Source organism: Lissotriton vulgaris, chromosome 1_1, assembly GCF_964263255.1.
Source record: "Lissotriton vulgaris chromosome 1_1, aLisVul1.2, whole genome shotgun sequence".
Classification (NCBI taxonomy): domain Eukaryota; kingdom Metazoa; phylum Chordata; class Amphibia; order Caudata; family Salamandridae; genus Lissotriton; species Lissotriton vulgaris.
In genome coordinates, this window is record NC_141685.1 from 366,276,327 (window position 1) to 366,420,505 (window position 144,179).

The window sequence follows — 144,179 nt, forward strand, 5'->3', positions numbered from 1 at the left end:
AGTATCCCACCATAATCGCCAAATCGTTTCGTATTTTAATGTCAGCCATAATCCATCCCCCCTTATTATCTATTTTAGAGGAGCCCAAGATTGCTTTGGCTGATTTCTTTTTTGATCAAATTTGTTTTTATTGGGTTCAATCAAGCAATGCAATACAATATGCAATTTAATAAGACTTCACATTACATCCCCTTCTTGTAGCAGCTCGGAAAACCCAGAGTCCCGGGCTCCGGGGACGGCCGTGGTGCGTCCATGTAAGCGTGTATATGGAGAACCCGAATAATCACTGTGAGCTAGAACCTCTTTATCCTTGTCCTTCCCCTGGCCCACCCTAACCCCAACTGACCCTCCCCTCCCAGTCCCAGCCATCCCCCTCCCCCCTCCCCTCGGTGTGTTCAAATTAGCCAGAGTCTGAGGGGGCCTCGGCTAGGCCTAAGTGTCTCCTCGCTCGTCCTGTTGTGGAATTTGTCCGAGAGTCTGAGAACCCTTAGGTATTTAGGGCATGTGAGCTCGTGAATTCTTGAGTAAGCAGGGTGAGTAGTGGATGCCATATTTCCTTGAATGTGTCAGATGTTTGAGTGAGTGATGCTTGAATCCTTTCCATCCCCATTATGTACCATAGTCGGTGTAGCCACCCCGTATGTGTGGGTTTCCTCGACGTGCCCCATAAAGAAAGGATGTGTTGTGTCGCAGCTCCCAGTGCCAGTCCCATCTGTTTTCCCCTGACGGATTTGAGTGGGACATGAGTTTGTTGGGCAGGCCGAGGATTGTCTATGCCGGGAAGCGAGGGAGTTCCATCTCAAAATGTGTATCTACGTCCTTGAGTACTCCCTCCCAGTATTCCTGTACTTCAGCGCATTCCCATAGTATGTGTATCATGATCCCCTTTTGTCCGCACCCCCTCCAACATGTTGGGTCTCACCGTGGATTACCTTGGTGTAGGCGTTCTGGTGTCAGATGCCAGTAATAGGCCACTTTCACCGCCGATTCCTTGCTGGCTGTGTTTCTAGCAGTGTGGTGTGCCCGGTAATATATGTCATGCCACTCTTTGTCGGAAAGTGTCCGTCCTAATTCTTTCTCCCACCTCTTCTGACCCGCTGATCTCGTTGTAGGCGGGGTGGGGGCTAGTAGTTTGTATAGTTCTGAGATGGCCTTTGTGTCATTGGATTTAGTGAGAAGCCATTTCTCAAATGGGGTGAGGGCCCGGCCTACTAGAGGTTCTACGTCCTTATGTGTGAGCCAGTGCCTCAGCTGAAAGTACTGGAAGCGATGTGGCTTGTCAAGTCCATACTGCTCCTTCATTGTATCTAACGTCATGAAGCCTTTCAAATCAAATAAGTGTCCTGTGGAACAGTGTTCTATTTGCCGCCACTGGGAAAAGGAGCCGGGGACCGTCCCAGGGGGAAATGCCGGGTTATCTAGCAGAGGTGTCATTGGTGACGGAAAGGATGTTAGACCCTTAGGGGCCGCTACTGCGTCCCATACCTGGAGAAGTGTTTTAGTGATGGGCGACTTCTTAAGATAGGCTGGTCTGTCCGCCTGTGACAGGAAGGGGACCCTCCACAGCGACATACCCGCCATTGCTCTGTCCTGAAAAAGCCAACGCTTTTCTAAGAGTGGCCGGGACCATTCCAGGAGATATCTCATCTGTACCGCTTGAAAATAGCGCTTCAGGTGGTACCCCTAGCCCCCCTCTTCTGTCGTTCTAGTGACCAGATCGCGTCAAAGTCTAGGGCTTTTGTTTGTCCAGATGAACCGTAGTATAGTATCCTGCAATTTTTTAAGCATGCCCAAAGGGGGGGGGGGTGACCGGAATGGTCTGAAACAGGTAGAGCACCTTTGGCAGCAGAGTCATCTTGACAGCGGCAACGCGGCCCAGCCATGGGAGCGGTTATTGCCACCATCTCGATATGTCTCCCTGTATGCGTGTCAGGAGTTTGTAGTAATTGAGTTCAACCGTCTGGGCTGTGGAGGGAGTTAGCTCAATTCCCAGGTAAGGCATTGTAGTGTGCCAATCCCCCTATGTGGAGTGTTCCTCTGTGGGCCTGGCGGGTGTTATTGCCCAAGGGGAGAATGACGGATTTACCCACATTGATCTTAAAGCCAGAGACCGCTCTGAACCGTTCTATCTCCGTCAGGAATGCCGGGATAGACACCTTGGGGTTGTCCACCTCCACCAAGATGTCATCTGCGTAGAGACTAATGGTCTGCTCCTCCCCTCTGAACTTGACGCCCGAGATATTTCTATTATTCCGAACGTGCAGGGCAAACGGCTCAATATAGAGGGCGAACAGTAGAGGGGATAGCGGGCAACCCTGCCGTGTGCCCCGCTGAATTTCGAATGATTTGGAGCTAGTCCTGTTGACTTTGATCGTTGCCCGGGGAGACTCATAACAGCTGGCCACCCAGGCTCGGAACCTATCTCCTAGGCCAAATCTCGCCAGAGTGTTATTCATGTATTGCCAATCTACCCTGTCGAACGCTTTTTCAGCGTCAACTGACAATAAAGCTGCGTCGGAGGCATTGAAGTGTGCCTTATCTATGATGTGCATCAGGCGTTTAGTGTTGTCCGCGCGCTACCTGGTGGGTACAAAGCCCGCTTGATCCGGTTCTATTATTCCCGGTAAGCAGGGGCCGAGTCGTGCCGCCAAGATCCTGGTGATCAACTTCAGGTCCACGTCAAGGAGTGATATCGGCCTGTATGCCGCACACTTAGTTGGATCTTTACCTGGTTTCAGCAAAACAATAATGTCGGCCTCCAGCATCTCCCTCGGGATCGAACCCGGACCTTGAAAGGAGTTAAAAAGTTTCGTCAAAACTGGTGCCAGTAGAGGGCAGAACGTTTCGTAGAGACTGGCGGAGAAGCCGTCTGGCCCGGGTGCTTTTAGCGGTTTAAGTCTTGCTATCGCCGATATTACCTCGTCTAGGCGTACCGGGGCTTTCAATGCTTGAGCGCTAGCCTCATTTATAGCCGTAACGTCTGCGGTCTCCAGGTACTCAGACCCGTTTCCGTGATCCACGTCCGGGTCTGCCGTGTAGAGTTTGGCACAGAAGGCCCTAAAGGCCTCTGCTATAAAATCGTCCTCCTTAACCTCCTCCCCACCCTTCTCATGAATGGGGGGAATCTTTGAGCGGACTGTTTTAGCTTTCAGTTTGCTGGCCAATAGGCGGCCAGTTTTGTCCCCCCCCACATAATATGTGTGGCGGAGGCGGAGTGCCGCGTACTCCGCCCGGTCCAAATCCAGGCTTGCAAGCTGTGCTCTGGCCGCCTTCAGTTTCTGCCAGATTCTCGGGGCCCCCGTCCGGCAGTGAACCCTTTCCAAATCCACCATCTGTTCAGCTAGTTCCCTGCGTCTTTCTTGTCGTTCTTTGTTTTCCGCCGCTGTAATCGCCATTATCTCCCTCGCAGAACCGCTTTTAGCGCTCCCCAGACTGTCGCCTGGGTCACCTCCCCTGTGTCGTTCCTGCTCAAGTACTCAGTAATACACTGGGACAATCGCTTCGTGACCTCTTCGCGGGTGAGTATGTTTTCTCTAAGGCGCCACCTGCCCCTGTGGGATACGTGTGCGGGACCTTCAGTCGGAGGACTACTGCGCCATGGTCTGACAGTTCCGCCGGAGTGACTTCCACATCCTCCACCATGGGAGTCAGGTCTGTGGATCCAATAAAGTGGTCTATTCTGGCATATGTGCGGTGCACGTGGGAGTAAAAAGTGTACCCTGAAGCTATGCGATGTTTCACGCGCCATATATCAACAGCAAGCCACTGTGCCCCGGCTGTGAAGTGGGCCCCTGTGTCACCAAATCGCCGGCCCGATCTATCCACCTCATTGTCCATGACCAAGTTCAGGTCTCCCCCTATTAGTATGTGTCTGGTGTCCCCGGTTAGTGCCTCGGAGAGCGCCCTCTTAAGAAAGGCCTCTTGTTTGGAGTTCGGTGCGTAGAGTGACTCCACTATGAGCGCCAATCTGCACTGTGTGAACCAGTAGTCTGCCCTTGATTTCTGTCACTTTGTCGCCTAACCGCCCCTTAAAATGCTTCACCACTAGGATGGCCACCCCTGCCTTTTTCTCATTTGTGGAGGAGTAGCATTGGTGCGGAAAGGCCCTAGATTTCATACGATACCAGTCTTTGGCCAGCAAATGAGTCTCTTGGAGAAGACATATGTCCGCCCCTGAATTTTCCAAGAAAGAGATGAGTGCCCTCCTTTTAACTGGGTTATTGAGCCCCTTTACGTTAAGGGTGAGAATTTGGATGAGCCCCTCAACCATAGGGTAATGGGTGCACTACCTGCTGATGTCTTGGCCTAGCCCCGCCCCATATCTTCTTGTGGAACGCCTGAACAAGTCGAACACACCGAGACCCCGGTCTCCCTTCCACCTACCACACCCCCGCGCCCCAACCCCAACTGTGAAACCCGAACTGGTGCACATTGTCCCAGGCCTCTCCGGCAGCAGTCCAGGCCTGTGGTTCATTGTCTGGTAGTGGGAAAGTGTGTCCATGGCGAGCCTGAGGCCCCCCGTCCCGCCCCCCCCCGGCAGTGCTACCGAGAGGCTATAGTGCACTTCCTCTCTTTTGTGCTCACAGTCCGGCGTTGGTGTCCTTGGAAACCTCCAATATAGCTGCTTCGTGTTCGTGCGCCACGGTCTCGGGATCCGGCCTGAACCCCTTCTTGGGTGAGCATCTGTGTCTCACTTGTTGCCATTCGTCGTTCATCTGTTACGAGGAGCTCGGTTGGGAGGACCGTCAGCCCGATTTGTCCTCCGGAGCGTCCTCCTCATACAGGATGCCCAGAGCTTTGCACGTGTCCTTAAGTGATCAGAGCTGGTGGAGGGACCCTTTCCACTTGAAAATCAGTCTAAAGGGGTGGCCCCAGGAGTATGGGACCCCATTGTCTCTTAGGAAGGTAGTCGCCCCCTTGAACGGCCGCCTCTTTTGCACGGTTATCTCAGACAGGTCCTGGAAAAGCTCCGGTGTGTGATCTCTGAAGGCGATGGGCTTCTGCTGCCGAGCCGCCTTCAAAATACGTTCCTTGAAGGGGTAGTCTGGCAGAAAAGCCAGAATGTCCAGCTGAGGGGCAGGTGATCGGCGCGCTAGGCTCACCCTATGGGCTCTATCTATACGAATTTCAAAATACTCGCCTTCTAGTATCTCGCGGAACAGAGCTTGCAAGCCCGCCGAAATGTCTCCCCCTTCCGCTTTGGGTGGCACATTGCGGACTCGTATGTTGTTGCGTCTGGAGCGGTTCTCCAGGTCCTCTGTGTGTGCCTGAAGGTCCATTTGCTGTTCATGGAGCCTGATGATTTCCTGTTGCAGGAGTTCCACCTCCCCGCTCCTGGACTGCTCCGAGCTCTCGACTGCCGCAACCCTTTCCCCTATGTCATCTATGTCTCGCCGTAGTTCTTTATAGCCTCCCGTCATATCCTGCCTCCGGGTTTGAATGTCCTCCCTCAGAGATGCGAACAGGCTTTCCATGAACTATTTCGTTGCGGGAGCTTCCCCTTCGTCCTTGTCTTTGTATTGTGGTTGAGCCTGTGGTGCTGGCTTGTCGGGGCTTTTCTCCCCTTTCTGTGATCCTTTGGAGAGCATCTCATGGATGGTGCGCCCTCCCCTGCGGTTCGTGGAGGCCATGTTTGGTGTACCTCTATTGTAGAGCAGCTCTGCCTTCTGCGTAGACCTTCAGTTAGTCTGCGATTGGGCAGTGGTATCTTCACAGGCGTTGGCCGCTCGTTGAAAACGTGGCTCCGGACCCTCCTTTTCCTATCATGTGCTCTGCAGCCGGGTCCCGAGTCCGAGCGCTGTGTCTCAGCTGGTTAGGTCCACTGGGGTCCGGCTACCGCCTCTCTGTCCTGTTCCCACCTTGACTCTGCGATGGCCTCGGCCCCGGTGATACATTCCGTGTTGTCTTGGGAATCTGAGTGGGGGCCCTCTTGTCCGTCTGTGCCGCTTCACTCGCACGTGGCGTCACTGGCCTGCTGGCTTCTAGCACGCCCCACTATGTCCCTGCACGTGTCTTGTTCGGCCTTTCTCGGGTCCCTGCAACTTCAGCGGTTGCCGCCGGGGGCCCGAAGTGTGCCCCCCGAGGTTGGCTTCGCTTCGCTCAGTTTACTCGGCCTTGTCGCCTTGTTTTTCCCTGTCGGTCCGCTGTCCGGCAGCGCTGGGAGTGCCGCCGCGGCCTACAATCTTGTCCCCTGCTCGTTATGCGGCCTAGGCCTTTTACGCGCCTCGCCGTCAGCTTCTCCCCTCGGGAGGGCCGCGCCGCCACTGCGCCCCCTGCCTGGGGCTAGGTGTGTGCCTCCTGCGAATAGTCGCTGAGTGTGTGGGCCTGCCGCTAATATAGCCGCTGTGTTTCCCTCGTTCCCGCCCTGCATTTGCAGTCTCCTGCCGCCGAGGCCTCCGCCGCCTCTTGCCGCCCGCCCTTGGCTCGCCGTCCGGCCCTTCACCTCTAGGCCCCGCCGAGCACCGCGGTTGGCGGTCGAGTCTTGTCTGCTCTGGGGGCTCGATGGCCGCCCCCCCGAGTTGCCTCCCACACTAGTTCCGGCTGCCCACGCCTCACCTCTGTTTTCCGGATTGGCGCTGGGCTGCACCGGTCGTCTCGGTCCTGGCCTCTGGCGCTGCTGGCCGCAGGTTGGCGCCGCCGTCCGCTCCGCTGACCGCTGTGTTGGCTATCGCCGGCCCTGGTCTCCGCTGAGCCCCTGAAGTCTGCTTGGGTCCCCTCTCAGGCACGGGCTCCGGCTTGTTGCAGTGCGGGGTTTCCGCCTCACCGCCACACATGGCGGCCCTGCGGTTCCGTTTCCTCCGGCTGCTGGTGGTGACGTTCGGCGTCTGCTGGACCGTCTCTCTGCCCGCAACCAGCGCAATTCAGGTCAGGCTCGATGCCGGATCACCTCCTACGGCACAAATTCGCCAGTAGAGGTGGGGAAAAGCTGCGAAAATATCGCCTTTGGGGTTTAGGACGAGGAGCCTCCGCCGGTTGTGACTGCTCAGGTCGCCATCTTTGCCACGCCCCCCTTTGGCTGATTTCTTAACAATATTTGCTACAACTTTAGTACAATAGGGTTGAGTGGTGTGAAGAGAACTATCAATCCATCTCTGCTTAGAGACAGCGCCTCCCATTGATCAATTGTTAGGTGAGTTTCTTGTAGAATAATAATATCAAAATTGGATTGACTTAAGTATTGGAAAATCCTCCTTCGTCTACTCACTACTCTGAGGCCAATAATATTCCATGTACAAATTCTAGTTGGAGTAACTTCAGGCATTTGAGACAATTCAAAACACCCTTATCCAGGAGAGTACACCCTGATCACAGGCTACTCCTTTCTTATTAACAACTTCCTTAACACTAATTAATTTAAGAGGACTTTTTATTTTTTTCTCCCTAATTTGCTCCCCACCCAGTGAAAAACCATCATAACTATTTTCTTGTGTGTGAAGGGAACCCTCCTTATCCACATTGGGTATGATGTAGATTAACCCCTGTGAGCTCACTACCCGCTCACCCGCCAACCGATATTTATAAACAGACTTCCTTCCAAGATTATCTCTGAGCTTTAATTTGATCAGTGACTATCCCTACCTCCTTAGGGTCTCTAAAATTAGACATTTTGTTTTTCCACAATACCCTAAGTAGGGCAGGAAACCTCAACTGTACTGATGCTCCGATTGGTCTTAAAATTGGCATGAATTTCCCCAATTCCCACTGTCTGTCCTGCGTAATTCTTGAAAGATCTGACCTTATCCAGTCCCCTTTGGTAAAACTGCCAGCTTTTAAAACTTCCGATAGTACACGCTCTTTTAGAGCGAACGTTTGAAAATTAACCAAAATACGCCTGGGTTTGTTATTTTGGATTTTTGGTGAAAGGTTCTCTGTGAATTCTCTGGATATCAGATTTCAGCTCCTTAACCTCCATGGTGGGGATAAACTCTTTTAACAATTTTATAATATAGGTTTTAATGTCATCACCCTCTGAGCCTTCTGGAATATTCAGAATTTTGATGTTATTTCGTCTGGCATTAATTTCTAGGGTCTCAAGTTTATCTAATGCCTGAATCTCTGTACGATTGAGCTCAACTTTTTTATTCAAGGCTTCTATTGAGGCTGTCATTAAGCATATTCTTTCAGTGATAGCTGACATTTTAGCTTCTAAGGATTCACACAACTCTTGTATTTTGGCCTGATTTGTGTCTGAGATAGCAAACTTACTACGGATTTCAACAGATAAGGCATCTAACATTTGTTCCAGATTTAGCTGATCAGAGGTGGTTGTAACTGATGGTATTTCTAGTGAGACTGAAGTGGAAATAGAGGTGTCAGAGCCAGGGACCGAATCGAAGCCATTTTTGCCTAATACCACAAACCTATTCGACATTTTAATGTTTACAAATGCCACCTCAACAGATACCGGATTATTCTTCGTAGTGTCCATTTCCGCCTCTGATAGCTGGGAAGGGTCCAATGACAAGGCAGCGATTTGTTGTGTTTTTTTCCTATTCTTTAAAATAGGATCTTAAGGACGGCGTTATCTTGAGCAATGGAGTTTCTTTCAACTGTAGTGTATCAGTGACAGAAGGAAATTGAGAGATGAGAGGTTGGTTCCCCTTTGACTTCTTGTTTGGTTTCTTATTGGGAGATTTTCCCGAAGTAGGGACAGAGGAAGTGATAATAGAGGAAGCTTCCAAATGACCCAGCGGGTTGAATGCTTTACTACGCAAGGTGTATCTAGTAGAGTGTTCTCAAATGAATGCCTTCTCTTTGGCTACAGCTTGTGTGTGTGTGGGGTCTTAGTTGGCTCAGAAGACTCAAGAGGGGCAGAGTGATCAGAAACACCCCTTTTATCTATTTGGGTAGGTTCCAGGGCTGGTGTCTTTGAATTTACTTTCCTTTTTCTCCTCGAGGGCTGGTTCGAGAGGGAGATAGCATTACAGTCCCCTTTACTTACATTTTTAGCTCCTCTGGGGGTTATAAGCTGAGCCAAGCCAGGAAGCCTGATAATTACAGTATGAAAAAACAGGGGGTAACCGGTAGGGTGGAACAGTTCATGAGCTATTCTATGCACTTGTAGTACAGAAGGGAGGTTTTTCTTTTTTTTAAATTATTTTTTAATTTTTTATTTATAGCTCCACAGCAGCAACATAACACATACAAAGAGGAGAAAAAACAAGAGTAAACACAAAACAGCACTTGAATATAACTGATTCAAGATTCAAAGTAATCACGAAAAGATCCCCAAATGCTGAGACCAGTCTGGCGTTTCTTTAAACCCTTTAACAGCAAATGGACTCCATTGTAGCTCATATAAATTATACATTTTGGCCCTACATAGCTCAAATGCTGTGGGATCTTTATGAAGCCACTCACTAGCAATGCAAAGACGAAATACAGTCATAGAAATAAATATCAGTTGACGGGGCTTATGTAATACAATCGAGTGATTATAAGCAGGCAGCATACCTAATAACATAATTACGGGAGTTATTGTCAGCCGGACATTCATAACTGTAGACATAAATTTCTCTACATCAGAAATAAATCTAAATAATTTACAACAACTAAAAAAAATATGCAGATTATCTGCATTATCTTCCCTGCATCGGAAGACTTTCGGTCAAACCCAACTCCCCATTTGTACATTTGTGCGGGGGTGTAGTATAAATCAAATATTGTTTTGAAAAATTGTACCTTCAAGTTGGGTGACATTAATATCTCCCTAGAACTCGCTATGGTCTTCTCAACAGAAATATTTTGTTCTCCCAATGCCATAGACCATTTAACATTATATTTATCAATATCATCTGGTCTATATGACAATAATGACTGGTATAGCGCACCAATTTTCTCCTGTCGTCTGACCATCGCTATAAGAGAGTGGGGTGCTGAATTAACTTTTGCCTGAGCTAAAAAATCCCTAATCTATAGAAATTTTTAAAAAACTGCAATTTGGATAGATCATATTGTTTTACTAATTCATCAAAAGATTTACACACCCCCAGAAGAAAAAAAATCCCCTAATGTAATAATACCTTTCTTTCTCTAGCCGTGAACCATATTATCCCCAAATACAGAGGGTAAGATCTTTACAGCATTCAGGGGCGTATAGTGTAATATTTTCCCCAGTGAGTCACATTTTTTTATTCTTTTCCATACTTTATACGCACTGTGCAGAACTTTAAACCGTGTACGCTTAAAGTAACTCCCATCAACTTCTCTAAAAAGACATTGTCTAGCAATTGGGCCCATAAGTACATAAGTATTTCAAAAATCGTTGGAGCCACAGCTCTAGTCATGGCTCCCTCCCCCGTTAATAGAACCCGCATTTTTAGCAAAACACATGTATAGAAATATAAAGCAAAATCAGGTATAGCTAACCCCCCTTTCTCCACAGGAACCGTCATAAAATGCATTGCGCGCCTGGGCCTGCCAGGAGTCCAAATAAACTATCATCCTAATGGACAAGCAGGAAGAACTAATTAAGGTCTGGAACAATATAAAGGGAGGTTTTCCAGTGAAAAAACTCTTGCTAGTTTTGTTGAAGCAACTCTCTACCCTACCTTTGCTAGTGTAGAAAATGGAGGATATTGCTATGCTTGAACTGACAAGGTGGATCCCGATTGCCGCCTGAAGCAGCCGCCCACCACCGTGGTAAGTTGCGTAGCCCCCGCTCAGTCAAGCCAGACCCAGTCCTGCACTCAGGGCCAGCCCACACACTGACCAGTCCAGCAACAGCAGAAAGCCGCACAAATGCCGCCCCGCCTCCAAGCTAACAGTCAACAGCCGAGAAACGCCTGAGGCCGTGAGAAACGCGGCTAAGTACAAGTCGCCAAAAAGAGAACGAAGGAAAAAAAAGTCACCAAAAAGGACGAAAAAGGCAGCTCTTATCGGTCCGCCACCACCCGTAAGTTAGATACCATGCCAATTGTTGAATAAGCGCAAGGAAGCTTAGGACCGAAGTCCAGGAAACATCCAATTGGTGCCGGAAGGTAGAGTGGAGCTTGCAGCAAAGACTAGTCCGCCGCCATGTTTCCCTGCAGCAATGGCGTGGCTAATGAGTCGCTAGAATAGACAACAGTAATTGGGAGAATGCTTGTAGATGATCAAATTCACTTTGAGTGAATGAAGGCAGCTCTGATAAAACAGTTTAGGATGAGGCCAGCTTAGTACCTACAGATGTTCTGAGAGAACATGAGAGCAGATGGTACTTCATTTGAAACCTGGATCCATGTTATGTTTGCATGATTGGAAGGAGAGAGGTCATCTTTACATGTCTCGCTGAAAAACAGGGTCTTGCGCATGCAGTTGCTTAGCCGTTGCTACACTTTAGAGCCTTGGGTCACGGGCGGTTCCCCCTTTCCCTTAGTTAAGTTCTTTTATTCTCATTATGTTGTACCCAATCCCCTCTATTCATTACAGCGCAATTTCGGCATATTACAACACCACAATTAGTAGCGTTTGGTTTGTCCACTCGCTCATACTCCCTCACAAGCGCTTTGCAGCTGTAGATACCATTACTATACCATAACCAATATGGTGCACTCTTGTCATCGTTATCAGGGCAATGTCATATGTTTCCTACAATATTTTCGCTTGGCGGTTGTGGTCTTTGAAACATTGTTGTACTGAAATGTTTAAATTTAAATGTCAATAAATCGATTTAAATGAAGAAAAAAAAGAAATGATGGAATGAGTGTGTAGGAGCAGAGGCTGCTAAGGATTTTAAGTTCTTTAACCAATTTATGGCCACTGAGCATCTCAAGAAGGAGTGTTCATCTCCTTAGGCAATGCCAGTCAGATATGAGAAAAAGGTATCCACAAAAATTGCACAGCTAATAAGTGGTTAGCTAACAAGATAGCCAGTGGCTAGAAGAGCACAGTCCTAAACCAAGGAGGGAGAGGAGCTCTTCACAGCGTGGTTCCAAACAGGAGGGTAAGGGCCAGGTAATTCCCAAGGGTCCAAGATGGGACAGAAGAAAAAAGAATGGTTTGCTAGTCTGAAGGAAAGGGACAAGATAGGGATTGACGTTTTTATCCTTGCTCAAAGTGGTGACATGTTATACGCGCCAGAATAAGGGGCAGTACAATAAAACCTGCATTTTGAATGATCCTGTACGATTTGCCTCTCCCTTAGGAAGTGCTATGGCTTTGAATGAGGGGAGCTAAGAGGGTCCTGCAGCGCTCCCTATTGACTTTTGGGAAATATATCCAGATGAGCTGAAGCAGGTCAATCCAAAGTAGGATAGTGGCAAGGGCACTCTTGGGATCTTATTTAGGGTTGAAGTCCCCAAGGCAGTGATTTCAGTCATTGGGACAAATTTCATCTGTTGCTAGATGAAAGGGGTATGCAAGCTAGTGTAGAGTGTATCATCCAGAAACCAATGGATTGGTGAAATGCTTTAACAGAGCCCTTGAGAGCATGATCGGAACTTGGCCAGAGAACCAAAAGTAGAAGTGGAAGCTTCCCCTGTTTCTTATTCACTCATGGAGAAATTCCACAAAAGTGTCTTGGGTTAGTCCCTTAAAACGTCTGATAGTCAGAGAAGACTGGGAAGGAGCTTCTGAGTCATGTGAGAAGGATTTGGTTTACTATGTGCTCGGCCTCAGAAAGTTGACTGTATAATACATGCGTCAGTGATGAAAAACCTTCAAGCTAGCCAAGAGCTAAAGAGTGCTCCGTGCACATGCAAACAATTAGCGACATTTTTCAGGAGGCTGGCTTACGGTCTGCCTCATCCCTTCATGAGGGAGAAACTTCCAAACAGCTGGACCGATTCGTTCTCTACAGGCTGCATGGCACACTTCGATCATCAATCCCTACTGCCCGCCCTTGAACTCCCGGGGCCTCATTTATGAGGCTGTGCGTCACTTTTACATTGCCGGTGCGTCAGTTTTTGTGACCATTGGCGTAAAAAATGCGCCTTGTTGTGCCATATTTACAAAGTGACGCACCTAGGTAGATGTGTCACTTTGTAAACCCCTGCGCCACATTATACCTACGCCAGGTATAATGTATGCAAGGGGGGCATTTTGATGCAAGAAAGGGTCATGGAAGTGACGCAGTGAAATCTATAAGATTTCACTGCGCCATTTCTTGGCCACTAATGCGTCAAAATCTAACGCCCGCTTCATGGCAGGCGTAAGAATGATGCAGGCACTAACAACATTGGACTTGCCCATGTGAAAGTACACTTTGCTGGAGTTGCGTCACTTTTGTGACACACTCCAGCAATGCGTCACTTTTGCACCTACAGATACGTCAGAAATACTGACGTATCTGTAACTCCTTGCGCCATGATGCATCATATTATAAATATGACGCATCTATCATGACACAAGGAGCGTGCACTGAGAAGGGACGCATCGCTGCTTTCACGCAGCGGTGCGTCATTTCTCATAAATGAGGCCTCCTGACTTCCCTTTATTGACTCAGTTTATTACAACCCCTGACTAAGCATTTAATATCTAGACAGTACCGGGCAGCAATTATTATAAAATCCATCACTGACGGGAAATCGAGGGTGGATTGGGAATGGGACTTGGGTTTCCCCCTATCAGACAAAATGTGTTTTTACTGTTGTGAGCAAACTAAACTCGTATCAAACAATCACCGACACAAGTTACTACATTTTAAATATTTCCATAGATCATATGACACTCCACAACTACTAGCTAAGCTAGACCCCGCCAAACCTCATATCTGTCCTAGATGCACCACAGACCATGCAGATTTCGTAGATTTAGCCTAGAACTGTGCACCCATACTGCGATATTGGGAGGAGGTGTTCAGAATTTTAGCATTAATGACAGAAGCTAGCCCTCCTGGGCTATGCTCTTCCCCTGACGATATACAGCTATTGCATTACTATTGGCAAAACGACAGGTATCCCACCACTGGACTGCTCCCTCCTGTACCACAGTAAAGCACTGGAGGAAAGACCTCATCAATTGCGACACCAACAGTGATTATATGCCTCGCTTCAACCCCCTACTTCCTGACCCAAAAACATATGGCAACCCTTACCTACAGTAGATGCCAACTGAAACCGGTATTTCACCCTCATGCTGAAGGAACTTCAACCTATGCAAGGGGCATATCCAATCTCCATTATGATCATATATGCCCCCTATGTATTATGAGAAGGCATACATGCAAATTAATATGTTCTGAATATGCTTTTTACCTGTGTTTGGCCCCTAGCAGCGCCCAATACTATATAACATAGGTGTGAATATATACTGGCATACATGCCTGGAAGTGCGATGGACACTGAGGATCAGCTATGCAAATATACCATCGTGTTACATGTAAGTCATAGCTATATGAGAAAACTTCCAATGTATCTTTTGCTTTTATGAGACCTGCCCCCTTTCATCCTGTTTATTGCCTGTTTGATTTTGGTGATTATCAATGTATGTAACATGACATGTTATATAAAACCAATAAAAACAGTTAAAAAAAGTTAGCCAAGAGCTGGTGAAAGAATGGTATGTCCAGAAAGTGTAGTTCAGAGGATACCAGGTCTATAGGAGATGTTGGTACTTGTGCCTATTTGCCCTTGAGCTTTGGAGGACAAATGGTCAGGGTCATAAAAGGCAGTGCAGAAAGTTTGAGATGTGAACTATCTGCTGGACTCAAGTACCACATGGGACCCCAAGTGGCTTTTCCTTGAAAACTTGCTGAAGCAATACACCTTTAAAACTATTACAGCAAGCATCCGGGCAATGGAAGAAGAGGAAGAGGAGGACATTGATCCAATACCCTACCGGTGGCATAATGAGTATAAAGATGGCTTTATAAAAGGGGGTACAGATTGCCCCTCAACTGAGCTATGACCAGCAAGAGTATTGTAGAAGGGATCTGGAACGGTTTTCCTATCTCTTCTCGCTGACCCAAGGGTTGATACCTGCCCGTGGTCATAATATAGACACACAGGTGAGCGTGCCAGTGAAAGATGAGATGTACAAAATGTAAGACGGGGTCCATTACCGCATGAAAGAGGTTGCTAAGATATTGAACCTAGTAGTAATGTAGCCATCTCATAGTCTTTATCCTTGTCCTTCCCCTGGCCCACCCTAACCCCAACTGACCCTCCCCTCCCAGTCCCAGCCATCCCCCTCCCCCCTCCCCTCGGTGTGTTCAAATTAGCCAGAGTCTGAGGGGGCCTCGGCTAGGCCTAAGTGTCTCCTCGCTCGCCCTGTTGTGGAATTTGTCCGAGAGTCTGAGAACCCTTAGGTATTTAGGGCATGTGAGCTCTGTGAATTCTTGAGTAAGCAGGGTGAGTAGTGGATGCCATATTTCCTTGAATGTGTCAGATGTTTGAGTGAGTGATGCTTGAATCCTTTCCATCCCCATTATGTACCATAGTCGGTGTAGCCACCCCGTATGTGTGGGTTTCCTCGACGTGCCCCATAAAGAAAGGATGTGTTGTGTCGCAGCTCCCAGTGCCAGTCCCATCTGTTTTCCCCTGACGGATTTGAGTGGGAACATGAGTTTGTTGGGCAGGCTGAGGATTGTCTATGCCGGGAAGCGGGGGAGTTCCATCTCAAAATGTGTATCTACGTCCTTGAGTACTCCCTCCCAGTATTCCTGTACTTCAGCGCATTCCCATAGTATGTGTATCATGATCCCCTTTTGTCCGCACCCCCTCCAACATGTTGGGTCTCACCGTGGATTACCTTGGTGTAGGCGTTCTGGTGTCAGATGCCAGTAATAGGCCACTTTCACCGCCGATTCCTTGCTGGCTGTGTTTCTAGCAGTGTGGAAGTGCCCGGTAATATATGTCATGCCACTCTTTGTCGGAAAGTGTCCGTCCTAATTCAAATCAAATAAGTGTCCTGTGGAACAGTGTTCTATTTGCCGCCACTGGGAAAAGGAGCCGGGGACCGTCCCAGGGGGAAATGCCGGGTTATCTAGCAGAGGTGTCATTGGTGACGGAAAGGATGTTAGACCCTTAGGGGCCGCTACTGCGTCCCATACCTGGAGAAGTGTTTTAGTGATGGGCACTTCTTAAGATAGGCTGGTTTGTCCGCCTGTGACAGGAAGGGGACCCTCCACAGCGACATACCCGCCATTGCTCTGTCCTGAAAAAGCCAACGCTTTTCTAAGAGTGGCCGGGACCATTCCAGGAGATATCTCATCTGTACCGCTTGAAAATAGCGCTTCAGGTGGTACCCCTAGCCCCCCTCTTCTGTCGTTCTAGTGACCAGATCGCGTCAAAGTCTAGGGCTTTTGTTTGTCCAGATGAACCGTAGTATAGTATCCTGCAATTTTTTAAGCATGCCCAAAGGGGGGGGGGGGGGTGACCGGAATGGTCTGAAACAGGTAGAGCACCTTTGGCAGCAGAGTCATCTTGACAGCGGCAACGCGGCCCAGCCATGGGAGCGGTTATTGCCACCATCTCGATATGTCTCCCTGTATGCGTGTCAGGAGTTTGTAGTAATTGAGTTCAACCGTCTGGGCTGTGGAGGGAGTTAGCTCAATTCCCAGGTAAGGCATTGTAGTGTGCCAATCCCCCTATGTGGAGTGTTCCTCTGTGGGCCTGGCGGGTGTTATTGCCCAAGGGGAGAATGACGGATTTACCCACATTGATCTTAAAGCCAGAGACCGCTCTGAACCGTTCTATCTCCGTCAGGAATGCCGGGATAGACACCTTGGGGTTGTCCACCTCCACCAAGATGTCATCTGCGTAGAGACTAATGGTCTGCTACTCCCCTCTGAACTTGACGCCCGAGATATTTCTATTATTCCGAACGTGCAGGGCAAACGGCTCAATATAGAGGGCGAACAGTAGAGGGGATAGCGGGCAACCCTGCCGTGTGCCCCGCTGAATTTCGAATGATTTGGAGCTAGTCCTGTTGACTTTGATCGTTGCCCGGGGAGACTCATAACAGCTGGCCACCCAGGCTCGGAACCTATCTCCTAGGCCAAATCTCGCCAGAGTGTTATTCATGTATTGCCAATCTACCCTGTCGAACGCTTTTTCAGCGTCAACTGACAATAAAGCTGCGTCGGAGGCATTGAAGTGTGCCTTATCTATGATGTGCATCAGGCGTTTAGTGTTGTCCGCGCCCTACCTGGTGGGTACAAAGCCCGCTTGATCCGGTTCTATTATTCCCGGTAAGCAGGGGCCGAGTCGTGCCGCCAAGATCCTGGTGATCAACTTCAGGTCCACGTCAAGGAGTGATATCGGCCTGTATGCGGCACACTTAGTTGGATCTTTACCTGGTTTCAGCAAAACAATAATGTCGGCCTCCAGCATCTCCCTCGGGATCGAACCCGGACCTTGAAAGGAGTTAAAAAGTTTTGTCAAAACTGGTGCCAGTAGAGGGCAGAACGTTTCGTAGAGACTGGCGGAGAAGCCGTCTGGCCCGGGTGCTTTTAGCGGTTTAAGTCTTGCTATCGCCGATATTACCTCGTCTAGGCGTACCGGGGCTTTCAATGCTTGAGCGCTAGCCTCATTTATAGCCGTAACGTCTGCGGTCTCCAGGTACTCAGACCCGTTTCCGTGATCCACGTCCGTGTCTGCCGTGTAGAGTTTGGCACAGAAGGCCCTAAAGGCCTCTGCTATATAATCGTCCTCCTTAACCTCCTCCCCACCCTTCTCATGAATGGGGGGAATCTTTGAGCGGACTGTTTTAGCTTTCAGTTTGCTGGCCAATAGGCGGCCAGTTTTGTCCCCCCCCACATAATATGTGTGGCGGAGGCGGAGTGCCGCGTACTCCGCCCGGTCCAAATCCAGGCTTGCAAGCTGTGCTCTGGCCGCCTTCAGTTTCTGCCAGATTCTCGGGGCCCCCGTCCGGCAGTGAACCCTTTCCAAATCCAGCAACTGTTCAGCTAGTTCCCTGCGTCTTTCTTGTCGTTCTTTGTTTTCCGCCGCTGTAATCGCCATTATCTCCCCCGCAGAACCGCTTTTAGCGCTCCCCAGACTGTCGCCTGGGTCACCTCCCCTGTGTCGTTCCTGCTCAAGTACTCAGTAATACACTGGGACAATCGCTTCGTGACCTCTTCGCGGGTGAGTATGTTTTCTCTAAGGCGCCACCTGCCCCTGTGGGGATACGTGTGCGGGACCTTTAGTCGGAGGACCACTGCGCCATGGTCTGACAGTTCCGCCGGAGTGACTTCCACATCCTCCACCATGGGAGTCAGGTCTGTGGATCCAATAAAGTGGTCTATTCTGGCATATGTGCGGTGCACGTGGGAGTAAAAAGTGTACCCTGAAGCTATGCGATGTTTCACGCGCCATATATCAACAGCAAGCCACTGTGCCCCGGCTGTGAAGTGGGCCCCTGTGTCACCAAATCGCCGGCCCGATCTATCCACCTCATTGTCCATGACCAAGTTCAGGTCTCCCCCTATTAGTATGTGTCTGGTGTCCCCGGTTAGTACCTCGGAGAGCGCCCTCTTAAGAAAGGCCTCTTGTTTGGAGTTCGGTGCGTAGAGTGACTCCACTGTGAACGCCATAGCGCCAATCTGCACTGTGAACCAGTAGTCTGCCCTTGATTTCTGTCACTTTGTCGCCTAACCGCCCCTTAAAATGCTTCACCACTAGGATGGCCACCCCTGCCTTTTTCTCATTTGTGGAGGAGTAGCATTGGTGCGGAAAGGCCCTAGATTTCATACGATACCAGTCTTTGGCCAGCAAATGAGTCTCTTGGAGAAGACATATGTCCGCCCCTGAATTTTCCAAGAAAGAGATGAGTGCCCTCCTTTTAACTGGGTTATTGAGCCCCTTTACGTTAAGGGTGAGAATTTGGATGAGCCCCTCAACCATAGGGTAATGGGTGCACTACCTGCTGATGTCTTGGCCTAGCCCCGCCCCATATCTTCTTGTGGAACGCCTGAACAAGTCGAACACACCGAGACCCCGGTCTCCCTTCCACCTACCCCACCCCCCGCGCCTCAACCCCAACTGTGAAACCCGAACTGGTGCACATTGTCCCAGGCCTCTCCGGCAGCAGTCCAGGCCTGTGGTTCATTGTCTGGTAGTGGGAAAGTGTGTCCATGGCGAGCCTGAGGCCCCCCGTCCCGCCCCCCCCCCCCGGCAGTGCTACCGAGAGGCTATAGTGCACTTCCTCTCTTTTGTGCTCACAGTCCGGCGTTGGTGTCCTTGGAAACCTCCAATATAGCTGCTTCGTGTTCGTGCGCCACGGTCTCGGGATCCGGCCTGAACCCCTTCTTGGGTGATCATCTGTGTCTCACTTGTTGCCATTCGTCGTTCATCTGTTACGAGGAGCTCGGTTGGGAGGACCGTCAGCCCGATTTGTCCTCCGGAGCGTCCTCCTCATACAGGATGCCCAGAGCTTTGCACGTGTCCTTAAGTGATCAGAGCTGGTGGAGGGACCCTTTCCACTTGAAAATCAGTCTAAAGGGGTGGCCCCAGGAGTATGGGACCCCATTGTCTCTTAGGAAGGTAGTCGCCCCCTTGAACGGCCGCCTCTTTTGCACGGTTATCACAGACAGGTCCCAGAAAAGCTCCGGTGTGTGATCTCTGAAGGCGATGGGCTTCTGCTGACGAGCCGCCTTCAAAATACGTTCCTTGAAGGGGTAGTCTGGCAGGAAAGCCAGAATGTCCAGCTGAGGGGCAGGTGATCGGCGCGCTAGGCTCACCTTATGGGCTCTATCTATACGAATTTCAAAATACTCGCCTTCTAGTATCTCGCGGAACAGAGCTTGCAAGCCGGCCGAAATGTCTCCCCCTTCCGCTTTGGGTGGCACATTGCGGACTCGTATGTTGTTGCGTCTGGAGCGGTTCTCCAGGTCCTCTGTGTGTGCCTGAAGGTCCATTTGCTGTTCATGGAGCCTGATGATTTCCTGTTGCAGGAGTTCCACCTCCCCGCTCCTGGACTGCTCCGAGCTCTCGACTGCCGCAACCCTTTCCCCTATGTCATCTATGTCTCGCCGTAGTTCTTTATAGCCTCCCGCCATATCCTGCCTCCGGAATTGAATGTCCTCCCTCAGAGATGCGAACAGGCTTTCCATGAACTATTTCGTTGCGGGAGCTTCCCCTTCGTCCTTGTCTTTGTCTTGTGGTTGAGCCTGTGGTGATGGCTTGTCGGGGCTTTTCTCCCCTTTCTGTGATCCTTTGGAGAGCATCTCATGGATGGTGCGCCCTCCCCTGCGGTTCGTGGAGGCCATGTTTGGTGTACCTCTATTGTAGAGCAGCTCTGCCTTCTGCGTAGACCTTCAGTTGGTCTGCGATTGGGCAGTGGTATCTTCACAGGCGTTGGCCGCTCGTTGAAAACGTGGCTCCGGACCCTCCTTTTCCTATCATGTGCTCTGCAGCCGGGTCCCGAGTCCGAGCGCTGTGTCTCAGCTGGTTAGGTCCACTGGGGTCCGGCTACCGCCTCTCTGTCCTGTTCCCACCTTGACTCTGCGATGGCCTCGGCCCCGGTGATACATTCCGTGTTGTCTCGGGAATCTGAGTGGGGGCCCTCTTGTCCGTCTGTGCCGCTTCACTCGCACATGGCGTCACTGGCCTGCTGGCTTCTAGCACGCCCCACTATGTCCCTGCACGTGTCTTGTTCGGCCTTTCTCGGGTCCCTGCAACTTCAGCGGTTGCCGCCGGGGGCCCGAAGTGTGCCCCCCGAGGTTGGCTTCGCTTCGCTCAGTTTACTCGGCCTTGTCGCCTTGTTTTTCCCTGTCGGTCCGCTGTCCGGCAGCGCTGGGAGTGCCGCCGCGGCCTACAATCTTGTCCCCTGCTCGTTATGCGGCCTAGGCCTTTTACGCGCCTCGCCGTCAGCTTCTCCCCTCGGGAGGGCCGCGCCGCCACTGCGCCCCCCGCCTGGGGCTAGGTGTGTGCCTCCTGCGAATAGTCGCTGAGTGTGTGGGCCTGCCGCTAATATAGCCGCTGTGTTTCCCTCGTTCCCGCCCTGCATTTGCAGTCTCCTGCCGCCGAGGCCTCCGCCGCCTCTTGCCGCCCGCCCTTGGCTCGCCGTCCGGCCCTTCACCTCTAGGCCCCGCCGAGCACCGCGGTTGGCGGTCGAGTCTTGTCTGCTCTGGGGGCTCGATGGCCGCCCCCCGAGTTGCCTCCCACACTAGTTCCGGCTGCCCACGCCTCACCTCTGTTTTCCGGATTGGCGCTGGGCTGCACCGGTCGTCTCGGTCCTGGCCTCTGGCGCTGCTGGCCGCAGGTTGGCGCCGCCGTCCGCTCCGCTGACCGCTGTGTTGGCTATCGCCGGCCCTGGTCTCCGCTGAGCCCCTGAAGTCTGCTTGGGTCCCCTCTCCGGCACGGGCTCCGGCTTGTTGCAGTGCGGGGTTTCCGCCTCACCGCCACACATGGCGGCCCTGCGGTTCCGTTTCCTCCGGCTGCTGGTGGTGACGTTCGGCGTCTGCTGGACCGTCTCTCTGCCCGCAACCAGCGCAATTCAGGTCAGGCTCGATGCCGGATCACCTCCTACGGCACAAAAATATCGCCTTTGGGGTTTAGGACGAGGAGCCTCCGCCGGTTGTGACTGCACAGGTCGCCATCTTTGCCACGCCCCCCTTTGGCTGATTTCTTAACAATATTTGCTACAACTTTAGTACAATAGGGTTGAGTGGTGTGAAGAGAACTATCAATCCATCTCTGCTTAGAGACAGCGCCTCCCATTGATCAATTGTTAGGTGAGTTTCTTGTAGAATAATAATATCAAAATTGGATTGACTTAAGTATTGGAAAATCCTCCTTCGTCTACTCACTACTCTGAGGCCAATAATATTCCATGTACAAATTCTAGTTGGAGTAACTTCAGGCATTTGAGACAATTCAAAACACCCTTATCCAGGAGAGTACACCCTGATCACAGGCTACTCCTTTCTTATTAACAACTTCCTTAACACTAATTAATTTAGGAGGACTTTTTATTTTTTTCTCCCTAATTTGCTCCCCACCCAGTGAAAAACCATCATAACTATTTTCTTGTGTGTGAAGGGAACCCTCCTTATCCACATTGGGTATGATGTAGATTAACCCCTGTGAGCTCACTACCCGCTCACCCGGCAACCGATATTTATAAACAGACTTCCTTCCAAGAGTATCTCTGAGCTTTAATTTGATCAGTGACTATCCCTACCTCCTTAGGGTCTCTAAAATTAGACATTTTGTTTTTCCACAATACCCTAAGTAGGGCAGGAAACCTCAACTGTACTGATGCTCCGATTGATCTTAAAATTGGCATGAATTTCCCCAATTCCCACTGTCTGTCCTGCGTAATTCTTGAAAGATCTGACCTTATCCAGTCCCCTTTGGTAAAACTGCCAGCTTTTAAAACTTCCGATAGTACACGCTCTTTTAGAGCGAACGTTTGAAAATTAACCAAAATACGCCTGGGTTTGTTATTTTGGATTTTTGGTGAAAGGTTCTCTGTGAATTCTCTGGATATCAGATTTCAGCTCCTTAACCTCCATGGTGGGGATAAACTCTTTTAACAATTTTATAATATAGGTTTTAATGTCATCACCCTCTGAGCCTTCTGGAATATTCAGAATTTTGATGTTATTTCGTCTGGCATTATTTTCTAGGGTCTCAAGTTTATCTAATGCCTGAATCTCTGTACGATTGAGCTCAACTTTTTTATTCAAGGCTTCTATTGAGGCTGTCATTAAGCATATTCTTTCAGTGATAGCTGACATTTTAGCTTCTAAGGATTCACACAACTCTTGTATTTTGGCCTGATTTGTGTCTGAGATAGCAAACTTACTACGGATTTCAACAGATAAGGCATCTAACATTTGTTCCAGATTTAGCTGATCAGAGGTGGTTGTAACTGATGGTATTTCTAGTGAGACTGAAGTGGAAATAGAGGTGTCAGAGCCAGGGACCGAATCGAAGCCATTTTTGCCTAATACCACAAACCTATTCGACATTTTAATGTTTACAAATGCCACCTCAACAGATACCGGATTATTCTTCGTAGTGTCCATTTCCGCCTCTGATAGCTGGGAAGGGTCCAATGACAAGGCAGCGATTTGTTGTGTTTTTTTCCTATTCTTTAAAATAGGATCTTAAGGACGGCGTTATCTTGAGCAATGGAGTTTCTTTCAACTGTAGTGTATCAGTGACAGAAGGAAATTGAGAGGTGAAAGGTTGGTTCCCCTTTGACTTCTTGTTTGGTTTCTTATTGGGAGATTTTCCCGAAGTAGGGACAGAGGAAGTGATAATAGAGGAAGCTTCCAAATGACCCAGCGGGTTGAATGCTTTACTACGCAAGGTGTATCTAGTAGAGTGTTCTCAAATGAATGCCTTCTCTTTGGCTACAGCTTGTGTGTGTGTGGGGTCTTAGTTGGCTCAGAAGACTCAAGAGGGGCAGAGTGATCAGAAACACCCCTTTTATCTATTTGGGTAGGTTCCAGGGCTGGTGTCTTTGAATTTACTTTCCTTTTTCTCCTCGAGGGCTGGTTCGAGAGGGAGATAGCATTACAGTCCCCTTTACTTACATTTTTAGCTCCTCTGGGGGTTATAAGCTGAGCCAAGCCAGGAAGCCTGATAATTACAGTATGAAAAAGCAGGGGGTAACCGGTAGGGTGGAACAGTTCATGAGCTATTCTATGCACTTGTAGTACAGAAGGGAGGTTTTTCTTTTTTTTTAATTATTTTTTAATTTTTTATTTATAGCTCCACAGCAGCAACATAACACATACAAAGAGGAGAAAAAACAAGAGTAAACACAAAACAGCACTTGAATATAACTGATTCAAGATTCAAAGTAATCACGAAAAGATCCCCAAATGCTGAGACCAGTCTGGCGTTTCTTTAAACCCTTTAACAGCAAATGGACTCCATTGTAGCTCATATAAATTATACATTTTGGCCCTACATAGCTCAAATGCTGTGGGATCTTTATGAAGCCACTCACTAGCAATGCAAAGACGAAATACAGTCATAGAAATAAATATCAGTTGACGGGGCTTATGTAATACAATCGAGTGATTATAAGCAGGCAGCATACCTAATAACATAATTACGGGAGTTATTGTCAGCCGGACATTCATAACTGTAGACATAAATTTCTCTACATCAGAAATAAATCTAAATAATTTACAACAACTAAAAAAAATATGCAGATTATCTGCATTATCTTCCCTGCATCGGAAGACTTTCCGTCAAACCCAACTCCCCATTTGTACATTTGTGCGGGGGTGTAGTATAAATCAAATATTGTTTTGAAAAATTGTACCTTCAAGTTGGGTGACATTAATATCTCCCTAGAACTCGCTATGGTCTTCTCAACGGAAATATTTTGTTCTCCCAATGTCATAGACCATTTAACATTATATTTATCAATATCATCTGGTCTATATGACAATAATGACTGGTATAGCGCACCAATTTTCTCCTGTCGTCTGACCATCGCTATAAGAGAGTGGGGTGCTGAATTAACTTTTGCCTGAGCTAAAAAATCCCTAATCTGTAGAAATGTTTAAAAAACTGCAATTTGGATAGATCATATTGTTTTACTAATTCATCAAAAGATTTACACACCCCCAGAAGAAAAAAAATCCCCTAATGTAATAATACCTTTCTTTCTCTAGCCGTGAACCATATTATCCCCAAATACAGAGGGTAAGATCTTTACAGCATTCAGGGGCATATAGTGTGATATTTTCCCCAGTGAATCAAATTTTTTTATTCTTTTCCATACTTTATACGCACTGTGCAGAACTTTAAACCGTGTACGCTTAAAGTAACTCCCATCAACTTCTCTAAAAAGACATTGTCTAGCAATTGGGCCCATAAGTACATAAGTATTTCAAAAATCGTTGGAGCCACAGCTCTAGTCATGGCTCCCTCCCCCGTTAATAGAACCCGCATTTTTAGCAAAACACATGTATAGAAATATAAAGCAAAATCAGGTATAGCTAACCCCCCTTTCTCCACAGGAACCGTCATAAAATGCATTGCGCGCCTGGGCCTGCCAGGAGTCCAAATAAACTATCATCCTAATGGACAAGCAGGAAGAACTAATTAAGGTCTGGAACAATATAAAGGGAGGTTTTCCAGTGAAAAAACTCTTGCTAGTTTTGTTGAAGCAACTCTCTACCCTACCTTTGCTAGTGTAGAAAATGGAGGATATTGCTATGCTTGAACTGACAAGGTGGATCCCGATTGCCGCCTGAAGCAGCCGCCCACCACCGTGGTAAGTTGCGTAGCCCCCGCTCAGTCAAGCCAGACCCAGTCCTGCACTCAGGGCCAGCCCACACACTGACCAGTCCAGCAACAGCAGAAAGCCGCACAAATGCCGCCCCGCCTCCAAGCTAACAGTCAACAGCCGAGAAACGCCTGAGGCCGTGAGAAACGCGGCTAAGTACAAGTCGCCAAAAAGAGAACGAAGGAAAAAAAAGTCACCAAAAAGGACGAAAAAGGCAGCTCTTATCGGTCCGCCACCACCCGTAAGTTAGATACCATGCCAATTGTTGAATAAGCGCAAGGAAGCTTAGGACCGAAGTCCAGGAAACATCCAATTGGTGCCGGAAGGTAGAGTGGAGCTTGCAGCAAAGACTAGTCCGCCGCCATGTTTCCCTGCAGCAATGGCGTGGCTAATGAGTCGCTAGAATAGACAACAGTAATTGGGAGAATGCTTGTAGATGATCAAATTCACTTTGAGTGAATGAAGGCAGCTCTGATAAAACAGTTTAGGATGAGGCCAGCTTAGTACCTACAGATGTTCTGAGAGAACATGAGAGCAGATGGTACTTCATTTGAAACCTGGATCCATGTTATGTTTGCATGATTGGAAGGAGAGAGGTCATCTTTACATGTCTCGCTGAAAAACAGGGTCTTGCGCATGCAGTTGCTTAGCCGTTGCTACACTTTAGAGCCTTGGGTCACGGGCGGTTCCCCCTTTCCCTTAGTTAAGTTCTTTTGTTCTCATTATGTTGTACCCAATCCCCTCTATTCATTACAGCGCAATTTCGGCATATTACAACACCACAATTAGTAGCGTTTGGTTTGTCCACTCGCTCATACTCCCTCACAAGCGCTTTGCAGCTGTAGATACCATTACTATACCATAACCAATATGGTGCACTCTTGTCATCGTTATCAGGGCAATGTCATATGTTTCCTACAATATTTTCGCTTGGCGGTTGTGGTCTTTGAAACATTGTTGTACTGAAATGTTTAAATTTAAATGTCAATAAATCGATTTAAATGAAGAAAAAAAAGAAATGATGGAATGAGTGTGTAGGAGCAGAGGCTGCTAAGGATTTTAAGTTCTTTAACCAATTTATGGCCACTGAGCATCTCAAGAAGGAGTGTTCATCTCCTTAGGCAATGCCAGTCAGATATGAGAAAAAGGTATCCACAAAAATTGCACAGCTAATAAGTGGTTAGCTAACAAGATAGCCAGTGGCTAGAAGAGCACAGTCCTAAACCAAGGAGGGAGAGGAGCTCTTCACAGCGTGGTTCCAAACAGGAGGGTAAGGGCCAGGTAATTCCCAAGGGTCCAAGATGGGACAGAAGAAAAAAGAATGGTTTGCTAGTCTGAAGGAAAGGGACAAGATAGGGATTGACGTTTTTATCCTTGCTCAAAGTGGTGACATGTTATACGCGCCAGAAGAAGGGGCAGTACAATAAAACCTGCATTTTGAATGATCCTGTACGATTTGCCTCTCCCTTAGGAAGTGCTATGGCTTTGAATGAGGGGAGCTAAGAGGGTCCTGCAGCGCTCCCTATTGACTTTTGGGAAATATATCCAGATGAGCTGAAGCAGGTCAATCCAAAGTAGGATAGTGGCAAGGGCACTCTTGGGATCTTATTTAGGGTTGAAGTCCCCAAGGCAGTGATTTCAGTCATTGGGACAAATTGCATCTGTTGCTAGATGAAAGGGGTATGCAAGCTAGTGTAGAGTGTATCATCCAGAAACCAATGGATTGGTGAAATGCTTTAATGGAGCCCTTGAGAGCATGATCGGAACTTGGCCAGAGAACCAAAAGTAGAAGTGGAAGCTTCCCCTGTTTCTTATTCACTCATGGAGAAATTCCACAAAAGTGTCTTGGGTTAGTCCCTTAAAACGTCTGATAGTCAGAGAAGACTGGGAAGGAGCTTCTGAGTCATGTGAGAAGGATTTGGTTTACTATGTGCTCGGCCTCAGAAAGTTGACTGTATAATACATGCGTCAGTGATGAAAAACCTTCAAGCTAGCCAGAAGCTAAAGAGTGCTCCGTGCACATGCAAACAATTAGCGACATTTTTCAGGAGGCTGGCTTACGGTCTGCCTCATCCCTTCATGAGGGAGAAACTTCCAAACAGCTGGACCGATTCGTTCTCTACAGGCTGCATGGCACACTTCGATCATCAATCCCTACTGCCCGCCCTTGAACTCCCGGGGCCTCATTTATGAGGCTGTGCGTCACTTTTACATTGCCGGTGCGTCAGTTTTTGTGACCATTGGCGTAAAAAATGCGCCTTGTTGTGCCATATTTACAAAGTGACGCATCTAGGTAGATGTGTCACTTTGTAAACCCCTGCGCCACATTATACCTACGCCAGGTATAATGTATGCAAGGGGGGCATTTTGATGCAAGAAAGGGTCATGGAAGTGACGCAGTGAAATCTATAAGATTTCACTGCGCCATTTCTTGGCCACTAATGCGTCAAAATCTAACGCCCGCTTCATGGCAGGCGTAAGAATGATGCAGGCACTAACAACATTGGACTTGCCCATGTGAAAGTACACTTTGCTGGAGTTGCGTCACTTTTGTGACACACTCCAGCAATGCGTCACTTTTGCACCTACAGATACGTCAGAAATACTGACGTATCTGTAACTCCTTGCGCCATGATGCATCATATTATAAATATGACGCATCTATCATGACACAAGGAGCGTGCACTGAGAAGGGACGCATCGCTGCTTTCACGCAGCGGTGCGTCATTTCTCATAAATGAGGCCTCCTGACTTCCCTTTATTGACGCAGTTTATTACAACCCCTGACTAAGCATTTAATATCTAGACAGTACCGGGCAGCAATTATTATAAAATTCATCACTGACGGGAAATCGAGGGTGGATTGGGAATGGGACTTGGGTTTCCCCCTATCAGACAAAATGTGTTTTTACTGTTGTGAGCAAACTAAACTCGTATCAAACAATCACCGACACAAGTTACTACATTTTAAATATTTCCATAGATCATATGACACTCCACAACTACTAGCTAAGCTAGACCCCGCCAAACCTCATATCTGTCCTAGATGCACCACAGACCATGCAGATTTCGTAGATTTAGCCTAGAACTGTGCACCCATACTGCGATATTGGGAGGAGGTGTTCAGAATTTTAGCATTAATGACAGAAGTTAGCCCTCCTGGGCTATGCTCTTCCCCTGACGATATACAGCTATTGCATTACTATTGGCAAAACGACAGGTATCCCACCACTGGGCTGCTCCCTCCTGTACCACAGTAAAGCACTGGAGGAAAGACCTCATCAATTGCGACACCAACAGTGATTATATGCCTCGCTTCAACCCCCTACTTCCTGACCCAAAAACATATGGCAACCCTTACCTACAGTAGATGCCAACTGAAACCGGTATTTCACCCTCATGCTGAAGGAACTTCAACCTATGCAAGGGGCATATCCAATCTCCATTATGATCATATATGCCCCATATGTATTATGAGAAGGCATACATGCAAATTAATATGTTCTGAATATGCTTTTTACCTGTGTTTGGCCCCTAGCAGCGCCCAATACTATATAACATAGGTGTGAATATATACTGGCATACATGCCTGGAAGTGCGATGGACACTGAGGATCAGCTATGCAAATATACCATCGTGTTACATGTAAGTCATAGCTATATGAGAAAACTTCCAATGTATCTTTTGCTTTTATGAGACATGCCCCCTTTCATCCTGTTTATTGCCTGTTTGATTTTGGTGATTATCAATGTATGTAACATGACATGTTATATAAAACCAATAAAAACAGTTAAAAAAAGTTGGCCAAGAGCTGGTGAAAGAATGGTATGTCCAGAAAGTGTAGTTCAGAGGATACCAGGTCTATAGGAGATGTTGGTACTTGTGCCTATTTGCCCTTGAGCTTTGGAGGACAAATGGTCAGGGTCATAAAAGGCAGTGCAGAAAGTTTGAGATGTGAACTATCTGCTGGACTCAAGTACCACATGGGACCCCAAGTGGCTTTTCCTTGAAAACTTGCTGAAGCAATACACCTGTAAAACTATTACAGCAAGCATCCGGGCAATGGAAGAAGAGGAAGAGGAGGACATTGATCCAATACCCTACCGGTGGCATAATGAGTATAAAGATGGCTTTATAAAAGGGGGTACAGATTGCCCCTCAACTGAGCTATGACCAGCAAGAGTATTGTAGAAGGGATCTGGAACGGTTTTCCTATCTCTTCTCGCTGACCCAAGGGTTGATACCTGCCCGTGGTCATAATATAGACACACAGGTGAGCGTGCCAGTGAAAGATGAGATGTACAAAATGTAAGACGGGGTCCATTACCGCATGAAAGAGGTTGCTAAGATATTGAACCTAGTAGTAATGTAGCAATCTCATAGTCTTTATCCTTGTCCTTCCCCTGGCCCACCCTAACCCCAACTGACCCTCCCCTCCCAGTCCCAGCCATCCCCCTCCCCCCTCCCCTCGGTGTGTTCAAATTAGCCAGAGTCTGAGGGGGCCTCGGCTAGGCCTAAGTGTCTCCTCGCTCGCCCTGTTGTGGAATTTGTCCGAGAGTCTGAGAACCCTTAGGTATTTAGGGCATGTGAGCTCTGTGAATTCTTGAGTAAGCAGGGTGAGTAGTGGATGCCATATTTCCTTGAATGTGTCAGATTTTTGAGTGAGTGATGCTTGAATCCTTTCCATCCCCATTATGTACCATAGTCGGTGTAGCCACCCCGTATGTGTGGGTTTCCTCGACGTGCCCCATAAAGAAAGGATGTGTTGTGTCGCAGCTCCCAGTGCCAGTCCCATCTGTTTTCCCCTGACGGATTTGAGTGGGAACATGAGTTTGTTGGGCAGGCTGAGGATTGTCTATGCCGGGAAGCGGGGGAGTTCCATCTCAAAATGTGTATCTACGTCCTTGAGTACTCCCTCCCAGTATTCCTGTACTTCAGCGCATTCCCATAGTATGTGTATCATGATCCCCTTTTGTCCGCACCCCCTCCAACATGTTGGGTCTCACCGTGGATTACCTTGGTGTAGGCGTTCTGGTGTCAGATGCCAGTAATAGGCCACTTTCACCGCCGATTCCTTGCTGGCTGTGTTTCTAGCAGTGTGGTGTGCCCGGTAATATATGTCATGCCACTCTTTGTCGGAAAGTGTCCGTCCTAATTCAAATCAAATAAGTGTCCTGTGGAACAGTGTTCTATTTGCCGCCACTGGGAAAAGGAGCCGGGGACCGTCCCAGGGGGAAATGCCGGGTTATCTAGCAGAGGTGTCATTGGTGACGGAAAGGATGTTAGACCCTTAGGGGCCGCTACTGCGTCCCATACCTGGAGAAGTGTTTTAGTGATGAGCGACTTCTTAAGATAGGCTGGTCTGTCCGCCTGTGACAGGAAGGGGACCCTCCACAGCGACATACCCGCCATTGCTCTGTCCTGAAAAAGCCAACGCTTTTCTAAGAGTGGCCGGGACCATTCCTGGAGATATCTCATCTGTGCCGCTTGAAAATAGCGCTTCAGGTGGTACCCCTAGCCCCCCTCTTCTGTCGTTCTAGTGATCAGATCGCATCAAAGTCTAGGGATATTGTTTGTCCAGATGAACCGTAGTATAGTATCCTGCAATTTTTTAAGCATGCCCAAAGGGGGGGGGGGGGGGGGGGGGTTTGACCGGAATGGTCTGAAACAGGTAGAGCACCTTTGGCAGCAGAGTCATCTTGACAGCGGCAACGCGGCCCAGCCATGGGAGCGGTTATTGCCACCATCTCGATATGTCTCCCTGTATGCGTGTCAGGAGTTTGTAGTAATTGAGTTCAACCGTCTGGGCTGTGGAGGGAGTTAGCTCAATTCCCAGGTAAGGCATTGTAGTGTGCCAATCCCCCTATGTGGAGTGTTCCTCTGTGGGCCTGGCGGGTGTTATTGCCCAAGGGGAGAATGACGGATTTACCCACATTGATCTTAAAGCCAGAGACCGCTCTGAACCGTTCTATCTCCGTCAGGAATGCCGGGATAGACACCTTGGGGTTGTCCACCTCCACCTCCACCAAGATGTCATCTGCGTAGAGACTAATGGTCTGCTCCTCCCCTCCGAACTTGACGATATTTCTATTATTCCGAACGTGCAGGGCAAACGGCTCAATATAGAGGGCGAACAGTAGAGGGGATAGCGGGCAACCCTGCAGTGTGCCCCGCTGAATTTCGAATGATTTGGAGCTAGTCCTGTTGACTTTAATCGTTGCCCGGGGAGACTCATAACAGCTGGCCACCAAGGCTCGGAACCTATCTCCTAGGCCAAATCTCGCCAGAGTGTTATTCATGTATTGCCAATCTACCCTGTCGAACGCTTTTTCAGCGTCAACTGACAATAAAGCTGCGTCGGAGGCATTGAAGTGTGCCTTATCTATGATGTGCATCAGGCGTTTAGTGTTGTCCGCGCCCTACCTGGTGGGTACAAAGCCCGCTTGATCCGGTTCTATTACTCCCGGTAAGCAGGGGCCGAGTCGTGCCGCCAAGATCCTGGTGATCAACTTCAGGTCCACGTCAAGGAGTGATATCGGCCTGTATGCCGCACACTTAGTTGGATCTTTACCTGGTTTCGGCAAAACAATAATGTCGGCCTCCAGCATCTCCCTCGGGATCGAACCCGGACCTTGAAAGGAGTTAAAAAGTTTAGTCAAAACTGGTGCCAGTAGAGGGCAGAACGTTTCGTAGAGACTGGCGGAGAAGCCGTCTGGCCCGGGTGCTTTTAGCGGTTTAAGTCTTGCTATTGCCGATATTACCTCGTCTAGGCGTACCGGGGCTTCCAATGCTTGAGTGCTAGCCTCATTTATAGCCGTAACGTCTGCGGTCTCCAGGTACTTAGACCCGTTTCCGTGATCCACGTCCGGGTCTGCCGTGTAGAGTTTGGCACAGAAGGCCCTAAAGGCCTCTGCTATATAATCGTCCTCCTTAACCTCCTCCCCACCCTTCTCATGAATGGGGGGAATCTTTGAGCGGACTGTTTTAGCTTTCAGTTTGCTGGCCAAAAGGCGGCCAGTTTTGTCCCCCCCCACATAATATGTGTGGCGGAGGCGGAGTGCCGCGTACTCCGCCCGGTCCAAATCCAGGCTTGCAAGCTGTGCTCTGGCCGCCTTCAGTTTCTGCCAGATTCTCGGGGCCCCCGTCCGGCAGTGAACCCTTTCCAAATCCAGCATCTGTTCAGCTAGTTCCCTGCGTCTTTCTTGTCGTTCTTTGTTTTCCGCCGCTGTAATCGCCATTATCTCCCCCGCAGAACCGCTTTTAGCGCTCCCCAGACTGTCGCCTGGGTCACCTCCCCTGTGTCGTTCCTGCTCAAGTACTCAGTAATACACTGGGACAATCGCTTCGTGACCTCTTCGCGGGTGAGTATGTTTTCTCTAAGGCGCCACCTGCCCCTGTGGGGATACGTGTGCGGGACCTTCAGTCGGAGTACTACTGCGTCATGGTCTGACAGTTCCGCCGGAGTGACTTCCACATCCTCCACCATGGGAGTCAGGTCTGTGGATCCAATAAAGTGGTCTATTCTGGCATATGTGCGGTGCACGTGGGAGTAAAAAGTGTACCCTGAAGCTATGCGATGTTTCACGCGCCATATATCAACAGCAAGCCACTGTGCCCCGGCTGTGAAGAGGGCCCCTGTGTCACCAAATCGCCGGCCCGATCTATCCACCTCATTGTCCATGACCAAGTTCAGGTCTCCCCCTATTAGTATGTGTCTGGTGTCCCCGGTTAGTGCCTCAGAGAGCGCCCTCTTAAGAAAGGCCTCTTGTTTGGAGTTCGGTGCGTAGAGTGACTCCACTGTGAACGCCATAGCGCCAATCTGCACTGTGTGAACCAGTAGTCTGCCCTTGATTTCTGTCACTTTGTCCTCTAACCGCCTCTTAAAATGCTTCACCACTAGGATGGCCACCCCTGCCTTTTTCTCATTTGTGGAGGAGTAGCATTGGTGCGGAAAGGCCCTAGATTTCATACGATACCAGTCTTTGGACAGCAAATGAGTCTCTTGGAGAAGACATATGTCCGCCCCTGAATTTTCCAAGAAAGAGATGAGTGCCCTCCTTTTAACTGGGTTGTTGAGCCCCTTTACGTTAAGGGTGAGAATTTGGATGAGCCCCTCAACCATAGGGTAATGGGTGCACTACCTGCTGATGTCTTGGCCTAGCCCCGCCCCATATCTTCTTGTGGAACGCCTGAACAAGTCGAACACACCGAGACCCCGGTCTCCCTTCCACCTACCCCACCGTCCGCGCCCCAACCCCAACTGTGAAACCCGAACTGGTGCACATTGTCCCAGGCCTCTCCGGCAGCAGTCCAGGCCTGTGGTTCATTGTCTGGTAGTGGGAAAGTGTGTCCATGGCGAGCCTGAGGCCCCCCGTCCCGCCCCCCCCCGGCAGTGCTACCGAGAGGCTATAGTGCACTTCCTCTCTTTTGTGCTCACAGTCCGGCGTTGGTGTCCTTGGAAACCTCCAATATAGCTGCTTCGTGTTCGTGCGCCACGGTCTCGGGATCCGGCCTGAACCCCTTCTTGGGTGAGCGTCTGTGTCTCACTTGTTGCCATTCGTCGTTCATCTGTTACGAGGAGCTCGGTTGGGAGGACCGTCAGCCCGATTTGTCCTCCGGAGCGTCCTCCTCATACGGGATGCCCAGAGCTTTGCACGTGCCCTTAAGTGATCAGAGCTGGTGGAGGGACCCTTTCCACTTGAAAATCAGTCTAAAGGGGTGGCCCCAGGAGTATGGGACCCCATTGTCTCTTAGGAAGGTAGTCGCCCCCTTGAACGGCCGCCTCTTTTGCACGGTTATCACAGACAGGTCCTGGAAAAGCTCCGGTGTGTGATCTCTGAAGGCGATGGGCATCTGCTGACAAGCCGCCTTCAAGATACGTTCCTTGAAGGGGTAGTCTGGCAGGAAAGCCAGAATGTCCAGCTGAGGGGCAGGTGATCGGCACGCTAGGCTCACCCTATGGGCTCTATCTATACGAATTTCAAAATACTCGCCTTCTAGTATCTCGCGGAACAGATCTTGCAAGCCCGCCAAAATGTCTCCCCCTTCCGCTTTGGGTGGCACATTGCGGACTCGTATGTTGTTGCGTCTGGAGCGGTTCTCCAGGTCCTCTGTGTGTGCCTGAAGGTCCATTTGCTGTTCATGGAGCCTGATGATTTCCAGTTGCAGGAGTTCCACCTCCCCGCTCCTGGACTGCTCCGAGCTCTCGACTGCCGCAACCCTTTCCCCTATGTCATCTATGTCTCGCCGTAGTTCTTTATAACCTCCCGCCATATCCTGCCTCCGGGTTTGAATGTCCTCCCTCAGAGATGCGAACAGGCTTTCCATGAACTATTTCGTTGCGGGAGCTTCCCCTTCGTCCTTGTCTTTGTCTTGTGGTTGAGCCTGTGGTGCTGGCTTGTCAGGGCTTTTCTCCCCTTTCTGTGATCCTTTGGAGAGCATCTCATGGATGGTGCGCCCTCCCCTGCGGTTCGTGGAGGCCATGTTTGGTGTACCTCTATTGTAGAGCAGCTCTGCCTTCTGCGTAGACCTTCAGTTGGTCTGCGATTGGGCAGTGGTATCTTCACAGGCGTTGGCCGCTCGTTGAAAACGTGGCTCCGGACCCTCCTTTTCCTATCATGTGCTCTGCAGCCGGGTCCCGAGTCCGAGCGCTGTGTCTCAGCTGGTTAGGTCCACTGGGGTCCGGCTACCGCCTCTCTGTCCTGTTCCCACCTTGACTCTGCGATGGCCTCGGCCCCGGTGATACATTCCGTGTTGTCTCGGGAATCTGAGTGGGGGCCCTCTTGTCCGTCTGTGCCGCTTCACTCGCACGTGGCGTCACTGGCCTGCTGGCTTCTAGCACGCCCCACTATGTCCCTGCACGTGTCTTGTTCGGCCTTTTTCGGGTCCCTGCAGCTTCAGCGGTTGCCGCCGGGGGCCCGAAGTGTGCCCCCCGAGGTTGGCTTCGCTTCGCTCAGTTTACTCGGCCTTGTCGCCTTGTTTTTCCCTGTCGGTCCGCTGTCCGGCAGCGCTGGGAGTGCCGCCGCGGCCTACAATCTTGTCCCTTGCTCGTTATGCGGCCTAGGCCTTTTACGCGCCTCGCCGTCAGCTTCTCCCCTCGGGAGGGCCGCGCCGCCACTGCGCCCCCCGCCTGGGGCTAGGTGTGTGCCTCCTGCGAATAGTCGCTGAGTGTGTGGGCCTGCCGCTAATATAGCCGCTGTGTTTCCCTCGTTACCGCCCTGCATTTGCAGTCTCCGGCCGCCGAGGCCTCCGCCGCCTCTTGCCGCCCGCCCTTGGCTCGCCGTCCGGCCCTTCACCTCTAGGCCCCGCCGAGCGCCGCGGTTGGTGGTCGAGTCTTGTCTGCTCTGGGGGCTCGATGGCCGCCCCCCGAGTTGCCTCCCACACTAGTTCCGGCTGCCCACGCCTCACCTCTGTTTCCCGGATTGGCGCTGGGCTGCACCGGTCGTCTCGGTCCTGGCCTCTGGCGCTGCGTGGCCGCAGGTTGGCGCCGCCGTCCGCTCCGCTGACCGCTGTGTTGGCTATCGCCGGCCCTGGTCTCCGCTGAGCCCCTGAAGTCTGCTTGGGTCCCCTCTCCGGCACGGGCTCCGGCTTGTTGCAGTGCGGGGTTTCCGCCTCACCGCCACACATGGCGGCCCTGCGGTTCCGTTTCCTCCGGCTGCTGGTGGTGACGTTCGGCGTCTGCTGGACCGTCTCTCTGCCCTCAACCAGCGCAATTCAGGTCAGGCTCGATGCCGGATCACCTCCTACGGCACAAATTCGCCAGTAGAGGTGGGGAAAAGCTGCGAAAATATCGCCTTTGGGGTTTAGGACGAGGAGCCTCCGCCGGTTGTGACTGCTCAGGTCGCCATCTTTGCCACGCCCCCCTTTGGCTGATTTCTTAACAATATTTGCTACAACTTTAGTACAATAGGGTTGAGTGGTGTGAAGAGAACTATCAATCCATCTCTGCTTAGAGACAGCGCCTCCCATTGATCAATTGTTAGGTGAGTTTCTTGTAGAATAATAATATCAAAATTGGATTGACTTAAGTATTGGAAAATCCTCCTTCGTCTACTCACTACTCTGAGGCCAATAATATTCCATGTACAAATTCTAGTTGGAGTAACTTCAGGCATTTGAGACAATTCAAAACACCCTTATCCAGGAGAGTACACCCTGATCACAGGCTACTCCTTTCTTATTAACAACTTCCTTAACACTAATTAATTTAAGAGGACTTTTTATTTTTTTCTCCCTAATTTGCTCCCCACCCAGTGAAAAACCATCATAACTATTTTCTTGTGTGTGAAGGGAACCCTCCTTATCCACATTGGGTATGATGTAGATTAACCCCTGTGAGCTCACTACCCGCTCACCCGGCAACCGATATTTATAAACAGACTTCCTTCCAAGATTATCCCTGAGCTTTAATTTGATCAGTGACTATCCCTACCTCCTTAGGGTCTCTAAAATTAGACATTTTGTTTTTCCACAATACCCTAAGTAGGGCAGGAAACCTCAACTGTACTGATGCTCCGATTGATCTTAAAATTGGCATGAATTTCCCCAATTCCCACTGTCTGTCCTGCGTAATTCTTGAAAGATCTGACCTTATCCAGTCCCCTTTGGTAAAACTGCCAGCTTTTAAAACTTCCGATAGTACACGCTCTTTTAGAGCGAACGTTTGAAAATTAACCAAAATACGCCTGGGTTTGTTATTTTGGATTTTTGGTGAAAGGTTCTCTGTGAATTCTCTGGATATCAGATTCCAGCTCCTTAACCTCCATGGTGGGGATAAACTCTTTTAACAATTTTATAATATAGGTTTTAATGTCATCACCCTCTGAGCCTTCTGGAATATTCAGAATTTTGATGTTATTTCGTCTAGCATTATTTTCTAGGGTCTCAAGTTTATCTAATGTCTGAATCTCTGTACGATTGAGCTCAACTTTTTTATTCAAGGCTTCTATTGAGGCTGTCATTAAGCATATTCTTTCAGTGATAGCTGACATTTTAGCTTCTAAGGATTCACACAACTCTTGTATTTTGGCCTGATTTGTGTCTGAGATAGCAAACTTACTACGGATTTCAACGGATAAGGCATCTAACATTTGTTCCAGATTTAGCTGATCAGAGGTGGTTGTAACTGATGGTATTTCTAGTGAGACTGAAGTGGAAATAGAGGTGTCAGAGCCAGGGACCGAATCCAAGCCATTTTTGCCTAATACCACAAACCTATTCGACATTTTAATGTTTACAAATGCCACCTCAACAGATACCGGATTATTCTTCGTAGTGTCCATTTCCGCCTCTGATAGCTGGGAAGGGTCAAATGACAAGGCAGCGATTTGTTGTGTTTTTTTCCTATTCTTTAAAATAGGATCTTAAGGACGGCGTTATCTTGAGCAATGGAGTTTCTTTCAACTGTAGTGTATCAGTGACAGAAGGAAATTGAGAGATGAGAAGTTGGTTCCCCTTTGACTTCTTGTTTGGTTTCTTATTGGGAGATTTTCCCGAAGTAGGGACAGAGGAAGTGATAATAGAGGAAGCTTCCAAATGACCCAGCGGGTTGAATGCTTTACTACGCAAGGTGTATCTAGTAGAGTGTTCTCAAATGAATGCCTTCTCTTTGGCTACAGCTTGTGTGTGTGTGGGGTCTTAGTTGGCTCAGAAGACTCAAGAGGGGCAGAGTGATCAGAAACACCCCTTTTATCTATTTGGGTAGGTTCCAGGGCTGGTGTCTTTGAATTTACTTTCCTTTTTCTCCTCGAGGGCTGGTTCGAGAGGGAGATAGCATTACAGTCCCCTTTACTTACATTTTTAGCTCCTCTGGGGGTTATAAGCTGAGCCAAGCCAGGAAGCCTGATAATTACAGTATGAAAAAGCAGGGGGTAACCGGTAGGGTGGAACAGTTCATGAGCTATTCTATGCACTTGTAGTACAGAAGGGAGGTTTTTCTTTTTTTTAAATTATTTTTTAATTTTTTATTTATAGCTCCACAGCAGCAACATAACACATACAAAGAGGAGAAAAAACAAGAGTAAACACAAAACAGCACTTGAATATAACTGATTCAAGATTCAAAGTAATCACGAAAAGATCCCCAAATGCTGAGACCAGTCTGGCGTTTCTTTAAACCCTTTAACAGCAAATAGACTCCATTGTAGCTCATATAAATTATACATTTTGGCCCTACATAGCTCAAATGCTGTGGGATCTTTATGAAGCCACTCACTAGCAATGCAAAGACGAGATACAGTCATAGAAATAAATATCAGTTGTCGGGGCTTATGTAATACAATCGAGTGATTATAAGCAGGCAGCATACCTAATAACATAATTACGGGAGTTATTGTCAGCCGGACATTCATAACTGTAGACATAAATTTCTCTACATCAGAAATAAATCTGAATAATTTACAACAACTAAAAAAAATATGCAGATTATCTGCATTATCTTCCCTGCATCGGAAGACTTTCCGTCAAACCCAACTCCCCATTTGTACATTCGTGCGGGGGTGTAGTATAAATCAAATATTGTTTTGAAAAATTGTACCTTCAAGTTGGGTGACATTAATATCTCCCTAGAACTCGCTATGGTCTTCTCAACAGAAATATTTTGTTCTCCCAATGTCATAGACCATTTAACATTATATTTATCAATATCATCTGGTCTATATGACAATAATGACTGGTATAGCGCACCAATTTTCTCCTGTTGTCTGACCATCGCTATAAGAGAGTGGGGTGCTGAATTAACTTTTGCCTCAGCTAAAAAATCCCTAATCTGTAGAAATTTTTAAAAAACTGCAATTTGGATAGATCATATTGTTTTACTAATTCATCAAAAGATTTACACACCCCCAGAAGAAAAAAAATCCCCTAATGTAATAATACCTTTCTTTCTCTAGCCGTGAACCATATTATCCCCAAATACAGAGGGTAAGATCTTTACATCATTCAGGGGCGTATAGTGTGATATTTTCCCCAGTGAGTCATATTTTTTTATTCTTTTCCATACTTTATACGCACTGTGCAGAACTTTAAACCGTGTACGCTTAAAGTAACTCCCATCAACTTCTCTAAAAAGACATTGTCTAGCAATTGGGCCCATAAGTACATAAGTATTTCAAAAATCGTTGGAGCCACAGCTCTAGTCATGGCTCCCTCCCCCGTTAATAGAACCCGTATTTTTAGCAAAACACATGTATAGAAATATAAAGCAAAATCAGGTATAGCTAACCCCCCTTTCTCCACAGGAACCGTCATAAAATGCATTGCGCGCCTGGGCCTGCCAGGAGTCCAAATAAACTATCATCCTAATGGACAAGCAGGAAGAACTAATTAAGGTCTGGAACAATATAAAGGGAGGTTTTCCAGTGAAAAAACTCTTGCTAGTTTTGTTGAAGCAACTCTCTACCCTACCTTTGCTAGTGTAGAAAATGGAGGATATTGCTATGCTTGAACTGACAAGGTGGATCCCGATTGCCGCCTGAAGCAGCCGCCCACCACCGTGGTAAGTTGCGTAGCCCCCGCTCAGTCAAGCCAGACCCAGTCCTGCACTCAGGGCCAGCCCACACACTGACCAGTCCAGCAACAGCAGAAAGCCGCACAAATGCCGCCCCGCCTCCAAGCTAACAGTCAACAGCCGAGAAACGCCTGAGGCCGTGAGAAACGCGGCTAAGTACAAGTCGCCAAAAAGAGAACGAAGGAAAAAAAAGTCACCAAAAAGGACGAAAAAGGCAGCTCTTATCGGTCCGCCACCACCCGTAAGTTAGATACCATGCCAATTGTTGAATAAGCGCAAGGAAGCTTAGGACCGAAGTCCAGGAAACATCCAATTGGTGCCGGAAGGTAGAGTGGAGCTTGCAACAAAGACTAGTCCGCCGCCATGTTTCCCTGCAGCAATGGCGTGGCTAATGATTCGCTAGAATAGACAACAGTAATTGGGAGAATGCTTGTAGATGATCAAATTCACTTTGAGTGAATGAAGGTAGCTCTGATAAAACAGTTTAGGATGAGGCCAGCTTAGTACCTACAGATGTTCTGAGAGAACATGAGAGCAGATGGTACTTCATTTGAAACCTGGATCCATGTTATGTTTGCATGATTGGAAGGAGAGAGGTCATCTTTACATGTCTCGCTGAAAAACAGGGTCTTGCGCATGCAGTTGCTTAGCCGTTGCTACACTTTAGAGCCTTGGGTCACAGGCGGTTCCCCCTTTCCCTTAGTTAAGTTCTTTTGTTCTCATTATGTTGTACCCAATCCCCTCTATTCATTACAGCGCAATTTCGGCATATTACAACCATGTGTATAAAGTAAAACAAGCAAAGGGAGGTAATTGCACAAAAAGGAAGAAATTCAACCAATTATATTAAAAAATTATATCTCACTTTTAATTAATATAACAAATTTAAAAGCAATAGAATCACACAAACGAAATAAATCAATATAACATATACATACAGTATAATCTAATTTGTAAAATCATCATATAACAAAAGAAATCTGTCCTAAATCATAATACAAACTACAATAATTTAAAATGTACACAAAACAAGTGGCAGTGATTACTCGACGCGCGTTTCGGCGTTTAAACCAACGCCTTCTTCAGGAGCCACAAGAATAACTTTAAAAGACACCTAATGACAAAGAACATAGAAAAATATACATTAACAATAGTATCTATATACAAATGTATAAAAAACCAATACATTTTGTACAAACATTTCTTCCAATTATATACATACTAGTGCAATCAAGCTCCCTACACAATTTTAGGCAATATATCATTTGCAACACAAGTTTGAAATTTGGATACATATATCTGAGCAGTTGTAATGACTCCCTATTTCATATAGGAGAGAAACTGAGGAAACAGTTATTAATAATTAAAAAACACAACTTTGAAATGAAACTAACTAATATTCACAATCAATGGTCTTACGATTAGAGCCAGGTACCTATTACTTGATATTGGGTTTTCGTCTAAGGTAACCAATCTATCTAAAATGAACTGTAAATGAACATTTTATTAAAAAAGGACATTGTGCAAGATTAAAATCGGGAAAATAACAAATCTCCAACAAAGCCAATATGGCCTAATACCTGTGGAGAAAGGATTGCCAATAATAAAACAATTTATTTCTTAATGTTCGAATTTTCAGACATTAGATCAAGCAGGCGTTTGATGGTTGTCACACAAATTATACGTTTAGGCTTACCTCTAATTCATAGAAGCAGAAGCCGAACTCAGAGTGCTAGAGTATGTTTGTGAAGACGGCTTATCAGCGGAAGAAACTACAGGATAATAGTTCACTCCTAGCTTCTCGACTTCCTAGTTCCCATTGAGTTTCTAGATAATATTAGAAAACTACAAATCAGCTTTCGAGCGAATCAATCTCTCTCTGGGTGCTCTATACTTTATCATATCTAGTATCCTCATATCTTACCAGGATAATATTCTGTATAATCTCTTCAACTGATCTTTGGTAGTAAAAAGGCCAGCTTAGTACCTACAGATGTTCTGAGAGAACATGAGAGCAGATGGTACTTCATTTGAAACCTGGATCCATGTTATGTTTGCATGATTGGAAGGAGAGAGGTCATCTTTACATGTCTCGCTGAAAAACAGGGTCTTGCGCATGCAGTTGCTTAGCCGTTGCTACACTTTAGAGCCTTGGGTCACGGGCGGTTCCCCCTTTCCCTTAGTTAAGTTCTTTTGTTCTCATTATGTTGTACCCAATCCCCTCTATTCATTACAGCGCAATTTCGGCATATTACAACACCACAATTAGTAGCGTTTGGTTTGTCCACTCGCTCATACTCCCTCACAAGGCTTTGCAGCTGTAGATACCATTACTATACCATAACCAATATGGTGCACTCTTGTCATCGTTATCAGGGCAATGTCATATGTTTCCTACAATATTTTCGCTTGGCGGTTGTGGTCTTTGAAACATTGTTGTACTGAAATGTTTAAATTTAAATGTCAATAAATCGATTTAAATGAAGAAAAAAGAAATGATGGAATGAGTGTGTAGGAGCAGAGGCTGCTAAGGATTTTAAGTTCTTTAACCAATTTATGGCCACTGAGCATCTCAAGAAGGAGTGTTCATCTCCTTAGGCAATGCCAGTCAGATATGAGAAAAAGGTATCCACAAAAATTGCACAGCTAATAAGTGGTTAGCTAACAAGATAGCCAGTGGCTAGAAGAACACAGTCCTAAACCAAGGAGGGAGAGGAGCTCTTCACAGCGTGGTTCCAAACAGGAGGGTAAGGGCCAGGTAATTCCCAAGGGTCCAAGATGGGACAGAAGAAAAAAGAATGGTTTGCTAGTCTGAAGGAAAGGGACAAGATAGGGATTGACGTTTTTATCCTTGCTCAAAGTGGTGACATGTTATACGCGCCAGAAGAAGGGGCAGTACAATAAAACCTGCATTTTGAATGATCCTGTACGATTTGCCTCTCCCTTAGGAAGTGCTATGGCTTTGAATGAGGGGAGCTAAGAGGGTCCTGCAGCGCTCCCTATTGACTTTTGGGAAATATATCCAGATGAGCTGAAGCAGGTCAATCCAAAGTAGGATAGTGGCAAGGGCACTCTTGGGATCTTATTTAGGGTTGAAGTCCCCAAGGCAGTGATTTCAGTCATTGGGACAAATTTCATCTGTTGCTAGATGAAAGGGGTATGCAAGCTAGTGTAGAGTGTATCATCCAGAAACCAATGGATTGGTGAAATGCTTTAACAGAGCCCTTGAGAGCATGATCGGAACTTGGCCAGAGAACCAAAAGTAGAAGTGGAAGCTTCCCCTGTTTCTTATTCACTCATGGAGAAATTCCACAAAAGTGTCTTGGGTTAGTCCCTTAAAACGTCTGATAGTCAGAGAAGACTGGGAAGGAGCTTCTTAGTCATGTGAGAAGGATTTGGTTTACTATGTGCTCGGCCTCAGAAAGTTGACTCTATAATACATGCGTCAGTGATGAAAAACCTTCAAGCTAGCCAAGAGCTAAAGAGTGCTCCGTGCACATGCAAACAATTAGCGACATTTTTCAGGAGGCTGGCTTATGGTCTGCCTCATCCCTTCATGAGGGAGAAACTTCCAAACAGCTGGACCGATTCGTTCTCTACAGGCTGCATGGCACACTTCGATCATCAATCCCTACTGCCCCCCCTTGAACTCCCGGGGCCTCATTTATGAGGCTGTGCGTCACTTTTACATCGCCAGTGCGTCAGTTTTTGGGACCATTGGCGTAAAAAATGCGCCTTGTTGTGCCATATTTACAAAGTGACGCATCTAGGTAGATGTGTTACTTTATAAACCCCTGCGCCATATTATACCTGCGCCAGGTATAATGTATGCAAGGGGGGCATTTTGATGCAAGAAAGGGTCATGGAAGTGACGCAGTGAAATCTATAAGATTTCACTGCGCCATTTCTTGGCCACTAATGCGTCAAAATCTAAAGCCCGCTTCATGGCAGGCGTAAGAATGATGCAGGCACTAACAACATTGGACTTGCCCATGTGAAAGTACACTTTGCTGGAGTTGCGTCACTTTTGTGACACACTCCAGCAATGCGTCACTTTTGCACCTACAGATACGTCAGAAATACTGACGTATCTGTAACTCCTTGCGCCATGATGCATCATATTATAAATATGACGCATCTATCATGACACAAGGAGCATGCACTGAGAAGGGACGCATCGCTGCTTTCACGCAGCGGTGCGTCATTTCTCATAAATGAGGCCCCCTGACTTCCCTTTATTGACGCAGTTTATTACAACCCCTGACTAAGCATTTAGTATCTAGACAGTACCGGGCAGCAATTATTATAAAATCCATCACTGACGGGAAATCGAGGGTGGATTGGGAATGGGACTTGGGTTTCCCCCTATCAGACAAAATGTGTTTTTACTGTTGTGAACAAACTAAACTCGTATCAAACAATCACCGACACAAGTTACTACATTTTAAATATTTCCATAGATCATATGACACTCCACAACTACTAGCTAAGCTAGACCCCGCCAAACCTCATATCTGTCCTAGATGCACCACAGACCATGCAGATTTCGTAGATTTAGCCTAGAACTGTGCACCCATACTGCGATATTGGGAGGAGGTGTTCAGAATTTTAGCATTAATGACAGAAGCTAGCCCTCCTGGGCTATGTTCTTCCCCTCACGATATACTGCTATTGCATTACTATTGGCAAAACGACAGGTATCCCACCACTGGGCTGCTCCCTCCTGTACCACAGTAAAGCACTGGAGGAAAGACCTCATCAATTGCGACACCAACAGTGATTATATGCCTCGCTTCAACCCCCTACTTCCTGACCCAAAAACATATGGCAACCCTTACCTACAGTAGATGCCAACTGAAACCGGTATTTCACCCTCATGCTGAAGGAACTTCAACCTATGCAAGGGGCATATCCAATCTCCATTATGATCATATATGCCCCATATGTATTATGAGAAGGCATACATGCAAATTAATATGTTCTGAATATGCTTTTTACCTGTGTTTGGCCCCTAGCAGCGCCCAATACTATATAACATAGGTGTGAATATATACTGGCATACATGCCTGGAAGTGCGATGGACACTGAGGATCAGCTATGCAAATATACCATCGTGTTACATGTAAGTCATAGCTATATGAGAAAACTGCCAATGTATCTTTTGCTTTTATGAGACCTGCCCCCTTTCATCCTGTTTATTGCCTGTTTGATTTTGGTGATTATCAATGTATGTAACATGACATGTTATATGAAACCAATAAAAACAGTTAAAAAAAAAGTTAGCCAAGAGCTGGTGAAAGAATGGTATGTCCAGAAAGTGTAGTTCAGAGGATACCAGGTCTATAGGAGATGTTGGTACTTGTGCCTATTTGCCCTTGAGCTTTGGAGGACAAATGGTCAGGGTCATAAAAGGCAGTGCAGAAAGTTTGAGATGTGAACTATCTGCTGGACTCAAGTACCACATGGGACCCCAAGTGGCTTTTCCTTGAAAACTTGCTGAAGCAATACACCTGTAAAACTATTACAGCAAGCATCCGGGCAATGGAAGAAGAGGAAGAGGAGGACATTGATCCAATACCCTACCGGTGGCATAATGAGCATAAAGATGGCTTTATAAAAGGGGGTACAGATTGCCCCTCAACTGAGCTATGACCAGCAAGAGTATTGTAGAAGGGATCTGGAACGGTTTTCCTATCTCTTCTCGCTGACCCAAGGGTTGATACCTGCCCGTGGTCATAATATAGACACACAGGTGAGCGTGCCAGTGAAAGATGAGATGTACAAAATGTAAGACGGGGTCCATTACCGCATGAAAGAGGTTGCTAAGATATTGAACCTAGTAGTAATGTAGCCATCTCATAGTCTGTGGGTCAACACAGTTGCATTGGTTCCCAAGCAAGATTCCACTGACTCTCACTTTAGTGTGGAATAGTGGCCCCTCAGTGAGGTGACCAAGACTGCCGCACACCTGGTCCCCAAACTGATGACCTGGAGGTCAGCTTAGTGCTACCTGCTTCTTTAATACCTTTATTCTGACCAGTGGTTGTTGGGCGATTGGATTGGTTGCTATTTTCAATTAGAAGAGCACACTGTCAATGCCAAAGGGCCTGCCCCAATTTAGGGTCACGAGATTTGGGCTCAAGAATGTACCGTTCCTGTTTCAGCGCCTGTTATATCATGTTCTTCCAGTGCTAGATGATTTTTGAGTGGCGTAGCCAGATGATATTGCTGTATTTTGCATTTTGTGGGAGGCCTGCCTGTAGCACCTAACACAGGGGCTGATTCACAGAACTAACTTAAGACAAAATCCTAAACTTACTACTTTAGGTATTCACAGACAGGCTTAAGACATACTTAAGACAGAATCCTAACTTAAGTCTGTCTTAAGTCTGTCTTAAGTCTGTCTTAAGACAAAATCCTAACTTCTGTGAATACCAAAAGTAGTAAGTTTAGGATTTTGTCTTAAGTTATTTCTGTGAATCGGGTTCTTTGTGCCAGATGGGTCATTTCTTTGTGATGTACACTGGACATCAGGTGGGTAACAGGAAGATCCGCCAGTTTGATTCTAAGATCCAGTCTGTGTTGGAGTGGGATATTCCTTATACAGAGCAAAATGTGAGAGCCTTTTTAGGACTCATGAGTTACTTCAGAATCTTTGTGGCCAACTATGGGACCATATTAGCTCTGATATCCTAGAAATTGTTAGAACCCTAGGATATGGATGCCCATGCCTTCAAAGTGTCTCCATGCGAGGCTTACTACAAGTATTTAATAGAAGAAGCACTAAGTATGAGTCTCTGATGCAAACAGGGAAAAGGACTAGGGAAGGAATATTTTTCCAGACCTTAATTAGTTCTTTCTGCTTGTCCATTAGGATGATAACCAGATGAAAGAGTTTGTTCAATTCGTAGTTACTTACAAATAAGTTAAAATAATATCAAAAGATATGGAGTTCCTCTATCAGAAATGACTGTATGCAATGAACCACAAAGACAAAAACTATCTGTCAGAAAGCATTGAGACATTTTTTTTGCTGTAGTAATTTAGACAAAGAAGTAAACTGAGATATCTTGGAAAAAATGTGAACAGTAACTATTATGATGCAAAGCTCTTCAGAGAGTCTAAGTGCCTTTATGAAATCAGTAGAACTTGTATGCTATGACTCAAGGGTTACTGGTAAAGGCTGCATATATCGAAAAAAGTTTAAATATAATGACTTATTTCAAGCACCAGTCGGACATGAAGTGACATTTTTCGCATGTCATTTTTTTGGTAAGAATGAAAATAGCTTGTTGACTGAAGTGCAAATCATTACTTCGTGCATGTAGAGTTTTGAGATGAAGGTATTCAGACTCTTCGTGATCTATTTCTTTTTTTTGCCTTTTTCACCCCTTCTGAATAATCATTGAATAATTCAATTTCCTGCCAATCCGGCTGTCCCAGTGTGGTAGAAGGCCCGGTACACATCAGGGAAACATAAAAAAATGTAATAAATGGGGGCCATGTTAAAGGGAAGTGGAAGCTTGGCTGGTAAGTTCAATCTCTTTATTAGTATCAAGGAGAGAAGTCAAGAGTAAACGATCGGCCAGAGGAACAGCAAAGTACAACTACTGTTCTGACCATCCCACATGCCACCATTCTAGTATGGAACAATGGTAATGGTGGCATGTGCTAACATTCAAAGGAAAACATGTACTTACCCTCCTGAGGCGAAAAGCCGGGAGAAAGCTCTGCTTATTTTAAAACTTTGTGTCACGAATAATCTGTGTTTATACTTTTAAAAATTGCACTGCGTCGAATCCTTGGCACCCCCAGGACGTGCATAGTGAAACCTGATATACAGCGGACCTAGCTCTGTCTCAGGAAGGATACTCACACCCACAGTGACTGCCGCCATTGACGGCGTGCAGCGAGGCCACGCCCACTCTGAGGCAACGCCCCCACCCTCGTGTATATAAGCGCTGATCGCTAGCGCTATACAAAGAACCACTTACCCTCCTGAGGCGAAAAGCCGGGAGAAAGCTCTGCTTATTTTAAAACTTTATGTCACGAATAATCTGTGTTTATACTTTTAAAAATAGCACTGCGTCGAATCCTTGGCACCCCCAGGACGTGCATAGTGAAACCTGATATACAGCGGACCTAGCGCTGTCTCAGGAAGGATACTCACACCCACAGTGACTGCCGCCATTGACGGCGTGCAGCGAGGCCACGCCCACTCTGAGGCCACGCCCCCGCCCCTCTCTTTCCTATAAAAACATGTGTATTCACCGTACGCGCAGTGGACGGGCGCAGCGGGCTCGCCTAAGGCAAGCCCGTCTGCGCCCGTCATCGCCACGACTTCGCCATTGGCCAGTCCCCCTGGTCTAACCGTACCCCACATGCCCGTATGGTACAACCGAGAAGAACTCCTTGCCGTAAATCACAGACAAAGATGTTCTGACGTGACAGGCGTCCTTGGCCACACGAAACTCCAGTGCAACGTTTGCCACTTTATGACTGACAGCCCAAATCGCGTTCGGGGAAACCGAGACACAACCACCACCTCGCCCCTTACGATACTTCACCTTAACGTCAGGTCACTCAACAAACACCATCTAGAGGTCAATTCGCTCATATTGGATGAAAACCCAGACATCCTCTTTCTTTGCGAAACGTGGCTACGAGATGGCGCATCTGCCATTCCCAACCTCACGCTCCCAGTTGAGTATCATTTGGCCACCTTAAATCGCGATACACGAGGCGGTGGCATCGCGGTAATTTATAAGAAGCATTTCACCTGCTCATTTATTAAAGAAGCTCTCCCTGATTGTGAATGCGCCCAATTTAAAATTACCACAAGCCCACAATTTACAATGTCAGGTCTATATATCTACCGCCCACCTGGCCCTGCTTCCAAGTTCATTGACGCCCTCCTCGAGGTGACTACCGCACTTATAACCAAATCTGCCAACTTTACAATTCTGGGCGACCTTAACCTGCACTTTGACCTACCCAACGACCACACTATTACTAATCTTCTCACAGCTCTCTCGGCATTGCAGCTCAACTCCCTCATCCAGGCTCCCACCCACCTAGCCGGACACACTCTGGACCCGGTCTGTACCAACATCCAAGAGGCCGCCACAGAGGTACCCATACCTATGGGATGGACGGACCACTACCTCATCAAACTTACCGTCCCAGTCCCAGGACGTCAGTACAAAACCGAATCCAACTGGCGCCTTAAAAGACCATGGCACAAACTCTCCACCCCTGTTTTCCATGAAACCCTAGGAGAATTTCATCGGGAAGCCAACCAGGACATTGACACCACCTATAACTCCTTCAATAACTGGATCACAGGTGGACTTCACACTCTCATTCCAGCCAAATTGACCAAAGGACGGTCCGCACCATCTAACCCTTGGTACAATGACACCCTTAAAGCCTTGCGCAAGGAATGCAAAAGAGCCGAGCGTCAATGGAGAAAAAACTTTGACTGTCAGGATAAAGTCAACTATTTATCCAAACTTAAAACATATCAAAAAGCCATCCGTACTGCCCGCGCAGCTTTCTATGCTGACAAAATCAGCTCTAGCCCAAATCCAGCTAAAATTATTTTCAATCTAGTCAAAGAACTTCAGAGTCCTAGGTCACCCTCTCCTAAAATTGCATCCACTGAACAATGCGAACAGCTTGCCACATATTTTGTAGAGAAAGTCCAGAATATCTACAAAACCTTTTCTCAGCACCCTCTTCACCCTGGTGAACCCACCAACCTCACCTTCAATATCACCCCTCTCACCCATATCCCGGCTATCTCTGCTATCGACTTAATCAAACTATGCAAAAAAGTGAAATCTGGCTCCCCAGGGGATCCTATGAGCCCTACTCATTTTCTGGACTCGCTTGACTTTTTCCTACCCCCCATGATCGAAATACTTAATCTTTCCTTCTCATCCGCCACTGTACCTACAGCCTGGAAATAAGCTTGGGTATCACCCATTATCAAAAAACCCTCCCTGGATCCTTCGAAGCCAGAAAACTTCCGACCTATATCCCTTCTTCCCTGGATGTCTAAAATAGCAGAAGCCCACGTCAACGGCATTCTCTCCAAACATGTGGACCTAAATGGCATCCTGGACCCATCCCAAAATGGTTTCAGACCGGGCCACAGCACGGACTCTGCCTTATTGGCCACCACCGAATATCTCCGGACGATTTTAGATTCCGGTCAGAGTGCTGCGCTGATCCTCCTTAATCTCAGCGCAGCCTTTGATACGGTATCCCACGACATTCTTCTTAAACGTCTGGAGATGGCCGGCGTGTCTGACCTTGCTTTAACCTGGTTCCACTCCTTCCTTAAGGACAGATCCTTTCGGGTGTCAGCCCCCCTTTTCTCTCCAAATCCTATCCTATAACACAGGGAGTTCCCCAGGGCTCAGCATTGAGCCCCTCCCTTTTCAACTTATACATTCAGCCTCTTGCGGAAGTGGCCAAAGAGTGGGGACTGACGCTGGTATCGTATGCCGACGATACTCAGTTGGTCGTCACCCTCACTGAAAGCCCTTCCATCGCGGTCTCCAGGTTCAGAAATGGCCTGGCAGCAGTGGCACAATGGATGACGGACAATTACCTACAACTGAACGCCGGGAAAACCGAGGTGCTCCTCCTTGGCAGAAACACCAGCCTTTGGAACGAGCACTGGTGGCTGTCATCCCTTGGTACCACCCCACTCCCTAAATCCAGTGTCAAAAATCTGGGAGTCTGGATGGACGCCACTCTCAGCTTCCAGACACATACCAAAAAGGTGGCAGCCACCTGTATAGGTCTTTTGAGAAATCTCAGTCCCATACTTGGCTTTTTCGACCCGAAGGTTCGCCAGCTGATTGTCCAGGCAACTATGTTATCACGCCTGGACTACGCGAACGTCCTCCTCCTAGGAGCAAACAAAGCAGAAACTGCCAGATTTCAACGAGTGCAAAACGCGGCGGCAAGAACGTTGGTCGGCCTTCCCCGCAGATGCTCAGCCAGAGCCACCATCCGCAAACTCCACTGGCTGCCCGTTGAAACCAGAGTAAAATTCAAAGCCCTCATCACGATCTTTAAAATCTTCAAACAGGAAAGCCCCACTCTCCGACAAAACCTCATCTGTCCCTATGTTCCTAGCCGTGAGTTGCGCTCCTCTAACCAGCTCCTTCTGAATGTACCCCGAATAAAGCTCTCCCGCACTGGAGGTCGCTCCTTCAAGGTCTTGGGACCCAAGTTGTGGAACGCTCTACCTCTTCACATATGTTCCATGGACAGCCTTTCTACCTTCCGTAAGGCAATCAAGACCCTCCCATTTCCTTCCGACTAGTGCTGCTCCTTTCCCCCCCTTCCTCTCCCTGGTTGGGTCTGTGAATTCTCCCAGCGCCGGGACGCCCCATTGCTGGGGCAGCTGTTGCACTTTACCAAACCCAGAATAGAATAGAATAGAATACTTAAAGGTACATAGACATCGGAATACAAATGCACAGAACCCAATACATCTTCCCCTTACTAAAAAAAAAAACATTAAAAAAACGAAGAAGAACAACAGTGCAAGTGATACAAATAATTGTCAAGACATTTAGATTTGACATAATCCTTAAAAAAATGGGGGGTTTCCATTCCCTTGCAGGAATTCTGGAAAAGGGTCGCCAGGTGAACTCTGTTTAGATAGTCTTTCCATATTCAACCATTTACTATCGCATAATCTAACAGATCTATTCCTTAAGCATGTGATTTGCCTAGGACATGAAAACTTAGAATGACCCTTAGTAATGAAACCAGAAAGCCTCACTTTGAACCATTCACCTACTTTAAAAGCAGATTATTTCCTTCCTTTAGTTGGTTCATTGGTGACACACCTACTTTAGGCTTTGAGACAATCATCCTTCACCAAATCGCGATCAACTTTGGGAACACTCAGATCACGCATCCATGGTCTAAACAACTTGGACGAAGCTGATCTGCGCTTGAATAGTGTGAAGGGGGAAACTTTAGTTACAGCATTGGGTGTGGTACGCAAAGCCCAAAGTAAGTTAGAAAGCTCTTTCTTCCAGTCCAAGTCATTGACCACGGACAGTTGAATGCTATCTTTAATGACCCTTTTGCAGCGTTCCACCAAACCATTACTGCCGGGCTGATATGAGGCAGTGGTAATGTGTTTGATACCCCAATGCGAAAAAAACTCCTGAAATTCTTTGGACACAAATTGTACCCCATTATCAGTGACAAGTTCGACTGGGGCACCTTCCATAAAAAAAAAAAAAATGGAGAAAATTAACAACCTCCACAGTGGTTGCAGACTTCACAAATTTTTCTTCAGGCCATCTGGAACGGTATTTTCTTCAAGAAGAAGGGAAGAGGAATTGAAGTCCATTCAGTTCCCCTGGGTAGATAACGAAATAATCAACTGTGGGAATGGACACTGGTATCTACAACAACCATTGGTTATTTTTGACAACCCTCATAGATGCTTGTAGATTCTGATGTTAACGTTGCAGTATATCTTTTCGTCCGCCCCTTATCAAGCGTCAGGGCATAGTCATTGGGTTGTCAAGTAACGTGCTATATGCCTGCCTCACCAGAGGCAACCTCAAGTTAGTGTAGAAGTGTCCAGAAATATGGGGGACAGATCTCAGGAGGTAGTATGTAGAAAAAACGTTAAAAAGCAGTGACACACCAGAAGCAAAATTTATTAAGAAAAGGTGAGTACTGTTGGTTAAAAAATAGTGTTATATTAAGTAATCGAGTTACCAGATTACCATATTACTCTTAAAGACAGGTCGACATGTTTCAGCTCACCTGGGCCAAAAGGTCTTTGGAGCTTTCGTCAGGACAAAACAAAAAACAGGACAAATAAGATTGGTTTTTTAAAGTACTCACACAACTTGTGTAGTTTTCATAGAATTGTACGAAGATCTCATAACGAGATTCCTGTGTTATGGGAACAAAACGACAATTCAAAAGAACGTTACATGGAACAATGGCATATAGCGCGCTTGCAAAGCTTAAAGCTAAGAGAGAAGAACACTAGTTCCTCAAGTAAGATGCACCTATTGCGGGCACTAAAGGGGGACGGGGGTCTAGAAGAGTAGAACAAATAGGAGGTTCAGTTCACTGGAGTTAAGACATTTCTTAAGTAGGCATTGCGCAGCAAAAGGGTTTGTTAAGTTTAAGAAAGGTCACAGGTTTCAACAAGTCTAAGGTAGAACGCTACGAGGAAAGTAGTGCTACGAGGAAAGTATACGTCAGCCAATTCGAACAGAAGTTTGTCTTAAACAACGAGAACCCGTACGTTTCCAGTATCAAATACTGGAAACGATACATCGACGACATTCTGTTGATTTGGGAAACAAAACAAGACCTAACCACATTCATAGAATGGTTGAATAGCAAAGATCGCTGGCTTAAATTCACCTTCACCGCCAGCAACACGAGCATTGACTTTCTTGATTTGACCATCTTCTCTGAAAACGGTAAACTAGAGACTAAGACTTACACAAAACCAACGGCTAAAAATAGTTTATTGTCATATCAGAGCTACCACCCTCGACCACTCAGAGACAACCTTCCATACAGTCAATTTCTCCGGCATAAACGCAATTGCAGCAAAGAATATGACTATAAAGAACAAGCCACAGTCTTGAGCAAAAAACTCCGAGCAAGAGACTATAAACCTCGAGTTATCGCAAAATGCAGCAAGAGAGCCAAGAACCAACCACGAGAATGTCTGCTACAGATCCACGAAAAAGAACCGATAAAAGATCTGGTCACCTGCGTCACAACCTACTGCCCAGCAAGTTACGAAGTACAAAAACTGATAAGGAAAAACTGGAGAATAGTTACTTCAGGAACGTTCAACTGGCCGAAACCGAGATTCGCGAATAAAAGAACAAAGAATCTGAGGGATGTGCTGGTGCACACTCGCCCAAAGAAGAAAAATTCCACTGTGGCGACCATCAGAAATGTCAACATGGCCCCCGTAACAGGGCATTTTCCCTGTGGTACCTGTGGCGTGTGCAAATTTACCAAGACCACAAAGACATTACAGCTTACCGATGACTTAATCTGGACCCAAAGAGCACACACAAATTGCAATTCAACACATGTTGTGTACCTTGTTACATGTCCCTGCCAATTTTAATACGTGGGCATGACCTGCAGGAAAGTTAAAATACGCATAGGTGAGCACAGAAGCAATGTGAGACTGAAGAAAAATACCACGAAACTCTGCACACATTTTGTGGAGGCTGGACACACATGCGATGACCTTAGATGGACAATCCTTGAGATGCTCCACGACAAAAACCAAAATGCTGAACAGATCCTTTTCGAAAAGGAACAGCGATGGGTCAATCGCCTCAAAACCCACATATCTGGGATGAATGACAATATTCCATACAAAACAGGTGATGGACCGAATGTGGATCAATGTCACACATTCATCCCAGTCCAAAGATCTGGGCCCAAATCCATCGTTTTTTTGCACTCCACACCACCCTGGGTTAGACAATGGCGATATGCAAATCAGCTCTGACCCTGTGCCCCATGGGAACAGTCCAGTCCGAACTACAAAAGCCATGCCCTTCCCGGAACGGAATCAAGCATCCGAGGACCGGACCGGTTTCGAGGTAACACCTCTCATCAGCCCGGCTAGCTTGACTCCAGTGGTGTGGAGTGCCTGGGACCCACGTCTGGGCATCCCCAGCGCACTTAGGGCGGAATATGCAAACACAACAGGTGATGGACCGAATGCGGATCAATGCCACACACTCAACCCAGTCCAAGGATCTGGGCCCAAATCCATCGTTTTTTTGCACTCCACACCACCCTGGGTTAGACAATGGCGATATGCAAATCAGCTCTGACCCTGTGCCCCATGGGAACAGTCCAGTCCGAATTACAAAAGCCATGTCCTTCCAAGAACGGAATCAAGCATCCGAGGACCGGACCGGTTTCGAGGTAACACCTCTCATCAGCCCGGCTAGCTTAACTCCAGTGGTGTGGAGTGCCTGGGACCCACGTCTGGGCATCCCCAGCGCACTTAGGGCGGAATATGCAAACACAACAGGTGATGGACCGAATGTGGATCAATGTCACACACTCAACCCAGTCCAAGGATCTGGGCCCAAATCCATCGTTTTTTTACACTCCACACCACCCTGGGTTAGACAATGGCGATATGCAAATCAGCTCTGACCCTGTGCCCCATGGGAACAGTCCAGTCCGAACTACAAAAGCCATGTCCTTCCCAGAACGGAATCAAGCATCCGAGGACCGGACCGGTTTCGAGGTAACACCTCTCATCAGCCCGGCTAGCTTAACTCCAGTGGTGTGGAGTGCCTGGGACCCTCGTCTGGGCATCCCCAGCGCACTTAGGGCGGAATATGCACACACAACAGGTGATGGACCGAATGTGGATCAATGTCACACACTCAACCCAGTCCAAGGATCTGTAGGTCTATTCTACCTGGTAACCCCTTTTCTATTTTCCGCTATAAATAGTGAAATCAGTAGGTCCTCCTTACTTTCCAGGGGCAGAGTCAGCACTAGGAGTGAATGCTCTCCTACACGCGGGTAAGAATGGCGGCTAGTTCCGTTAACAAACACCTCCAGACCTTTGGTACTTTTATACACTCTGAGGCCCTTACCTTAAAACACCTTTGTTTATTTCATCTTCGTAGCAAAGACCTCGTCATTAGCGACTCTTTTGCAACCTGATGTGGAGAAATTAACTACTTACGAAGGTATGTGAGAAATTGCTACTCACGCACTACTTTCCTCGTAGCATTCTACCTTAAACTTGTTGAAACCTGTGACCTTTCTTAAACTTAACAAACCCTTTTGCTGCGCAATGCCTACTTAAGAAATGTCTTAACTCCAGTGAACTGAACCTCCTATTTGTTCTACTCTTCTAGACCCCCGTCCCCCTTTAGTGCCCGCAATAGGTGCATCTTACTTGAGGAACTAGTGTTCTTCTCTCTTAGCTTTAAGCTTTGCAAGCGCGCTATATGCCATTGTTCCATGTAACGTTCTTTTGAATTGTCGTTTTGTTCCCATAACACAGGAATCTCGTTATGAGATCTTCGTACAATTCTATGAAAACTACACAAGTTGTGTGAGTACTTTAAAAAACCAATCTTATTTGTCCTGTTTTTTGTTTTGTCCTGACGAAAGCTCCAAAGACCTTTTGGCCCAGGTGAGCTGAAACATGTCGACCTGTCTTTAAGAGTAATATGGTAATCTGGTAACTCGATTACTTAATATAACACTATTTTTTAACCAACAGTACTCACCTTTTCTTAATAAATTTTGCTTCTGGTGTGTCACTGCTTTTTAACGTTTTTTCTACCTACTACCTCCTGAGATCTGTCCCCCATATTTGTGGACACTTCTACACTAACTTGAGGTTGCCTCTGGTGAGGCAGGCATATACCACGTTACTTGACAACCCAATGACTATGCCCTGACGCTTGATAAGGGGCGGACGAAAAGATATACCGCAACGTTAACATCAGAATCTACAAGCGTCTATGAGGGTTGTCAAAAATAACCAATGGTTATTGTAGATACCAGTGTCCATTCCCACAGTTGATTATTTCGTCATCTGGAACGGTAGTCTACCAACACCAAACCGGACCTGCTTCTTTCATCCAACACAAACATAGGACCAATGATATCTAAGGCTAACTTGACCCAAGGTTTGTCAGGAATGGGAATGGCTTCAATGGGACTAGGAAAAGGGATTTTAGACTTGTCACTGGTGGCACATGAAATACAATCTCCTACAAAATTTTCAACAGAACGATCCATAACAGGCCACCAAAATACTTCTCTAAGGGGCTTATCGCCAGGTTAGGGACATTTTTTGGCGATAAAGCGGCAATAATTTTATCGTCCTATTAACAAGGCGTCGCTAACCCCCTTTAGCTCTATTTTTCCAGCGATAGCAACTGGAAAATACCGCATTTTACATTAGCGATAATCAATGCCAATGATATGCAAAGTAGGCGTTCCTGACTAAAAGTTCATGAAAAAGTTGCTAACACAGCTTCTCACTATTATCAATGATATTGCTAACCCTCTTAGCTACAAAAATAGTCAGGCTAACACCTGTTATCTACAGTTTCTAACACCTGATAAAAACCTGACTTACACTGGAGATGAGTGGGTGTATAAAAGGGAGACAAGGCAAGAGCTCCCTCAGAACAGCCACAGAAGCCATGGAGGTAGTCATCATGCAGATTGGAGTCCTACTAAGGCAACAACAACAACCACCGCCAATGCCACCCCACGGACCACCACCACCGATGCAGTGATGAAGAAGACAGGGGGCACTGCGCAGAGGTGTCTACCTCGCAGACTTAAGGCCAGAGGAAGTCATAGCCCACTACAGGCTGAAAAGGACATCCATTCAGCATATCCTGACCCTGATTGCCCACAGGTTGACACCACCAACCCAGCAGAGAACCAACATCCCTCTGCAGACAAAACTGCTTGCTGTGCTGCACTTCTTGGCCATTGGGACATTCCAACCAACAACAGCCAGAGTTGGTGGAGTACCACGGGCAGCCTTCTCAACCTTACTCCCCACTGTCTTGGATGCCATACTCAACCTGATTCCCCAACACCTTAATTTCCCCAACACTGTGCAGGAGCAGATTGCCATCAAGCAACGATTCCATGCCATCGCTGGCTTACCGCAGGTGGTCTGTGCAATTGATTGCACACATGTTTCATTTGTGCCCCCTGTGGACAGCACACACATATACTGCAACAGGAAGCCCACCTATTCAATGAATGTGCAGGCAATAGTGGACCACCGCGGACTGTTCAAAATGTCATTGGAAAATTCCCAGGGAGTGTGCATGATGCATTCATCTTCCGGTACTGCATCATAAACCAGCGCTTCCAGGATGGCACACATGGAAATTCATTGTTTGTCGGTAAGTACCAACTGAACACACCACATGCCCAAAAAACACAATCATGTAGACACATCAACAGGGAGGATGCAAATATGTACCCCAGGGACTGATGGGGGCGCACAAAAGACATGGGCACATCACATTGTGCCACATGCCATTGTACTGTGTACGAGTATGAGGTATACTGTCATGGAGATGGGCTTTGCCTTTACACTGTGTTAAGTTAGCATGAGTTTATTAGAAGTTTAAACGTAATTTTTCCTTTCTGCTGCTTTTGCACACAGCACACAATATTATAAATGTTTGGAGTCTAGCAGAATATTTTGCTTCACACGAGAATAATATGTTTTCTTATTGTATTAGCTTTGCTTGGTAAGCTATGTCTGAACAGTGAGTGCCGAGGCCTTCAAGGTTATTTAAACACAGTGGCTGTTGTTCGGTCTGATCAGCGCACGTCCTAGACATAACACATATGCTGCTGTGGCCACCTCTGATTGGGCGCGTTTAATAATGCACTGCACAAAGCATGCACACACACTTGGAGAACATTCGCATGCAGAGAGCAGGTGTAGAAAATGATGTGATACCTTTCTACTAGGACCAGAGGTATGGGGCCACCCTTGTAAACCCAAAGAGACCTTCTGTAGATATAATATAATATACTAGCAAGGGAGGGTAAGACTGAGGTGTAATTTAGACTTCTTCCCTTTAGCATTTTAACAATGCTTTTTCCCTTTGTATTCTATGGAATAGTAACTATGCTGATAACCTTGTTGCTTGTTTGTTTAGCTAAGATACTGCGCTTGAGAACAAGGCACTAGAAATAAATATTTCAAACTTTCACATGTCTTCATTTACTCCTCGGTTTGGACTGGTATGATAGTATGACGAAAGAGTGTTTGTGTGTTCCACGTTACCTGAGGTATTCTAAGTTCATGTTCTGGGTTGTCTAATCATTGGGGGTATGGAAGAACCAATGAGACACTGATTGCTAGTCTGGTAGGGGATTTTGGATACTAAGCTGAGTTTTGGCACACCCTAATTTACTGAGGTTCCAAGTCTCTATTCACAGTTCTGTGTAAGAGCAGAATCCCTGCGACATGGCGCCCAACCATTGGTGGTCTTATTACAAGACGCTTGAGTAGTACTTCATTCAGTCCTTAACCCCTTCGCTATTGTTTCTGGATAACAGTGGGGTCTGACAAACCTATCTGTTGTTAAATAGGTCTTTTCAAGCTTGAATCTTTTCAAACGGTTTCCTTTTGAATTGATACCCAGTTGTGCTACATAGGTTCTTCATTGTACCACTTTCTTACTGTGTCCTTAAAACTGGCGTTGACATACCGCAGCATAGTCGTATTGCGGTTCGCAATCATTTACAAGCTTATAACGTCGGGTTAGAGGGCATGGCGGTTATCATGGTTGTGAGTGCGGAAGTGGCTTACCCTTTTGAGATTTTCTACTCTTGGGTGACCTTTCCTGCTGTGAACGCAAATACTGGTGTGTTCGACACATATAATCACACAGCTGTACCCGGCGAATATGTTCTGTATCGGACACAGGAAGTTCCAATTAATGCTTCGCAGCACTGAGTTTGGTTTATTGGCGCCCTGCCCCACTCTTTAACAATAACAAGGATAGGTCATTTGTCCATTCTAGGCGCTACTTGGCCTGTTTTGGCTGGATTTACACCAGATCCTCAAGCGGGAGCGTGTCCCCTTGCTGATCTAGGACGCCTACATACAGTCACGATTAGCGTTATTAGTTCGTTAGTACAATAAATTACAGCAATCTCCCTGGCGGGGACCCGGGTGTTGAGGCGCTTCCAGTCAGACCGAGCGGAATGAAGCTTAGACCAGTGATGGTCAATGCAGTGATGTGAAGGGTCCCCAGGATAAGGATGATATGCCTTTCTGGCTTGCCGAGAAGTTTGACCAGCTGGAAGCAGTATTTCCTAATACGACTACTTTTGAAAAACACAGGATTCTAACTATTAGTTTGCCTAAAGACTTGATACCGGAGGCTGGTGACTGTGAGTCCTGGGGTAAGATATTTGCGGCGGTGTATACGAGATGCTTCGGCACTCCGTCAATGGCCGTCCTTTCCTCGGTCATTAACCCCTTCGCTGCTGGGCCTTTTCCCCTCCTGTGCTGAGCCCTTTTTTGGCTATTTGGGGTAGTGCGCGCTTAGGCCCCTGTAACTTTTTGACCACATAAGCTATCCACGCCAAATTTGCGTCCTTTTCTTCCAACATCATGTGGATTCCAAAGGCGCCCAGGGTTTGTGGATTCCCTTGGAGGGGTCCCAGAAATTAACCAAAATATTGTGATTTTTTTGTTTTTTTCAGAAAAATGGGAAAAACGGGCTGCAAATGAAAGCCTCTGGGTTTTTCCCTGAAAATGGTATCAAAAAAGGGTTTGTGGGGCTGAAATCTCCGTTTTCTCAGCTTTCAGGGAATGACAGTCTTTTGTCAGGGAACCAACATTTTTCACACAGTTTTGGCATTTTTCTGGGACATAGCCTATTTCTGCTATTTTTAGAGCTTTCCACCTCCTTCCAATTAATGGTAGAAAAGAGTTTGAAAGCAATAATGGATCCTAGAAAGCTGTACATTTTCGGAAAGTAAACAAAATTCTGAATTCAGAAAGGGGTCATTTGTCTAAATCCATGAAGGATTCTTTATCGAAAGTAACAGTTAAATCTTGGAATAATAGAAAATTTGTTGAAAAAAACAGCCTTTTGTCTCAACGTTTTCACCTATAACTTTTTCTAATCTTGACAGCTCTTGAAAAGCAATATACTGTTACATCCGTTAGACCTTCCTGGTTGTGGGGATATATAGGAGTTGTAGTTTCACCAAGAACCCAACGAACCCAGATCCAAAAACTGAGCAGCAACTTGCAATGTTTTTTTTTCTTTTACTGGGTATAGAGCACTTTGTCTTAGAAAATGTATACATGGAAAAATCTGTATGAAAGACACCTATGTATTTCTGATTATGGTACAAAATATAGAGTTCAGAAACAGTATATAATTGCACATTTTCAAAATTGGGAATACCCATACTAGCTTGAGAATTATTGGTCATTTTTCAAAAACATTTTTTTTTTACACAATGTCTGTCATTGAAAGGGAGAAATGCTAGAAAGCTCATTAGGTAATAACAGTTGATTTACAAATCTGAATTACCCGAAGTCTCCCGATAAAAACGGTACCTCACTTGTGTGGGTCGGCCTTGTGCCTGCGATAGGAAACGGCGCAAAATGCAACGTGGTCACACCTCAATTTTGCAGTTACAAATTGACCCTTTTATGGCAAAGTGCCTACCTGTAGTTTTTGCACCCTAGCTCTGCCGGCACCTAGGGAAACCTAGCAAACCTATACATTTTTAGAAAGTAGACACCCTGGGGAATTCAGGATGGGGTGACTCGACTGCCTACCACCAGGCTTTGTTACCCAGAATCCCTTGCAAAGTTTAGAATTTGACAAAAAAAACACATTTTCCTCACATTTCTGTGGTGGAAAGTTCTGGAATCTGCGTGGATTAACAAATTTCCACCCACCCAGCGTTCCCCCAGGTCTCCCAAGAAAAATGGTACCTCACTTGCGTGGGTAGGCATAGTGGCTGCGACACGAAACAGCTCAAAATGCAACGTGGTTGCACTTCAATTTCCCAGTGAAATCTTGTGCTATTTGGACAAAGAGACTACCTTTTGTTTTTGAGTCCTAGCTCTGCCAGCACATAGGGAAACCTATCAAACCTATACATTTTTGAAAACTAGACACCCAGGGGAATTCAGGATGGGGTGACTCGTCTGCCTACCCCCAGGTTCTGTTACCCAGAATCCCTTGCAAAGCTAAAATTATGACAAAAAAAACACATTTTCCTCACATTTCTGTGGTGGAAAGTTCTGGAATCTGCGTGGATTAACAGATTTCCACCCACCCAGCGTTCCCCCAGGTCTCCTGAGAAAAATGATACCTCACTTGCGTGGGTAGGCATAGTGGCTGCAACACGAAACAGCGCAAAACGCAACGCGGTTGCACCTCAATTTCCCAGTGAAATCTTGTGCTATTTGGACAAAGAGACTACCTTTTGTTTTTGAGTCCTAGCTCTGCCAGCACATAGGGAAACCTAGCAAACCTATACATTTTTAAAAACTAGACACCCAGGGGAATTCAGTATGGGGTGACTCGTCTGCCTACCCCCAGGTTTTGTTACCCAGAATCCCTTGCAAAGCTAAAATTATGACAAAAAAAACACATTTTCCTCACATTTCTGTGGTGGAAAGTGCTGGAATCTGCGTGGATCAACAAACTTCCACCCACCCAGCGTTCCCCCAGGTCTCCCGAGAATAATGGTACCTCACTTGCGTGGGTAGGCATAGTGGATGCGACACGAAACAGCTCAAAATGCAACGTGGTTGCACTTCAATTTCCCAGTGAAATCTTGTGCTATTTGGACAAAGAGACTACCTTTTGTTTTTGAGTCCTAGCTCTGCCAGCACATAGGGAAACCTAGCAAACCTATACATTTTTGAAAACTAGACACCCAGGGGAATTCAGGATGGGGTGACTCGTCTGCCTACCCCCAGGTTTTGTTACCCAGAATCCCTTGCAAAGCTAAAATTATGACAAAAAAAACACATTTTCCTCACATTTCTGTTGTGGAAAGTTCTGGAATCTGCGTGGATTAACAAATTTCCACCCACCCAGCGTTCCCCCAGGTCTCCCGAGAAAAATGGTACCTCACTTGCGTGGGTAGGCATAGTGGCTGCGACACGAAACAGCTCAAAACGCAACGTGGTTGCACTTCAATTTCCCAGTGAAATCTTGTGCTATTTGGACAAAGAGACTACCTTTTGTTTTTGAGTCCTAGCTCTGCCAGCACATAGGGAAACCTAGCAAACCTATACATTTTTGAAAACTAGACACCCAGGGGAATTCAGGATGGGGTGACTCGACTGCCTACCCCCAGGTTTTGTTACCCAGAATCCCTTGCAAAGCTAAAATTATGACAAAAAAACACATTTTCCTCACATTTCTGTGGTGGAAAGTGCTGGAATCTGCGTGGATCAACAAACTTCCACCCACCCAGCGTTTCCCCAGGTCTCCCGAGAAAAATGGTACCTCACTTGCGTGGGTAGGCATAGTGGCTGCGACACGAAACAGCTCAAAATGCAACGTGGTTGCACTTCAATTTCCCAGTGAAATCTTGTGCTATTTGGACAAAGAGACTACCTTTTGTTTTTGAGTCCTAGCTCTGCCAGCACATAGGGAAACCTAGCAAACCTATACATTTTTAAAAACTAGACACCCAGGGGAATTCAGGATGGGGTGACTCGTCTGCCTACCCCCAGGTCTTGTTACCCAGAATCCCTTGCAAAGCTAAAATTATGACAAAAAAAACACATTTTCCTCACATTTCTGTGGTGGAAAGTTCTGGAATCTGCGTGGATTAACAAATTTCCACCCACCCAGCGTTCCCCCAGGTCTCCTGAGAAAAATGATACCTCACTTGCGTGGGTAGGCATAGTGGCTGCAACACGAAACAGCGCAAAACGCAACGCGGTGGCACCTCAATTTCCCAGTGAAATCTTGTGCTATTTGGACAAAGAGACTACCTTTTGTTTTTGAGTCCTAGCTCTGCCAGCACATAGGGAAACCTAGCAAACCTATACATTTTTGAAAACTAGACACCCAGGGGAATTCAGTATGGGGTGACTCGTCTGCCTACCCCCAGGTTTTGTTACCCAGAATCCCTTGCAAAGCTAAAATTATGACAAAAAAAACACATTTTCCTCACATTTCTGTGGTGGAAAGTGCTGGAATCTGCGTGGATCAACAAACTTCTACCCACCCAGCGTTCCCCCAGGTCTCCCGAGAATAATGGTACCTCACTTGCGTGGGTAGGCATAGTGGCTGCGACACGAAACAGCTCAAAATGCAACGTGGTTGCACTTCAATTTCCCAGTGAAATCTTGTGCTATTTGGACAAAGAGACTACCTTTTGTTTTTGAGTCCTAGCTCTGCCAGCACATAGGGAAACCTAGCAAACCTATACATTTTTTAAAACTAGACACCCAGGGGAATTTAGGATGGGGTGACTCGTCTGCCTACCCCCAGGTTTTGTTACCCAGAATCCCTTGCAAAGCTAAAATTATGACAAAAAAAACACATTTTCCTCACATTTCTGTGGTGGAAAGTTCTGGAATCTGCGTGGATTAACAAATTTCCACCCACCCAGCGTTCCCCCAGGTCTCCCGAGAAAAATGGTACCTCACTTGCGTGGGTAGGCATAGTGGCTGCGACACGAAACAGCTCAAAACGCAACGTGGTTGCACTTCAATTTCCCAGTGAAATCTTGTGCTATTTGGACAAAGAGACTACCTTTTGTTTTTGAGTCCTAGCTCTGCCAGCACATAGGGAAACCTAGCAAACCTATACATTTTTTAAAACTAGACACCCAGGGGAATTCAGGATAGGGTGACTCGTCTGCCTACCCCCAGGTTTTGTTACCCAGAATCCCTTGCAAAGCTAAAATTATGACAAAAAAACACATTTTCCTCACATTTCTGTGGTGGAAAGTGCTGGAATCTGCGTGGATCAACAAACTTCCACCCACCCAGCGTTCCCCCAGGTCTCCCGAGAAAAATGGTACCTCACTTGCGTGGGTAGGCATAGTGGCTGCGACACGAAACAGCTCAAAATGCAACGTGGTTGCACTTCAATTTCCCAGTGAAATCTTGTGCTATTTGGACAAAGAGACTACCTTTTGTTTTTGAGTCCTAGCTCTGCCAGCACATAGGGAAACCTAGCAAACCTATACATTTTTAAAAACTAGACACCCAGGGGAATTCAGGATGGGGTGACTCGTCTGCCTACCCCCAGGTTTTGTTACCCAGAATCCCTTGCAAAGCTAAAATTATGACAAAAAAACACATTTTCCTCACATTTCTGTGGTGGAAAGTTCTGGAATCTGCGTGGATTAACAAATTTCCACCCACCCAGCGTTCCCCCAGGTCTCCTGAGAAAAATGATACCTCACTTGCATGGGTAGGCATAGTGGCTGCAACAAGAAACAGCGCAAAACGCAACGTGGTCACAACTCAATTTTTCTGTGAAATTGTGGCCTTTTTGGGCAAAGAGACTACCTTTTGTTTTTGAACCCTAGCTCTGCCGGCACCCAGGGAAACCTAGCAAACCTATATATGTTTGAAAAGTAGACACCCAGGGGAATTCAGGATGGGGTGACTCGACTGCCTACCCCCAGGTTCTCTTACCCAGAATCCCTTGCAAAGCTAAGAAATTGGAAAAAAAAACGCATTTGCCTTACATTTCTGTGGTGGAAAGTTCCGGAATCTGCGTGGATCAACAAATTTCCACCCACCCAGCGTTCCCCCAGGTCTCCCGAGAAAAATGGTATCTCACTTGCGTGGGTAGGCATAGTGGCTGCGACAGGAAACAGCGCAAAACGCAACGTGGTCACAACTCAATTTTTCTGTGAAATTATGGCCTTTTTGGGCAAAGAGACTACCGTTTGTTTTTGAACCCTAGCTCTGCCGGCACCCAGGGAAACCTAGCAAACCTATATATTTTTGAAAAGTAGACACCCAGGGGAATTCAGGATGGGGTGACTCGACTGCCTACCCCCAGGTTCTCTTACCCAGAATCCCTTGCAAAGCTAAGAAATTGGAGAAAAAAAAACGCATTTTCCTCACATTTCTGTGGGGGAAAGTTCCGGAATCTGCGTGGATCAACAAATTTCTACCCACCCAGCGTTCCCCCAGGTCTCCCGAGAAAAATGGTATCTCACTTGCGTGGGTAGGCATAGTGGCTGCGACAGGAAACAGCGCAAAACGCAACGTGGTCACAACTCAATTTTTCTGTGAAATTGTGGCCTTTTTGGGCAAAGAGACTACCTTTTGTTTTTGAACCCTAGCTCTGCCGGCACCCAGGGAAACCTAGCAAACCTATATATTTTTGAAAAGTAGACACCCAGGGGAATTCAGGATGGGGTGACTCGACTGCCTACCCCCAGGTTCTCTTACCCAGAATCCCTTGCAAAGCTAAGAAATTGGAAAAAAAACGCATTTTCCTCAGATTTCTGTGGTGGAAAGTTCCGGAATCTGCGTGGATCAACAAATTTCCACCCACCCAGCGTTCCCCCAGGTCTCCCGAGAAAAATGGTATCTCACTTGCGTGGGTAGGCATAGTGGCTGCGACAGGAAACAGCGCAAAACGCAACGTGGTCACAACTCAATTTTTCTGTGAAATTGTGGCCTTTTTGGGCAAAGAGACTATCTTTTGTTTTTGAACCCTAGCTCTGCCGGCACCCAGGGAAACCTAGCAAACCTATATATTTTTGAAAGTAGACACCCAGGGGAATTCAGGATGGGGTGACTCGACTGCCTACCCCCAGGTTCTCTTACCCAGAATCCCTTGCAAAGCTAAGAAATTGGAAAAAAAACCGCATTTTCCTCACATTTCTGTGGTGGAAAGTTCCGGAATCTGCGTGGATAAACAAATTTCCACCCACCCAGCGTTTCCCCAGGTCTCCCGAGAAAAATGGTATCTCACTTGCGTGGGTAGGCATAGTGGCTGCGACAGGAAACAGCGCAAAACGCAACGTGGTCACAACTCAATTTTTCTGTGAAATTGTGGCCTTTTTGGGCAAAGAGACTACCTTTTGTTTTTGAACCCTAGCTCTGCCGGCACCCAGGGAAACCTAGCAAACCTATATATTTTTGAAAAGTAGACACCCAGGGGAATTCAGGATGGGGTGACTCGACTGCCTACCCCCAGGTTCTCTTACCCAGAATCCCTTGCAAAGCTAAGAAATTGGAAAAAAAAACGCATTTTCCTCACATTTCTGTGGTGGAAAGTTCCGGAATCTGCATGGATCAACAAATTTCCACCCACCCAGCGTTCCCCCAGGTCTCCCGAGAAAAATGGTATCTCACTTGCGTGGGTAGGCATAGTGGCTGCGACAGGAAACAGCGCAAAACGCAACGTGGTCACAACTCAATTTTTCTGTGAAATTGTGGCCTTTTTGGGCAAAGAGACTATCTTTTGTTTTTGAACCCTAGCTCTGCCGGCACCCAGGGAAACCTAGCAAACCTATATATTTTTGAAAAGTAGACACCCAGGGGAATTCAGGATGGGGTGACTCGACTGCCTACCCCCAGGTTCTCTTACCCAGAATCCCTTGCAAAGCTAAGAAATTGGAAAAAAAAACGCATTTTCCTCACATTTCTGTGGTGGAAAGTTCCGGAATCTGCGTGGATCAACAAATTTCCACCCACCCAGCGTTCCCCCAGGTCTCCCGAGAAAAATGGTATCTCACTTGCGAGGGTAGGCATAATGGCTGCGACAGGAAACAGCGCAAAACGCAACGTGGTCACAACTCAATTTTTCTGTGAAATTGTGGCCTTTTTGGGCAAAGAGACTACCTTTTGTTTTTGAACCCTAGCTCTGCCGGCACCCAGGGAAACCTAGCAAACCTATATATTTTTGAAAAGTAGACACCCAGGGAAATTCAGGATGGGGTGACTCGACTGCCTACCCCCAGGTTCTCTTACCCAGAATCCCTTGCAAAGCTAAGAAATCGGAAAAAAAAAACATTTTCCTCACATTTCTGTGGTGGAAAGTTCCGGAATCTGCGTGGATCAACAAATTTCCACCCACGCAGCGTTCCCCCAGGTCTCCCGAGAAAAATGGTATCTCACTTGCGTGGGTAGGCATAGTGGCTGCGACAGGAAACAGCGCAAAACGCAACGTGGTCACAACTCAATTTTTCTGTGAAATTGTGGCCTTTTTGGGCAAAGAGACTATCTTTTGTTTTTGAACCCTAGCTCTGCCGGCACCCAGGGAAACCTAGCAAACCTATATATTTTTGAAAAGTAGACACCCAGGGGAATTCAGGATGGGGTGACTCGACTGCCTACCCCCAGGTTCTCTTACCCAGAATCCCTTGCAAAGCTAAAAAATTGGAAAAAAAAAACGCATTTTCCTCACATTTCTGTGGTGGAAAGTTCCGGAATCTGCGTGGATCAACAGATTTCCACCCACCCAGCGTTCCCCCAGGTCTCCCGAGAAAAATGGTATCTCACTTGCGTGGGTAGGCATAGTGGCTGCGACAGGAAACAGCGCAAAACGCAACGTGGTCACAACTCAATTTTTCTGTGAAATTGTGGCCTTTTTGGGCAAAGAGACTACCTTTTGTTTTTGAACCCTAGCTCTGCCGGCAACCAGGGAAACCTAGCAAACCTATATATTTTTGAAAAGTAGACACCCAGGGGAATTCAGGATGGGGTGACTCGACTGCCTACCCCCAGGTTCTCTTACCCAGAATCCCTTGCAAAGCTAAGAAATTGGAGAAAAAAAACGCATTTTCCTCACATTTCTGTGGTGGAAAGTTCCGGAATCTGCGTGGATCAACAAATTTCCACCCACCCAGCGTTCCCCCAGGTCTCCCGAGAAAAATGGTATCTCACTTGCGTGGGTAGGCATAGTGGCTGAGACAGGAAACAGCGCAAAACGCAACGTGGTCACAACTCAATTTTTCTGTGAAATTGTGGCCTTTTTGGGCAAAGAGACTATCTTTTGTTTTTGAACCCTAGCTCTGCCGGCACCCAGGGAAACCTAGCAAACCTATATATTTTTGAAAAGTAGACACCCAGGGAAATTCAGGATGGGGTGACTCGACTGCCTACCCCCAGGTTCTCTTACCCAGAATCCCTTGCAAAGCTAAGAAATTGGAAAACAAAACACATTTTCCTCACATTTCTGTGGTGGAAAGTTCCGGAATCTGCGTGGATCAACAAATTTCCACCCACCCAGCGTTCCCCCAGGTCTCCCGAGAAAAATGGTATCTCACTTGCGTGGGTAGGCATAGTGGCTGCGACAGGAAACAGCGCAAAACGCAACGTGGTCACAACTCAATTTTTCTGTGAAATTGTGGCCTTTTTGGGCAAAGAGACTACCTTTTGTTTTTGAACCCTAGCTCTACCGGCACCCAGGGAAACCTAGCAAACCTATATATTTTTGAAAAGTAGACACCCAGGGGAATTCAGGATGGGGTGACTCGACTGCCTACCCCCAGGTTCTCTTACCCAGAATCCCTTGCAAAGCTAAGAAATCGGAAAAAAAAACACATTTTCCTCACATTTCTGTGGTGGAAAGTTCCGGAATCCGCGTGGATCAACAAATTTCCACCCACGCAGCGTTTCCCCAGGTCTCCCGAGAAAAATGGTATCTCACTTGCGTGGGTAGGCATAGTGGCTGCGACAGGAAACAGCGCAAAACGCAACGTGGTCACAACTCAATTTTTCTGTGAAATTGTGGCCTTTTTGGGCAAAGAGACTACCTTTTGTTTTTGAACCCTAGCTCTGCCGGCACCCAGGGAAACCTAGCAAACCTATATATTTTTGAAAAGTAGACACCCAGGGGAATTCAGGATGGGGTGACTCGACTGCCTACCCCCAGGTTCTCTTACCCAGAATCCCTTGCAAAGCTAAGAAATTGGAAAAAAAAACGCATTTTCCTCACATTTCTGTGGTGGAAAGTTCCGGAATCTGCGTGGATCAACAAATTTCCACCCACCCAGCGTTCCCCCAGGTCTCCCGAGAAAAATGGTACCTCACTTGCGTGGGTAGGCATAGTGGCTGCGAAAGGAAATGGTTCAAATTGTACGGTGGTAAATTTACAATACCAAATTGCTAAACAACCTTCATTTTGGGGGGGGGGGCACCTGAGTTTTTGGCCCGGGGCTCGGTGGTATTCTTTGGAAAGTACCAAACCCAAACAGATCTGAAAAGTAGACCCCCAGGGGAGTCCAGGGAGGTATGGCATGCGTGGGTCCCCGAACGGTTTCCTACCCAGACCACCTTGCAAACCTTAAAATTAGGTAAAATAATCACTTTTCCAAACTTTTTTGCGTGGGATCACCGTACCGGCAAAAATGTCCTACCACCCAGCGCTCCCCCTGTTCTCCCGAGTAAAAGGATACCTCACTTGTGTGGGTGCCCCAAAGCAGAACAGGCCAAAAATGAATGTTGAAAAAAGTAGTATTTCAGTGTTGCAAATTAAGCCCCCCTGCCTTAGTCACAGGCCTTTGGCCCACCCACACAAGTGAGGTATCATTTTACTCGGGAGAACAAGGGGAACGCAGGGTGGTAGGACATTTGTGCCGACACGGTGATCCCACGCAAAAATGTATGGAAAACTGTTTTTTTAACCTAAATTTATGGTTTGCAGGGATTTCTGGGTAGGAAAACATTGGGGGACCCACGCATGCCATACCTCCCCAGACTCCCCAGGGTGTCTAGTTTTCAGAAATGTTTGGGTTTGGTAGTTACCAAAGATGCCCGCCGAGCCCCGGTCCAATAACTCAGTCCCCCCCCCTAAAAAAAGAAGGTAATCTTGCTATTGGTTATTGTAATGTCTCCACCGTACGATTTGGACCTTTTCCTGTTGCCGCCACTATGCCTACCCACGCAAGTGAGGTACCATTTTTATCGGGAGACCTGGGGGAACGCAGGGTGGGAGGAAATTTGTGTGAGCCCAGTGACGCCACGCTTTCCCACGCAAAAAAAGTGTGTAAAAAATGATCTTTCCAGCAAAAATTGAGGTTTGCAAGGGATTCTGGGTAAAGGAACGTTGGAGGATCCACGCAAGCCATACCTCCTTGGAAGCCCCCGGGTGTCTACTTGTCAGAAATATGTGGGTTTGGAAGTTTTCCCTACATGGCCGCCTCGCACGGGGCCAAAAACCCAGGTAACCCCTCTTGCAAAAGCTGGTGATATTCACATTGAATACCACCAGCTTTTGAAAGAGAGGTTACCTGGGTTTTTGGCCCCGTGCGAGACGGCCATGTAGGGAAACCTACCAAACCCACACATTTCTGACAAGTAGACACCCGGGGGCTTCCAAGGAGGTATGGCTTGCGTGGATCCTCCAACGTTCCTTTACCCAGAATCCCTTGCAAACCTCAATTTTTGCTGGAAAAATCAGTTTTTACACACTTTTTTTGCGTGGGAAAGCGTGGCGTCACTGGGCTCACACAAATTTCCTCCCACCCAGCGTTCCCCCAGGTCTCCCGAGAAAAATGGTACCTCACTTGCGTGGGTAGGCATAGTGGCTGCGACACGAAACAGCTCAAAATGCAACGTGGTTGCACTTCAATTTCCCAGTGAAATCTTGTGCTATTTGGACAAAGAGACTACCTTTTGTTTTTGAGTCCTAGCTCTGCCAGCACATAGGGAAACCTAGCAAACCTATACATTTTTAAAAACTAGACACCCAGGGGAATTCAGGATGGGGTGACTCGTCTGCCTACCCCCAGGTTTTGTTACCCAGAATCCCTTGCAAAGCTAAAATTATGACAAAAAACACATTTTCCTCACATTTCTGTGGTGGAAAGTTCTGGAATCTGCGTGGATTAACAAATTTCCACCCACCCAGCGTTCCCCCAGGTCTCCTGAGAAAAATGATACCTCACTTGCATGGGTAGGCATAGTGGCTGCAACAAGAAACAGCGCAAAACGCAACGTGGTCACAACTCAATTTTTCTGTGAAATTGTGGCCTTTTTGGGCAAAGAGACTACCTTTTGTTTTTGAACCCTAGCTCTGCCGGCACCCAGGGAAACCTAGCAAACCTATATATGTTTGAAAAGTAGACACCCAGGGGAATTCAGGATGGGGTGACTCGACTGCCTACCCCCAGGTTCTCTTACCCAGAATCCCTTGCAAAGCTAAGAAATTGGAAAAAAAAACGCATTTGCCTTACATTTCTGTGGTGGAAAGTTCCGGAATCTGCGTGGATCAACAAATTTCCACCCACCCAGCGTTCCCCCAGGTCTCCCGAGAAAAATGGTATCTCACTTGCGTGGGTAGGCATAGTGGCTGCGACAGGAAACAGCGCAAAACGCAACGTGGTCACAACTCAATTTTTCTGTGAAATTATGGCCTTTTTGGGCAAAGAGACTACCGTTTGTTTTTGAACCCTAGCTCTGCCGGCACCCAGGGAAACCTAGCAAACCTATATATTTTTGAAAAGTAGACACCCAGGGGAATTCAGGATGGGGTGACTCGACTGCCTACCCCCAGGTTCTCTTACCCAGAATCCCTTGCAAAGCTAAGAAATTGGAAAAAAAAAACGCATTTTCCTCACATTTCTGTGGGGGAAAGTTCCGGAATCTGCGTGGATCAACAAATTTCTACCCACCCAGCGTTCCCCCAGGTCTCCCGAGAAAAATGGTATCTCACTTGCGTGGGTAGGCATAGTGGCTGCGACAGGAAACAGCGCAAAACGCAACGTGGTCACAACTCAATTTTTCTGTGAAATTGTGGCCTTTTTGGGCAAAGAGACTATCTTTTGTTTTTGAGTCCTAGCTCTGCCAGCACATAGGGAAACCTATCAAACCTATACATTTTTGAAAACTAGACACCCAGGGGAATTCAGGATGGGGTGACTCGTCTGCCTACCCCCAGGTTCTGTTACCCAGAATCCCTTGCAAAGCTAAAATTATGACAAAAAAAACACATTTTCCTCACATTTCTGTGGTGGAAAGTTCTGGAATCTGCGTGGATTAACAGATTTCCACCCACCCAGCGTTCCCCCAGGTCTCCTGAGAAAAATGATACCTCACTTGCGTGGGTAGGCATAGTGGCTGCAACACGAAACAGCGCAAAACGCAACGCGGTTGCACCTCAATTTCCCAGTGAAATCTTGTGCTATTTGGACAAAGAGACTACCTTTTGTTTTTGAGTCCTAGCTCTGCCAGCACATAGGGAAACCTAGCAAACCTATACATTTTTAAAAACTAGACACCCAGGGGAATTCAGTATGGGGTGACTCGTCTGCCTACCCCCAGGTTTTGTTACCCAGAATCCCTTGCAAAGCTAAAATTATGACAAAAAAAACACATTTTCCTCACATTTCTGTGGTGGAAAGTGCTGGAATCTGCGTGGATCAACAAACTTCCACCCACCCAGCGTTCCCCCAGGTCTCCCGAGAATAATGGTACCTCACTTGCGTGGGTAGGCATAGTGGATGCGACACGAAACAGCTCAAAATGCAACGTGGTTGCACTTCAATTTCCCAGTGAAATCTTGTGCTATTTGGACAAAGAGACTACCTTTTGTTTTTGAGTCCTAGCTCTGCCAGCACATAGGGAAACCTAGCAAACCTATACATTTTTGAAAACTAGACACCCAGGGGAATTCAGGATGGGGTGACTCGTCTGCCTACCCCCAGGTTTTGTTACCCAGAATCCCTTGCAAAGCTAAAATTATGACAAAAAAAACACATTTTCCTCACATTTCTGTTGTGGAAAGTTCTGGAATCTGCGTGGATTAACAAATTTCCACCCACCCAGCGTTCCCCCAGGTCTCCCGAGAAAAATGGTACCTCACTTGCGTGGGTAGGCATAGTGGCTGCGACACGAAACAGCTCAAAACGCAACGTGGTTGCACTTCAATTTCCCAGTGAAATCTTGTGCTATTTGGACAAAGAGACTACCTTTTGTTTTTGAGTCCTAGCTCTGCCAGCACATAGGGAAACCTAGCAAACCTATACATTTTTAAAAACTAGACACCCAGGGAAATTCAGGATGGGGTGACTCGTCTGCCTACCCCCAGGTCTTGTTACCCAGAATCCCTTGCAAAGCTAAAATTATGACAAAAAAAACACATTTTCCTCACATTTCTGTGGTGGAAAGTTCTGGAATCTGCGTGGATTAACAAATTTCCACCCACCCAGCGTTCCCCCAGGTCTCCTGAGAAAAATGATACCTCACTTGCGTGGGTAGGCATAGTGGCTGCAACACGAAACAGCGCAAAACGCAACGCGGTGGCACCTCAATTTCCCAGTGAAATCTTGTGCTATTTGGACAAAGAGACTACCTTTTGTTTTTGAGTCCTAGCTCTGCCAGCACATAGGGAAACCTAGCAAACCTATACATTTTTGAAAACTAGACACCCAGGGAAATTCAGTATGGGGTGACTCGTCTGCCTACCCCCAGGTTTTGTTACCCAGAATCCCTTGCAAAGCTAAAATTATGACAAAAAAAACACATTTTCCTCACATTTCTGTGGTGGAAAGTGCTGGAATCTGCGTGGATCAACAAACTTCTACCCACCCAGCGTTCCCCCAGGTCTCCCGAGAATAATGGTACCTCACTTGCGTGGGTAGGCATAGTGGCTGCGACACGAAACAGCTCAAAATGCAACGTGGTTGCACTTCAATTTCCCAGTGAAATCTTGTGCTATTTGGACAAAGAGACTACCTTTTGTTTTTGAGTCCTAGCTCTGCCAGCACATAGGGAAACCTAGCAAACCTATACATTTTTTAAAACTAGACACCCAGGGGAATTTAGGATGGGGTGACTCGTCTGCCTACCCCCAGGTTTTGTTACCCAGAATCCCTTGCAAAGCTAAAATTATGACAAAAAAAACACATTTTCCTCACATTTCTGTGGTGGAAAGTTCTGGAATCTGCGTGGATTAACAAATTTCCACCCACCCAGCGTTCCCCCAGGTCTCCCGAGAAAAATGGTACCTCACTTGCGTGGGTAGGCATAGTGGCTGCGACACGAAACAGCTCAAAACGCAACGTGGTTGCACTTCAATTTCCCAGTGAAATCTTGTGCTATTTGGACAAAGAGACTACCTTTTGTTTTTGAGTCCTAGCTCTGCCAGCACATAGGGAAACCTAGCAAACCTATACATTTTTGAAAACTAGACACCCAGGGGAATTCAGGATGGGGTGACTCGTCTGCCTACCCCCAGGTTTTGTTACCCAGAATCCCTTGCAAAGCTAAAATTATGACAAAAAAACACATTTTCCTCACATTTCTGTGGTGGAAAGTGCTGGAATCTGCGTGGATCAACAAACTTCCACCCACCCAGCGTTCCCCCAGGTCTCCCGAGAAAAATGGTACCTCACTTGCGTGGGTAGGCATAGTGGCTGCGACACGAAACAGCTCAAAATGCAACGTGGTTGCACTTCAATTTCCCAGTGAAATCTTGTGCTATTTGGACAAAGAGACTACCTTTTGTTTTTGAGTCCTAGCTCTGCCAGCACATAGGGAAACCTAGCAAACCTATACATTTTTAAAAACTAGACACCCAGGGGAATTCAGGATGGGGTGACTCGTCTGCCTACCCCCAGGTTTTGTTACCCAGAATCCCTTGCAAAGCTAAAATTATGACAAAAAAACACATTTTCCTCACATTTCTGTGGTGGAAAGTTCTGGAATCTGCGTGGATTAACAAATTTCCACCCACCCAGCGTTCCCCCAGGTCTCCTGAGAAAAATGATACCTCACTTGCATGGGTAGGCATAGTGGCTGCAACAAGAAACAGCGCAAAACGCAACGTGGTCACAACTCAATTTTTCTGTGAAATTGTGGCCTTTTTGGGCAAAGAGACTACCTTTTGTTTTTGAACCCTAGCTCTGCCGGCACCCAGGGAAACCTAGCAAACCTATATATGTTTGAAAAGTAGACACCCAGGGGAATTCAGGATGGGGTGACTCGACTGCCTACCCCCAGGTTCTCTTACCCAGAATCCCTTGCAAAGCTAAGAAATTGGAAAAAAAAACGCATTTGCCTTACATTTCTGTGGTGGAAAGTTCCGGAATCTGCGTGGATCAACAAATTTCCACCCACCCAGCGTTCCCCCAGGTCTCCCGAGAAAAATGGTATCTCACTTGCGTGGGTAGGCATAGTGGCTGCGACAGGAAACAGCGCAAAACGCAACGTGGTCACAACTCAATTTTTCTGTGAAATTATGGCCTTTTTGGGCAAAGAGACTACCGTTTGTTTTTGAACCCTAGCTCTGCCGGCACCCAGGGAAACCTAGCAAACCTATATATTTTTGAAAAGTAGACACCCAGGGGAATTCAGGATGGGGTGACTCGACTGCCTACCCCCAGGTTCTCTTACCCAGAATCCCTTGCAAAGCTAAGAAATTGGAAAAAAAACGCATTTTCCTCAGATTTCTGTGGTGGAAAGTTCCGGAATCTGCGTGGATCAACAAATTTCCACCCACCCAGCGTTCCCCCAGGTCTCCCGAGAAAAATGGTATCTCACTTGCGTGGGTAGGCATAGTGGCTGCGACAGGAAACAGCGCAAAACGCAACGTGGTCACAACTCAATTTTTCTGTGAAATTGTGGCCTTTTTGGGCAAAGAGACTATCTTTTGTTTTTGAACCCTAGCTCTGCCGGCACCCAGGGAAACCTAGCAAACCTATATATTTTTGAAAGTAGACACCCAGGGGAATTCAGGATGGGGTGACTCGACTGCCTACCCCCAGGTTCTCTTACCCAGAATCCCTTGCAAAGCTAAGAAATTGGAAAAAAAACCGCATTTTCCTCACATTTCTGTGGTGGAAAGTTCCGGAATCTGCGTGGATAAACAAATTTCCACCCACCCAGCGTTTCCCCAGGTCTCCCGAGAAAAATGGTATCTCACTTGCGTGGGTAGGCATAGTGGCTGCGACAGGAAACAGCGCAAAACGCAACGTGGTCACAACTCAATTTTTCTGTGAAATTGTGGCCTTTTTGGGCAAAGAGACTACCTTTTGGTTTTGAACCCTAGCTCTGCCGGCACCCAGGGAAACCTAGCAAACCTATATATTTTTGAAAAGTAGACACCCAGGGGAATTCAGGATGGGGTGACTCGACTGCCTACCCCCAGGTTCTCTTACCCAGAATCCCTTGCAAAGCTAAGAAATTGGAAAAAAAAACGCATTTTCCTCACATTTCTGTGGTGGAAAGTTCCGGAATCTGCATGGATCAACAAATTTCCACCCACCCAGCGTTCCCCCAGGTCTCCCGAGAAAAATGGTATCTCACTTGCGTGGGTAGGCATAGTGGCTGCGACAGGAAACAGCGCAAAACGCAACGTGGTCACAACTCAATTTTTCTGTGAAATTGTGGCCTTTTTGGGCAAAGAGACTATCTTTTGTTTTTGAACCCTAGCTCTGCCGGCACCCAGGGAAACCTAGCAAACCTATATATTTTTGAAAAGTAGACACCCAGGGGAATTCAGGATGGGGTGACTCGACTGCCTACCCCCAGGTTCTCTTACCCAGAATCCCTTGCAAAGCTAAGAAATTGGAAAAAAAAACGCATTTTCCTCACATTTCTGTGGTGGAAAGTTCCGGAATCTGCGTGGATCAACAAATTTCCACCCACCCAGCGTTCCCCCAGGTCTCCCGAGAAAAATGGTATCTCACTTGCGAGGGTAGGCATAATGGCTGCGACAGGAAACAGCGCAAAACGCAACGTGGTCACAACTCAATTTTTCTGTGAAATTGTGGCCTTTTTGGGCAAAGAGACTACCTTTTGTTTTTGAACCCTAGCTCTGCCGGCACCCAGGGAAACCTAGCAAACCTATATATTTTTGAAAAGTAGACACCCAGGGAAATTCAGGATGGGGTGACTCGACTGCCTACCCCCAGGTTCTCTTACCCAGAATCCCTTGCAAAGCTAAGAAATCGGAAAAAAAAACATTTTCCTCACATTTCTGTGGTGGAAAGTTCCGGAATCTGCGTGGATCAACAAATTTCCACCCACGCAGCGTTCCCCCAGGTCTCCCGAGAAAAATGGTATCTCACTTGCGTGGGTAGGCATAGTGGCTGCGACAGGAAACAGCGCAAAACGCAACGTGGTCACAACTCAATTTTTCTGTGAAATTGTGGCCTTTTTGGGCAAAGAGACTATCTTTTGTTTTTGAACCCTAGCTCTGCCGGCACCCAGGGAAACCTAGCAAACCTATATATTTTTGAAAAGTAGACACCCAGGGGAATTCAGGATGGGGTGACTCGACTGCCTACCCCCAGGTTCTCTTACCCAGAATCCCTTGCAAAGCTAAAAAATTGGAAAAAAAAAACGCATTTTCCTCACATTTCTGTGGTGGAAAGTTCCGGAATCTGCGTGGATCAACAGATTTCCACCCACCCAGCGTTCCCCCAGGTCTCCCGAGAAAAATGGTATCTCACTTGCGTGGGTAGGCATAGTGGCTGCGACAGGAAACAGCGCAAAACGCAACGTGGTCACAACTCAATTTTTCTGTGAAATTGTGGCCTTTTTGGGCAAAGAGACTACCTTTTGTTTTTGAACCCTAGCTCTGCCGGCAACCAGGGAAACCTAGCAAACCTATATATTTTTGAAAAGTAGACACCCAGGGGAATTCAGGATGGGGTGACTCGACTGCCTACCCCCAGGTTCTCTTACCCAGAATCCCTTGCAAAGCTAAGAAATTGGAGAAAAAAAACGCATTTTCCTCACATTTCTGTGGTGGAAAGTTCCGGAATCTGCGTGGATCAACAAATTTCCACCCACCCAGCGTTCCCCCAGGTCTCCCGAGAAAAATGGTATCTCACTTGCGTGGGTAGGCATAGTGGCTGCGACAGGAAACAGCGCAAAACGCAACGTGGTCACAACTCAATTTTTCTGTGAAATTGTGGCCTTTTTGGGCAAAGAGACTATCTTTTGTTTTTGAACCCTAGCTCTGCCGGCACCCAGGGAAACCTAGCAAACCTATATATTTTTGAAAAGTAGACACCCAGGGAAATTCAGGATGGGGTGACTCGACTGCCTACCCCCAGGTTCTCTTACCCAGAATCCCTTGCAAAGCTAAGAAATTGGAAAACAAAACACATTTTCCTCACATTTCTGTGGTGGAAAGTTCCGGAATCTGCGTGGATCAACAAATTTCCACCCACCCAGCGTTCCCCCAGGTCTCCCGAGAAAAATGGTATCTCACTTGCGTGGGTAGGCATAGTGGCTGCGACAGGAAACAGCGCAAAACGCAACGTGGTCACAACTCAATTTTTCTGTGAAATTGTGGCCTTTTTGGGCAAAGAGACTACCTTTTGTTTTTGAACCCTAGCTCTACCGGCACCCAGGGAAACCTAGCAAACCTATATATTTTTGAAAAGTAGACACCCAGGGGAATTCAGGATGGGGTGACTCGACTGCCTACCCCCAGGTTCTCTTACCCAGAATCCCTTGCAAAGCTAAGAAATCGGAAAAAAAAACACATTTTCCTCACATTTCTGTGGTGGAAAGTTCCGGAATCCGCGTGGATCAACAAATTTCCACCCACGCAGCGTTTCCCCAGGTCTCCCGAGAAAAATGGTATCTCACTTGCGTGGGTAGGCATAGTGGCTGCGACAGGAAACAGCGCAAAACGCAACGTGGTCACAACTCAATTTTTCTGTGAAATTGTGGCCTTTTTGGGCAAAGAGACTACCTTTTGTTTTTGAACCCTAGCTCTGCCGGCACCCAGGGAAACCTAGCAAACCTATATATTTTTGAAAAGTAGACACCCAGGGGAATTCAGGATGGGGTGACTCGACTGCCTACCCCCAGGTTCTCTTACCCAGAATCCCTTGCAAAGCTAAGAAATTGGAAAAAAAAACGCATTTTCCTCACATTTCTGTGGTGGAAAGTTCCGGAATCTGCGTGGATCAACAAATTTCCACCCACCCAGCGTTCCCCCAGGTCTCCCGAGAAAAATGGTACCTCACTTGCGTGGGTAGGCATAGTGGCTGCGAAAGGAAATGGTTCAAATTGTACGGTGGTAAATTTACAATACCAAATTGCTAAACAACCTTCATTTTGGGGGGGGGGGCACCTGAGTTTTTGGCCCGGGGCTCGGTGGTATTCTTTGGAAAGTACCAAACCCAAACAGATCTGAAAAGTAGACCCCCAGGGGAGTCCAGGGAGGTATGGCATGCGTGGGTCCCCGAACGGTTTCCTACCCAGACCACCTTGCAAACCTTAAAATTAGGTAAAATAATCACTTTTCCAAACTTTTTTGCGTGGGATCACCGTACCGGCAAAAATGTCCTACCACCCAGCGCTCCCCCTGTTCTCCCGAGTAAAAGGATACCTCACTTGTGTGGGTGCCCCAAAGCAGAACAGGCCAAAAATGAATGTTGAAAAAAGTAGTATTTCAGTGTTGCAAATTAAGCCCCCCTGCCTTAGTCACAGGCCTTTGGCCCACTCACACAAGTGAGGTATCATTTTACTCGGGAGAACAAGGGGAACGCAGGGTGGTAGGACATTTGTGCCGACACGGTGATCCCACGCAAAAATGTATGGAAAACTGTTTTTTTAACCTAAATTTATGGTTTGCAGGGATTTCTGGGTAGGAAAACATTGGGGGACCCACGCATGCCATACCTCCCCAGACTCCCCAGGGTGTCTAGTTTTCAGAAATGTTTGGGTTTGGTAGTTACCAAAGATGCCCGCCGAGCCCCGGTCCAATAACTCAGTCCCCCCCCCTAAAAAAAGAAGGTAATCTTGCTATTGGTTATTGTAATGTCTCCACCGTACGATTTGGACCTTTTCCTGTTGCCGCCACTATGCCTACCCACGCAAGTGAGGTACCATTTTTATCGGGAGACCTGGGGGAACGCAGGGTGGGAGGAAATTTGTGTGAGCCCAGTGACGCCACGCTTTCCCACGCAAAAAAAGTGTGTAAAAAATGATCTTTCCAGCAAAAATTGAGGTTTGCAAGGGATTCTGGGTAAAGGAACGTTGGAGGATCCACGCAAGCCATACCTCCTTGGAAGCCCCCGGGTGTCTACTTGTCAGAAATATGTGGGTTTGGAAGTTTTCCCTACATGGCCGCCTCGCACGGGGCCAAAAACCCAGGTAACCCCTCTTGCAAAAGCTGGTGATATTCACATTGAATACCACCAGCTTTTGAAAGAGAGGTTACCTGGGTTTTTGGCCCCGTGCGAGACGGCCATGTAGGGAAACCTACCAAACCCACACATTTCTGACAAGTAGACACCCGGGGGCTTCCAAGGAGGTATGGCTTGCGTGGATCCTCCAACGTTCCTTTACCCAGAATCCCTTGCAAACCTCAATTTTTGCTGGAAAAATCAGTTTTTACACACTTTTTTTGCGTGGGAAAGCGTGGCGTCACTGGGCTCACACAAATTTCCTCCCACCCAGCGTTCCCCCAGGTCTCCCGAGAAAAATGGTACCTCACTTGCGTGGGTAGGCATAGTGGCTGCGACACGAAACAGCTCAAAATGCAACGTGGTTGCACTTCAATTTCCCAGTGAAATCTTGTGCTATTTGGACAAAGAGACTACCTTTTGTTTTTGAGTCCTAGCTCTGCCAGCACATAGGGAAACCTAGCAAACCTATACATTTTTAAAAACTAGACACCCAGGGGAATTCAGGATGGGGTGACTCGTCTGCCTACCCCCAGGTTTTGTTACCCAGAATCCCTTGCAAAGCTAAAATTATGACAAAAAACACATTTTCCTCACATTTCTGTGGTGGAAAGTTCTGGAATCTGCGTGGATTAACAAATTTCCACCCACCCAGCGTTCCCCCAGGTCTCCTGAGAAAAATGATACCTCACTTGCATGGGTAGGCATAGTGGCTGCAACAAGAAACAGCGCAAAACGCAACGTGGTCACAACTCAATTTTTCTGTGAAATTGTGGCCTTTTTGGGCAAAGAGACTACCTTTTGTTTTTGAACCCTAGCTCTGCCGGCACCCAGGGAAACCTAGCAAACCTATATATGTTTGAAAAGTAGACACCCAGGGGAATTCAGGATGGGGTGACTCGACTGCCTACCCCCAGGTTCTCTTACCCAGAATCCCTTGCAAAGCTAAGAAATTGGAAAAAAAAACGCATTTGCCTTACATTTCTGTGGTGGAAAGTTCCGGAATCTGCGTGGATCAACAAATTTCCACCCACCCAGCGTTCCCCCAGGTCTCCCGAGAAAAATGGTATCTCACTTGCGTGGGTAGGCATAGTGGCTGCGACAGGAAACAGCGCAAAACGCAACGTGGTCACAACTCAATTTTTCTGTGAAATTATGGCCTTTTTGGGCAAAGAGACTACCGTTTGTTTTTGAACCCTAGCTCTGCCGGCACCCAGGGAAACCTAGCAAACCTATATATTTTTGAAAAGTAGACACCCAGGGGAATTCAGGATGGGGTGACTCGACTGCCTACCCCCAGGTTCTCTTACCCAGAATCCCTTGCAAAGCTAAGAAATTGGAAAAAAAAAACGCATTTTCCTCACATTTCTGTGGGGGAAAGTTCCGGAATCTGCGTGGATCAACAAATTTCTACCCACCCAGCGTTCCCCCAGGTCTCCCGAGAAAAATGGTATCTCACTTGCGTGGGTAGGCATAGTGGCTGCGACAGGAAACAGCGCAAAACGCAACGTGGTCACAACTCAATTTTTCTGTGAAATTGTGGCCTTTTTGGGCAAAGAGACTACCTTTTGTTTTTGAACCCTAGCTCTGCCGGCACCCAGGGAAACCTAGCAAACCTATATATTTTTGAAAAGTAGACACCCAGGGGAATTCAGGATGGGGTGACTCGACTGCCTACCCCCAGGTTCTCTTACCCAGAATCCCTTGCAAAGCTAAGAAATTGGAAAAAAAACGCATTTTCCTCAGATTTCTGTGGTGGAAAGTTACGGAATCTGCGTGGATCAACAAATTTCCACCCACCCAGCGTTCCCCCAGGTCTCCCGAGAAAAATGGTATCTCACTTGCGTGGGTAGGCATAGTGGCTGCGACAGGAAACAGCGCAAAACGCAACGTGGTCACAACTCAATTTTTCTGTGAAATTGTGGCCTTTTTGGGCAAAGAGACTATCTTTTGTTTTTGAACCCTAGCTCTGCCGGCACCCAGGGAAACCTAGCAAACCTATATATTTTTGAAAGTAGACACCCAGGAGAATTCAGGATGGGGTGACTCGACTGCCTACCCCCAGGTTCTCTTACCCAGAATCCCTTGCAAAGCTAAGAAATTGGAAAAAAAAACGCATTTTCCTCACATTTCTGTGGTGGAAAGTTCCGGAATCTGCGTGGATAAACAAATTTCCACCCACCCAGCGTTTCCCCAGGTCTCCCGAGAAAAATGGTATCTCACTTGCGTGGGTAGGCATAGTGGCTGCGACAGGAAACAGCGCAAAACGCAACGTGGTCACAACTCAATTTTTCTGTGAAATTGTGGCCTTTTTGGGCAAAGAGACTACCTTTTGTTTTTGAACCCTAGCTCTGCCGGCACCCAGGGAAACCTAGCAAACCTATATATTTTTGAAAAGTAGACACCCAGGGGAATTCAGGATGGGGTGACTCGACTGCCTACCCCCAGGTTCTCTTACCCAGAATCCCTTGCAAAGCTAAGAAATTGGAAAAAAAAACGCATTTTCCTCACATTTCTGTGGTGGAAAGTTCCGGAATCTGCATGGATCAACAAATTTCCACCCACCCAGCGTTCCCCCAGGTCTCCCGAGAAAAATGGTATCTCACTTGCGTGGGTAGGCATAGTGGCTGCGACAGGAAACAGCGCAAAACGCAACGTGGTCACAACTCAATATTTCTGTGAAATTGTGGCCTTTTTGGGCAAAGAGACTATCTTTTGTTTTTGAACCCTAGCTCTGCCGGCACCCAGGGAAACCTAGCAAACCTATATATTTTTGAAAAGTAGACACCCAGGGGAATTCAGGATGGGGTGACTCGACTGCCTACCCCCAGGTTCTCTTACCCAGAATCCCTTGCAAAGCTAAGAAATTGGAAAAAAAAACGCATTTTCCTCACATTTCTGTGGTGGAAAGTTCCGGAATCTGCGTGGATCAACAAATTTCCACCCACCCAGCGTTCCCCCAGGTCTCCCGAGAAAAATGGTATCTCACTTGCGAGGGTAGGCATAATGGCTGCGACAGGAAACAGGGCAAAACGCAACGTGGTCACAACTCAATTTTTCTGTGAAATTGTGGCCTTTTTGGGCAAAGAGACTACCTTTTGTTTTTGAACCCTAGCTCTGCCGGCACCCAGGGAAACCTAGCAAACCTATATATTTTTGAAAAGTAGACACCCAGGGAAATTCAGGATGGGGTGACTCGACTGCCTACCCCCAGGTTCTCTTACCCAGAATCCCTTGCAAAGCTAAGAAATCGGAAAAAAAAAACATTTTCCTCACATTTCTGTGGTGGAAAGTTCCGGAATCTGCGTGGATCAACAAATTTCCACCCACGCAGCGTTCCCCCAGGTCTCCCGAGAAAAATGGTATCTCACTTGCGTGGGTAGGCATAGTGGCTGCGACAGGAAACAGCGCAAAACGCAACGTGGTCACAACTCAATTTTTCTGTGAAATTGTGGCCTTTTTGGGCAAAGAGACTATCTTTTGTTTTTGAACCCTAGCTCTGCCGGCACCCAGGGAAACCTAGCAAACCTATATATTTTTGAAAAGTAGACACCCAGGGGAATTCAGGATGGGGTGACTCGACTGCCTACCCCCAGGTTCTCTTACCCAGAATCCCTTGCAAAGCTAAAAAATTGGAAAAAAAAAACGCATTTTCCTCACATTTCTGTGGTGGAAAGTTCCGGAATCTGCGTGGATCAACAGATTTCCACCCACCCAGCGTTCCCCCAGGTCTCCCGAGAAAAATGGTATCTCACTTGCGTGGGTAGGCATAGTGGCTGCGACAGGAAACAGCGCAAAACGCAACGTGGTCACAACTCAATTTTTCTGTGAAATTGTGGCCTTTTTGGGCAAAGAGACTACCTTTTGTTTTTGAACCCTAGCTCTGCCGGCAACCAGGGAAACCTAGCAAACCTATATATTTTTGAAAAGTAGACACCCAGGGGAATTCAGGATGGGGTGACTCGACTGCCTACCCCCAGGTTCTCTTACCCAGAATCCCTTGCAAAGCTAAGAAATTGGAGAAAAAAAGCGCATTTTCCTCACATTTCTGTGGTGGAAAGTTCCGGAATCTGCGTGGATCAACAAATTTCCACCCACCCAGCGTTCCCCCAGGTCTCCCGAGAAAAATGGTATCTCACTTGCGTGGGTAGGCATAGTGGCTGCGACAGGAAACAGCGCAAAACGCAACGTGGTCACAACTCAATTTTTCTGTGAAATTGTGGCCTTTTTGGGCAAAGAGACTATCTTTTGTTTTTGAACCCTAGCTCTGCCGGCACCCAGGGAAACCTAGCAAACCTATATATTTTTGAAAAGTAGACACCCAGGGAAATTCAGGATGGGGTGACTCGACTGCCTACCCCCAGGTTCTCTTACCCAGAATCCCTTGCAAAGCTAAGAAATTGGAAAACAAAACACATTTTCCTCACATTTCTGTGGTGGAAAGTTCCGGAATCTGCGTGGATCAACAAATTTCCACCCACCCAGCGTTCCCCCAGGTCTCCCGAGAAAAATGGTATCTCACTTGCGTGGGTAGGCATAGTGGCTGCGACAGGAAACAGCGCAAAACGCAACGTGGTCACAACTCAATTTTTCTGTGAAATTGTGGCCTTTTTGGGCAAAGAGACTACCTTTTGTTTTTGAACCCTAGCTCTACCGGCACCCAGGGAAACCTAGCAAACCTATATATTTTTGAAAAGTAGACACCCAGGGGAATTCAGGATGGGGTGACTCGACTGCCTACCCCCAGGTTCTCTTACCCAGAATCCCTTGCAAAGCTAAGAAATCGGAAAAAAAAACACATTTTCCTCACATTTCTGTGGTGGAAAGTTCCGGAATCCGCGTGGATCAACAAATTTCCACCCACGCAGCGTTTCCCCAGGTCTCCCGAGAAAAATGGTATCTCACTTGCGTGGGTAGGCATAGTGGCTGCGACAGGAAACAGCGCAAAACGCAACGTGGTCACAACTCAATTTTTCTGTGAAATTGTGGCCTTTTTGGGCAAAGAGACTACCTTTTGTTTTTGAACCCTAGCTCTGCCGGCACCCAGGGAAACCTAGCAAACCTATATATTTTTGAAAAGTAGACACCCAGGGGAATTCAGGATGGGGTGACTCGACTGCCTACCCCCAGGTTCTCTTACCCAGAATCCCTTGCAAAGCTAAGAAATTGGAAAAAAAAACGCATTTTCCTCACATTTCTGTGGTGGAAAGTTCCGGAATCTGCGTGGATCAACAAATTTCCACCCACCCAGCGTTCCCCCAGGTCTCCCGAGAAAAATGGTACCTCACTTGCGTGGGTAGGCATAGTGGCTGCGAAAGGAAATGGTTCAAATTGTACGGTGGTAAATTTACAATACCAAATTGCTAAACAACCTTCATTTTGGGGGGGGGGGCACCTGAGTTTTTGGCCCGGGGCTCGGTGGTATTCTTTGGAAAGTACCAAACCCAAACAGATCTGAAAAGTAGACCCCCAGGGGAGTCCAGGGAGGTATGGCATGCGTGGGTCCCCGAACGGTTTCCTACCCAGACCACCTTGCAAACCTTAAAATTAGGTAAAATAATCACTTTTCCAAACTTTTTTGCGTGGGATCACCGTACCGGCAAAAATGTCCTACCACCCAGCGCTCCCCCTGTTCTCCCGAGTAAAAGGATACCTCACTTGTGTGGGTGCCCCAAAGCAGAACAGGCCAAAAATGAATGTTGAAAAAAGTAGTATTTCAGTGTTGCAAATTAAGCCCCCCTGCCTTAGTCACAGGCCTTTGGCCCACCCACACAAGTGAGGTATCATTTTACTCGGGAGAACAAGGGGAACGCAGGGTGGTAGGACATTTGTGCCGACACGGCGATCCCACGCAAAAATGTATGGAAAACTGTTTTTTTAACCTAAATTTATGGTTTGCAGGGATTTCTGGGTAGGAAAACATTGGGGGACCCACGCATGCCATACCTCCCCAGACTCCCCAGGGTGTCTAGTTTTCAGAAATGTTTGGGTTTGGTAGTTACCAAAGATGCCCGCCGAGCCCCGGTCCAATAACTCAGTCCCCCCCCCTAAAAAAAGAAGGTAATCTTGCTATTGGTTATTGTAATGTCTCCACCGTACGATTTGGACCTTTTCCTGTTGCCGCCACTATGCCTACCCACGCAAGTGAGGTACCATTTTTATCGGGAGACCTGGGGGAACGCAGGGTGGGAGGAAATTTGTGTGAGCCCAGTGACGCCACGCTTTCCCACGCAAAAAAAGTGTGTAAAAAATGATCTTTCCAGCAAAAATTGAGGTTTGCAAGGGATTCTGGGTAAAGGAACGTTGGAGGATCCACGCAAGCCATACCTCCTTGGAAGCCCCCGGGTGTCTACTTGTCAGAAATATGTGGGTTTGGAAGTTTTCCCTACATGGCCGCCTCGCACGGGGCCAAAAACCCAGGTAACCCCTCTTGCAAAAGCTGGTGATATTCACATTGAATACCACCAGCTTTTGAAAGAGAGGTTACCTGGGTTTTTGGCCCCGTGCGAGACGGCCATGTAGGGAAACCTACCAAACCCACACATTTCTGACAAGTAGACACCCGGGGGCTTCCAAGGAGGTATGGCTTGCGTGGATCCTCCAACGTTCCTTTACCCAGAATCCCTTGCAAACCTCAATTTTTGCTGGAAAAATCAGTTTTTACACACTTTTTTTGCGTGGGAAAGCGTGGCGTCACTGGGCTCACACAAATTTCCTCCCACCCAGCGTTCCCCCAGGTCTCCCGAGAAAAATGGTACCTCACTTGCGTGGGTAGGCATAGTGGCTGCGAAAGGAAATGGTTCAAATTGTACGGTGGTGAATTTACAATACCAAATTGCTAAACAACCTTCATTTTGGGGGGGGGGCCCTGAGTTTTTGGCCCGGGGCTCGGTGGTATTCTTTGGAAAGTACCAAACCCAAACAGATCTGAAAAGTAGACCCCCGGGGGAGTCCAGGGAGGTATGGCATGCGTGGGTCCCCGAACGTTTTCCTACCCAGACCACCTTGCAAACCTTAAAATTAGGTAAAATAATCACTTTTCCAAACTTTTTTGCGTGGGATCACCGTACCGGCAAAAATGTCCTACCACCCAGCGCTCCCCCTGTTCTCCTGAGTAAAAGGATACCTCACTTGTGTGGGTGCCCCAAAGCAGAACAGGCCAAAAATGAATGTTGAAAAAAGTAGTATTTCAGTGTTGCAAATTAAGCCCCCCTGCCTTAGTCACAGGCCTTTGGCCCACCCACACAAGTGAGGTATCATTTTACTCGGGAGAACAAGGGGAACGCAGGGTGGTAGGACATTTGTGCCGACACGGCGATCCCACGCAAAAATGTATGGAAAACTGTTTTTTTAACCTAAATTTATGGTTTGCAGGGATTTCTGGGTAGGAAAACATTGGGGGACCCACGCATGCCATACCTCCCCAGACTCCCCCGGGTGTCTAGTTTTCAGAAATGTTTGGGTTTGGTAGTTACCAAAGATGCCCGCCGAGCCCCGGTCCAATAACTCAGTCCCCCCCCCCTAAAAAAAGAAGGTAATCTTGCTATTGGTTATTGTAATGTCTCCACCGTACGATTTGGACCTTTTCCTGTTGCCGCCACTATGCCTACCCACGCAAGTGAGGTACCATTTTTATCGGGAGACCTGGGGGAACGCAGGGTGGGAGGAAATTTGTGTGAGCCCAGTGACGCCACGCTTTCCCACGCAAAAAAAGTGTATAAAAAATGATCTTTCCAGCAAAAATTGAGGTTTGCAAGGGATTCTGGGTAAAGGAACGTTGGAGGATCCACGCAAGCCATACCTCCTTGGAAGCCCCCGGGTGTCTACTTGTCAGAAATGTGTGTATTTGGTAGGTTTCCCTACATGGCCGCCTCGCACGGGGCCAAAAACCCAGGTAACCCCTCTTGCAAAAGCTGGTGGTATTCACATTGAATACCACCAGCTTTTGAAAGAGAGGTTACCTGGGTTTTTGGCCCCGTGCGAGACGGCCATGTAGGGAAACCTACTAAACCCACACATTTCTGAAAAGTAGACACCCAGGGGCTTCCAAGGAGGTATGGCTTGCGTGGATCCTCCAACGTTCCTTTACCCAGAATCCCTTGCAAACCACAATTTTTGCTGGAAAAATCAGTTTTTACACACTTTTTTTGCGTGGGAAAGCGTGGCGTCACTGGGCTCACACAAATTTCCTCCCACCCAGCGTTCCCCCGGTCTCCCGATAAAAATGGTACCTCACTTGCGTGGGTAGGCATAGTGGCTGCGAAAGGAAATGGTTCAAATTGTACGGTGGTGAATTTACAATACCAAATTGCTAAACAACCTTCATTTTTGGGGGGGGGCACCTGAGTTTTTGGCCCGGGGCTCGGTGGTATTCTTTGGAAAGTACCAAACCCAAACAGATCTGAAAAGTAGACCCCCGGGGGAGTCCAGGGAGGTATGGCATGCGTGGGTCCCCGAACGTTTTCCTACCCAGACCACCTTGCAAACCTTAAAATTAGGTAAAATAATCACTTTTCCAAACTTTTTTGCGTGGGATCACCGTGCCGGCAAAAATGTCCTACCACCCAGCGCTCCCCCTGTTCTCCCGAGTAAAAGGATACCTCACTTGTGTGGGTGCCCCAAAGCAGAACAGGCCAAAAATGAATGTTGAAAAAAGTAGTATTTCAGTGTTGCAAATTAAGCCCCCCTGCCTTAGTCACAGGCCTTTGGCCCACCCACACAAGTGAGGTATCATTTTACTCGGGAGAACAAGGGGAACGCAGGGTGGTAGGACATTTGTGCCGACACGGCGATCCTACGCAAAAATGTATGGAAAACTGTTTTTTTAACCTAAATTTATGGTTTGCAGGGATTTCTGGGTAGGAAAACATTGGGGGACCCACGCATGCCATACCTCCCCAGACTCCCCCGGGTGTCTAGTTTTCAGAAATGTTTGGGTTTGGTAGTTACCAAAGATGCCCGCCGAGCCCCGGTCCAATAACTCAGTCCCCCCCCCTAAAAAAAGAAGGTAATCTTGCTATTGGTTATTGTAATGTCTCCACCGTACGATTTGGACCTTTTCCTGTTGCCGCCACTATGCCTACCCACGCAAGTGAGGTACCATTTTTATCGGGAGACCTGGGGGAACGCAGGGTGGGAGGAAATTTGTGTGAGCCCAGTGACGCCACGCTTTCCCACGCAAAAAAAGTGTGTAAAAAATGATCTTTCCAGCAAAAATTGAGGTTTGCAAGGGATTCTGGGTAAAGGAATGTTGGAGGATCCACGCAAGCCATACCTCCTTGGAAGCCCCTGGGTGTCTACTTGTCAGAAATGTGTGGGTTTGGTACGTTTCCCTACATGGCCGTCTCGCACGGGGCCAAAAACCCAGGTAACCTCTCTTGCAAAAGCTGGGGCTATTGAATGTCAATAGCACCAGCTTTTGAAAGAGGGGTTAACTGGGTTTTTGGCCCCGTGCGAGACGGCCATGTAGGGAAACCTACTAAACCCACACATTTCTGAAAAGTAGACACCCAGGGGCTTCCAAGGAGGTATGGCTTGCGTGGATCCTCCAACGTTCCTTTACCCAGAATCCCTTGTAAACCTCAATTTTTGCTGGAAAAATCAGTGTTTACATACTTTTTTTGCGTGGGAAAGCGTGGCGTCACTGGGCTCACACAAATTTCCTCCCACCCAGCGTTCCCCCAGGTCTCCCGATAAAAATGGTACCTCACTTGCGTGGGTAGGCATAGTGGCTGCAAAAGGAAACGGTCCAAATTGTACGGTGGCGAATTAAGTTTTCAATTTGAGAGCGTGTGATTCAAGGAAATTTTGACCGACAATTTCAAGTTTGCAGGAGATTGTGGAAAAAAATCAATAAAATTCACCAGAAAGACATGACCATATACTTCCATGGTTTAACAATAAAATCGAAATTTAGTAAGTTATTTATAGCTATAATGTACACCGTAACAGAGTTACTCAAAAGTCAAACATTCAAGCACGGCTAACTATTCCTCAAAGACACACACATACAGGTTGGATTTGGCACGAGGGCGAGTGATGGTTCAGTACATAAAATTTTATTAACAAGATATTTCAAAAAATGAAATGCTCTGTCAATAAATAAATGCATAAAAACCAAACCAGTGACTCCCAACTCGTGAGCTGTAAAGCCACGACAAGGCACCAACCGTTTTACAGGCCATTCACGCACCTTTCATACCTGTTACACACCAGACCATTGACACCATCCGGAAGGAAAAGCAACACATTACAACATTCACAAAAAGGGACAAGGTACACCCTACTTCTAAAAGGGAAAACAAAAACAAATATTACTGGACAGCCATCTAAACCGCAAACACACACACATACTGGTTGGATTTGGCACGAGGATGAGTGATGATTCAGTACATACAATTTTATTTGCAAGTAATTTCACAAAAATGAAATACACTGCGTATAATTGAAAGTATGATAAACTGAACCACTGACTCACAGCTCGTGAGCTGTAAAGCCACATCAAGGCACCAACCTCTTTACAGGCCATTCATACACCTTTCGCACGTGTGACACATACAAAACATTCACGCCGCCAGCTGCGGACCCATCACATTACAACACTCACACCAGCAGACAGCGCCATTCAAGGGCCCATCACTTTCACACGCCCATATATCTGCCACAGCAACTACACAAAATGATGGACTGCGTAGAGTGTCACTCAACTAGCAGTGTATGTAGTGACCAACAGAAAGTTAGTACTCACACACCGCCAGCCGAGCGCCAGACCACCCACACCACCATCCAAGCACCAAACCATGCACACAGCCAGCCAAACATCACTCAGCGCACACAGACAGCCAAGTACCACACCACGCACACCGCCAGCCAAGTACCACTCCACGCACACCGCCAGCCAAGAACCACTCCAAGCACACCGCAAGCAAAGCGCCACTCCACGCACACCGCCAGCCAAGCACCACTCCGTGCACAGACAGCCAAGTACCACTCCACGCTCACCATCCAGCCAAGCGCCACTCCACACACACCGCCAGCCAAACACCACTCGACACACACCGCCAGCCAAGCAGTACTCCATGCACAGACAGCCAAGTACCACTCCATGCACACCATCCAGCCATGCGCCACTCCACACACACCGCCAGCCAAGCACCACACCGCAAGCCAAGCACCACTCCGCGCACACCGCAAGCCAAGCACCACTCCACGCACACCATCCAGCCAAGCGCCACTCCACGCACACCATCCAGCCAAGCGCCACTCCACACACACCGCCAACCAAACACCATTCCTTGCACTCCACCAGCCAAGCACCATACACTCACACTGCCAGCCAAGCACCTAACCATGCACTCCGCCTGCCAAACAAAAATCCACACACACCACCCGCAAAACACCAAACCATGCACTCTGCCAGGGAGGCACCAATCCACACACACCTCCAGCCAAGCGCCAGTCTACGCACACCGCCATTCAAGCGCCAGCCTGCACACACCACAATCACATTTAGAATTATTCTTTTCAAAAAAACACTAAACAAATGGAAATACCTACAAATCAACTTACACAAATTCTAAAACCAAACACATTGCACTAAAGCCAAACCTTGAAACAAACCAAATTTTTTTACAGAATACAGACCAGGCAATTCACTTCACAGCTCATTAAAACTCCCAATACTTCTTTTTCGTGTGGTATGATTTAAAACAAGCTGACAGACACAATCCAGGCTTAGAAGGACAGTCAGGGCAGTACATACGAGACTCCTTCCGCACGCCTCTACGCCAACAGACTCTGCATCTTCTAGTCGGAAAGTCTTTTGCGGTAGTGGGAGGAATGAATTCAGCAAAGTGGCGATCTTTCAATCTAGCCACCTCCTCCACCACTCCAAATCTAGGAACACTTGCCTGCTCCACTAGTACAAGGCTGGCTATTACAGACTCCTGAAACTTAACAAAAGGCATCTTCGACTCAGGACAAGACTTCTGGAACACAACAAAAGCATTGAAGGATGCCAAATGGAAAAGATGAATAGCCAATTTCTTGTACCAAACGTAAGCCTTTCGAATAGCATCATAAGGTTCCAACCTCTGATCTACTTGGTCAACACCACCCATGTACTTATTGTAATCTAGAATGCACACAGGTTTGCGCACTTCAGCAACCTGACCCCAAACAGGCTGAGGTACAGTACTTTCGTCATGGATAGTAGTCAGCATGTACACATCTCTCTTGTCTGAAAACTTCACAGCCAGAAGCTCCCCACATCGCAATGCAGTAGACTGTCCCCTCACAAGCCTTTTGCAAACAAGTTCCTTTGGGAAACCTTTCCGGTTACTGCGCATTGTGCCACAAGCAACAGTGCCCACTTTGGCCAACTCCTTGAACAACCGCACACCAGTGTAGAAGTTATCTACATACAAATGGTGGCCTTTGTGAAATAATCCTCTACCTAGTTCCCATACAATCTTCTCAGTCACTCCAAAAGTGGAAGGACAACCAGGAGGGTTAATGCTGGACTCCTTACCAGTGTACACCCTGAAATTGTAGACATATCCAGTTTCACTGTCACACAACATATACAGTTTGATTCCATAGCGTGCCCTCTTACTAGGAATGTACTGCCTAAAAACCAAGCGGCCCTTGAACAATAGCAAAGACTCATCCACTGCAATTTCTTTTCCAGGAGCAAAGATCTCAGAAAAACGATCAACAAAGTGATCAAGGACAGGCCGAATTTTAAACAGACGGTCACAATCAGGGTGATCGCGTGCCAAGGCTAAACCATTATCAACAAAATGCATCATCCGAAGAAGAAGCAAAAACCGATCACGACTTATGACTGCTGGATATAGAGCTGTTGTCATCAAGGGACTAGTGGACCAATATGAAGACATTGATGGCTTCCTTAGCAAGCCCATCAAAAAAGTTAAACCCAAAAACTTCTTCATCTCTTCAACATTTGTGGGAGTCCACAGAGTAGCTCTAGAATGGGGCTTAAGCCTGGCACTATTGTCCCTCAAAAACTGTTCTGCATACAAATTGGTTTGGTCAACAATATTTTGCAAAAACACATCGTCCATAAACAACTGAAAAAAATTTATTGGCTGAAAATTCTCAGTATTCACTCTACACCCAGGAACACCAGTAAACTCTGGCAATGCCGGCTGCACCATGCCAGGGGGAACCCAGAGGCCATCCCCATGAACGGGGGGAGCAGCCACCTCAGCCTGCAGACCAGAAGCCACTTGTTGCTGTACACGTACGGGAAGCCTAACATCCACAGATACTTCTGGCTGCACATCACCAACAGAAAACATAGCATCCCCAGAAGACTCTTGCTGCACTACACCACCGGGAAACAAAGCAGGTCCAGATGCATCTTGCTGCTCTACAACAATGGGAAGCCTACCAGCCCCAGATGCCTCTTGCAGCACTTCACCAACGGGAAGCCCAGCAGCCTGAGAAGCTTCTTGCTGCACTACACCACCGGAAAACAAATCAGACCCTGATGCACCTTGCCGCTCTACAACAATAGGAGGCCTAACAGCACCAGATGCCGCTTGGCGCACCACAGCAATGTGAAGCCTTTTGGGCGCAGGCTGTAGCCCACCTGCCTCATGCCGACGTAAAAAGAAAGGATACCTTGCAGCCCTAGGAAGTAGCACAGCTGCCTCTTGGTCCACTACCGGCGCAACAATGTCCTCCGCTACCATAGACACTTCATCAGCACTAGAAGAAGATTCTTCATCCGATGATGATGAATGCAGGCAAAGAGAAAACTCAGTGCCTGAATCTTCTCCACCAACCTCCAAATCCGAATCAGAGTCAGTCTCTGAACCATGGTCAGAGGAAGACTCAAAAAGCAAACTAAGAACCTGCTGAGCAGTAATCCTGCGACTAGCCATTATCCTTACAAAGAAAGACAGCACACACAAGTGAACAACAACCTACACTGTGCAAAGTAAGAAGTAAACAAGGTAAGGCTTTCACACAAAGATCAATACAATCCAAAACAATTTCACTCTTACCAAATACAGCTACACTCACCAGCACCTACTCTGCTGAGACACAGCAAAAAGAAATGATATCCCACTAGAAAGAAAAGAAAAAAAACAAATTAGAAATCAAAGTGCACATAAAACACTAATGCTGAAGAAAAAAAGAAACAGAGCCACACAAAGTGATATAAGTACAACCTTTTTCAAAAAGACAAAAAACAAGGGAAAGTAGTACAAAATACATTCACTTACCAAGCACAAGCAACTACACAAGCTGCAAAACCAACAGTAACGGACCCGCAACCTACAACAATCCAAACAGCAAAAGCCTGGAACAAGGCAAAAATGGAGAAGATAAAAAAATTACTACCACATTTCACAAACAATATAACAATTGAAAAAACCACACACAAATTTGCCCCCCAAATTTACATTTGCACAGAGGGGCCATCAAATAGGGCAAAGACCAATTGGGATTAGATGAGGTTTAACATCAAGACACTGGTTAATTTTTTGAATTTATTTTACTGCCTAACCCCTTTGGTGCCAGTCGGTCTTCTGCTCCTACCAGTACCCCCATCACACGGGGGCAGTAAGGACATTCATACACCTTTCGTACGTGTGACACATACAAAACATTCACACCACCAGCCGCAGACCCATCACATTACAACACTCACACCAGCAGACAGCGCCATTCAAGGGCCCATCACTTTCACACACCCAAATATCTGCCACAGCAACTACACAAAATGATGGACTGAGTACAGTGTCACTCAACTAGCAGTGTGTGTAGTGACCAACAGAAAGTAGGTACTCACACACCGCCAGCCGAGCGCCAGTCCACCCACACCACCATCCAAGCGACAGACCATGCACACTGCCAGCCAAACACCACTCCACGCACACCGCAAGCCAAGCACCACTCCACGCACACCGCAATACACAGCGCCACTCCACGCACACCGCAAGCCAAGCGCCACTCCACGCACACCGCAAGCCAAGCACCACTCCACGCACACCATCCAGCCAAGCACCACTCCGTGCACAGACAGCCAAGTACTACTCCACGCACACCATCCAGCCATGCGCCACTCCACACACACCGCCAGCCAAGCACCACACCGCAAGCCAAGTGCCACTCCATGCACACCGCAAGCCAAGCACCACTCCACGCACACCGCAAGCCAAGCGCCACTCCACGCACACCGCAAGCCAAGCGCCACTCCACGCACACCGCAAGCCAAGCACCACTCCACGCACACCATCCAGCCAAGCGCCACTCCACACACACCACCAGCCAAGCACCACTCCGTGCACAGACAGCCAAGTACTACTCCACGCACACCATCCAGCCATGCGCCACTCCACACACACCGCCAGCCAAGCACCACACCGCAAGCCAAGCGCCACTCCACGCACACCGCCAGCCAAGCACCACTCCACACACACCGCCAGACAAGCAGCACTCCGTGCACAGACAGCCACGAACCACTCCACGCACACCATCCAGCCAAGCGCCACTCCACACACACCGCCAGCCAAACACCACTCCATGCACAGACAGCCAAGTACCACTCCATGCACAGACAGCCAAGTACCACTCCACACACACCATCCAGCCAAGCGCCACTCCACACACACTGCCAGCCAAGCACCACTCCGTGCACAGACAGCCAAGTACTACTCCACGCACACCATCCAGCCATGCGCCACTCCACACACACCGCCAGCCAAGCACCACACCGCTAGCCAAGCGCCACTCCACGCACACCGCAAGCCAAGCGCCACTCTATGCACACCGCAAGCCAAGCACCACTCCACGCACACCGCAAGCACAGCGCCACTCCACGCACACCGCAAGCCAAGCGCCACTCCACGCACACCGCAAGCCAAGCACCACTCCACGCACACCGCAAGCCAAGCACCACTCCACGCACACCATCCAGCCAAGCACCACTCCGTGCACAGACAGCCAAGTACTACTCCACGCACACCATCCAGCCATGCGCCACTCCACACACACCGCCAGCCAAGCACCACACCGCAAGCCAAGCGCCACTCCATGCACACCGCAAGCCAAGCACCACTCCACGCACACCGCAAGCCAAGCGCCACTCCACGCACACCGCAAGCCAAGCGCCACTCCACGCACACCGCAAGCCAAGCACCACTCCACGCACACCATCCAGCCAAGCGCCACTCCACACACACCACCAGCCAAGCACCACTCCGTGCACAGACAGCCAAGTACTACTCCACGCACACCATCCAGCCATGCGCCACTCCACACACACCGCCAGCCAAGCACCACACCGCCAGCCAAGCACCACACCGCCAGCCAAGCGCCACTCCACGCACACCGCAAGCCAAGCGCCACTCCATGCACACCGCAAGCCAAGCGCCACTCCACGCACACCGCAAGCCAAGCACCACTCCACGCACACCGCAAGCCAAGCACCACTCCACGCACACCATCCAGCCAAGCGCCACTCCACGCACACCATCCAGCCAAGCGCCACTCCACGCACACCATCCAGCCAAAGTCCACTCCACACACACCACCAGCCAAGCACCACTCCGTGCACAGACAGCCAAGTACTACTCCACGCACACCATCCAGCCATGCGCCACTCCACACACACCGCCAGCCAAGCACCACACCGCCAGCCAAGCACCACACCGCCAGCCAAGCGCCACACCGCCAGCCAAGCGCCACACCGCCAGCCAAGCGCCACTCCACGCACACCGCAAGCCAAGCGCCACTCCACGCACACCGCAAGCCAAGCGCCACTCCACGCACACTGCAAGCCAAGCGCCACTCCACGCACACCGCAAGCCAAGCACCACTCCACGCACACCGCAAGCCAAGCACCACTCCACGCACACCATCCAGCCAAGCGCCACTCCAAGCACACCATCCAGCCAAGCGCCACTCCACGCACACCATCCAGCCAAGCGCCACTCCACACACACCGCCAGCCAAGCACCACACCGCAAGCCAAGCACCACTCCATGCACACCGCCAGCCAAGCACCAGTCCACACACACCGCCAGCCAAGCACCACTCCACGCACAGACAGCCAAGTACCACTCCACGCACACCACCAGCCAAGCACCACTCCACGCACACCGCAAGCGCCACTCCACGCACACCGCCAGCCAAGCACCACTCCACGCACACCGCAAGCAAAGCACCACTCCACGCACACCGCAAGCAAAGCACCACTCCGTGCACAGACAGCCAAGTACCGCTCCACGCACACCATCCAGCCATGCGCCACTCCACACACACTGCCAGCCAAGCACCACTCCGTGCACAGACAGCCAAGTACTACTCCACGCACACCATCCAGCCATGCGCCACTCCACACACACCGCCAGCCAAGCACCACACCGCTAGCCAAGCGCCACTCCACGCACACCGCAAGCCAAGCGCCACTCTATGCACACCGCAAGCCAAGCACCACTCCACGCACACCGCAAGCACAGCGCCACTCCACGCACACCGCAAGCCAAGCGCCACTCCACGCACACCGCAAGCCAAGCACCACTCCACGCACACCGCAAGCCAAGCACCACTCCACGCACACCATCCAGCCAAGCACCACTCCGTGCACAGACAGCCAAGTACTACTCCACGCACACCATCCAGCCATGCGCCACTCCACACACACCGCCAGCCAAGCACCACACCGCAAGCCAAGCGCCACTCCATGCACACCGCAAGCCAAGCACCACTCCACGCACACCGCAAGCCAAGCGCCACTCCACGCACACCGCAAGCCAAGCGCCACTCCACGCACACCGCAAGCCAAGCACCACTCCACGCACACCATCCAGCCAAGCGCCACTCCACACACACCACCAGCCAAGCACCACTCCGTGCACAGACAGCCAAGTACTACTCCACGCACACCATCCAGCCATGCGCCACTCCACACACACCGCCAGCCAAGCACCACACCGCCAGCCAAGCACCACACCGCCAGCCAAGCGCCACTCCACGCACACCGCAAGCCAAGCGCCACTCCATGCACACCGCAAGCCAAGCGCCACTCCACGCACACCGCAAGCCAAGCACCACTCCACGCACACCGCAAGCCAAGCACCACTCCACGCACACCATCCAGCCAAGCGCCACTCCACGCACACCATCCAGCCAAGCGCCACTCCACGCACACCATCCAGCCAAAGTCCACTCCACACACACCACCAGCCAAGCACCACTCCGTGCACAGACAGCCAAGTACTACTCCACGCACACCATCCAGCCATGCGCCACTCCACACACACCGCCAGCCAAGCACCACACCGCCAGCCAAGCACCACACCGCCAGCCAAGCGCCACACCGCCAGCCAAGCGCCACACCGCCAGCCAAGCGCCACTCCACGCACACCGCAAGCCAAGCGCCACTCCACGCACACCGCAAGCCAAGCGCCACTCCACGCACACTGCAAGCCAAGCGCCACTCCACGCACACCGCAAGCCAAGCACCACTCCACGCACACCGCAAGCCAAGCACCACTCCACGCACACCATCCAGCCAAGCGCCACTCCAAGCACACCATCCAGCCAAGCGCCACTCCACGCACACCATCCAGCCAAGCGCCACTCCACACACACCGCCAGCCAAGCACCACACCGCAAGCCAAGCACCACTCCATGCACACCGCCAGCCAAGCACCAGTCCACACACACCGCCAGCCAAGCACCACTCCACGCACAGACAGCCAAGTACCACTCCACGCACACCACCAGCCAAGCACCACTCCACGCACACCGCAAGCGCCACTCCACGCACACCGCCAGCCAAGCACCACTCCACGCACACCGCAAGCAAAGCACCACTCCACGCACACCGCAAGCAAAGCACCACTCCGTGCACAGACAGCCAAGTACCGCTCCACGCACACCATCCAGCCATGCGCCACTCCACACACACCGCCAGCCAAGCAGCACTCCGTGCACATACAGCCAAGTACCACTCCACGCACACCATCCAGCCAAGCACCACTACACACACCGCCAGGCAAACACCACTCCGATTTGCCCCAAGGGGGGGCAGAAATTCAAAAACAATTACTTGCCACCAGGAAGAGACCCTTGCCCAAGGGGTCGCCTCCAAAACATATACATTGCCTCAAAACAGTTCCCTGGTGCCAGTGGGGAATTTCTGCCCCCACCTGGGGGCAAAGCAACTAAAAAAACGGGCTGATTTGCCCCCCGGGGGGGCAGAAAAACAAAAATATTATCACAGCCCACCTGGAAGCGACCCTTGCCCAAGGGGTCGCTTCCTAAAAGCTAATTTCAAGATCCCTGGTGCTAGTGGGCATTTTCTGCCCCCCCCCCCGGGGGCAAAACGGCAAAAAAAGGCCCTATTTGCCCCAAGGGGGGGGACAGAAAATAAACAACAAAATCAAGGCCCCCTGGAGGCGACCCTTACCCAAGGGGTCGCTTCCCAAAACAAACATGCACTAATAAAAAATCCCTGGTGCCAGTGGTTTATTTCTGCCCCCCCCGGGGGCAAAACGGCCAAAATAACGGCCCGATTTGCCCCCAGGGTCAGCAGAAAATCGAAAATAAAATGGCTGCCCACCTGGAAGCGACCCTTGCCCAAGGGGTCGCTTCCTAAAAGCTAATTTCACGATCCCTGGTGCTAGTGGGCATTTTCGGACCCCCCCGGGGGCAAAACGGCAAAAAAAACGGGCCGATTTGCCCCCAGGGGGGACAGAAAATAAACGACAAAATAATGGCCCCCAGGAAGCGACCCTTACCCAAGGGGTCGCTTCCCAAAACAAACATTGCCAAAACAAATAATCCCTGGTGCCAGTGGTTTATTTCTGCCCCCCCTGGGGGCAAAACGGCCGAAATAACGGGCCGATTTGCCCCCAGGGGGGGGCAGAAAATCGTCGAGAAAATGTCTGCCCACCTGGAAGCGACCCTTGCCCAAGGGGTCGCTTCTGAAACGCTAAATTTACAATCCCTGGTGCTAGTGGGGGCATTTCCGCCGCACGATCGCGACGCTGTGCGCGATCGTGAGGCAGAAATGCCCTGCAAAGAGACTTCAGGGGAAAGGAAAATCTCTTTCCTCTCCCCTGATGCCTCTTTGCGGCCCCAAACCCCCGCCGGACACGAGAAACTTACCTTTCTCCTTGGCGCGCAGGAAGCAAATGGCTTCCCGAGCGCAGGGAATCCCTGATGATATCAGCGCGCGCTGTGCGCGCTGACGTCATCAGGGATTCCCGGGGGGGGGGGGGCGGGGGCGGCAGCGGAAGCTCTTCCGCTGCCGCCCCGAGCAAAACAACGAAGATCAGAGAGCCAGCGCTTCCCCCGAGGGTGGGGCTCATGACGAGCTGGGCTCGTCATCAGCACACGACCACCGTGCACCATGACGAGCCCAGCTCGTCATCAGCATCGAAAGGGTTAAACGTGTTCAAGATGGGCATGGACCTGAGGCAGCGGTTGAATTGGGAATGAGGCTATGCAGCACTTTTGTCAAGGGAGATGCTGTAAGCTTTCAGGTGTTTAATGCGTTGCAGGCTGTTCCCGATGCCGATAAACCCCGACAGTTACCGAGAATAATTACGGCGGCTTATAAGACCGTAGGCTGTAATAGTTTGGGTGTCAAGCCTTTCTCTACTAAGGAGGAAAAGCAACCCCAAGGGCAAAAGTCAAAAACGGACGAACAGCCCAAGGCTAAAAAGCAAAATTGGCCGAAGAACAAAAAACAGGGTAAACAACAACAACAGAAGCAGGGGTCACGTCGTGCATCTCCAGTGCCTACGTCTACATAACGTAGTTATGACTTGCTGGATCGCGCAACGATAAAATCACCCTGATCGTTTTCAGGTTTCTGACCAATGCTCTCCTCGTTCTTTTCAGGACTCATCAGCCTCATCGACCGGTGGTGGAGGAAGTGACAGAGGTCAGGGTGGCCATCAGGGACGCGAACAACCCCGCCCGGTAAAGGCAGGCAGGACGAATCAACACCGAAAAGATCCCAGTTTCAGAAGAAGAAAGTTGTTGCTTTAACAATGAGATATGCCAAAGATAGTGAGAACGCAGCTTCAGAATCAGACATGGGCACTGACGTTGTTGGACAGCGCGGCGGACATTACTATTGTGCGAGAGGCCCTGCGTCCACTACTGAAGGTGACAGCGACTGACTGATATGTTGTTGTGGAGACAGCTGATACCAGAGTAGCTCCCCCTGATAGACTTTATGAAATAGTCCTTTTAATTGAAGGTGACATACAGCATACCATAAAATCTATGACATTTTGTAAGCGGAGGCTGACTGGCCCCCACCTTTTGTTCTCGCAGCTCCGAGAGGGGAGGAGGTGATCCTCCCTAGTTTCGTGCACAGAGTCTCGAAGGAGCATGCGCTGAATTTTGCAGAAGAGTGGGCTAAAGCCCTTGCGCTGGCTCTGTACCGTACACACTGTGGTTGGGATACATTTTCCCCACACCACGAGATTCCCTTACTGTCTCTCCCACAGCCTCAACCTCAATATCCCATCTGGCGTGAAGCTAAGGCTTTCGTAGCGGAAATCCTTGAACAATTGGAATATCAAGGTGTAATTGAAACTCGTGTGTCACCGATGAATAACCCACTGTTGGAATTAGGTAGCCTGGCCTAGGGCAAGACTAACATTTAGAGGCACAGTGTAAAGGTTGCAGACCACCCAAAAGTAACTTCACGCAATAGCACTCAAAAAGAAAAACACTACACCAAAATTATGAAAATACGTACTGCTTTATGTAAAAATAATATTCTCTCTGTTGTCAAATTTAAGTATCTCACATGTGATTAGCTCAAAAACATTTCAGATCACTTTTAGAATCAGCAGTTACACTTTTGAAATTAATAGCAGTTTAACACATTGCCTTTAAAGCAGTTGCTATATCCCTGGACTCCTATACACTTGTACATTAGGATAAACTGTACCTTAGAATCAATCAGGTTATTTATCCCTTCTGCTAGAACCTTGGGAGGAAAAACCCCAGCAACACCTAAATACAAGCAGATGACCTTTCGAGAATAAAGCACAAATCTTATTAGTAAGGGAAAGTACTAGAGTCCCTGCTAAGGCGTTACTTAAGTCACCAACTTTTACATTATATCACTTGAGGTTCCAGCATTTGACTAGGCATAGTTTTTAAACAGGTTTCAACAAGGTTTATACTTTATAACTAAACTCCGTACTTGCAATAACACCTTTGACCTGTATCACAAGTTATCACCAGCTCTTGAAGTTGATTACCTCTAGACAAGCACTAACAATATCTGGCAGGTGACCCTTGTACCTACTCAGGCCAGTTAAGTATCAGGTGTACTTCTCTTTTGCTCCTCAGAGCTTCGTTTCCACTCAAGGAGGGCAAACTGTCTTGCTCTGTCAAGAGCCCCTGAAAGTAGTGCTGCCCTGCGGGGGAAGAAAGCAGACGAACCGGAGGCCGAGTCAGTTCTCCTGCGCCACCCCTCACTCTCCCCAGCTTACTTGAATGCACAGGCAGCAGGCCAGTCCTTCGCTCTCCTGTCGGGTCCTGAAAACGCTCCTTCCTCGGTGGCTGGCCTCCCCGCCCCCTTTCTCACCAGAGAAGGCTTAGTCACTTCAGCGGCGGCTCCTCCTCTGAAGGGATCTGTCCCTCGGCGCGCAACGGAGACGCTTCTCCTCAGCCACGAAGCCTTCGTCTTCCTCCACATGCGAGGCTTCCGCGCATGCGCGGAGGTATAGTGTTCCTGCACTGGGCCTGCTCGATCTTAGGCCCCTCCTGGGAGAGCGATCAACGCGGAGTGCTCATGCGCGAAGGCGCCCTTGGGTAGCGGTTCGCCTTGGCTTTTCCCCTGATACCGGGACGCTCCTCCACAATGCGGCAGAAGCGCGGAAGGCGCCCCTGGGGTCCCGCTCGCAAAAGGGAAGCCTTGCCAGTCTTTCCAGACTCAGTGGATCCCGGGGGGCGCTATTCCATAGAAACTGGCACCCCACACCAGGGCTTCTCAGGTCACAATCCTTCCTCAGCACCCAGAAAGGTAGGAACAGCGCTATTTCGCTTTTGCACCCAGTTCCTTTGTCGCAAAGTCCTTTTCCTTGCTTAATCTGGTTGGAGACTGGGGTTTAGGGATGAGGGATGTCCTTTCTGAGTCTCTTTCCGCTGGGCAGAGGACTGCGCACCGCAGCACTGCAGTCTCCTTCTCCTCAAACCTCCCCTGTACAGTTTGGACAAGGGGCAAGCTAGGCGCCCAGGGTCTCCAGTAATCCTACACAGCGGGGTCAGGACAAATAACTCAAAAGGGGAATTTTGAAGTGACAACCCAGGGCAGCTTCCCTATCTAGGAGGTCAACCCTATGTCTAACCTCTCCCACCCTTGGCTACAGCCTGTCCTCCAGCTGACTTCCACAGGTAGACAAAATGGCTGCCCCGCATTCCGCCTTATATAGGCTGCCCTTCAGTGGTCCAGAATGGACCAGAAGGTTCTGGAATGCCCTATGTTGGTCTATGGCCAGGTTCTGTTGGTGACAGTTGGGGCAGTTGGTGGCCACCATTTTAGGTGGTGCCAACTTTCCTGTCAGAACAGGCCTCTGGACCTGAGGTAAAAAACTATGAGGGGGAGAGGGAACACCTATCCCCCTGGCCAACACCTATAAAAAGTCAGTAGACACAAAAATTCATAAGGGTATGAGGGGCAAAAAGGGGACAAAATAAATAAAAATTAGGAGGGACTTCGCCAAAAAGTCAGACAGGTCTAACACGCGTCCCCCCCAGCTGAAAGTGGGGAGAACTACCCAACCCCTTGGGAGTCCTCATCACTAAGGCGGAAATACCTGGAGAGACCGTCTGCATTGGCGTGGTCCACTCCAGGCCGATGTTCCACCCGGAAGTCCATTCCCTGTAGGGAGATGGACCACCTCAACAACTTGGGATTTTCCCCCTTCATCTGCATCAGCCAACGAAGGGGTCGGTGGTCAGTCTGAACCAGGAAGTGCGAGCCAAAGAGGTATGGCCGCAGCTTCTTCAGAGCCCACACCACCGCAAAAGCTTCCCTCTCAATGGCACTCCACTTCTGTTCCCGGGGAAGCAGCCTCCTGGATAAGAAGACTACAGGTTGATCCAGGCCCTCTTCGTTGAGTTGCGATAACACTGCCCCAATGCCATGCTCTGATGCATCCGTTTGGACAATGAACTCCTTGGAGAAGTCTGGGGCCCTCAGGACCGGTGCCGCACACATTGCCTGTTTCAACTTTTCAAAGGCTTGCTGACAAGCCTTTGTCCAAACTACCCGTCGAGGTTGTTTCTTGGAGGTGAGCTCTGTGAGGGGCGCTACAATAGTGCCATACCCCTTCACAAAGCGACGGTAGTAACCTGTGAGGCCCAGGAAAGCTCGGACCTCAGTCTGTGTCTTGGGGGGTTCCCAGGCCATGATTGCCTCAATCTTCGCCTGCAGGGGCTGCACAGTCCCCCTACCCACCAAGTGTCCAAGGTACACAACCGACCCCTGCCCAATCTGGCATTTGCTGGCTTTGATGGTCAATCCAGCTTGTCTCAGGGCCTGGAGAACGGCCTGCAAATGCTGCAGATGGTCCTCCCAGCTGCTACTGAAGACAGCAATGTCATCCAAGTAGGCAGCAGAGAAACTCTCCAATCCAGAGAGGACCTGGTTCACCAGCCGCTGAAATGTGGCAGGGGCGTTCTTGAGCCCAAAGGGCATCACACAGAACTGGTAGTGTCCCTCAGGCGTGGAGAAGGCTGACCTTTCCCTTGCTCCATCTGTCAAGGAGATCTGCCAGTACCCTGAAGTGAGGTCAAAGGTACTTAGATATTGGGCAGCTCCTAGCCGGTCAATCAATTCATCCGCCCTAGGGATCGGATGAGCATCAGTCCTTGTCACTGAATTCAGTCCTCGGTAATCCACACAGAACCTCAGTTCAGGTGTGGTGCCTGGTGGTGCGGCTTTTGGCACGAGCACCACCGGACTGGACCAAGGGCTGTTGGAAGGTTCAATTACTCCCAGCTCTAGCATCTTGGCAACTTCTCCATGTATGCTAGCCTTCACCTTGTCAGACAGCCGGTAGGTCTTGGACTTCACTGGTGGGCTGTCTCCTGTGTCCACATCATGGGTACACAGGTGGGTCCTTCCCGGGACAAGGGAGAACAAAGAAGAGTACTGCTCCAGTATCTGGCGGCAGTCCTCCCGTTGCTCAGGAGTGAGAGTAGGAGAGAGATTCACTCCCTCCACTGACCCATCCTTCTCTTGGGACGAAAAGAGATCTGGGAGAGGTTCGCTTTCCGCTTCCTCTCCCCCGTCAGTCACCATCATCAGCATGACTTCGGGCCTCTCATGGTGGGGCTTGAGTCTGTTGGCGTGTAGCACCCGTAGGGGCTGTCGAGGGGTCTTAAGGTCCACCAGGTATGTGGCCTTACCCTTCTTTTCCAACACCTCAAAGGGGCCTGTCCAGCGATCCTGGAGGGCGCTAAGCTCTCCAGGCTCCATCACCCACACTTTCTGTCCAGGCTCCAGTTCCACCGGGTGAGCGTTGTGGTCGTACCACTCCTTCATGACTGCCTGGCTGGCCTCCAAGTTGTCAGAAGCTTGCTTCCACAACTTCGCCATTTGGCTCCTGAAGGCCAGCATGTAGCTCACCACATCCTGGGGGGGTTTCCTGGGAGATTTCTCCCAACCATCCTTCACCAGGCTGAGAGGACCGCGTACAGGGTGCCCATACAGAAGCTCAAAGGGGCTGAAGCCCACTCCCTTCTGGGGCACTTCCCTGTAGGAAAAGAGTAAACAGGGTAGGAGGACATCCCATTTCCTCCGCAGGCTCTCGGGCAGACTTCTGATCATGCCCTTCAAGGTCTTATTGAACCTCTCAACCAGTCCATTCGACTGGGGGTGATAAGGAGTGGTGAACCGGTAGGTCACTCCACACTCCTTCCACATGGCCCGCATGTAAGCTGACAGGAAGTTGGTCCCCCTGTCGGACACAACTTCCTTGGGAAATCCCACTCGGGTAAAGATTCCCATTAGGGCTCTTGCCACTACAGGTGCAGTGACTGTCCTCAGAGGTATTGCCTCTGGGTACCGTGTGGCATGATCCACCAGTACCAGGATAAACCTGTGACCAGCTGCTGTTGGTGGATCCAAAGGCCCTACAATGTCGATGCCCACCCTCTCAAAGGGGGTGCTAACGACTGGAAGTGGTTCCAGGGGAGCTTTTAGCTTCACCCCTGTTTTCCCACTGGCCTGGCAGGTTACACATGTCCTACAGTATGTGTTGGACGCCGCTTTCATCTGAGGCCAGTAAAAGTGGAGAACAAGCCGTGCAAAGGTCTTGTCCTGGCCTAAGTGTCCTGCCAGGGGTATGGCATGAGCCAGTTCCAAAAGAAAGGCTCGGTACTGTTGCGGGACTACCAAGGCCCTCGATGAACCAGGCGAGGGTACCTTGGGTTCACTGTAGAGGAGTCCATCCTCCCAGTAAATATGGTAATGTCCCGTAACATCACCTGCTGCTTGGGCTTCAGCCTGTCGCCTCAGTCCCTCAAGGGTGGAGCACTCCCTCTGCCCCTTACAGAATTCCTCTCTGGTAGGACCTCCCTCCACATGCCACTCCGCAGGGATGGGCAAATCCTCCAGAGAGTCTACTTCCCCCTCCACGGACTCCTGGTCCACCACCGCAGGTGGCCGATCTGTCTCATGGGGTGTGGAAGCCGGAGCAGGCTTTCTCTGTCTCCGGGTCTGTCCCTTCTTAGCAGCGGGTTGGGCCATTGTTCCAGGCTCCAACCCAGGCGAACTCCCTCTCCGGGCAGTCGCAGACCGTGTGCTGACACAGGCCCAGTCAGGTGTACCCAGCATCGCAGAATGCGTCCGGTATTCCACCTCTCTCCAAGTATTGTGTTCCATGTCATTCCCCAACAGACAATCGACTGGCACGGCAGGGCTTACGGCAACTCGAAGTGAACCTGCAACCCCCTCCCACTCAAAGGGAACCTCAGCCACTGGATAGTGGCCCATTCTGCCGTCAGCCATCGCGGCGGGGTGGAGTACATTAGGAACAACCTGCTCTGGGGACACCAGCTGACTTCTCACCATAGTCATGCTGGCTCCTGTATCCCTCAGAGCCTCCCCTCTCTGGCCATTGATGGTAACCCATTGCCCATACTTTGTAGTATTTGGGGGCACCTGGATCTTTGGCACCATCTCCCGTTCTCCCAGGGACACTAAGGTGACACCCGCCCACTCACCCCCCTTATCTAAGGGCAACTCCTCCCCGAGCGCTACACTAGCTACTCCCGGTGACTTTCCTCCGGTGGGAGGGGGTGGTCTCTTTGGGCATCTGACATCTCCCTTATAATGTCCAACGCCACCGCATTCAAAACAGTGGAGAACCCTGGGCTGCTGGCTCTGGCCAGGATGAGGGTTCCGGGGCGGGTTTGCCCTAGGGGTGAAACCTGCTCCCTTCCCTTGGAAGTTATTTTGGGGACCTTTAGAGAACTCTTTCTTTTTCTCCCCCCCCTCCTTCTTCTGGGGGGCGCCCTGTCCGGCTTTTTGAGATTCCCCTCCAGTCCCCTTGGTGGACACCCGGGTACTTGTCCAGATGTCCGCCTCCTCTGCAAGCTTCCGGGGATTGGTCAGCTTGCTGTCTACCAGGTGTTGGCGCAGCTCGGGAAAACATTTCTCGAGGAGGTGTTCTCTCAAAAACAGATCGTACAGCCCCTCATAATCTTTTACCTCACTGCCCTTGACCCAACCCTCTAAAGCCTTTCTGGCGTAATCAAGGAAGTCCACCCAGTTCTGAGTTCCCATCTTGTGGCTCCCCCTAAACTTCTGTCGGTACCTTTCTGGGGTGAGCCCGAACTTCCTCAATAACGCCAGCTTCATGGTGGGGTAGTTTGTCTGTTCCTCTGGCTCCAGGGCCAACAAAGTGTCCCGACCAGCAGGAGGCATGTACTTGTACAAACTACCCCCCCAGTGCTTCTCCTGCACTCCATGAACCTTCAAAGAAACCTCATAAGCGGCCAGCCACTTAGCAACATCATCCCCCTGACTGAAGCTCGCTATCAGGTCCTTTGGGATATAGGGTTTGGTCTCCCTGGCTGATTCTTTCAGTTCGCTGCCACCATTCCTAACAGGAGAGGACCCCCGTTGTAGACTTTGGAGCTCCAGTTCCTTCAGCCTAAACTCGTGGACCATCCTCCTCTCCTCTTTCTCCTGTTCCAACTTGGCCAGCTCCCACTTTAGCTGTCTTTTCTCCCTCCTATCGGTGAGCTCAGCTTCTGTTAGGCTTCTCCCAGAAATGCTACTGCCCTTTCTGGAATAGGACACTGGTCCGGTGAGCAAGTTTTCCCCCTCATGGTGGAATAACTCCTCCACCCCCCCTTCTGTGCCCTGGTCAACCTCTTCAACCTCCTCCTTTGTCTCTTGGTGTGCCTCCACCCAGGCCCTAAGGCTAGTCTGGAGCTCCCCCTTCCTAGCACCATGTTTGAAAAAGACCCCCATTTGCTGGCAGAACATTCTCAATTGGGGCACGGAATAGACTTCCAGGTTTTCCACCGCAAACTCCATGGTGAATCTGGCAAACCTGGATACACACCAGAAATTTCAGAAGGGTGAGGGTAACCTAAAACCAACTCCACCCACCACCAGGAATAAATTTAGAAAAAACAAAAAGACTAATTGGGAGGGCCGCAAGGAGAAAACTCCTGGTGTAGGTTGGGTGTATTACGCCAAATTACTAGTAAGTAGCTGCAACCAAGTCCGCAATCCCACCGCTAGGCACCAATATGTTGGAATTAGGTAGCCTGGCCTAGGGCAAGACTAACATTTAGAGGCACAGTGTAAAGGTTGCAGACCACCCAAAAGTAACTTCACGCAATAGCACTCAAAAAGAAAAACACTACACCAAAATTATGAAAATACGTACTGCTTTATGTAAAAATAATATTCTCTCTGTTGTCAAATTTAAGTATCTCACATGTGATTAGCTCAAAAACATTTCAGATCACTTTTAGAATCAGCAGTTACACTTTTGAAATTAATAGCAGTTTAACACATTGCCTTTAAAGCAGTTGCTATATCCCTGGACTCCTATACACTTGTACATTAGGATAAACTGTACCTTAGAATCAATCAGGTTATTTATCCCTTCTGCTAGAACCTTGGGAGGAAAAACCCCAGCAACACCTAAATACAAGCAGATGACCTTTCGAGAATAAAGCACAAATCTTATTAGTAAGGGAAAGTACTAGAGTCCCTGCTAAGGCGTTACTTAAGTCACCAACTTTTACATTATATCACTTGAGGTTCCAGCATTTGACTAGGCATAGTTTTTAAACAGGTTTCAACAAGGTTTATACTTTATAACTAAACTCCGTACTTGCAATAACACCTTTGACCTGTATCACAAGTTATCACCAGCTCTTGAAGTTGATTACCTCTAGACAAGCACTAACAATATCTGGCAGGTGACCCTTGTACCTACTCAGGCCAGTTAAGTATCAGGTGTACTTCTCTTTTGCTCCTCAGAGCTTCGTTTCCACTCAAGGAGGGCAAACTGTCTTGCTCTGTCAAGAGCCCCTGAAAGTAGTGCTGCCCTGCGGGGGAAGAAAGCAGACGAACCGGAGGCCGAGTCAGTTCTCCTGCGCCACCCCTCACTCTCCCCAGCTTACTTGAATGCACAGGCAGCAGGCCAGTCCTTCGCTCTCCTGTCGGGTCCTGAAAACGCTCCTTCCTCGGTGGCTGGCCTCCCCGCCCCCTTTCTCACCAGAGAAGGCTTAGTCACTTCAGCGGCGGCTCCTCCTCTGAAGGGATCTGTCCCTCGGCGCGCAACGGAGACGCTTCTCCTCAGCCACGAAGCCTTCGTCTTCCTCCACACGCGAGGCTTCCGCGCATGCGCGGAGGTATAGTGTTCCTGCACTGGGCCTGCTCGATCTTAGGCCCCTCCTGGGAGAGCGATCAACGCGGAGTGCTCATGCGCGAAGGCGCCCTTGGGTAGCGGTTCGCCTTGGCTTTTCCCCTGATACCGGGACGCTCCTCCACAATGCGGCAGAAGCGCGGAAGGCGCCCCTGGGGTCCCGCTCGCAAAAGGGAAGCCTTGCCAGTCTTTCCAGACTCAGTGGATCCCGGGGGGCGCTATTCCATAGAAACTGGCACCCCACACCAGGGCTTCTCAGGTCACAATCCTTCCTCAGCACCCAGAAAGGTAGGAACAGCGCTATTTCGCTTTTGCACCCAGTTCCTTTGTCGCAAAGTCCTTTTCCTTGCTTAATCTGGTTGGAGACTGGGGTTTAGGGATGAGGGATGTCCTTTCTGAGTCTCTTTCCGCTGGGCAGAGGACTGCGCACCGCAGCACTGCAGTCTCCTTCTCCTCAAACCTCCCCTGTACAGTTTGGACAAGGGGCAAGCTAGGCGCCCAGGGTCTCCAGTAATCCTACACAGCGGGGTCAGGACAAATAACTCAAAAGGGGAATTTTGAAGTGACAACCCAGGGCAGCTTCCCTATCTAGGAGGTCAACCCTATGTCTAACCTCTCCCACCCTTGGCTACAGCCTGTCCTCCAGCTGACTTCCACAGGTAGACAAAATGGCTGCCCCGCATTCCGCCTTATATAGGCTGCCCTTCAGTGGTCCAGAATGGACCAGAAGGTTCTGGAATGCCCTATGTTGGTCTATGGCCAGGTTCTGTTGGTGACAGTTGGGGCAGTTGGTGGCCACCATTTTAGGTGGTGCCAACTTTCCTGTCAGAACAGGCCTCTGGACCTGAGGTAAAAAACTATGAGGGGGAGAGGGAACACCTATCCCCCTGGCCAACACCTATAAAAAGTCAGTAGACACAAAAATTAATAAGGGTATGAGGGGCAAAAAGGGGACAAAATAAATAAAAATTAGGAGGGACTTCGCCAAAAAGTCAGACAGGTCTAACACCCACTTTTTACTGTGACCATGCCAGACGGATCTTATAGTTTGGTATTGGATTACCAGCATTTGAACTCGCATTGCCTTACCTGTGCAGTACAGAATATGCTCTAGTGGATGGTCTTGTGCGAAAATGGTTTAAGACCACACTTGGCATATCCAACGGTCCAGTTTTACCTGTGGCGGCAAACAACGCCAATTTAAGCGCTTGGCTATGGGCTATAAGAATAGTCCAGGTGTGTGACCCAGATGCGTGTTTGTATGTGGATGACATCTATCTCACAGACAACGAAATTTGGGCGCATTGGTGTCGTGTTGACCGCATAATTTGTAACTTCGGTTACAAGTTCAACTTTGCAAAGTCTCACATTGCAGAGTACACAGTGTTGTTCCTGGGCTACGAGCTCAACAATGAAGGTCGAGGATTGGCTCCTCACTTCTTGGAGAAATGCGCACAGTTGCGCGCTCCTACAACTCTGAAAAAATTACAGTCCTTGCTGGGATTTTTGAACTTCGGACGTACCTACATACCCGAATATGCCCAGCGTATCAAGCCTTTGTATGCTTTGATACAACCAAATTTTACCAAATCTTGCTGGCTGCCGGAACATTCAGCCATTTTGCAATCTTTGCAGGCTGATCTTCTTGAATCTAAATTCTTACTGACTCATGATAACCACACCAACCTGGTGATAAGATCCATCCCTGGGGCGGTGGGTTCCACTTACCTTACTTTTAACGAAGGAGACACAGTACCCATTGCTTACAAGTCACACTTGTACACTTCAGCATAAATGCGGTTTTCCACTGTGGAAAAAGTTTTGAAAGCAGTGCAAATGGCAATTCTTAAAGAACGTGCACTGTCGCAGGGAAAGCACATGTTGGTTGTTACCCCGTATCCTGCACTAGAGGCAGTGACGAAGGCCAGTGTACCAAATTCTAAAGCTTTGCATCCACGGTGGATACAATGGGCAGCATCTTTGACGTCTCCGGATGTCACGTTTATTTTTGATGCCTCCTTACAATCACAAGAGTTTTTGCATTATGAATTTGTTCATCCTGCGCCACTGACTATGCGGCCTTTGGAGGATTTCCATCGTATCATATACACTGACGGTTCAGCACAAGTTGCACATGGGTCTAAGCACGCATACGTCTCAGCTTGCGCCATTGTGGTAGGTACCATGGTGAATGATGAATTAGAGTCCAAAGTCGTGCACACGCTGACTTTAGGGGACTGTACCGCACAATTGGCGGAGCTCCGTGCTCTGATGCTTGCATTGGAGTACGCTGATCCTAATGTGACGACTCTTATTGTGAGTGATTCTTACTACTGTGTCCAGTCTTATAATGAGAACCTGTTCTTTTGGATTCAGAATGATTTTCGTGATTCCAAGGGTAGCACAATAAAACATAAAATGATCTGGGTCCGGGTGGCTGAGCTTAAAGAGCAGTTGCCACTTGTGTATGTAATTCACACTCTTGGTCATCAGCGCGTAGGAGTTCACGCTGTTGGTAATTCGTTAGCCGATGAGGCCGCAAAATCAGCAGTATCAACACATTTGGTTGCAGCAGTTAAACGTTCCAAGAGTAAGATTGATGATGATATCTTGGCGGCTGTAGCCGCAACTGAGAAGGGAAGTAAATATCCTAAGGGGTTCCCTTTTGAAGTATTCATACTACTTAAGTCCTGATAAAGTTCCTTATGTGAAAATACCGGACGTTGGTGAAAAGTTGATTCCCAACGCGGACCACAGGTCTGCACTGATTACAGCTGCCCATGAGGGTGTTGCGTCTACACACATGCGGGCGCTTCGGCTTCTGTATCTCAGTTACAACAACGTTTCTAGTGGCGGGGACTGTACAAACAGACACATGATTATGTCCTTCAATATGACATTTGCCAGCAGATTAAGCCTTCAACTGCTGCGCGTCCGCCCCAGACACAGTTGTACATTTCTAATAAACCACTTGGTTGTGTTTATTTAGATCACTGCGGTCCTTTTTCTTCTGATACTGCGTATAAGTACATCTTAGCAGCAGTTGATTCATGCACATGCTTTGTGTGGCTGTGACCACACCGCAGCACTGATTCATGAACTGTCATAAGAGACTTGCGTGTCTTTGTAGGGATTTTTGCCTGTGGTACCTTCCATTCGGATCAGGGTCCTGCTTTCGCCTTTAAGGCGTACAAGGATGCCATGGCTTCGTTGGGGGTCCAAGTCAAGTTTTTGTCTCCATACAGACCTGAGGGTAATAGTGTTGTGGAATGAATGAACCGTGATTTAAAGCAGTCTTTGACATCTAGGGTTATAGGCACTTGCAGGGACTGGCTTGTCCACCTCAATAGCGTGCAGCATGCCCTTAATAATCTCCCTAGTCTCTGGGTGGGCGGACCCCATACAAAATGCTCTTTGGTGTCAAAATGTTCGTCACGGACCTTGACGGTCTAGACAAGGCGGCGGTTGCTGCCCCCTTTGACGTAGATGAACATTGTCATGTTTTACAGAATCTACAAGAGACGAGAGATAGTCTTGCAAGGGAACACTTGCCCTCCACATCTGATGATGTGTTCCAGATCCCAGTAGTTGGCTGGCTACCCCCAGTTGGAGAACTGGTTTGTGAGAAGATTGAAAACAAGAAAGAATTTGGTCCCTCATATCAAGCTCTGGTTCCAGTTCTTGGTGTGAAGGGCACAAGAACAGTCATTTTACCACCACTTCCAGGTCGTAAAGAACAAAGATACATCTCCTTTTACAATATCAAGCTACACAGAGTGGCTGATTCTTCTTAGTATGACTCCGTCAGTTTCATGTCCATCGATTTTGAGAAATTCTGTTTTGGCCTCGGCTTCTAACCCCTTAGATGGGATTGTATGGGATGCTGTTTGATTTCAAATCCATGGGCCCACTGAAGTTATAAATGTCCCTAATGTTCTTAGAGTTTCTATGGGGGATGTAAATAAACAAAATATACGTTCTGATGATTGGGATGTTCAAGCCGTAGAAGCATTGTTTTCTGATTTGAAATATTATACTGCCTTTGATGCTGAAGATTTGTATTTAGAGTCTGCTAATTACGGTGATTTATATTGCTACCAACATTTTGGCAATCACTACCTCCATAAAGCTAATACTAGGAGGAACACTGTCAATTATACACAATGGGAACATTGTACGGCTCCTATACAAGGCAGTTCTGCTTCCTTCTTGAAAAGGTTCACTTATTTTACCGATTTTAATTAGTCGTATTCCAATGCCTTTTATTTTAAGATGACTGAAAGTCCACATCCAAGGTTAGACTTACCGATACTAAATTATTGTATTCTAAGTCCTTTCTTGACCAGTTAGCTGTTGGGGGGCTACAAGTTGTGGAAGGATACCATTGATCTTAAATCAGTTTGGAGTTCTAAGAGCTGGCAAGTGCAAGGTACTGAGGCTTTGCACCGTGCATGCCTCATCCCGAACCATATGTTGTTCTTGAATTCTACAATTTAGCAAACAACTTGCTTTGGATCGGCTACTACTAAAAAATTAAATGCTCCTTCTTTTCCTGGATTAGAAGAATATTCCGGTTGGAATAATGCCACTAAATTTTCGATCAGAGAGTTACAAACTCTGTTGTTAAATTCTTCCTTTAACATATCCAGTTTGGATCCCGAGGGTTGGTTGCTCTGGCACAGAAGTGCAGACTCTTGTCAGCATTGTTTTCTGGGTTTGACTCCTTGCTTTACACAGGTCAGGGTGGATGCCCATTTTGAAAGTGGCCATTCTGTGACTACCTATTCTGTAGGCAAATTATGTCAAAATTGGCTCAAACATTCGACCTTGGCGTCAGTTAAGCTGTATTCATCTAAACTGACTGACGATGTTGATCTGAATGATTTCATAAAGGGCCCGGCTAACAGCAGATCTAAAAGGTGGATATATGCTATTTATAACGAAGCCTGGAAAACGTCCCAGATTGAGGCGGCTACCCGCATTAGAGCTACAGATCAGGCAAATTTAGAGAAAGTGCTAGCAGTTGTAGATAACAGCATAAACACCCTCTCTTCCCGCATTTACACTTTAGACAGTATTGTATCATCTGTTGTTGATATTGTACAGGACGATGTGTCTGTTTTGTACCTTGGTCAAAATCAATTGCGCTCCATTATGCAGTTTGCATGGATTTTGCAGACCTTAAAAGCTGGAAAAGATCCCTGGCATTGCATGAACACCTCATCATTGTTTGCCCCGTTCAATTTGACTGACAAGCAACGTTTACTATCAATGAAAGATGCATCTTTTTCTATGTTACACATTGAGAGGTTGGAACCTTTGCCGTTTTCTGTGGCTGAAGCCAACTCAGCAACATGGCTTATCCATGGGCTAATAACTCTCCCGTTTCCTCTGTTCAAGTTCGAGGCGTGTATGAAGTACTTTTCCATTGTTCGATATGAGCCTCTTGTCAGTGCTTATCTCCATGAGGCTTGGACGCTTCCATTTACCTATTGATGCCTTAGGGAGGGTAAGGAAGTTTATTTTAATGATGAAGAATGCACTGAGACACCAGATCACTCATTGATGTGTAGACATATCCAATTACATAGCTCTTGTAATCAGAATGAGCAGAATTTAGCCTGTGTTTTGAAGGGTACCCCCGTACCAGGTATCGTACCCACGTTCACAGTACTAGCAAACGGGAGTTATTTACTTTCAAATATTGAGAACTGTTGTGGGTTAGCAGCGGAGATTGCTTATGTGGTTACCGTCAGTGAACTTGTGGTTTGCTGTCAAATGTATTGTATCCTCCTCAGCATGGGAAGCTTGAAGTTTCCATCTGGCCCAGGATTCCGACCTTGAAAGCAGAGTTCAACAAGATGAGTCGCATAAGAGCTCTATTGTACCAGAAAGAAGTTGCCCTCACATCTGCCCGTGAGACGTTCGTCCTTCATGTGGCAAACACCCGCACAGAAGTGCATGCTTTATTGAATACTGATTTACCCTTGCATTTCGGTGAGTTAATTCACACTATCTTTAATGCCTCCTCCCCCACAGGGCTGGCACACTTTTTTAAAGTTATAAGCAGTGGCCTTGTGACTTCTTTTCAAACTATATTTGGTGTGTTTCCAGCATTTTTTCATTCTATTTATTCCAGCCTGTTTGGTGGATTTCCTTTACTGCTGGCCCTGGCTGCAGGTGTGCTTTTACTGTTTTGTTTATTTCAAAATGGATGCACATCCTATGTTACAAGAAGAGCGGTCCCGGCTGGGGCTGCTTCGCAACCGAATGCTTGAGTACTATGGAGCGCTGCCTCTTGCTACTTTAAGAGTGGCTTATGGATTATTGTTTCGATTTTCCTATTTTACATGCGTCCAGCCTGTCTTTCATTGCCTGAGTTGGCATTTTGAGTGGGCCCTGGATTTGTGTCTCTGCAATACGGTGTCTCCCGATGCGGATTATGATCAGATTATGAGCCCCTTAGTTGCTCATGAATTGCTTTGTTCTGGCGGAGGAATTATGCCCTTTGCATCGATGCATGAAGTTCTGGGTCGTTGGAATGTGTTCGCAGCAGCGCAAGATTTCTTGGCACACAGCTTCATTGAAAACCCACCGAGTTGTCCTCTGATGGTGCTAGCGGCTCCAGTAATTGAGGAACATGTATGTTCTTTCCCTTTATTAAATTGGATGGCCAAAATATTTTCAGATGAGAACAGTGACTTCCTGTTGGAGGCTGTGGCTGCCTACTTTGGATATTTGTTGTTGGACTGAGATATGTCTTTGTCTCTTTCTTCAGTGACCGACGTCACTTATTGGACATCGGATATTTTTTACTTTTTTATCAATTTTGTTTTTCTGCCCAGGCCTATTGACTTCACTATGTCCAATGGCTTTGTTTTTTAAGGTAGACCTTTTGTCGGACTATAAGGTCTTTGATCTAAAAAATATTTTTCTCCCCATTGTGCAAGTTTGGGACTGGTTCTGACTATGGTTCTTGAACTCTGCATTCCAAAATTAACCCCTTCTATTATGTTGTTTTATCTTATCCGTGCACGGATCAAGGGAGGGTGTCAGTGAGATGGGCTTTGCCTTTACACTGTGTTAAGTTAGCATGAGCTTATTAGAAGTTTAAACGCCAATTTTCCTGTCTGCTGCTTTTGCTCACGGCACACAATATTATAAATGTTTAGAGTCTAGCAGAATATTTTGCTTCAGACGAGGATAATATGTTTTCTTATTGTATCAGCTTTGCTTGGTAAGCTATGACTGAACAGTGAGCGCCGAGGCCTTCAAGGTTATTTAAAAACAGTGGCTGTTGTTCGGTATGATCAGCGCACGTCCTAGACATAACACATATGCAGTTGTGGCCAACTCTGATTTTGGCGTGTTTAGTAATGCACTTCGCAAAGCAGGCACACACACTTGGAGAATATTTGCATGCAGAGAGCTGGTATAGAAAATTATGTGATACCTTTCTACTAGGACCAGAGGTATGGGGCCACCCTTGTAAACCCAAAGAGACCTTCTGTAGATGTAATATAATATACTAGCAAGGGAGAGTAAGCCTGAGGTGTAATTTAGCATTTTAACAATGCTTTCTCCCTTTGTATTCTATGAAATAGTAGCCATGCTGATAACCTTGTTGCTTATAATATGTTTGCTTGGATTAGCTAAGATACTGCGCTTAAAAACACGGCACTAGAAATAAATATTTCAATCTTGCACTTGTCTTCATTTACTCCTCGTTTTGGACTGGTATGATAGTATAACGAAAGAGTATTTATGTGTTCCACGTTACCTGAGGTATTCTAAGTTCATGTTCTGGGTTGTCTAATCAATGGGGGTATGGAAGAACCTATGAGACACTGATTGCTAGTCTGGTAGGGGATTTTTGATACTAAGGTGAGTTTTGGCACACTCTAATTCACTGAGGTTCCAAGTCTCTATGCACAGTTTTGTGTAGGAGCAGAATCCCTGCGACAATACTGGCTACACTGCGTAGAGCTTGGGTACTCATAGTACGGGCCGCAGTCCGCAAGCTGCCCGGCAAGACTTTCCTTGTGGCCCGCTGACGTTGCAGACATCGTACCTGTGTATGCTTCATCTTAATTTTTGTAGAGTGTCAGTAAACACCACCGCAGCAGCGAGACTCCGCGAGACTCTGCTCTATGGGTGCTGGGTGATTCCAGGGATAGTCAGAGTGGAGATGCAGATGTGCTAAGAGGTGAAATACAACAAAACCTTGTGAAAAAGTAAATGGTCCATAAAAGACCGGTGAAGTACTGGGGTGTGGCTGTGTGTGTGCCCAGGAAGCTGTCTCAGCCCAGGCTGCCAAGGGTTGGGGTGGTGACAGAGGGTGACAGTGGGAGACAGAGGGAAAAAGACTGAGGGAGGAAGACAGACAGAGGGAGTGCAACAGAGGGAGGAGGGCAACGGAGGGAGGGGAAGACAGAGGGAGGAGGGAGTCGGAGGGAGGAGGGTGATGTAGGGAGGAGGGTGATGGAGGGAGGAGGTAGACAGAGGGAGGGAGGGATAGCGAGTGAGCGAGAGCGACAGCAAGATTAAGATATGTGTATGCTGGTTCGGGTGTCTAAGTGAATGAGGGCTTCTGCTGCAGGGCCTGTGTTCAACCTCATGGTTATTTTCTCATTCTCTCTAACCCCGCCCCCTGCCCCACTGACTCCGCACCCACTGGTGTGGCCCTTTGCCACAAACCACACTGTAAATTTGGGCCAGACAGATGTTTTGTGAGTACCCATGGTGTAGAGTAACCCCCAGCTCCTGATCATCTATGTAGCAAATCGAAGTCATTCTCACTGGTATCTCAGTCCAGTGTGTGGTCACATAGTGAGGAAGATGATTATGTCGCTGTTCTTGTTGCTGTTTACCTATTAGGGTGAGCCAACGTTGCAAAAGTATTCACACATGTAAAATCAGTGTGGCAAGTCAGAGGCCTGTTGTGACCAAGGTTGTAACAATGCACTCCTATTGTAGGAAGTGCAATGTGGGGTAAATGTGCATGTTTGGTCAGAAAAATGTGTCATGAAACAAGCATCTAGCACCATTGGTGATGACTGCAGTGCCGTGGGTGCTGCCGTTGATGGTGGATAGTAGCATCTCCTCTCGGACTAAGCCACACATATTTCTCATTGACACACAGGTGATATGGTATGTAATGTTATTGCCCAATGAGTAAGTGGATGTGCATTCGGTCACTACTTGTGAGTTGTTAGATTGAAGGATGGTTTCTAGCTTACATTTGCAGATGCTCTATGGTGAGATGAGGACTTAAAAAAATACAATAAAAAAATAAAAACTACTTGTGTGTTGAAATTGATCAGTTAAATGGTAATCCATTACAAATTACAAGAAGTGTGCAAAGGTGAGCCAGGCCATGTGCATCAGTGTGGTGAAGTGTGTGGACAGTCGGATCTTGTCAAATAATCCACATAGTGTAAAATATTTTGAGGATCAGTGTCATGTGAGTTTGATGCTCTGCTAGTGACAGATGATGCAGGCCACGACGAATATGTTGTGTCACGTGTTAATGTTGATGTTGTGAGCAAACCTTCACTGTGCCTAGTGGGACCTGCATGTGAGGTGTTTGCGGTCTGTCCCTTCGTTTCATCTCTGGACATGCCATCAGCATGAGATGCATTTCTGAATGTGAGCTGTGTTAGGCGTGGCCTATGTCATTTCACCATTTACATGGTGTTGACTGCGAGGAGTGTGGATCAGTGCCATGGTTAGATGCTAGGAGAGCCTGGCTGCCTGTTGGTGTCTGTGTTACTGGTGCAGGTCTCATTCACATTTTGTACACTAGTAGTGACACTCATGCAACTGTGCAGCAAACACCAGGAAAATGGATGGTTGGTGGCACAACACTGAGGCAATATAGTCATCATTGATATTGCCAAATAGCCAGGGTATATGGGTTCAGTTCTCCACACAAAGTGTGTGTTGTTCTGTCTACATATGCTCCCTATTCTCTGTAGCACCTTGCCAATGAAGCAGTTCAATGCTAGAACGTATTGTGTGTCGAAAAGCAATAACTGATCTAAACCATAAAAAGAGCTAAGTTCACAATAGACAAAACTGTCAACACTGCCAACATAGTATGCCTAATGAATCATGTACCCATCTCCCCATTACATGTCATAGGTGATCAAGGATATGCTCTCTGCCCATGAATGATGACACCCAGGCGAAACCCCACCACCCAGGCACAGAGGCAATACAATGCTGCACATCGACGCACACATGGTATTGTGGAGTGTACATTTGGCATGCTCAAGTCACGTTTCTGTTGCCTGGATATTACAGGTGGCAAACTGCTGCACAGCCCTGAAATGGTTAATAAAATCATGCTAACATGTTGTGCATTGCACAACATTTGTGTTCGCACAAATGCCCCCTGGATCCAAGTGCCTGCAGCACCGGGTGATGACCAGGTTGATGAGGAAGATCAGCGAGGTGGCCCACACCCCACAGCCACAGCTGCTGAAATAGCCCGAAGGGACAGGATAATAAACATTTACTTCAATTGAGCACATCACATTGTGATGGACTAAAAACAGAGATGTATGTGGAAAATTACCTCAAGAACTGTTTGTGACAATAAAAAACTAAACACACATACCCTGTCTGCAAGTCACTCTTCTGCATCAGAATATCAATATGAAATGTAACAATTGTACAATAATTGCAAGTAAGAGTACACAAGTAAAATCATTGTGTGTATGTTTCATCATCACAGAGATGCCATACTGTGTCAATTGTGCACCACTTGACTTTACAAGGAGTAAACTCTGGCACACAATTCATCAATGGTTGTGTCAAATAGTATGTAAATCATGATTCACATGGTGTACCTGCTAGGAAAAATTGAAATGTATGGCTCTGTAAGTGCAAAATAGTGCATCTTAAGGCAAATCCAGTGTTAAATTTCACTGTTATTGCCGTGAAAAGGGGGAGTAATCAGAAAATTGGGTGTGGAATGGGGCTCAAAGCAGAAAAGTGGGCTTGGAATGGGGGCCAAATCATTAAAATGGCTGATTCACAGGGTGTGCTTGCTAGGAAAAATTGAAATGTATGGCTCTGTAAGTGCAAAATAATGCATCTTAAGGCAAATCCAGTTTTAAATTGCACTGTCAACGCTGTGAAAAGGGGGAGTAATCAGAAAATTGAGTGTGTCTATGGGGCTCAAATCAGAAAAGTGGGCTTGGAATGGAGGTCAAATCATTAAAATGGCTGAAAATTGTGGTCCAAATACGAAAAGTGGTTGTGGACTGTGGGTTTAAGCAGAAAAATGTGTGTGAAATTGGGGGTCAAATGTGAAAAAAGGGTCAACATTTTTGGCTCAAATCTAAAAAGTGGGTGTGAACTGTGGGTCTAAGCAGAAAAATGGGTGTGAAATTGGGGCTCAACCTTGGAAATTATCTCTGCATGCATCTGAGACATTGAATGAGCCAGCAGCAGAGCTCACATGCACAACATCTCTGGACACCTTCATGAAGACCATCATGATCTGTCTCTAGGTGAAACAAATTAGTTATTTGGCAGTCTGACCCAACAGACAAGACTATCTAAGTAACCATCTCCCTGCACCCCGAGGAGGACAAAGTAAATGAGAGACTCATAAACACCCAGCTGACTGGCTACATTGAAGATAACTCCATCATGAACCACTCCCAATCTGGGTTTGGCATCAAGCTGCGCACCAATATTGTACACCATGCTGCCAACTATGACATACGCTAGCCATTTGACCTGAGTCACATCGCGGACAACACATCCTATAACTCTGTCTCACACCGCACACTATATGCCACAATCCAAGACCCGGGGATAAGAGGAACCGCCCTCTCATGGATCCACTCCTTCCTCCAAGCAACTATCCAAAATATCACACACACCACCTCCATCTCCAATCCACAAAGATAAACTGTGGAGTACCCCAGGGACTGTCACTAAGCCCCACACTTCTTAACATCTACATGGCCACGCTCACCGCCATTGCCAGCCAGCATGGGCTTAGCATATTATCACACACAGAGGACACACTGTACATCCTCTCCCTCACGAACAAAGCCAAAGACACAAAAACCTGCTCACTGAAATGAATGTCGGAACTAGCTGATTGGATGGAAACCATCTGCATAAGCTCAACTCAGAGGAGAATGGCCTCCGCATCCTTGGTCCATCCACATGCGCATGTGCAAAACCCTGATGGATCTTGGGCCTTGTGAGGCTGCCCCCATTGACAGACCATGCACGCAACCTCGGCATCATCCACGACTCCTCCATCACCCTGACTTGCCAGATTTACTCCTTTGCCTGCAACAGCTACAACTGCATCCTGAGCCAACACAATATATTGGAATGGGTAACACCATAATGACTAAAATATGTAAACAATGCACTCATCACCAGCAGACTGGAGTACAGCAACAGACTTAACGAAGGGATAAACCAAATGCCACTACACAAGCTAGAAAACACACAGAAGGCTTCTGACAGAGCCATCATCAGAACCCCATCTCACAAACCCATTAGCCAACACATACAAAACATTCACTGGCTCATTGTCAAGAACAAAGGAACCGTCAAAGTACTCATACACGCCTACAAATCTCTCTACATCATCGGACACAAAAACATCCACTAGAGAGTCACCCCAACATCCCCAAGAGGGACTGCTGCTCCGCCAACCTTGACCTAGAACACTCGCTGGATCCGCACTTCCAGAGTGGGAGGAAGACCTTACACCTATGTTGCAGGCAAAGCCATGACCGAGATGACAGTCAACATCAAACACCCCACCACCATGCATGCTTACATGCGGAACAACTAAGCATGGCCATTTTATAGCGACGGCGCTGCACTCTCACTCACCCACAGAGACTTGTGAGCATCATGGGTGAGTAGCGCAAATCATGCACACACTCATTGTCTTATTGATCAGCGCACATACTCATCACCCACAGACAACCACAGGTGAGTAGTGCCCTAACAAATCACATCATGTTTTTGAATGGATCATTGTGAAAGTTGCTATGGCGATGGTGATCATACATGTTGCATGAACTGTCAGGAAATATAAAAAGTAGTCAGTCCTTATTGTGCAAATCTATCTTTACATTGTACCATTGTGCTTTAATGTTGCATTTGCTCAGAGTGTCCAACTGTGTAAAATGGTCTTAGCAATCATGTGTTTGATGCCCCCAAGAGAGATACTACAAAGATCAGGGGACTGGAGGATCATAATGGTGAGGGGCTCCACCACAAGGGGAAACCGTAGAGGAGGGAATACCCTTGGGTGCATCAAACCCAAGATTGCTCTCTTTGCTGATTACCTACTTCTCACTTCATCCGATCCTTTGCGCTCCCTTCCAGCAGCACACTTGCTGCACCAGATCTAAGAGCCAATGTCAGGGCTCAAAATCAACCATATGAAATCATAGGCCCTTAATCTCACGATCCCGGACGAGGAGGTTGCGACCCTTCAGACTCTCGTTTATTGTCAATGGGCGGCTAGGTCAGTAAGGTATCTTGGTCTTAGCCTAACGCCAGACTTAGCCACCTGCTCCAAAGCAAATTTGCAGGAATTTGAAAAATATGTCCTCGCTGACCTGCGTGCGTGGAAAGCCCTGCCACTCTCTTGGTTAGGACGCCTCAACACAAAAAAAAGTCCATGTTGCAGAAGATTCTTTTTTTTTTTAAACCGATTTTATTTGCAGTTTTTCCATAACTAAACATTACAGTCATCTCAATAGTAAAGTGCACATTCCCCCCCCCCCCTCCCTCCATCCCCCACGTCATTACCCAATTTGATGCATACGGTCCACACATGAAAAAGACCACAAGGTTAACCTTCCATGATATCATCAACATTATAAGTATCATACGGTCCCTCAGTTGTCTACTATGCGCCGCTCGCAGTGTCCCATTATAGCCCAGCATCCAATCCGTGAAAGCTTCTCCATTTCCCCCATACTTTGCGAAAATTCCTAGGACATCCCCGTGCTTTATATGTGACTCTCTCAGCCGCCATATATAGGTCTAGGCCTCTCCTCCATTCTTCCAACCATGGTATCTCTGGTGCCCCCCAGTATTTCGCAATGTCCCTCTTGGCCACCACCAAGGCCAGCACAAGGAAGGTAAGCAGGTGGCGTGGCAAGTCCACTTCAATTGTCATGCCCAATAGGGCCAGCTTAGGGTCCGCTTGTATTTGGCTCTCTAGGACCGCAGATAGTTTCGTAAGAATGTCCGACCAGTATCCCTGAATTTTAGTGCATGACCACAGAACATGAAAGTAATCCCCCCTGGGGTCCTGGCATCGTAAGCACTTGGCATCATCTATCTTTCCCATTTTCTGGAGCCGCACTCTATCAAAGTAAGTTCTATGTAATACATTGAATTGGATGACACGGAGTCGGGATTTAACTGCCACCTCGCTAGGATGTGTTAACACTAATTCCCAATCAATGCCTTCCATGCCACCCACGTCTGCCTCCCATTGCTGTCGAAGCTTGGCCAGGTCACCTAACATGTTATTCGTGAGTGTTTTATACGTTAGAGACACCGCCTTCTGTTGAATGTGTTCCTGTAGGAGCCTGCCTTCGAGTGGGGCGAATTCAGACAGCTCTGCAGTGTTGATATTTTGGGCCCCCTATGCATGTTTCAATCTGGTGTATTTGTATCTCTGTGTGGGGTGTATGCCGAATTCTGCAGTCAGAGCCGCAAATGATTTCAGTTGCCCTTTGGCAATTATGTCTCCTAGGGTAGAGATACCTATGTCTTCCCACCTTCTATAGCCCGTTAATTTGTGGAGCTCCGTTAGCCACATGCAGTGCCAGATTGGCGTCTGTCTCGATGGCTTCTTGTCCCAACCTGTGCGCTTCGTGGCTGTCTTCCAGGCAAGTAGGGTAATTTCGGTTGCCGGTAGAAGATGTCTCCGGCCAGTCCCCTAAATATAAGTAGGAAAGAATGTGTCTGGGTGCTAGCTTGTGGCGCTCTAATGCATATGAGGGATGGTCGGCCTGTGCATGTAACCAGTCGTTGTTAAGGGCCAAGTGGTCCGCCCAGTAATATGCCTCCAAGTTCGGGAGCGAGATCCCCCGCTGTATTGGTGCCTTTGTAGGGTGGTCAATGCCACCCTAGGTTGCTTGCCCAGCCAGATGAAGGCCCGTAAGTCTGCATGTATCTTGGAGAGGACTTTTGGGGGGAGAGGATAATACTCGTTTTGTAGGGCGTACAAGTACTTGGGGAGAATAATCATCTTGTACATAGCCGCTCGGCCTAGGAGTAGTCTCCAACGGTCCATATCCTCAATGGAGTTCACCATGATGCGCTCAATGTTACGTGTATACGAAATGTGTCTGTCGAGGGTGAGATATGACCCTAGATATTGATAGCCCTCTGATGTAGTCATCAGCCTACCTGGGAGGTCCGTCCATGTTTCCCGCCCTGCAGGGTCATACAAAACTGACTTGTGACAATTTATTCGGTATCCGGCATGGTCCCCTTATAGCTCCAGTTCATGAAATAGCTGTGGGATCGACGTCTCCGGTGATGTAACATGCAGAAGTACGTCATCCGCATAGAGCGAAATTTTTTCCTCATTCACGTCTCCTTTGCTCAGTCGAAATCCCCTAATGTCCAGGTGTTGGCGGATCCTAGCCGCCAGGATCTCTATAGTCAGGGCAAACAAAAGTGGGGAGAGAGGGCATCCTTGTCTGGTCCCCCTTCGCACCCGGAATTCACGCGACAGGACTCCGTTTACCCTCACTCTGGCACTGGGCTCGGTGTATAGCAGCTGCACCCACTTCTGGAACTTCGGTCCGAAACCGAATTTCTGAAGGACTCCTTCAAGGAACGGCCAATGAACTGCGTCGAAGGCTTTTTCCGCGTCGAGGGACAGAAACCAGTGTGGGACCTCTCTGTCCCTGACCTCTTGCAGCCAGTTGTGACTGCGTCGGAGGTTCATTCTGGTGGCCATATCTGGTATGAATCCGGTCTGATCAAGGTGTATCAGCTGCGATATCACCAGGCGCAGCCGCATTGCCAGGATAGTGGCCAGTAGCTTTGTTTCCATATTTAATAACGAAATGGGACGATAGGACGCACAGTCCTCTTTTGGTTTGCCTTCCTTATGGATTGGAATAATGGTTGCCAGGGTCAGGTCAGGGGGGAATCTCCCCTCCTGCAGGGCACCCTCATATAGGCCCTTCAAGTGTTTCGTTAGGAGGTCAGCCGTACGTTTGAAAAATTCGGCTGGGAAGCCATTGGGGCCTGGTGTTTTCCCCGGTCGCAGTTTGGCCAGTGCCGCAGAGATGTCGTCAAGGGTAATTTCAGAGTCCATAGTTTTTGCGTCCCGAGTCGGGAGTTCAGTTTGGTCCATATATTGTATGGCCTCTTCACGGGTCCTTAAATTTCTAGCCCCATAAAAGTTTTCATAATGGCCGGCAAACGCCTTTGCTATATGTGTGTCCGATTGGAGGATAGTTCCCTGAGGGTCTTTAATCTGCTCCACCCATCTCTCCGCACGTTCCTTTTTGCTAAGCCATGCCAATAGTTTACCAGACTTGTCCCCTACATCATAGAGGTGATGTAGGGTAGCTAGGGCTTGAGTTTTCGCCTCTCCTGTCACTAGTTCTCTATATTGTGATTGCCTATCCGTAAGTCTCCTGAGTGCCACTGAGTCCCTCGAAGTCTGGCATTCCCTTTCCAAGGCTAGTATGTCCTGTTCTATGAGTTCAGCGTCAGAGTGGAGCTTCCTCCGTTCCTCCGCCAATCTACGTTTTGCCCTATCTCTCATGACTGTCTTTAGTACCTCCCAGAAGATCACTTTCGAGGTCACCGAGCCCTCATTTTCGGCTATATACACTTTGATATCCGCTCTCAGACCCCGCAGGACAGTTGGGTTCTGTAGATCCCATGCCGTCAGTCGCAACTGTCGCATGTCACCCTGGCGTTTCGCTCCCTGTCTGATCAGCAGTGGTGAGTGATCTGATATGCCTCTGGCTTTATATTCTGCTACGTCCTGCATTGTCAGGTGCTGTCGAGACATAGCCCAGTCTCGAGAAGGCCTTATGGGTGCCCGAGAAGTACGAGTAAATCCTCGACTCCGGGTGTAGCCATCTCCAGACGTCTGTGAGACCTAAGTTGACTGACCATTGGGACAAGGGGGTCTGAGTCCCTACCCTCTGTGTCGTGCCTGTTCTATCCTGCGTGACATCCAATACGTCGTTAAAGTCTCCCCCTACAATCTGTATGGTATCGGCCGTTTCAAGCAGTATATCCGCTACCTTCTTCAATGTGGGCGCTTGGAGTTTTGGTGGAGCATAGACCCAGACTATAGTATAGGCACGTCTGTTCCACTTCCCTTTGATAGCCACGTATGTTCCCTGGGGGTCCGTCCATGTCTGAGTTATAGTAAATGGAGTGGTCTTTTTTAGAATAATGGCAACCCCTCTAGAGTCTGAAGTATACCCAGCGTGCGCCAGAAGAAGCTTAAAGCGGCCTCTGGCTAAGAAGGCGCACTTAGTACCTTTAAGATGGGTTTCTTGTAGCAGCGTGATGTCTGGGCCTATTCGTTTCAGGTATGAATTGACCAGGCCCCTCTTAATCTTACTACCCAGGCCATTGACATTCCAGGACAGGATACTAATCCCTCTCCCGCCCTCTCTATGCGTTTAAAGGTCACCTAGCATGATTTGGGTCTCGTGTAGTCAGGCAGGCAGCCTCCGGGTGTGGAGCGGCCCATGATTTCGTACATTGTGTAGTGCTGTATTCTTGGGTAATTCTAGTGGCATGGGAATGACGTGCAGTGTGGAAGTGCGGCATAAGGTACCAAAATACATGACTGCATTCAACCAACTCTCCCCCCCTCCCCCCCAATCAGGATCCCCCCAACAGAACTGTTGCAACATTCCCCTCCCTTCCTCCCCCCTCCCCACCTTTCCCCCCTTCCAGCCCATCTGTGCAACCATTGACCAATAGGACTTTCAGGTGGTAAAGGTCTGTCACCCACCCACTGGATCCCAAATCAAACTATATCCAGGATTCAAACGTGAGTCCCAGTAGGGTTAATGTTTTGTGTGAGTGCCCTGTGTAGTGTGTCTCGTCTTGCCGGAGTTGAGCAAGACAACAGGACCATCATCAATACCCCGTTAACCGTGATCTGAGTCAATAGAAAGAGATAAAGAAAAATGTTTATAACTTGCGCAGCACCAGCAGCGGCGTGCTGCTGCTACGGATGTAAGTTCCAAACTTCCTCATGATTGAGAGTCTTGTGTTTCAATGTCCTGTTCGTCTGTTCCGCCCGTAGCTCCCTGCTCCATCTCACGGATTACCTCGACCAGGGGGTGTGTTGAGCGATCCGTGGAATCCTCCACATCCGACAAATGTTCGTTGTCCAGGCCTCCCGCCTCTGTATCATGTAGATGAGCTAGACAGCCGAATCAGGATCCCTGATCCGAAGGATCAGTCGTAGGCGCGTCACGGCCTCCTCTCCCTCGGCCCGCCGTATGAAGGTCCGGGTAGGGCGACGGGTGTGAGCCCCGCCTCATTCTCGGGATTTGGGACCTTTGAGTCTTAGGCGAGTTCCTCCGAAAGTTTGCCACCGCCATTTCTGTTTGGATTCTGCGGCCTTCCTCCTCAGCCTCTCGAAGTAGGGGTCTCTCCTCCAGCCATTGCCAAGCCTCCTCCGGGTGGTTAAAGAAATGCGACTTGCCTTTGAATAGCACTTTCAGTTTCGCCCGGAATAGCAGCATGTACGAGATATGGAGAACTCGAAGTTTCGCTTTGACCGAGTCGTAGGATCGTCTCTGTTTTTGGACATCATGGCTATAGTCAGGAAAGATCATGATGATCGTGTTCTCCATTTTAAGTTCTCCTTTCCTTCTGGCTTCCCGGAGGATAAGGTCTCTGTCTGCATAGTTCAGAAAACGTGCTATTATCGGCCTTGGTCGTGCTCCTTCCGGTGGTTTTGCCAGTAGCTCCCTATGCGCTCTTTCAATAATGAAGCAAGTGGAAAACTGAGCCTGCGGGAATGTGGTTCATAGCCAGTCCTACAGGAAGGCCGCTACATCTGTTTTCTCAATGCCTTCCCTAAAGCCTACGAATCGGAGGTTTTTCGCCTCGTCCTGTTTTCGGCATCGTCCACCCTCCACAGCAATTGCCTGTGGGATGCCTGCAACTCCGCCATTTCCTTACGGAGGGTGGAGATAGAGTATTCTGTCTCACCAATTCTGGACTCCGCCGTCGTCACCCTCTCAGTGAGGTTCCGGAAGTCTTGGCGTAGTAGAAGGACCTCGGAGCCCACCTCGCCTATTTTAGTCTCAAGTGCAGCTCTAGAGTCCTTGATATCCCTCCTGGAGGCCTGGATCGCCTCCAGAAACATGGCCGTGTCCATATGTGTTCCCTAGAGACTCTGGGTCACGTCCTTTTGCGACCTCATCGTGGTGTAGCTCTCAATAGTTTCTTGCCTAGCTGGTCTTGCAGGCGGGTGTCTCTTCCCCATGTTTCTCCCTGTGTATGGCCAGGGTCTCTTGGGGATATTCGGAACACCGGTGTTCCACCAGGCCATGGGTCCCTCGTGTGGTGTGTCGTCTCTTCACCAATGAATGGCGACGGGGTGCCCCAGGAAGTTTCAGCAGGGTGAGTTCAGGGATCACGATCTTGTACAGCCGCAGTGAGTCTCCTGCAGTCGATCCCACTCTCAGGCCGTATCGCGCTTTCCGGAGGCAGGGGGTAGCCCCCTGGTCAGGCTACTTTCTCAGCTCTGTGAAGGATCTTCCTCTGCGTCTTCTCAGGCAGGTTCACTTTTGTCCCCCCTGGGGTCGGGGAGTGTCTCGCCCTTCGCCGCTGTGGCACGTCCCGCCGCTTTCGCACGGCCGGTTCAAGCTCCTCTCCCAGGGGAAGGGGTCTTCCGGGCGTCCCTTCCGATTGTCTCGGTCGCCAATCTCCGCCGCGCTCCGGGCGGGCACTCACCGGATACAATGGTGTGGTGCGGGCGCCCGAGTCCTCCTCGGTCAGCTTCGCCTTCCCTCTGGCCCCGATGTCTGTGGAGCCCCCCATCAAGCGTCTCCGATGCCGGGGTGGAGTCAGAGCTGGGCCGTTGGATGCCGCCCGGCCGCCATCTTGTTGCAGCGACCCCGTTTCGGTGTTCTTCTCTTCTCAGCCGATTACCGGTCTCAGTCTGGCAAAAATACTCGGCTGAGCAGCAGCAGAGGTATCAGGACTAGTTCAGGCCACAGTTTTAGGCAGTTTTAGGAAGTTTTGGAAGGAAATGACCGTCGGATTAGTGTAGCATACCGGGAGCCGAGCCAAGGCACGTCTTACTCCTCCATGCTGCTGGCCACACCCCTTGTTGCCGAAGATTCTTTATCCTTTTCAGATTTTTCCAACACCCATCCCAGAGCAACACATTCTGGGGTTACAACGTGAACTGGCAGCTTTCATATGTGGTGGTAAGAAACTGTGCTTTCCTACTAACATTTTAATGCTTTCACGGGACAGGGGCGGACTAGCCTGCCATAATCTGAAAGAATACTATTGGGCATTGCATATCCGCTTTTGTCTGGAATGGGGTGCGTGTGAGAGCTAAAAGGTGTGCTTACACATAGATTGGGCAGTTACCTGTTGCCCACTCTCGGATCACTGGTGGCTGGCTCGTGAGGCATGTCATCATAGCGCATACATGGCAGTTCCTACTAAGACAGAACCTGAAATTTGGGACAAAGTGGCAGACCGCATGGGCCTCACCTCTTTACCATCTCCGCGCACTCCCATTGCTCGCAAGCCACAGGATGCGTGCCGACCAACCTATTTTGCTAACTGGACAGATAGAGACTGTAGAATGATACAACACTTTTTTTTGGGAGACAACCTCTACACCTTTACTCAATGTAAGGGAATTGTGTTTAGCATAGTTGGACAGATTTCAATATATCCAGCACCAACATAGGTTACAGGGCTCCTCTCTAGTGCAGATGGCCACGCAATCCTTCATGCCGATTGAGCGTTTGGCACGTACTTTCGGCACCACAAAGGGACAAATATCTTGCATATACCAGGTCCTCCAGCATTGACAGCCTTTGGAGCGCCATCACTATCAGCGGCGGTTGCAGTCCCTTTCCAGTGTAGACTTTACCCCTTTTCAGTAGGCTTGTCTCAGGTGTGACATCCCAAAATATTTCCCCTGCATCCCTCAACAGTAATCTGCCTACAAAGTAGTGACTCAGTGGTACTATACCCCTACTAGACTTCTGAAAATGTTCCCCAATGCGTCCCCTTGTGTTGGCGTTGTACTCATGCGCTAGGAGATCTAATACATATTTGTTGGATGTGCCCTCTCCTGACTGCTCATTTGAAAGTAGTCCTCAGCCATAATAAATGGGTACATGGATATCCATTGTCTGAAATTATGCTCATAATCATTCTGGGACTTAAGCCGGCGAACCTGAGAGCTATGACTTGTCGTGATCAGTATTTTAGCCTTCGTATGCTGGGTGGTGGCCCAAAAATCGGTTGGCCTCTTTTTGAAGAAAGCGGAAACACCTTCTATGAATGTGTGGTTTACCCGCTTATGGCACACAGTGGCAATGGAGCTGCTCACAGCGCGTCTTCAGCTCTGGTAAACTAAAATCTGGAAATATTGGAAAGCCTTGATGGACCATTTGGGGTGACTGGAAAACGTTAGACTATAACCACCGAGACTCTGAGACTTACAGTTGCTTGATGATGCAGTACACACCACTGACCCAGAGGATTTTTGGAATCCTACTGAGTGACTACACTGCATATCACCCCATACACTCTTCATGACCGAGACACCCTGTCTTCCGATGCTTAGATCACTATGTCGTCCTCAGTTCAGCGTCGCATGCTGCCAGAGATAGTCCCTGGTGTAGCGAGAGCAACACTCGTTAGTAAATTGATGTTTCATGACACTGGCAATAGTGCGTAATTTTTTCGCCTTCGTTGCATATGCTCATCCTTCCCCACTATCCTCTTCTTATCCTCCCCTCCTCCTTAGTGGTTGTTTCTTCTTTGTTTCTGTTTTGATTCATGATGTATAGCTAATAGCTTAAACACTGCCATATGGACGCAGCACCGACGTGCATAATAGGGACAGAGTCCTGAAACACTGATGCATGACCTGGTGTCATAGGGCCTTTCTGCCGTCCTGTAAACTATGGCACTCCAGGATGCCAGTATGGGAGTTTCCAACTAGGCTCTGTGTTTATGATGTGGTTGATTGCATGAAGCGATGGCGTCCTACACGTAATCTCAGGCCCACAGTGTCAGACATATAATGTATGGTCCTTGGAGTTTGGATCTGCCCTAATGGGTGTTGCCTTGCAACGACTGCATAGTGCCGTATCACGTAATATGCAATGTATTATGGGGCAAATTTACAATAACTGGCGCATCCCCAGGGATGCGCCAGTTATTGTGAGTCACAACTCCGCCACCATGGATGCGCCGCATCCATCACCACCCCCTTTTGTACCGCTTTTGGCCACCATAAGTGTGGCAGGGTATGCTCAGACGTGAGTCCCTTGCTCACTTTGCCACTGGATTCAAGCAAGCCGGGCTGAAGACAGCTGGAATACCAGAAACCGGTCCTTGGAAGCTTGTTTCCGGTCCAGGGAAGACATGGCTTGGCAGTTCGGGCTGGACTGTTCCCATGAGGCACAGGGTCAGACTGATTTGCATATAGCCATGTCTGAACTGGGGTGGCAGAGTGGGCTAAAGATCGGTGATGGATTATACCCAGATCTTTTGACTGGGTGTGAGTGCTTGATTGATTTAGATGCTCCGTCCATCACCACCCCCTTTTGTACCACTTTTGGCCACCATAAGTGTGGCAGGGTATGCTCAGACGTGAGTCCCTTGCTCACTTTGCCACTGGATTCAAGCAGGCTGGCTGAAGACGGCTGGAATGCCAGAAACCGATCCTTGGAAGCTTGTTTCCGGTCCAGGGAAGACATGGCTTGGCAGTTCGGGCTGGACTGTTCCCATGAGGCACAGGGTCAGACTGATTTGCATATAGCCATGTCTGAACTGGGGTGGCAGAGTGGGCTAAAGAACGGTGATGGATTATACCCAGATCTTTTGACTGGGTGTGAGTGTTTGATTGATTCAGATGCTCCGTCCATTACCACCCCCTTTTGTACCGCATTTACAATGCAGCACACCATGGGGCAAAAACATACAGATGTGTAACACATCTGAGCCGTGAAGGCGGTGCATTGCTGGAGTTGCGCCGCAAGCGCAACGCAGCTCCAGCAAGACTCTTGGGTGACCTAGCTTTCAAATTCTGCGTCAATCCTTACGCCTCCTTCAAGCAGGCGCAGGGTTTTGACGCAGCATGGTCTCAAAAGTGACTGAGTGAAATCTTGTAGATTTCACTCTGCCACTTTTAGGAGGCGTGCCTGCGCCGGTACGCTCGCCCTGCGCAGGAACCCCTACTTCTGGTGCAGGGCTTTACAACTGTAACACATCTCCCAGATGCGCCACGTTGTAAATACCGTGCAGCATGGCGCTGGTTTTGCGCCGCCGTTGCGTAACAAAAGTGATGCAACCGCGGCGTGAAAGAGGCACAAGGGGCTTGTAAATCTGCCCCTATTTATAAATGCCAATAAACACTCATTGAAACATAAAGGATAAATAAATTGGTCTGAAAGTGAAAAATTCATGCCTAGGCTATGTTCTCATCATCCTCACTATGAAAATACACCACTGTATCATACAGTATCAGCATTGAGCCCTTTGCGGCCTATTAGCGAGCAGATTTTTATCGCATTTGAGAAAAACGGGCCGCATACACCTCACAGTTTTACAGTGAAGACCTTAGCGGCCTATTTGCGTCCAGATTTTGATCGCTTTTGAGAAAATTGGGCCGCATACACCTCACTGTTTTACACTGAAGACCTTTGCCGCCTATTTGCGTCCAGATTTTTGTCGCATTTGCTAAATGTTGCCGCTAATGCACAGGAAGTGATATATTTATGCTTCCTGTCTCAGGGGAGTGGTCTTCACTTTCACTTTCACTTTCAAGCACATTGCTAGAGATTGTGCTGAGTGAAGGAGGTGTATGGTGGATTTGGGTGTGGTGCAGAGATTTTGAGAGTGTTGCTGTGTCCTGTGAAAAGTGTCAGTTTAATCTGTTTTTACTATTTTTCCATTGTTTAACTGAGTTGAGTTTGAGTTTGAGTTTTAAATTATTTGTAAAGCGCGCATACACCAGCGGTTTCTTGGCGCTACAGCTAACAAAGATCCGGGGCCAGAAGACAGGGGAACTGCGGGGGAATTAGTCAAAGGACTTCATAAACAGATGGGCCTTGAGGTGTTTCCAAAATTGTGGGTACAGGGTGAGGGTTCGGAGTTCGAGGGGGAGGGAGTTCCAAAGGAGCGGGGCAAGGGTGGCAAATTTCGAGCCTCCCCACTTCTTTCTCCGGTAGCGTGGGATGGTGAGGAGGGACTGGGAGGACGAGCGTAGTTCCCTGGTGGGAACGTAAGGGGTGATCTCAGAAGAGATGAACGCTGGCACCAAGCCCAGGCGAGCCAAGAAGGTGATGGAAGCGAGCTTAAATTGGACCCGGGCTCGCACCGGGAGCCAGTGTAAAGACTTCAAGAGGGGGGTGGAGTGGTGGAATTTCGGGAGTTTGAAGACCAGGCGGGCCACCTGGTTTTGTATCTGTTGCAACCGCCGTAGGCTATATGCAGGAATACCTGCATATAGGGCGTTGCCGTAATCCAGGCGGGACACCACCATGGCCAAGATGATAAGTTTGAGAGCGGAGAAAGTAAAGAAACGGGACACCCTGCGTATAGTGCGCAGTGAAAGGAAAGAAGAAGAGACCACAGAACTGACCTGGGAGTGAAGGGTGAGTTGAGAATTAAGTTTAATGCCTAGGGTTTTGACTGAGGTAGAGGGGACAGGAGAAGGGCCAAGAGAGGGGGGCCAGAACAGAGAGGACCAGGGGCTGGATGAACCATCCGTCAACACCAGCTCAGTCTTATCGGGGTTGAGTTTCAAGTGGTTGTGGTTCATCCAGTCCCGGATATGGAGCATGATAGATTGAAAGTTTAGAGCAGAAGAGGGGGAAGAGGACAGATTGAAAACAAGCTGGAGGTCATCCGCATAATTAAATACGGCGACCTCCATTTGTTGCAGAGAAAAGATAAGAGGGGCGATATAAAGATTAAACAGAAGGGGGGAGAGGGAAGAGCCTGGCGGGACCCAGCACTGAACTTTCCGGACGTCCGCTGTGAAATCACCCAGGCGGACGGCCTGGGTGCGGTCGCTCAGGAAGGAGGACAGCCAGACCAGGGCGGTCCCCCCGATCCCCGCCGCCTTGACACGGGAAAGCAAGATGGTATGATCCACCGTGTCAAAAGCGGCTGAGAGATCGAGGAGCACCAGGGCCTGGCGCTGGTTGGTATCCATGCCCTCCCTGAGGTTGTCCAGGACCGAGATGACAACGGACTCCGTAGAGTGTGCGGGGCGGAAGACGGCCTGGCGGGGGGCAAGAGCTCCTTGCATCTCCACAAAGGAGCTCAGACCGCAGGTGACATGGCGCTCGAGCACTTTTGCCAGAAATGGCAAGAGGGAGATGGGGCGGAAATTAGCAGGGATAGAGGGGTCCGCACCGGGTTTTTTCAGGATAGGCACAATAACCGCAGATTTCAAAGGGTACGGTACCACGCCTTGAGCAAGAGAGCTATTGAGGAGGTGAAGGGGGGGGGGTCTGGACAGGTAAAAAAAATGTGGTGGAGAATGTGGGCAGGACAGGGGTCAAGTGGAGAGCCAGATTTGACCAAAGGTACTAAGGAGGTCAGAGATTCCTTAGTTATGGGCGGGAGGGTAGTGAGTTCTCCCTTGGGAGGAGGACGTTGGGGGTCAACAAAGGAGGGAGAAGGGGGAGGGATGTTGGCTTTAATGGTAGCAATTTTGTGAATAAAGTAATTGTTGAGGGAGTGGCAGAGTTCTTCGGACGGGGCGGGCTTAAGGGTTGTTCTATCCGAGAAGGCCAGGTTATGAACGATCGCAAATATTTCCTTAGACTGGTTTTCTGCAGCAAGGATTTTGGAGAAGTAGGTGGTTTTGGCCTCCAAGATGTCTTTTTTATACTGGGTCAGGGTGTTGATGTACTCCAGTCGTAAAGTGGGGCAGTAGTTTCTCCTCCAAGCCCGCTCCGCGCGACGTACTGCTAATTTGGTGGCCTTGAGCTCTTCGTTGAACCACCGGTTGGCGTCCTTCTCACGCTTGGAAGTAATACGTTTGAGCGGAGCAACAGAATCGCAGCCTGAGGAGAGCCACTGTTCTATGGCCTTAACCTGGGAGAGGGTGGATAGGCCCTGCAGGGAAGGGAGGGAGGTGGTGAGGAGGGAAGAGAGATCTTCCGGGTTAACTCGGCCCCAAGCTCGAACCCAGGTGTTTTTGGGGCGAGGGGGCTTGGCAGGGGGGTGAATGGGTAGGGAGAATGAGATCAAGTGGTGGTCAGACCAAGTGCAAGGCGAAATTGAGAGGGATTCCACAGGACAGTTTAGGGACCAGATCTGGTCTAACGTGTGACCTTTGATGTGGGTAGGGGAGTGAACATGGGGTGTGAAGTTGAGGGATTGGAGGGTTTCGGAGAATTCCTTTGAGGACGAACATTCAGCTGGGTCAGAGGGCCAGAAGTTGAAGTCGCCAAGAAGTAAGATAGAGGAATTGTTAACTGTAATAGTAGCCATGACTTCCAGGAAGTCAGGGAGAAACTGTAAAGGGGATTGAGGAGGGCGGTAGGTAAGAAAACAGGTCAGAGGGGGAGTGGTGGAGGTGGTGCGGATAACCAGATACTCGGTGGTCGCGATGTCTGGCAAGGACAGGGTTTGAAAGGGAAGGTCGGTACGTGCGATGACCGCCACGCCGCCCCCGGCTATGCCAGTAGGGCGATCTGCCCGAAGGGCATAGTATGGGGCCGGTAAGGTGGCTAGTAGGGCAGGGAGGGAGTCATCGCAGAACCAGGTCTCTGTTAGGAAGAGGAGATCTGGGGCATGAAGGTCCAGCAGGACCGAGAGTTCATGGGCGACTGCGGACCGGGTATTAAGATAGACTGCCGTGAGGGCTTTGGAGGTTGTTGGAAGAGCATTGTCTCTAGGCGAGAGAGGGGGGCCAGCTATAGGAGGGGGGATGTGAGGGGGGGCGGCAGGGGAAAGACCGAGGGAGAAAATGCGAGAGCAGGTGGAAGCTGGTAGGGACCATGGTCCCTGGAGGCTGCGTAGATGGTCGGGGGTATAGATGGTAAGTGGGGCAGAGTGACGTGCCCCTAGCCCCGGACAGTCGCGGATGGGCGCAGACGGGCTTGCCTTAGGCGCGCCTTCGGCGCGCAATCGTCGCGCCCGCTGCGCCCGTCCGCTGCGCCTCCGGCCCAAGCACATCCTTTTATGCGGGGATCAGAGGGAGAGAGGGAAAGGAAGGGGGCGTGGCCTGCAAAGTGGGCGGAGCTTACTCGCTCGCGGTGGATGGCGGCAGTGAGGGAGGATTCCCAAAGGCAGCGCCCAAATCGGCTGTCTGGGACCTCTGAAGCAGGCAAGGATCTAGGCAAGATGCCGGTAAGATTTTACACACACAGCAGTGAAAAATACAGCTTTTAAAAGCAAGTAAAAATGAGCAGCGCTCCCGGCTTTCCGCCTCAGGAGTTTGTTAGAAGGACGTGCTAGTGATCAGCGCGCCCTTTTAACAGATGGAAGGGGGCGTGGCCTGCAAAGTGGGCGGAGCTTACTCGCTCGCGGTGGATGGCGGCAGCGAGGGAGGATTCCCCAAGGCAGCGCCCAAATCGGCTGTCTGGGACCTCTGAAGCAGGCAAGGATCTAGGCAAGATGCCTGTAAGATTTTACACACACAGCAGTGAAAAATACAGTTTTTAAAAGCAAGTAAAAATGAGCAGCGCTCCCGGCTTTCCGCCTCAGGAGTTTGTTAACTGTATACCGTCCTCAGTCTTGTTGTGTTTGTGTGGGGTTAGTTCTTTTGAGTTAGTTAAGAGGGTTATTATTTCATAAAAATTTGTGGGTACCGAGGGCAGGGAGATGCTGGCTGTGGGAAGGTCTGGGAGGATGACAGAGGGGGCATTGGGGGGCTTCCTCTTGATGGTGAAGTTCTTCCTACCATTAATGATGGAGAGGGGAGGACGTATCCTGCAGGGATACACTGTGACTGTCAGGAAGCTGCGCTGGGAGGTTGTGCGTGTACAGATGCTCCGGTGCTTTGGCATGGACAGGAATGTGCGCCGGTGGAAGCACCGCTGGCAGGATATGCTGGCACGCGAGGCCGACCTTCTGGATTTCACCGGAGTAATACCTGGCCTACAGGGTGGTAAGTGCAAAGCCCATTTTAGTCTATTACGAATGTCATGTACATAAATGAGTGACGTGTGTGACAAGAATGTATTACATCGAAATTCTGTCTCAACACTGTGACACTGTGACAACGTGGTCCAGACAATGTAATTAGCCAAAAAGACTTGCGCATGATTCACGGAACTTAGGATTGGAATGCCTAACTCTTCCCACCACAGTGTGTGCAACAGTAGAGGAGGTGTATGAGTAGTCAATCTGAATATCCCTTATTGTACAGCACCATCAAGTGCCAGTTGTAGTGAGGAGTTACGTTGTAATTACCGTGTGGAAATATATTTGCACTGTGAAGCCCAAATATGGAACAGAGGTCTCCCGTGGGGCACTGGCTAAAAAATGACATTAAAATTGAGAGTGGCCACCCAGCAATTAGGGTCGCAAGGCACGGGGGGGTCTTTGCATGTTTCAGTCCATCTAGGGTGTATTCAGTCGAAGAGATATGTCCAGCTTTTATCATACTTGATGGTAAGCAATGTCGTCTGTCGGAGGTGGAGTAGAATCTCATCACTGGCCATGCCTGCAAGGTAGGTAAAGGGTCAGACTCACAATCTTGTCTGTCTTGTACTGATGAACACGTTGTCAATCAATCAATCAATCAATCAATCATGACATTTATATAGCGCGCTACTCACTCGGAAGGGTCTCAAGGCGTTTGGGGGGGGTCCGCTACTGCTCGAACAGCCAGGTCTTCAGTTGCTTCCTGAAGGAGGAAGGGCCCGTCGAAGGTGGATGGGGAGGGAGTTCCATGTCTTGGCCGCCAGGTAGGAGAAAGATCTGCCTCCGACGGTGGCTCTTCGGATGCGTGGAACGGCGGCGAGGGCGTGGTTGGTCGATCGTAGCTGGCGGGTGGGAGTGTAGAAGGTCAGGCGGTCGTTGAGGTACTTGGGGCCCTGGTCGTGGAGAGACTTGTGTGCGTGGGTGAGGAGCCTGAACGTGATCCTCTTGCTGACGGGGAGCCAGTGCAGGTCCCTCAGGTGGCCGGAGATGTGGTTGCGTCGGGGGATGTCCAGGATGAGTCGGGCGGAGGCGTTCTGGATGCGTTGGAGTCTTTTCTGTAGCTTGGCTGTGGTTCCGGCGTAGAGGGTGTTTCCGTAGTCCAGACGGCTGGTGACAAGGGCCTGGGTGACTGTCTTCCTGGTTTCGGTCGGGATTCATGGTATGAAAGCATGAAGAGGAGACGGCTTTGACTTGTCTGGTCATCGAGAGGGAGGAGTCCAGGATGAAGCCCAGGTTGCGTGCGTGGTCTGTAGGCTTGGGGGTGGTGCCCAGGGCTGGGGGCCACCAGGAGTCGTCCCAGGCGGAGGGTGATGGTCCCAGGATGAGGACTTCTGTCTTGTCTGAGTTCAGTTTCAGGCGGCTGTTCTTCATCCACTCGGCGACGTCTTTCATCCCTTCGTGGAGGCTGGTTCTGGCGGTGTCGGGGTCTCTGGTGAGGGAGAGGATCAGCTGGGTGTCGTCAGCGTAGGAGATGATATTGAGGTTGTGTTGGCGTTCGATGGTGGCGAGAGTTCTCATGTAGACGTTGAAGAGGGTGGGGCTGAGTGATGATCCTTGCGGGACGCCGCAGATGACTTCAGTGGCCTTGGATCGAAACAGGGGGAGGCAGACTCTCTGTGTTCTCCCGGCGAGGAACAAGATGATCCACTTCAGTGCCTTCCCTTGGATGCCGGTGTTGCTAAGGCGTTGGACTAGGGTGCGGTGACAGACCATGTCGAACGCTGCGGAGAGGTCCAGGAGGATGAGTGCAGCTGTTTCCCCGTTGTCGAGCAGGGCTTGGATGTCGTCGGTGTCAGCGATGAGGGCGGGTTCGGTGCTGTGGTTGGCTCTGAAACCGGACTGTGAGGGGTTGAGGGATCCATTCGTCTCGAGGAAGGCAGCAAGTTGTCTGTTGGCGATCTTCTCTATGACTTTGGTGGGGAAAGGGAGGAGCGAGATGGGGCGGAGGTTTTTGAGGTCGGTGGGGTCCGCTGTTGGTTTCTTCAGTAGAGCGCTGAGCTCGGGGTGCTTCCAGCTCTCCGGGAAAGTGGTGGTGTCGAAGGAGGTGTTGATGACGTCTCGGAATTGGGGTGCGATGGTGGAGTCGGCCTTGTTGAAGACGTGGTGGGGGCAGGGGTCCATCGGGGATCCGGAGTGGATGGTGTTCATCGCGCGGGCTGTGTCTTCGGTGGTCACCGTGGTCCAGGTGCGGAGGGTGGCAATGGGGTGCATTGGTTTGACGGTCGGCAGCGTGGATGGTGCGCCGAAGCTGTTGTGGATGTCGGCAATCTTGCGGTGGAAGAATGAAGCGAGGGAGTCGCAGAGGTCTTGTGAAGGGGTGATGTTGATGTTGCCGGTGCTGGGGTTGGAGAACTCCTTGACGATGCTGAAGAGTTCCTTGCTGTTGTGGGCGTTGTTGTCCAGTCGGTCCTTAAGTGATTTCTTCTTGGTGGTGTGGATGAGCTGGTGGTGCTTTCGGGTCGCGTGTTTAAGGGCGGTCATGTTGTCAGTGGTCCGGTCGAGGAGCCAGGCTTTCTCGAGGGTGCGGCAGGTCTTCTTGGAGTCCTTGAGTTCGTCTGTGAACCAGGGGGCCTTCTTTCTTCTGGGTCTGCTGGGAGGGTTCTTCAGTGGTGCGAGGTCATTGGCGCAGGCGGTCAGCCACTGCGTGAAGTTGCGGGCCGCTTCGTTGGGGTCTGTTGTGCTGGCTGGTGGGTTTTGGCTGAGGGAGGTGGTGAGCTGGTCGGCGGTGATCTTGCTCCAGCTTCTGTGTGGAGCCTGTTGCAGGTGGTGGTGGGTTGTGGTTTTTCTGAAGCTGAAGTGGACGCAGCTGTGGTCGATCCAGTGGAGTCTGGTGGAGTGGCTGAAGCCGATGTGCTTGCTGAATGAGAAGACGTGTGTGGCCGGCGTAGTGCGTGGGGGTGTTGACCAGTTGCTTGAGTCCGAGGTTGGCGAGGTTGTCCAGCAGGGTGACGGTGTTGCGGTCCTTGCTGTTCTCCAGGTGGAAGTTGAGGTCCCCTAGGAGGATGTAGTCGGCGGAGGGGAGGGCGTGTGGGCTGATGAAGTCCGTGATGTCTTTGCTGAATTGTGCGCGTGGTCCCGGGGGTGTGTAGATGAGGGTGCCTCTGAGGGTCGTCTTTGGGTTGGTGTGAATCTGGAAGTGGAGGTGTTCGGCAGCGGTGAAGGTGTCGTCGGCGTCGGTCGTGATGCGGATGGTGTTCTTGTGGACGATGGCGATTCCTCCTCCGGTCTGGTTGACGTGGTCCCTCCTGATGATCTTGTATCCATCCGGGATGGCGATGGCAATGTCGGGGGCTGAGGAGGCGTTCATCCATGTTTCAGTGAGGGAGGCGATGTCTGGTGAGGTTGTGTCGAGCAGGTTCCAGAGTTCGACGGCGTGTCTGTGGACGGAGCGGGTGTTGAGCAGGATGCACTTGAGGTCGCTGCTGAGTTTGGCTTGGTGGGCGTGATGCAGGTTCGGAGGCAGGAGAACTTGCAGGTTGTGCAGGTGAAGGGTCCGTGGAAACGTTTCGGGGCGGCCGTGCAGCAGGTGGGCATCCAGCCGGTATTGAGTGCGTTGAGGGCGGCGGCGTCGTAGGTTTGTCTGGTCGTCTTGCATCGGTGGGGGCCAGGGGTCCTACGTTGTAGGATAGATAGCCTGATCATAGGGTCTTCTCATGTGTGTAAAGTTACTTGTATGCTAAGGTAAGCTGGCCCAGTGTCGTGGAGGGCTGTGTGAGTGGGGATGAACATCTTGGAGGAGGATTCGAGCTCCAATGTAGAGACAGTGGACTGTGCGTAGATGGTGGGAGATGTGTCAGTGCCCTGGCAGTGTGAGGATCAGTACTGCGGTGGCATGTGGGATTCCCTGTAGCTTGTATATGTGGTTTGTCTTAATTACGGCATTGAGATTGGGGCTGAATTTGTGTGAGCTGTTGCCCAGGGCATGAGTGACTGTCCATGTGTGTTTGAGTGGTATTCATGTGATGGCCTAACATAGGAGGCAGAGGGTGTGAAAGCAGGAGCAGGAGATGGGGTAGATCTTGCTGTTCATTTACATATTAGATTCCATGATGAATCACAGGTTGCGTGCATTGTCCCGGGGGGGCAGTGTTTACAAGTATCACCATGTGTAAAACCATGCATTTCTGCCTTAGAGCATGACGGGAACTGACGTTTTGTTGTTGTTCAGTTGTAGGCAGCTGTCTGTCACCCATATGTCAAGGCCTTCCATGCCTTAGCAATAGTTGTGTATGGTGGAGATGTGTCATTTGGATGTGAAGAGGATGAGTTTTTCATTGTTGGTGTATGGTACAATGTAGATTCCATTGCTTCTGAAGATAGTCGCAGGCGGAGACATGTAGATGTTGCAGAGCGTAGGGCTGAGGGTGGTTCCCTGGTGGACTCCCCAGGTTGCTGTAGTAGGGTCTGAGAGGAAAGGGGGGAGTCTGTCCCACAGCCTTTGTCTGTAGAGGAAGGAGCAGATCTAGGTGAGGGCCTTCTCTTGGAGCCATGCGTAATGGAGTCTGCACATTGGTGTGTGTTGAGAGACAGTGTTGAACGCCACAGAGAGGTCAAGTATGATGAGGACAGCACTATTTCCTTTGTCCATTAGGGTGTGGTATTGGGTTCTCCAGGCCTACATATTCCGCAAAACCCGCTACACCATAATCAGACGTTAGCACGGAAACTGGAAAATGCAAAAGACAAGTTTATTAAGACCCCATGGGGTGGTGGTACATTCCTACAGCACCCTTCGGTAATGCAAGAAGTATCACACCGAACATCGATGTGAGACCTCTTTTATGCAGTTTTACAGTAATAAAAAGAGTAGGCGGAACACATTTACTCAGTTTAGGTACATATAAGGTCATTTTTGGAACACAGCCAACTCATGGGAGGGGTTACAATACCACTGGTCAGTTTTGGAGAACATTCCTAAGTGATGACTGTCCACTAGTACAGAGGGTTTAACTGCGCATGTGCGAGCTTGACCAATACTAAAAATAGCCTGTTGCTGGGCAAGTTTAAGTGGTCAGTGGTACAGAGAGAGGACAAAAGGTCATGCTGACCACGAGGTAACGCGTTCATATAAAATGGACGCCAGGGTTTTCAAAATGGCTTCCGAACACCATAGTCAAGTTAAGGGGAAATTCGTGTAGCAAAGCTTAACGCTAACCCGATCACAGTCAAATTACGACAGACGACCCTTTTAGCGTTTAGCTGAAGCTACCTCATAGTGGACATAATCGGAGTATTCATCATCGATATCAATGGACATAATATTTGCTACTTCTCTATGAATCATTTGCTCATTCTTGACAATAGCTCGTTTGGATGGGATACAAGCAGAAAGACACATGGAACATAACATAGGGCCACATTGAATGCAGAGACATAGAAAGAACAGTATCCCAATTATTACACATAAGATAGTCAACAACTTCCAACCCCAAGCACTAAGTAACGTCCAAAACCACCCCGAAAATGTCCAAGTACCATTATCAGGATGTATCTCAGCAGCTATTTTATGCAACTTGGAGATTGCTTCATATACAGAGGGTGAATTATCTGGCACGTACACACAGCAACTACTTCCGATAATACGGCATGCACCCCCACGATCA